Source organism: Pelobates fuscus, chromosome 2, assembly GCF_036172605.1.
Source record: "Pelobates fuscus isolate aPelFus1 chromosome 2, aPelFus1.pri, whole genome shotgun sequence".
In the NCBI taxonomy this organism is placed as follows: Eukaryota; Metazoa; Chordata; class Amphibia; order Anura; family Pelobatidae; genus Pelobates; species Pelobates fuscus.
The window spans coordinates 408853997-408998175 of record NC_086318.1 but is presented as its reverse complement, the minus strand read 5'-3'; the positions used below and the strand labels follow the sequence as shown (position 1 = coordinate 408998175).

The window sequence follows — 144179 nt, the reverse complement described above, 5'->3', positions numbered from 1 at the left end:
TCAAATCGATTTATAACTTTTTTGACATGCGTTTTTTTGTTTTTTTGTTATTCTGTCTCTCACTGTTAAAATACACCTACCATTAAAATTATTGATCATTTCTTTGTCAGTGTACAAACGTTCAAAATCAGTAGGGGATCAAATACTTTTTTCCCTCACTGTATGAATGTTGAAATGTAAAGGTAACTTGGGTCATGCTCCTCACACAAACCTTCCACAATTGCCTCGATGCATCAGAGCTGTGTTGGCAGCACAAGGGGGACCTGCATAAGACATGTGGTAATGTTGCGGATGATCAATGTATATATCAGGGTATCCAATATGGTATTATGGAAAAGAGCTAAACTGCAATCTTCACACTATAAAATAATTACTAAAATTGTAGAAGATAGAGAGTTGAGCTGATTCCCGTATTTTTCTACAAATTTGATGCTCATTTTTCATTTGATCTGCTTTTCCTTGTGTTAAATATTATCTCTGATCTCTGATCAATCTGTAATTTTAATGGTAGGTGTATTTTAACAGTGAGAGGTGTATTTGATAGGGGATCAAATACTTATTTCACTCATTGACATGTAAATCAATTTATAACTTTTTGACATGCTTTTAAAAAAATGTTTTTGTTATTCTGTCTCTCACTGTTAAAATACACCTACCATTAAAATACCATATTTATGGATACTTCATTCGTTTAGAGGTTCTCGTCTATGGAGGAGGGACCCCCCACATATTTGTGAGGAGCTATCCTGACTCCATTTATTAGTTTCTGTTCAATATGTATTCATATTCAGTATTTATTGTACTTATTCATGAAAGGGACATTATAGTCACCAAAACAACTTTAGCATAATGAAGCAGTATTGGTGTATAGAACATACCCCTTTAGTCTCACTGCTCAATTCTCTGCCATTTAATAGCTAAATCACTTTGCTTATGCAGCTCTAGGCGTGACTTATGCAGCCCGTGCATCTGACTTACACAGCCTTCCTAAAAATTTCCTGTAAAGAGTCATCTAATGTTTAAACTTCCTTTATTGTAAATTCTGTTTAATTTAGAATTTCTTATCTCCTGCTCTGTTAATAGCTTGATATACCATGCAAGAGCATCCTGAATGCAATTAAAGTTCAATTTACAGAGCTGGAGATAAAAACTTTTAAAGTACATCTGATTTAAAATGAAACCATTTTGTTTTCATACAGGCTGTGTCTGTCACATTCAGGGGAAGTGTGGCTAGGGCTGCACAGACAGAAATAAATGTGATTTAACGCCTAAATGGCAGTGAATTGAGCAGTGAAACTTCAGAGGCATGATCTATACACAAAAACTGCTTCATTAGGCTAAAGTTGTTTTGGTGACTATAGTGTCCCTTTCACTTAGAGATGAGAAGGACCCTGCTCAAACAAATTGACATTTACATAATGGAGTGCAGCTCCTACAATGCACATTCAGTGCCATAACTATCATTGCCTGGTTTAATACTGAACCCCGACTATGATGTCATATAACATAAATGGGCAGAGATAGTCTCTACACTGCATTTCCATCACAACACATCCACTAGTACCCTAACACAGTTTGTTTGATACAAGTATGTGAATATTAGTATTTATTTAAAAATGGCTATTCTTATTTGAAACTATTGACAATACACTCTAGCATTTCATCTTGTTCAGTGTGATTCATCCCGTTAGCTTACAATACTGACTTCTGTAGTTTTTCTAAGTGAAAAAGTAGTGTTTGTATAAATGTGAGTTTATAAATCCTCTTTGTGAAACTATAGACATAGCCTGCTACCTGATTAACTGTAGTCAAAAGGCTAATAATGTGTGTCTAGATCCTTTTTTTATAGTTTCCAGCACTGGTTATACCAACCCGCAGTTTCTCTTTTGTCATTTTCCGCAGAGCTTGTCAAAGAATATAAAAACTTTTATATTCCCACATAAGAGATGTGGAGTGATTTGTATTTCTTTAACAAACCTTTGAAAAGATTTGCCTATTACAACCATTATTTTGCTAAAAGCATATGTTATAATAATGTGGTAGCTGACTCTGATAGCATTGCACTTGGCTAACCACAATCTCCAGGTTATCTCTTAAATCCTATAGGATGGTTGTCTTTCATATCCACGTGAAGCTTAGAAAATGAGCACTTAGCTGTAATCATGTTACCGATGTATTAAGTCAAAACTCCACGTAAGTAGCAAAATGCAGCATTTTAGACAGCTTGCTAGCCAAAACGAAAAGCATCTCATTTTTATTAGAATAGAGTCCATAGATGTTTAAGATTACAGTGAATGGGATATTATTATTTTTTATTGAACAGAATGAAAGACTCTAGAGCTAAAATCCAATCTGCAAATAGTAAATCCCCATGGACACAAATTTGTGTAGCATTTTTGTTTTGTTTTGTTTTTTTAAGCGGGAATATTTGTCAGCAGGAAACATTTGCCTTGCTGATACTGATGATTGACGGGCACAGCAGCAGCTCGGCTACTGGCTCTGGTTTAATATTCATGTTAATGGCAAGCTGTCATTGAAAATGCATATTCTAATTGATAAATGAGACTGCTATAGTATTATTGTCATAATGGATAATTCAATACCTCATTTTCTGAACTTATTCTAATGGCTCGGGATAATATCTACATATCAAGAAAAACAAGTCAATTGTGCATTTTAATTCAATGACATATACTCAGAATCTAGTTAAAGCCACCCGAGAACAGTGAACTGGAAAAAAAATATTCCTCAGGGGGAAAAAAGACTGCAGTGGTAGTTTGAAACATAACTTTAATTATTAAAAATCAATACTCAATTTACAGAGCACCTTGTTTTAAAATTACATTGACAGTAGATAATATTACAATTTCAGTAAAGATGACAATGATTCATTGTTATTTACAAACGTCTCAAAGTGACATAAAATTAATATTATTGGTTTATAATAAAATTATACCTTGGAGGACAACTATGAACAAAAATGCTTTACAAAATCATTTCTCTAAAAAGGGAGATAATATACCATACATTTTTGTATCTGACATTTTACAGTACTCAACCTACACAGAGCTCTTTGCCATTGCAATCCCTTAACTGCAGTGATGTGGTTTCTGGACAGATGTGAAACGAAGGCACACTGGCAATGTGATTGTAGCTCAGTTATTCTACAGTTTTAAATAACTGCCCCACCAGCTGGGTGTAGGCTGGTGGGGCAGAATCAAACTCTGTATAGTCAGGGAGATAGGTGTCAATACAATCTGTAGAAAGAAGGCTATTGGGGCAGATAATTGTAATAGAGATTGTGTCATGCCCAAATCTATAGGAGCGGGATTAGTTCAAGCACAAATTGTTGGGTAGGGAGACTGAGGCAGCCATAAATTTGGGGGGCGGCAAGAAAAATAAAGACACAAATGGGATATGAACAGTCACACCTGCTTTCATACCCAAACTGATACATCAAACAAACATTCCACCACATTCTTACACACGGACACTGCTCACCTTCACTCATATATTGGCACTCCACTCAAGTACACACCAGCATTTGCACACATTTGTACTAATCACACTTTTACACACTTTTAGTAGTCAGAAATATCACTTTCAGAGAGCGGCCTCATGCCAGGAAATACTGACAGACACAGACAGCATTAGCAATGCTATGTGTGACTCCCCTAAATGCCTCCAGCAAAAAAAAAAAAAAAGAAAATCTGTTACATTTTTTAAGAGCTCCATGTATCCTATCATTTATAGAATGCATTCACAATTAACTGTAATAGCCCAGTCCATTGAAAAATGTTCCCACATTGATGGATGGATCCCAAGTATGTCTATCGCACATGTAATAGTGAATGATAAAGGGGCTTGGGGGCACATTTAGACACCGTACCCACTACCAAATGTGCCCACAAAATAATTCGTTTTTTATATCTTCTTTATTGAGATATTGGTGTATACAAAAAATACATTATTACAGTGAATATTTTAATAATAACAACAATACATCAAATATTTTTAATTTCTACCTACATGCATTACTATCATTGTTCATACTACATCCGACATTCATTCTGACGCGGGGGAGGGAGAGAGGTGGGGACAATTTTCTATTAGTCCCACAAAAGAAGTTTTTAAATAAAAATAATTATTATTTTGTTACTGAGATAATGACTGGATGTGTTATACATCATTGAAGAGTAACCGACTCAAGGAGACCCTTGGAGATACGTATTGTTACAGTCCATATAATTACAGTCCTCATCCTTTGTATTCCCCCAACCTCCTGCACTTACAGCGGTTGTGTGTGGAAGTCTAAAATATACCCTTTAAACCCCCCCCCCCCCATACTATAGTAATTTAAATAGTGCTGTGCTCAACAACCCACACATGAGACATAGACCCTGCACTAAGATTCCACATTTTAACACTATAATGGTTATGTACCAGATTTGTCCCTATAATGACACCAAAAAGGGAAAATACAAGACACTTTTCTATACACAACACAAATTGAAATAAGTCAGGTTTATGAAATTTACAGATAAAAAACAAAACTGCATAGACTATTAATAATATCATGGCTGCATTAATAGCGTCAAAAAGACAAATACCTTGGCGTTTCTGTTATAAACTCATACATACGTTTGGGTTTGGTAACCACTGTTATATTATTAAAATATCAAAGATCCACCATATATCCCAATTTTAAAACGTTCAATTTTGAAATAGGAATGCACCCCTTTTGATAAATAACATATAGCTGTAGAAGATGTAAAATTCATAGGGCACTTGATGTATTCTCATAATCAGGTGCAATAGATTTTTTTTAAATGCTCTTTTTTTATCTGCACACATTGTCTACAAGGTAAAATGTAAAGAATCTTGAGATATTCCCATTTTTTCCATGCTAAATGAAGAGTTACATATTTGTATATGGTATAATAAGAAACAGTAAATTACTGTTGAATATAGCAAAAATGTAAAATCTGCTCTTTTCCTCGAGGTATAAAATAGCCCTTGTCGTGAAGGGATTAAAGGTGAAGAATGATAGATGACGGATAGAATGGACAGACAGTGGCTGAAATCTTGCGTTTAGTATAAAAAGGAGTCTGTGATTGAGGAATAGATTTATATGTAATGAGAGTTGAAGACATAGTAGGGGTGTGATGTAATTTATACCGTTGCAAGTTAGGCTGAGTGTTTTGAATTTTATCCACAAGCAGCGTAGAGAAGCAGGTGATGAATGATGAGTGAAATGGGTGAGAGTAGGGAAGGTATGTGTGATGGATTGTGGTGGAAAGAGCTATGTGAAGAAGAGATTGATAATTTGGGAATTGTAGGTATTCAGGTAAGACATGATGAGCTACTGATTACATGTCTCAAATGAACAATGACTACATTTTGTAGGTGTTCTCTAATATGTGATACACAAGAGTTATGTATCAAATGTACAGCCTGATTTACATCCTATCTTACCAAACACAGTTCTTGTGTTTTTCGTGGATTTTTTATGAGTGTGCAGATGTATCTAAGACTTTATATTTAATTTGCAAATTTTTTGTGCTTGACTTACGAAAATTATATACGATTTAGATGCAATTGCTGCACTGGAAAGCCCAGGATGTCCTTCTTACAGTACAGCAGGGATTCATAGATTATCTCAAAAGAATAAAAGGAGATGCATGTGAACGAAATGTCCAGTAGAGAGGACACAAGTGACTGGGTTGGGTCTCAGGAGGATATGACAAACCATAAGAAATCCATGGATCTTTGCTGTATGCATTTTAATATTTTTTTTCTCACATCTGTGAGTTTTGCATGAGAATTGCATGAATTTTGCTCACTAGGCTGGGAAGAAGTGGAGGAATTGTAAAGGCTGCAGAGAAAAGATCTGCAGCTTTTGCGAGCTATTTTTATATATATATATATATATACCACCAATGGAAAAATGCATAATTAAAGGGACTCTCCAGTGTTCCTGCAGTGCCCCTCTCCCTCCCACCCCCCATCCCATGTTGCTGAAGGGGTTAAAACCCCTTCAGTGACTTACCTGAAACCAGCGCCGATGTCCCTCGGCACTGGGTTAGGCTACGCCCATGTTCCCCACGAAGACCTAATGCGCATGCGCAGCAATGCCAATTATTCAATACTTTCCTATGGGGATTCCGGCGATGTTGGGGGCCTCATGTATAGCGTGAGGACGTCCAGTGTAGTTTAAAACACTTTTCGGATTTTAAGAAGTCGGAAGTCCCTCTAGAGGGTGTCTGATAGACAGCCACTAGAGGAGGACTTAACCCTGCAAGGTAATTATTGCAGTTTATAAAACCTGCAATAATTACACTTGCAGGGTTAAGAGTGATGGGAGTTGGCACCCAGACCACTCCAATTGGCAGAAGTGGTCTGGATGCCTGGAGTGTCCCATTAAATTAATGCATGTTTTCTTTGGGGGAAAATTTACTAAATCATTTTTTTTGTTTGTTGTTATTTTTTTTGTGTATTTGTTTCTTTGCATTTGGGCAGTGGAGTGTCTTTTTAAGGCTAAAGTAGATGAAATGAAAGCATAGCTGAGTTGAAGAATCTTTCCAGTTTCGCTATTTCGACCTTAAATTTGACATTAATTTAGAATTCTCACTTACGTAAATAACCTTTCAGTATAGTTTAGTATTAGTACAATGGTTCAACTATAAAGTGTTTCTTCTGTTTAATTTCTTATGCTAGATATTATTTCTCTCAAGCCGTTTGCACCTTGTACATTATTAATTATTGGTCGAACCCCTTTTCCAGTGGACGTCAATCTTTTAACATGCAGACATTTAAAATGTAAGTGTGGTAGTCCGTATATAGACAATATTTGTACCTCGTCTTCTTAAGTTCACAGGAAATGTTTTTTCTGTGAATATTCCTGAGTGAACAGAGCTCCCGGATATTTTGCCCACACATCCTGGATGATATTTATGTCTTTTAACTAAAAAATATATATACAACAAGCTCCTTACATTATCATAGATTAGCACGAAAGGAAATCTGCCTACTTGCAGTTTGATATAATAGCAGGTTAAGCGTATGAATCTGTTATTGTAATCTGCTTTAGTAAACAAAAAAGGGTCAGCGTCTGACTGATAAAGCTATTGATAAATTCAATCCTTTGTTGCTCTTGTTCAACGAACAACAGATTAATGCTGCTGTTAACCTTGCATATATTTCTATGGACAGTAACTATATTCATAAACACACCAGTGATGAATGAATTTCAAATTGATGTAAAAGGAAAAGTATAAATAGAAGCTATAGTGAAAATGAATATTTCATTAAATGTTCACTGCCTTTTAGCAGCATGTATTGGGACAGCAAAGTACTTGGTCACTAGACAATTTAACAATACTGTCTAATTTATGCAACCTGGTCATTTTTATATTGTGCTTGTTTTTTTTAGGAACATTCAGATCAATGACTTCTATTTGGATTATTTAAAGAAAAACATTAATGCATGTAATTCACTATTAGAGATCTTAAAGGAATACTCCAAGCACCACAACCACTGCAGCATGATGTAGCAGTTATGGTGCCACGGCTTTCCATGCATCCTCGTATTGTAAGTAGTAAAGCCTTTTTAGAACTGTTTGACTTCTAACCTTGGGTCTACTGGGGACCGTTCCCCACTACCACTACAGCCTTAACGGTACCAGTAGCATCTGCTTCGGAGCTTCCGCTAGCACTCCTTAGCTAAGCCCTGCAGTGCAGGACTAATTCTTGGGCTGAGAGTATCATCTGGTCACTCTCAGCCAATGCGCCTTTAGCTCTGTACTGGCTCATGGTAATATATAAAACATTATTTTCCCTACAGAGTTTATGTTCCCTTTTATTTGTTTCTTAACCATAGCAGTCAGTGATGGACTAACTCTTGGGCTGAGAGAATCATCTGGTCACTCTCAGCCAATGCACTAGCCTCTGTACCGGCTCATGGTAATATATAAAACATTATTTTCCCTACAGAGTTTTTGTGTCCTTTTATTATTTTCTTAACCATAGCACTCAGTGATGGACGGCGGGCCAAACCCTGGGGCCTGATGACTTATCCAGTGTGCTGCAGGGTGCAGGGCCTTCAGGTAGTCTGCCCTATATAATGCCTTGTGTCTGAACCTTTTCCAGGTGCAAACCATGAGTAGCTCTGTCCTGTGTTCCAACCAGTCAGAATGTTGCTAGGTTACCACTCTGACACTGTGTTGAAGCTTGTGAGACAGTTAATCCTGGTCGGCACCCAACAATGGTAGATCGCATAACCACCCCCACTGGACCAGCAGGGATTGGCATTCCCCCCCCCCCCCTACAATGGAACAACAAGGGGGGAATTACTGTTATTTGTTTTTTAAATAATTATTAACCTAATAATCATTATAAAGGCCATTACCCACCCCAATACACAAAGTACACCCCACTATATACTCACTACACTAGACACACACACACACAATACCCCACTACACATATGCACACAATACCCCCTATACACACACTACACCCCTATACACACATTGTTCCCCCTATAAATGCAGTGTACCCCCTATACACACAGCACAACTCATTTACACTATACCCCTATACACACATTGTTCCCCCTATAAATGCAGTACACCCCCTACACACAGCGCAACTCATATACACTACACCCCTATACACAAACTACATCCCTATGTACATAATAAACACCTATACACACTATACCCCCTTTACACACTCACTTTACATACCATACCTGCTATACACACACACACTTTACCCATATTTACAAGATGTACCTCTTATACAAGGGATAGGCAACTTTCAGTACTCTAGATGTTGTGGACTACACGTCCCATAATGTTCAGAAAGCAATAATGCTGGCAAAGCATTAAGAAATCTACATCTGATGTACAAACAGACCCCTTTACACAAAAATCCTCGACACACACACAATCCCACAAGCAGCTTCCAAACACATACAATGCCATTTACCAGTCTCCACCACCAGCAAACGCAATGAAAGTGTGTCACTAATTTTGCTTTACTTATAAAAACATTGGTTGGAATAAATCCTTAAAATTAAATAATAGCCTGTTTGAGATCCCTGCGGTTGTGCAAGTCATATAGAGCCATTCTTAATGCTGGGCAGCACGCTCATAATATCTGTAAGGGCCGCACAATAAACGGGGAGAAGAGTGGGGGGGGGGGGGGGCGGAGGACAGGAAATGCAACAAAAACCATTGCACTAGAAAGGAGGTCATTATCCAGGAGCCTAGTGAGTTGTCAGCCAGTCTTGAGTCAGCGCTGGGAGTTATCGCCTTGTCTATCCATCAACTACTCTACACATCAAATTCTATTTCTTATTCCACATGCTAAACAATCACTTGTGCATGTTGCGTTATATCTTTGTTGAAGGAATTTAAGGATTTTCACTGTTTTTTCATTGTACCATTCAATAGTCTGGTCGCACTAATCATGAAAAATCGTCTATGCACACTGATTTGGTAATTTAGCTCAAACTTCATGTTGATGTTCATTATTTTATGTCTGTTGCATAGTTTTGACAAGAATTTCCAAATCTAAAAATACCACCTGTCACAAGACAGAAATATTATCCTCACATTATTTTACACAGCATCATTGTAGAAGGTTTAATACAATGGGTCAGTTGTTCCCCAGCAAAAAGCTTCTATTTCCATGTATTTGCATTGTCTTTCATTCAGCATGGAAATGTCAATATGCAATATTTTAGTCTGTACTTTATTTTTATTTATTTTTTAAACGAAACCTCCTTCCAATTCCAGATAGACTCTGCGTATTAAAAGAGATGTTACATTTAAAGAGCTAATAACAAGTACAACAGTATTCGCAATATATTGTAGTCCGAGTTTATTACGTTATAGTCTCGACCCTCAAGTTTCATAAACAAGCACTTTGTATTTGTAAACATAACACAAAAAAAGTAATGGAAAAATGAACTATTGTTATCCACAAGTCCACATAGCAATCTTCCAATAACATCCTGGAGGGCTCAGGAATTACAGATGGAAAGTGCAATGCATATTTCTGGGCACAGCGGAGCAACTGCAAGATATTCATTCATTGCAAATTATTTATTAATATATATCCATCCAGCTGTTTGTCTGACAACTATTAGTCTTTCTCTTCATCTGTCAATCCATCTATCTCCAATTTGATCCGCCCCAATCATGCCACCATTCTTTCATGCCCACTGCGAGAAGTATACATTCTGAGCAGAAATAAAAAATGGCTTAGAAGAATGTTTTCCACACCTACTCAATGTGTGCAGAGCTAGGCTCTATTGTCTTTACCAAAGCCTTATATTTGCCACATTGTTCATGTCAATCACCTATTGTTTTAATTAAATGGCCTATTCTTAATTCGATGGCTTTTCTCAATAAATACCCAACCTACACTGGATAAGGAAACAATGTGAATACTAAATGCATGAAAACCATTCCCAAGACACTCTGGTTACTAAGCAAAATGAAGCAAAGAAGAAAGGATGCAATTCAGACACCGGTTCCTCTCCATCAGTCTGTCAGGTACAAAATGCTGTCAAAGATACTGCTTTAAAGGATGTGCTGCTCAGTAAGAATCTGGCCAAGTTATACACTCTTTGTTCTCTCAAACATCAGCATTCTTTGATTTACAGATTATCTCTCATCTCCTTTACCTTGAAATTCATACTGTCATATGTCACTGCAAAATGCTCTTAGAAAGTATATTGTTTAATATATTGTTTCTATGAATAGTTACTTAAAGGGGCACCCCACTGCCCAAATACAAAATAGATAAACAAAATCACTGTTTGATGTTTAATACCCCAAATGAAAACATGCATGCCTTTAATTAGGCATTTTCCACTAGGGGTATAGCTAAAAATAGCTTGCAAAATCTTCAGTTCTCATGTCCGCTGCTTTTGCAAACCCACCCCTTCTAACCCTAACCACAGTTTTCATAACTGTCCAATCATAGACTTTCAATGCAGTCTTTGCAAGGCAGGTGCTCTGAACTATTGCTGTCTATTGAGTTTAGCTTCACCGGGCTAACCAAATCAGGAAGTACCAAAACCCGTTGTCTGACTGAAACCCAAGTGGGTGTAACCAAGTTAATTTAGTAAAGTGTTCTATTGAAATCTGCACTTTTTGCAAAATGAAAAAAGAGGGCACACTCTTCATACATAAAGCTTTTCAGCAAGCTGAAGTGCTTTAGGGGTCTGGAGTTCCCTTTAAGACCCCATATGACAATGTATAAAGTAGAAAGGGAAAATTAGTTAGAAATATGTAATTACATCAGTTTTAGGCATTTAGAAACAGCTGAAATATTCTTGTTGCTTTGCTTTGACTGTTAGTCCTGTAGACTAATTATTGCAGTCTGATTTCTTTCTAAAAAAAAAAACGTCATCATTTGACAGGAGCAGAAAATGATGATACTCATTAAACCTGATCTACTATGACATGTTCTTGATGGTGTAGCAGTGGTCTGACAGAGGATGAAGGCCCATAACAGGTCTTAGAACCATGACATGCCATAGATGTGTCCAGCACTAGAAACATAATAGAGAAACTGCAGACTTAGAATGTGTGACCTATTGTATATAGAATTTAGACACTGAACTCAGATCATAGGTGCCAACTGCCTTGTGTCACACACAGCCATATACTTACTGTGAAGTATGGATTAGACATGTACAATTTGTTTTGTTCTGAATGTAAATTCGGTCGGATTTCATCATTTCGGACATTCGGATGCTTCTGAATGTCCGGAGTGCGGAATTTCGGAAGTGCCGAACCGAATTGTCGAATTGACGAATTTCGGAAGTGTCAAAGGGCTTCAGATTTCTGAAAAGTGGCAAAACAAGAGAGGGAGGGAAAATTACGGGAATAATGATAGGAATCTAAGGGAGCACTTCCTATCAGTCCGGCCGGGGACAGGAAACGGATGTTCCTGTACCACAGACCGGATAGGAGCTCGGCCACGCTACACAGGGAAGGGAAGGGGGAGAGAGGCAGTGCTGCAGCCTCCTGAGGCTCTCTATAGAGCGCTCAGGCGGCTGCAGCATTAGGGCCACCTATGTAGCACCCTAGGCAGCTGCCTACTTCGCCTTATAGAAAGCACTGGCCCTGCATCTGTAAATACTGAACAAAAATATTTATTGAGGCAGTCATCTAGACCTTTATCCTCTTCTACATACCTTCCTTATTTAGTTTTTAATCTAACTAATTCTTATAACTTGCTTAGCCTCTTTCTGCCTAATCTTATCGATCTGTCTGTCTTCCCCACTCTGTTTTTTTTTTTATAATTATTAAATGCTGACTTTTAGTTTTTTACTATTTTGGACACTTCTGCAGAGTACCACAGTGGTTTCTTAATTGTTCTGCTCTTCCTGACAAGCCTTATGGATTCTTCTGTTGCTTTCAGTAGTACAACTTTTAAATAGTCCCATTTCTCCTGGACTCCATCTAAATTGCTCCAGTCTGACAAGGACTCCTTTTCTCAGATACTAATTTTTAAAAAGTCTGTTTTTCTAAAATCTAAAACTTTTGTTTTTGTATGGTGTGACTCAGTGACTGTTCTTATATTAAACCACACTGACTGATGATCACTGGATCCTAAACTTTCACCTACAGTAATATCTAATACTAAATCTCCATTTGTTAACACTAAATCTAGTATGGCCTCTTTACGAGTTGGCTCCTCAATGACTTGAGGGTGTTTAGAATAAGGAGTAGGGAGTTTAGAATATGTCTGCTCCTGGCACAAGCAGCTGTTTTGGTTTTCCAGTTCACATCCGGAAGATTAAAGTCTACTTCTCTTCTTCCTGCTCTCTCCTATGGAGGAGTCTGCCCTTTACCCTGTTCCAGCTCTCTTTTGTTAATTTTTCATTCTCTGGACTTAATTTATGAAGTCTTCCTCTGCTCTGTTCGAGTCACTTTAACTTGCATCTTTAGACTACAGAGTGATGTGCACAACTTGTTTGTTGTTCCCTATGAGCTCTTTTTGAAAAGGCTCTATTTAATTTCTGGGATACCATATTTCTGTTTTCTTTGTCTCCATTGCATGGGATAGTTTCACCTGATGTGTGTTTGTCTTTGCTTTTGAATTGATCAAAAAATCTTAAATTAAAATTGAAAAAAAAAAGAATAATAATAAATGTAAATATATTTCAATATCAGGTCCTCAACTCTGTCTCTCCCGTTGAGGCAGTTTTATAGACCAGGTGTGCCCAAAGGGTAGATCTCCCATGATGCTTTGCATGCTTTTAGAATGACATTTGTGCACACCTGTTATAGACTAATCAGTTCCACGTGATATTTATATGAGGCATTAAATGACTAGCAAGTTTTGACTGATAGAACTTTTTCCTCGAGATGGCATTATGTAATATTTTGCTAGCCATTTGCTGGGATATACGTGTTAAATCATTTGCACAGTTATGTAGAGACTGTGGTTTTGTTACTAATAATTGTAATTCTGATATACCATGAACATGAAGGTTATTATCATTATCATGTTTCTTATATTATGTTGGATAATACGGTGTCATATATCCATACAACATAATTAGAAAGTAAAAAAAAATGTGTGTGCGTGTGATTAACAACATGTTTAATATAAAAAACAATGAATTAGCAAACAATTGCACATGAAACACACACACACATTTTACCTACTAAAACCTTTAACATGTGTTTCAATGTTTCCATCTGGTTGTTGTGACCTGTGTATTGGGGGCTTGGCACAAACATTGCTGGATCACGGCCTGCAAATATCTTAAATACACCACTGTGATAAGAAACAATGTTTAACTGCTTAACATCACGGTTAATATGTCACAATCTGCCAGAACCTAATGGCTAGACTAGGGATGATGAAAGCCAAGTCATTGGACATTGACTTAATTCTCAATTACAGTTGTGTAAAACGCCAAGTTTAGTTTTCCAATAAATCATTATTAAAAGCTTTAATGCTTAATACTGCATATTATTCCACTGAAAATGTTATGCCAAGTAATGATGTACTGTTAAAATATCGGAACAGTTTAGTCTGTATTTGAAAAATAATGCTTTAGCTTTGAATATATTTTTGCAAAAGATGCAATATTTCAAACTATTTTATTTATATTCCATAAGAAAGAAATTAACTAGAGTACAGGTGCAGAATCCAGGTCCTGCTTTTAAAAAAAGAGAAAAAAGAGAGGGAAAAACCTAAAAAAAACAAGCTCGCTTTTAATCACAGTGCAGAAGGGGTATTGTTCAATAATACCTTGTGACTACTGTTAAAACAGAGGCTGAACACACTCTCAAAGAAGATATCAACACAACACAATAAACAATAAACAAAGCCCATTTTTTGCTCAGGCTAATGCGTTATCATTAGCCTGATCAGCACAACAGGTGATGGAGCTGCCAAGGACACTAGTTTAGAATCCCATCACCCGAGCCCACTCTGCATGAATCACACTGATAAGACTCCCCACCTGTCAGGCATGCCCTCACCTCTCCCACCTGTCAGGCATGCCCAGTGCACTTCTCCAGCATCACTAGGAATATGACGCTGATTGGTTAGATCTGTGACCCCCTGTAGTGGGTGTGGAAAGCATAAGAAAGAAAATGAAGGTAAAAATCATACGTATTTACCGTACCTGTTTTTTTTTTCAGCATGCAGAGCGAGGCAGCTGTTTTTATTCAGAGCTAAAGCTTTTGAATGAGACAGTTGTCTCAAAGTGATGCATGTCCCATTGAAGATACAATACCTTATAAAATCATATGTTGATACTCCAAGACCGACATGAAAATGACATGCTTTCTTCCTGGTTAATATGTTCATTTCATTATGAACCCTACGCCTAAAATGCACAGTTATGTTCTCAATCCCAGTTCTCAAAGACCACTGTATGTGAAATAATAGATGAACACTATACTACAGGGCTCCCAACTGTACTGTTTTCAGGGGAGCGTCCCTAATTTGGAGTCTGTTCCCACCATATTGATTTAGTTCCCTGATGTCCCACATTCAGGGACACCATGAAAAGGCAACTGGAAAGCACATTGTGAGAACATCACCAAATGCCCTTCTGCTGTGCGGGTGGAACTAAGACCATGCAGAGAGCTCTTCTACAATGCTCTCTGCTTGGTGGGCTGGCCTTCAGAGGGCAGACACGTCCACTTCTCAGGCAAGTCGGCCCTTATGGACATTACAAGTTTTATCACTCGCAACACCCATGAATGCCAACCCATTCGGGCTTTCTATATAGCTCTGCTATTATTGGGAAAACATACTACCTCTGTAAAAATAATTGTATTACGGGGGGCGGAGCCTGACACGGACCGGAGCGGCCGCACATTGCCGGAGCTCCGGTACAATCCACTGCAATCTGCAGAAAACGGGGAGAATCCTCATCACCCACAGCCACACAACCGAGCACTGACCTCGGAGGACCACACTGATCCGCCGATGCCGTTCCTCCTGACACCCGGCTCAAAAACTAAACGCCGAGGCGGCAAGGCCTACAGGACGGGAGGGCAACCCCAGACCCTTTCGGGAACGCACTGGCCCTGGAACGTCCCGGACTTTGAGGACTGGTACCCCGACCCCCTGAGCTCAGGTGAGATGGGCCGCAAGACACAAAAAACGCCCCAAAACATCGCAAAGCCACAGCGCGATATAGGCCAAATGCTACAGGCCTCAAACGCAGCAAAGGCCCAAACTCCCCGAGATACATCCCCACAGCCTTCAGAGGAAGGAGACACACAGGGCACTCCACACCCCAGTCCCCAGCACCCACCACCCACATGGACAGCAGACACTAGCGCACCGGCCTCCAAAAATGACATACAGGCCATGCTGACAGGCCTTCAGCAGAATCTCAGACAAATGTGGGAAGCAGATCTAGCAATACTCAAATCGGACGTACACGCGGTGTCAACGCGCACACAGGCAATCGAAGAAGAAGTCAAGGGACTGAAGGAGAACTACCTAGCCCTAGGGGAGAAAGTGCGACACTTACACACCTCACAATTGACAATGGCCAGGCAAGTTAATCTCCTGGATGACAGGGGGCGCCGCAAGAATATTAAAATTCGAGGGGTGTCGGAATCAGTGCCTTTGGAAGAATTGCCACACTTCGCTAGACGCCTTGTGGCCACACTTTTACCAGCCAAACAGGCGAAAACATTCCAATTCGACGGGATCTATAGGATAGCTAAATCCCCACAGGCACCCACCTCAGCTCCACGGGATGTAATATTAAGATGCCAATCAATGGCGGACAAATTGGGGCTAATGGCAGCAATCCAAGGGCAGACCCCATTCGACTTTGAAACATGCAAAATTTCCTTCTTCCAGGACTTGAGCAGAGCCACACTACAATGGCGCAAAAGCATGCACCCGATCACCAAGCAACTCCAAGCGGCGGGTATAGCCTATAGGTGGGCGACCCCAGGAACTCTCTGGATCACTAAAGACGACAAGCACTTCAAGGCCACCGAACCCACGGAGGGCCCAGCATTGATGACGGCCCTGGGACTGTCAAACATCACAGCGAAGATGGGGACACCACATGACCCTCAGCCTGGGACATCCGAAGCTGACATGACCAAGACTCCTGGACGAAGCAGAGATGCTAAACCCAAGACCTGAGGGACATATTTAAGCCGACAACCAACTAGGCTTCTGTTCGAACATTTTATTTCATTTCAATGTTTTACGTAGCTAACCCTGATTTTTAAACCATATGTTGATCTTTATTTTTTCTCGTGCTCACAACTGTTGCAGTACGAACGAGGCTCACTAGAGCCAACCATCTTTGCTCCGACGACACCTCCCCCCCCCCTCTCCCTGGGGTTATAGGGAACTAATATCGAGAGCGACATAAATACACGGACTGGTATCAGGCACGTCAAATATGCTATTAACCATAACCTGTAACCACACGGGCTCGACCTGATCCTGTCATACTATAGCGACCTGTAATCGACTAGACATACTGGCCATAGCTGTGAACTGATCTAGCGACTATACGTAGCCACCAATAGACAGAAGGGGCACCTTACGACTCCTTACATGCTATGCACACAGGTGCGTCAAATAACCTTACTCAGAAGCGAACACGAGAGCAGTCCCAGACCTAGAAGTGACACCCAAAGAGGGAGCCCATGACCACCATGGTCTACTCCGGACCTATGTACTGATGGGTCACATCATGGACCCACATCCTTGGGACATAGGGCGAGACGTTAGGCATAGTACCCAGACTTAGTCTTTCCCACCCTCTCCCCGCAGCCCACGACCCTAAATTACAAGGGGCGATATTAGCAGACAGGTACCCTTTACCATCACGATTACGCGACTTACATTACTCATTATAACATTGAGACCAACTGTAATTATAAAATGTTTGTGAAACGATTCTAGTTATGCATGCGATATTTCCTGTTTCGATGTGTGCAGGCCTTTGTGACCTTACACATATGTTCATCATTTTCACATTCGGAAAATAAAGATTTACAAAAAAAAAAAAAAATAATTGTATTACCTAAAAAGGATTAAATATTGATGGTTAATGGGGGCAAGCAAATTCATGGTCCCAGTTTCTGGGCCCTGGGCAGCTGCCATAGGCCACCTTATCATTAACCCTGCTCTGTTTGTTACTTCAAATAGTGTAACACTTCACGTTAACTGCTTTAAATACACTGAGCTAGTATGGCAGTGCGTGTAACAGAAAACAAAAACTCTGAACATGGAACTTCCGAATATCTCCTACTTTACACCCCCACCCCCAATGTTATGGAGATTGAAGACTGTAACATGCAATATAGTTACATATCAGAATTCTGTCCTACACACTGTACAGGGCCCACAGCTTCATTCACCCCTAAATTAGCTAGAAGGAGCCTCGTGGCATGCATTGAATATCCATACAATATAATGGACAATGCCTTTGAATATGTAAGCTCCCATTTAACCAGCTGTTTACAGACATGATTGCTTAAAAAGTAGAGTCTTTCAGTATTATAGAGTTAAGAAATACTGTCACGTGTCTACCACTAGAGTGCAGTCTTATTTTAGCTTGCAATTTGTTATGTCAATTTAAGATTTGGAATTAAAATACATAGTGAACCTACTCACACTTTTGTGGGCTTCTCAGAGCTCTGCTGTATTACGCATAGATGGTACAATCCCCATCTCTGGGATGAATGTAGATGCAAAGTAGTGTTGTCAGGGTACCTGAGGTCTCTACCTTTGAGAAGGGTAGAGACTTAGTTGTTTATCCGTCTAGACACGCCATATCTCCCGTTCCTCGCGGTCCATCCAGCCATTCTAACGCTGTCCGCAAGGGATCCGCTTCCTTTTCTAACATGACGCTCGATACGTGACGTCTTGACGCTATCCCGAGCGACCTGCCACTCTATTGGCTTTATCCTATCAGCACTCAGCTGAGGCGTGTCTACTCCCCGGACTCAGGGTATTTAAGCTTGCTTCTCTCGTCAGCTCATTGCCCTGTCGTGGTTCTAGCTTGTCTAGTCACTCAGTGCTCTTGTATTCTAGTATTCTCTTTGGTTTTGACCCGGCTTGTTGTACTATTCTGCTTATCTCTGTTATCCCTCTGACCCGGCTTGTCTCTCACTTACCTGTCTTCTCGTTCCCTCGACCTCGGCTTGTCTCTGACTATTCTCTGTTATTCTATGTACGTTAGTCCGGCCATTCTAAGGCCCGGTATACGTACCTTCCTACTGTTTGTACTCTGCATGTTGGATCCCTGTCCCGATCCTGACATTACGACAGGGCCAATGGATCCTGCAGGTACAAACAGTCAGCTTGGTTCTTCCGACCCCAGGTTTGATGCCATGGAACACAGGATGGATCAGATGGCCCTAGCACTACAGGCGCTATTGTCTCGTGCTAGTAACCCACCAGAGGAGACACGTACTCCTTCGATCTCTCCTGTAAGTTCAGGCCTAGAAGTAGCTACTGTTGGGGCTTCTTCTCGTATTACTCCACCAGTACGTTATGGCGGTTCTCCTGAGAAGTGTCGTGGCTTTTTGAACCAGATCAGCATCCATTTCGAATTACAACCCCGCTCCTATCCTACAGATAGAGCGAAGGTTGGATTTATTGTTACGTTACTCATTGAAAAGGCTCTGCGATGGGCTAATCCTTTATGGGAGAATGATAACCCGTTAGTCTATAACTATAATGCCTTTGTAGCTGCTTTTAAAAGAACTTTTGACCCCCCTGGTAGGAAGGTCAATGCAGCTAGATTACTGTTGCGCCTTAGACAGGAAAATCGAACACTTGTGGATTATGCACTAGAGTTCAGATCCTTGGCGGCAGAGGTTAAGTGGAACGAACAGGCTTATATAGATGTATTTTTAAATGGGTTATCAGATGTAATCCTTGACGAAGTCGCTACTAGAGAGCTCCCTGAGAATTTGGAGGATTTCATTTCTTTTATCTCTCGCATTGATGAACGCTTAAGAGAGAGGCAGAACACTCGAGATAGGACTCGTAGACCCTCCTTTAAACTAGCTCCTGCATTTCGAAATTCTGAGATCGAAACCTCACGTTTCCCTGAGCCTATGCAGATAGGTAATACTCACCTCACAGAGGAAGAGAGACAGTACAGGAGAAGGGAGGGTTTATGTATGTACTGTGGAGACAGAGGTCATCTACGCCTAAATTGTCCCAATCGTTCGGGAAACGCTCGCACCTAAGTTTCTCTAGAGGACTGGCCTTGGGTGTATCTATTTTGTCCTCTGTTCACAATTATAAAGATCACAGGCTTCTGTTACCCGTTTCTTTGACTTGGGAGAAGGGAGTAGTAAAAACCATGGCTTTGATTGATTCTGGAGCTGCTGAGAGCTTTATCGATCAAGTTTTTGTTAACAAGCATACTATCCCATCCCAGTTAAGGGAGACACCTCTGGCCGTTGAGGCCATAGATGGTAGACCTTTACTTGAGCCTGTTATTTTCCGTGAGACCATACCTATTAATTTAACTGTTGGTATCTGGCATGAGGAAGACCTACCCCTGTTGATCATTTCCTCTCCTTCTATTCCCATAGTCCTGGGGTACTCCTGGTTAAAGAAACATAACCCTATCATTAATTGGGAGTTAGGGGAGATAATCTCATGGGGCCAGAGTTGTCAAGAGAAATGTTTGCGGAGGGTCTCGCCCCTTTGCCTGGCGAACACGTCGGCTAACTCCTCTAATCCTACAGAGACTCAAATACCACCTCAGTACCTGGATTTAAAGGCAGTATTTGATAAAAAGAGAGCTGATACTTTACCTCCACACAGATCCTTTGATTGCAAGATTAACCTACTCCCTGGTACCATGCCTCCCAGGGGTCATGTATACCCGTTATCTACTAAAGAGAATTCAGTTCTAGAGGAGTATATTCACGAGAATTTAGACAAGGGATTCATTAGGAGATCCTCCTCCCCTGCCGGGGCTGGATTTTTTTTTGTTAAAAAGAAGGATGGTTCACTTAGGCCTTGTATTGACTATCGAGGTTTGAACAAGATAACCATTAGGAATGCTTATCCCATTCCTTTGATTACCGAACTCTTTGATCGTTTAAAGGGTTCTACTATTTTCACCAAGTTAGATCTCAGAGGGGCATATAACTTGGTGAGAGTCCAGCAGGGACACGAGTGGATGACGGCGTTCAATACTCGTTACGGCCACTATGAATATACAGTTATGCCTTTTGGGTTATGTAATGCACCGGCTGTATTCCAGGATTTGATAAATGAGGTTCTTAGGGAATTTCAGCAGGAGTGTGTTATTGTATACCTGGACGATATACTCATACATTCTAGAGAGATTGAGACTCACCACGAACAGGTCAGAAGGGTTTTGCACAAACTTCTTCAACATGGTCTGTACTGCAAATTGGAGAAATGTAGTTTCGACCAATCCCAAGTAAATTTCCTCGGATATGTGATCTCTGGGGAGGGATTTAAGATGGACCCGGATAAGCTCCAGTCCATTCTGGATTGGCCTCTACCCAAGGGTCTCAAGGCCGTTCAGAGATTTATTGGGTTCTCCAATTACTATAGGCGCTTTATTAAGGGTTATTCTTCTATTATTGCGCCCATCACCAATATGACCAAACAGGGGGTTGATACTAAGAATTGGTCTACGGAAGCTCTCCTTGCTTTCAAAACTCTCAAGGAGCTTTTTGCTTCCGCCCCAATTTTAGTTCACCCTAATACCACTCTTCCTTTCCTACTTGAGGTAGACGCCTCGGAGACTGGCGTAGGTGCTATCCTATCCCAAAGGCTAGGTGTGGATAAACCATTACATCCATGTGGATTTTTTTCTAAAAAATTGTCTGGTGCTGAGAGCAGATATGACATTGGTGACAGAGAACTACTAGCTGTTATCAAGGCTTTAAAAGAATGGAGACATTTATTGGAAGGGACATTACATCCTATTACTATTTTGACGGATCACAAGAACTTGTCCTATATTGGAGAGGCCAAGCGATTGTCTTCCAGGCAAGCTCGTTGGTCCTTATTCCTCACCCATTTCAACTACGTTCTTACTTATAGGCCTGGTTCAAAGAATTCTAAAGCCGATGCTCTATCTCGCCAATATGAACCTTTGGCTTCTTCTGAACCGGTTCTGTCCTCTATAGTACCCCAATGCAACATTATTGCTAACACAAGTCTCAAAATCCATTCTCCGTTGCTTGCCCAGATCTTGAACTTACAGCATCTGGCACCTGGACAGACTCCTGAGGGAAGAAAATTTGTTCCTCCTGAACTCCAACTGGAGCTCTTACAGTGTTTCCACGAAAGCAAGGTGGCTGGTCATCCTGGCATTCGCAAGACTTATTCTCTGATCTCCAAGGATTTCTGGTGGCCTTCCTTACGAAAGGATATTAAGGAGTTCGTCGGAGCTTGCGAGACTTGTACCAGGACTAAACAGCCTCACGCATCTCCTTGTGGTTTGTTGCTCCCCTTGGACATTCCTGAGAAACCATGGTCCTGTTTGGCCATGGACTTTATTGTGGATTTACCTGCTTCCAAGAGACAGACTGTTATTCTCACGGTGGTGGATAGATTCACTAAGATGGCTCATTTTGTGCCGTTGCCTAAACTCCCCACGTCTCCTGAATTGGCGGAGATTTTTGCGAGAGAAGTTTTTCGCTTACATGGGATACCTTCTGAAATCGTTTCTGATAGAGGCCCTCAATTTGTCTCACGATTCTGGAGATCCTTCTGTTCTCAATTAGGTATCAAATTGAACTTTTCCTCTGCATATCACCCTCAGTCTAACGGAGCCGCTGAGCGTACTAATCAAAAGATTGAACAATATCTGCGCTGCTTTGTTTCCGAACACCAGGATGATTGGGTCGGTTTGATTCCTTGGGCAGAGTTCGCACACAATAATCTCGTTTGTGATTCTACTCGTTCCAGCCCCTTCTTCATGAACTATGGCTTTCATCCCTCCATTTTTCCTTCGGTCTCTTCTTCCCAAGGAGTACCGTCGGTTGATGATCATGTCGCCAATCTGAAGAAGTTGTGGGATCAGACTCGTCAAATTCTCCTGCATAATTCTATGTTGTTCAAAAAACACGCTGATAAACACAGAAGGGCGGCTCCAGTTTTTGTTCCTGGGGATAGAGTATGGCTGAGTACTAAGAACATTCGTTTAAAGGTTCCCTCTATGAAATTTGCACCTCGGTACATAGGTCCTTACAGGGTTTTGTCTCGTATCAACCCGGTTGCGTATCGCCTAGCTCTGCCGTCGGCCTTACGCATTCCCAACTCCTTTCATGTGTCTTTGCTGAAACCACTGATTTGCAACAGATTCTCCTCTACGGTTTCCTCACCTCGTTCGGTTCAGGTGGACGGGCAGGAGGAGTATGAGGTCAACTCCATTATCAATTCCCGATTTTCCCGGGGAGGATTACAGTATCTGGTCAACTGGAAGGGATATGGTCCCGAGGAGAGGAGTTGGGTACCTCAGGAGGACGTCCATGCTCCTCGTCTCCGCAGGGCGTTTCACTCCCGCTTCCCATCTTGTCCCGGTTCCTTCCGCCCGGTGGGCGTATCTGAGAGGGGGGGTACTGTCAGGGTACCTGAGGTCTCTACCTTTGAGAAGGGTAGAGACTTAGTTGTTTATCCGTCTAGACACGCCATATCTCCCGTTCCTCGCGGTCCATCCAGCCATTCTAACGCTGTCCGCAAGGGATCCGCTTCCTTTTCTAACATGACGCTCGATACGTGACGTCTTGACGCTATCCCGAGCGACCTGCCACTCTATTGGCTTTATCCTATCAGCACTCAGCTGAGGCGTGTCTACTCCCCGGACTCAGGGTATTTAAGCTTGCTTCTCTCGTCAGCTCATTGCCCTGTCGTGGTTCTAGCTTGTCTAGTCACTCAGTGCTCTTGTATTCTAGTATTCTCTTTGGTTTTGACCCGGCTTGTTGTACTATTCTGCTTATCTCTGTTATCCCTCTGACCCGGCTTGTCTCTCGCTTACCTGTCTTCTCGTTCCCTCGACCTCGGCTTGTCTCTGACTATTCTCTGTTATTCTATGTACGTTAGTCCGGCCATTCTAAGGCCCGGTATACGTACCTTCCTACTGTTTGTACTCTGCGTGTTGGATCCCTGTCCCGATCCTGACAAGTGTACAGTGACTATGTCCAATGAGAATCCAGTAAATAGAAATCATGTCTTCCTTAGCCAGAACTATCAGCATCTGTGTAGGGAGTAGCAATAGCAATCATTGTGCATGCACTCCCCCATACACACACACCGTTCCACCCCCATCTACACACACACACACACACACACACACACACACTGCCCCCCATACACACACACCCTACTCCCCATTAGTGGTGTATCCTAGTTTTGTGCTGCCCTAGGCATCACAAAACTCAGACACCCCCCCCCACCCCGCCTTCTAAATACACATACACACTCACTGACAGACACATATACACTAGCTGACATACATACTCACTGACAGGCACACATACACACACACTCAGTAATAGACAACATACACACTCACTAATAGACACACACAGTCACTAACAGACACGCATACACACTCACTAACAGACGTGCATACACACTAACAGACACACACATTAACACACTCACTAACAGACACACACATACTAACACATTCACTAACAGCCACACACATAGTGTGTGTCTGTTAGTGAGTGCGTTACTATGTGTGTGTCTGTTAGTGTGTGTGTGTGTCTGTTAGTGTGTGTCTGTTAGTGAGTGTGTTACTAACAGACACACACACACACTAACAGACACACACATAGTAACGCACTCACTAACAGACACACACACTCACTAACAGGCACATACACTTACTAATAGACACACACACACTCACTAACAGACACACATACACTAACACACAAATACACTCAAATTGTTTTAAAATATTTGTTAAATTGAATCCCCCCAGCCTCCCTACCTTTGGAAGTGCTGGGGTGGATTCTCCCTTACCCTGGGGTCCAGTGTGGCTGCTGGGCGGCTGGCCAGTCACTGCAGTCGGCGAGGGAGCACTGATCCTCCTGTTCAGCTCCCTCGCGAGCCGCGTAGTGATGCCGGCGCCGGAGTGACGTCATATTCCGGCTCCGGCATCACTGCGGTGCGCGCGAGGGAGATGAACAGGAGGATCAGTGCTCCCTCGCCACCTGCCCGGAAAGTGCCGCCGCTGCCAGTCTCAGCGGCCCCCCGAGAAAGTGCCGCCCAAGGCAAATGCCTTGCCAGCCTCGCGGGAAATATACCCTTGCTCCCCATATACAAACACTGCCCTGCCATTCACTATTGCTCCCATACACACAATTGCCCCCTATACACACACACACTGCCCCTCCATACACACAAACTGTACCCCTCACACACTGCCCCCCTCACACACACTACTGCCCCCATCCAGTTCTACAGCCCCTATCGCAACATATCCCAGGTAAGTTGTCAAACTGTCTGTAAACAGTTTAACTACTTACTCTGGGAGGGCACTACGGCACTACTGGTACCATAACCACTTCAAAGTGCTGTAGTGGTTATTGTGCCTGGATTGATTGTTTCTTTAAATAATCTACCAGTGCCCCTCCCAAGATTAGATTCTGGATCTGCGCTTGAACGGCAAGCATTTCTGCCGAACAGGGGCCCAGTATATGCCGTTGCTCTGTACATATACACAACCTAGAAAATCTTTGGACTTGGGGCACCTTGGAAACATATTAAAATGTTAAGGGCGCCTTGAACCTAAAAAGTTTGGGAACCACTACCTTTAGAAGACACAAAAATCTAGACTGAATGGTTTAATTTATGTTCTTGTTATAAAACTGCTCAAGTTAAAAATGTTATAGTACTCTGAGCATCTCCTTTGTATTTTGTATATCATACTATGAAAAGCTCCAAAAAGTAATTTAAGAATGAAAATATCAATGTTAAATTTGTTTTTTAATAAACTGTGCAGGGATTTTAAGATGCTGTCAAAATACATTTACCCTATCCACATCTTATTTGTGTGGCTTCTCTAGTAGACTTGCTAATTAATCCACTGAGGATAAATTGCTTCCTTTCTAAGACCTGAACCGGTTAATACATGTCAGAAGGATTTAAAAGTGTGTAAAATAATCGATCAGCAAGTGTAGGTAAAGTCATGCTAAGATATCATTTGAAAGAGTTCGGAACTCCCAACACAGACAAGAGTTTATTCACCAAACACCGAGTTGTAGTGAATCGAAAGCCAAATAGATTTAAGCAAACCGTGATCATAGCCGTGTTTTCCAAAATCAAATTTTTTGCATAAATGTTACATTTATTTTTTTAATTCACCTCAGTTCAGAATTCACTGATTAACCTCTGAAAAGTTTCATGATAATGTTAATTATTTATTAAAATCTGATTACCTATGCAGGAGAATTAAAATTTACAGCCAGTGTTTTACTAAAATTTGAATAACGTAGTTTCTCAGTGACAGGGCGACTTTAAAGTCCATATGGTCATCAGACAAAATTAAGCAGGGCAGAGTTGTAGATATGTCATGTTTCTGTTCTCAGGATTATAAAACGTGCAATAAAAATCTAACATGGTTATTTAAGTGAGTATCCAAAGTGAATTCAAATTGAATTACAAATTTAAGGTAACTCTGTCATGTCAGGAATATAAACATGTATTCCTGACACTACAGTGATAAACTAACTATTTAGGTAGCCGTCCCCCTTAGATTGCAGTAAAAAGGTGATTTTACTCTCCTGTTCTCTCAATGCAGCTGGCTTCCACTCAATGGCTGAAATCATCAGTCTTGATGATCTTGGTCAATCACATGGCAAAAACGCTGCACTGCACCAGTCAGCATTTCCTCATAGAGGTGCATTGAATCAATGCATCTATATGGGAAACATTCAGCAGACTCTGAATGTCAGTGTTGCACACTGTGCAGGACTGGACTAGGAAGCACCTTGGTGGCTGTCTGAGTGATTGCCACTAGAGGTGTTCCTAGGCAGCAATGTAAACACTGCCTTTCCTCTGAAAATCCAGCGTTTACATTAAAAGCCTGCAGGGACAGGCTATACACATCAGAACAACTACATTAAGCTGTAGTGGTTCTGGTGACTACAGTGTCCCTTTAAGGCCAGAGTAGCCAAACTAACAGCATATCTGATGTGGGGAATGTTTGTTTAATTTTGTACCTAATTTACTTTGAATTCACACTATGTGCATTACCTTGTCTATTTTGTTTCACTTGTTAAAAAAATTATGGTGGTGTTGATTTCGGGACTGTTTAACCCCTTAATGACCAAACTTCTGGAATAAAAGGGAATCATGACGTGTCACACATGTCATGTGTCCTTAAGGGGTTAAATTAACACGGTTTGGTCCTGATTGCATTATCTGAAGGCTAATTGGCAGACCCTCCTGAATATATCGGTTAATGGCTTTGGTGAGCCAACAGTCAAGCTAAATGCAGTTAAATGTGAAAAAAAGCAAAAAAGCGTAGAATGCAATTCCATACTAGCCCTTCATAAGGAAAGAAAACCAATTAGAAAAGGAAAAAACACAAAATATACACATAATTTGAAATGTATTATGCAAAACAGGTAAGATCCAGTATTGGTATTTTAGTCAACACAAACGTCACACTTGTGTTCAACAATTATATTCTTTAATGTATGCCTATTACTAGAATTTGGGAATCCTAGCACAATTTCACCCATATACAGTAATTTTTTTATGACTAGAGTCCACACATGTGTGCAGGAAGTTAGGAGTCCTAAGAATTAATTTGCATCAAAAGCATGCCTTTGTCATTGAATGGAAAGACAAATGCCATTAGTGTAAAATCATATACATCGGATATCCCTGCAACATCTCTTCCATTTACCTTAATCGTTTGAACCAGGAGCAATAAAGTTTAACCAAAGCATATACTTATGGGGGACAACCGATCTATGTCTTCTGAGAAAACTTTTGCAAAAAAAATGTGTCAGTTTCTTTTTGGAGGTCCATCTGGTTAATCAAATTGAAATAGGTATTTAAATCGTATATAGCAGAATTATACATGTATATGTGAAATGCTAGGATCTGATCAATTGCATAGATTATTATTTTCCTTTACCTTGTAAATATAAAAAATAATATTAACATTTTAGCTTTCTATCTATTATCATGGTTATACAGCTACTTTTGATTTCTGCACAGCCCTGTTGGACGAGAATCGTGCGGTAAGTAAACAAAGTTTAAATCCTTAACAATAAAAATGTCTACTGTGTTTTACACTCCCCAGCTTTGTCCAGTTCTTCTGATTCAGTTAGAACCACTTTTCGTTCAATCTCCACCTGTAATAAAGACATAAAATAAATTTTTACGTCCGATATCATCTGTCTTTCTATCACATAATTACATTTATTGCTCAACGTTTATGTTTCTGAAATTCTGATTAATAATTGCTTTGATTTCTTGTTCAACTTGATTTCCTACTGATGTGAAATTTACAGGTAGAAAATGTGATCCTTGAAAATTAAACTTTATAAGGACATTTCTGTAATTACATCCAAGAGCACGATGTTCTGCTTTGAATTCCTTAATTCACAGCCTGATCCTTTTTTGTCCTTGTCACTTGCAAACCTTCATTACAGAGACAAGGATTTGTAAAAGACACAAATAATTTTGGCTTTTTGTTGTATGCAAGCAGCATGACTAAATACGGTATATCACGTAAGAAAAATCTGCCAAATGAAAACTATATATTTTTGTAGTATATATTTATGACGTTGGTAATTCAGAGGGTTAGGGAAACCTTTTAGTCCAGTAATGAGATTTCCCTTGACCTGTCAATTGGCTATTCTGTATTATTTCAATATATTGTCAATCACCATTATTCTGATTACTGGAACTGTTCATGCATACATATGGGCATGAAAGCTTGAAATATGCCTTACAGAGCCTAACTAAACACTTTCATCTATTGTAAACTTAATTACAGGGCAGGCAGATGGAACAGAAAGCAAACGTACAGTAATGAGTGGTCCCCAGTTATTTTAAGTATGAGGACCCTTGTTTTACATTTAACATGTTCAAATAAATTGTGAACCCCAGCAAACTACTAGCTGCATTTTTAAAGTTTTAGTCTCTGATCACTAACTGTTATTATTCTGGTCTCTTACCCTCTGATCCTCAATCGTAAATTTAACCTTATCCTTTAAAGGGACACACTAAGCACCACAATGCATAGACCTGTCCCCCCTTTTTTATTTTTTATTCACATTCCATCCCAAACCAGAACACACAGCATCTTCGTTGTAACATAAACTGCATACACATTTATATGGTATATAAGTACTCTGCCGGGGGGTATAAATTAGCGGAATGTGGAGTTTTAATATAATGGAAAGATACTAAAAAATATTTAAACGTAACAGGTCACATATTGCCATGCAATGTGTGGCTCATACAATCTTACAAATGCGTCTCCTGAAGAGGTTAATGCACCTCTAGTAAAGAGCTTGACTGAGGGTTCCTTTAGTCGTAACATCGATCGAGGTGGGGGAAGTATGGAACAGATTTAACAGGAGCCAGTTACACCATTGTGGGCTTAACCTGGACTAGGGTTCCTGACACAGACATCATAAAAGTAAAATTAACAGAAAACACCCAACAATAAAATTAGGGTAAACATAAACATAAGAACAGGTTATCAGGTCCACTTTCAGGTAGGAAATTTGATACTAGCAGTAGAAGTAAACTAGACACTAATGCTTAAGCATTAGAATATTATATATATATATATATATGTATTTGTTTTTTATTATTATTATTTTTTAACATTAATCTACCCCTTTTAAGTGTATTTACCTTCAAGTCATGCTTATCATGACCCTTAACATGTATGTCTCTTAAACTCAAGTCTGCAACACTGTGTTCTCTGACCCAGTACTCTTGTCCTCAGTCCTTTACTCTCTGACCCTCAATGCACATACTCACAAGTTTTCTTTCCTCTGTCCCCTGGTCTTATGCCCTTGATTTCCTTCTCCCTTACCGTAGGTTTTCATTCCAAGGTTCTTTCACTATTATTATTATTATTATTATTTTAAATGTTTATAAAGTAACAAAAACTTTTACAGTGCTGACAAGATGTACAGACAAATTGAAATCTCAAATTTGACTAACAATAACAAAAAGTAGTTACAGCCCTGCTCAAATGAGCTTACAATCTAAAGTTACTGCATGTTTTAGGCGTTCCCCCAATTCCCATTTTTTTTCTGTGTAGACTTTGAATCCAGACCAGATTCCTATTGGGCTGAGCACCCCACCCATCCGATATGCCTGCCCCTTTAGAGGTGACCTCAGGAAAGCATAAATTGAATTGTCTCTGGAAACAGTTTAAGCTTTAAGTATTGCAAGCACAGCACCCAGAGTCGAGCTGGAAGGTAAGCAGGCAGAAAGCCTGACAATAAGGTGAAACTGAATCCCTATATTTGTTTGTTAAGATAAGTGACTTTAAGTAGCCTTGTAAAATGTAAACTGTATTTTTGTTTTTTTTGTGTGTGCGCTGTCTATTAACTATCTGTACACTGTTCTCTTTTATCCCTCTTCTTGGTACTATTACTCTCTCATTTCTAATTGCTCTCCCAAACATTATTAGTTCAAATGGCACTAATATATGATCACTTTCTCCCCACACGTTTCCTAACATTATTGTTTTGAAAAAAAAAAAAAAAAAGTTGGGACGTTCTTTTAAATACCACTGAACCACTGAGACATACACACATATATTGTGTGTGTGCATATTTACGTATTCTCACAAGCGCGCATGTTATTGTTATGACATTTTATTTATATTGTCAGATGCATTTGTTATTTTTTTTTTTGTGTCTTCCACAAAAACATAACCAATCGTTTGTAAATAAAATATATGCATCTAGGATAGAAAAAAAATAGTAATATGTTCATATTGTTGTGTGTCATGTCAAAAAATAGATTCAAGCAAGATTATATTCAGCTGATGTAATTGAACATTTTCATGGCAGTTGTTCAGTGTTTGAACTTTTGATTTATAACACCTGCTGAAAAAAAAGCATAGATTGCATGTATTCAAAGTTAAATTGAAATCCGTTGCCACTGATGTGTGGACTCAGCGATTTGTTTTTTTCAGGTGTGTATGATTCCATTTGCATAAGTCAGATAATATATACTAATTACAATTTTAAAAAAAATGGTTACTTGCTCACTACCACCAAACCTGTAAATAAAATTGATTTTTTTGTACTATTGCATACTTTTACTAAATGAAACAACTTGTCTTTTCTGCATTAAATACATTAAACATTGTGCTTGGCAAACTCTTTGTAAGACCAAAATGTATCCCATGGAACAGCAAAGAGAGGGGAATGGGCCTTGACAAGGCCAGGAAATAGGCATAGCAACCATGTCCATTAGGTCATTAACTTGGTGGGGGTGGGGTTTTTGTGATATATATATATATAGCGGCTATTTTAGGTAGTGGCCATTTTTTTTTTTTTTTTTTTTTGTCAATCTTTCTTTTATTGAGGCATTAATAATACGGGGTACAGAATAAAGAGTAGGAAATGCATAATTTGTACAGAGTGGGAACAAGATAACGCAAGAAAGCATCTCCTATGAGTGTCAGCCTCATTTTATATTAATAGAGTACAGCACCGTTATACTAACAAGTTGAGCGATCAATAGTAAAAGTAACAAAGCATCGTAACCACAGGCTTAATACAGATCTAAACATTTCAGTCGTGAAGCAAGGGAATCAGCGCATATGCTAAAATAGGAAACATATATTCACTTTCTAAATTCCTGGAGATCTGTCTCATTTTTGTATGTATTAAACATGCTAGGCAAGCTGTTAAATTGCTATGCTATGTAACAATGTGTAACCATTAGTAGTGGCCATTTTTAATTAACCTTCAATTACCTGTTAGTTGTCTGTCAGGTCTGTGTTGGTTTCTGCTTTCTTTTTCAGATGGATTAGTTGGAAAAGTTCCAGAAGGGCGTCCGGGCTGTGGTAGCTGAGCAAGGGATGTCGTGGCTGCAGGATCAGATTGTGTTGGCTGGGCATTCGGCAGGGACTGTGGCTGCTCCGGTTCATCAGCCTATGAGGAGTACCAGGGCTCCCCAGCGGCTGAGTCCTGGTGCTGTCCCTGCACAGCCGAGGAGGAAGAGTCCGTCCGCGGAGGTGGATGGTTCCAGAGGGGAAGCTGGTGAGAGGCTGGTGAGGGCGGAAAGAGCCGGTGTGGTGTGGCCGGAGCCACGCGGTCAGCGTGTTAGAGGTCTGGCACAGCAACTAGACACAGCAAAGGTCTCTTCAAAATGAGAAGCACCTTTGACCCCTCCAACCTAAACCCTACATTAAAAACGTTCTCACAAATGTTAAAATTTGATACCATGAAGGTTACAACCACCCGGAACCAAAGACGTCCGAATTTATCTAAAGATGAAAGAGAAGCCTTAAACAGCCTGGCTAAAGATATGTCCATTACTATACGTCCAGCGGACAAGGGAGGCGCAATAGTCGTCCAACAATATGACGACTATAAGGAGGAAATCCTTAAACAATTAAAAGATACCAGAGTCTATGAATACACACAAATAGACCCCACCTGTGAATTCAGTAAAGTTGTCCAACAGACACTGCAAAGGGGCTTAGAAGCAGGTTTCCTCACCACCACGGAATATGAGTACTTATTTGAAACCCACCCTCGATGCCCGATCATATACACAGTGCCTAAGGTTCATAAAAACCTGGAGCGCCCACCAGGACGACCGATTGTATCGGCGATCGGGGGATTATTAGAACCCATAGGGAAATGGTTAGACGCAAAATTTAAAAAACCGGTAATGTCACTACCTACCTATGTCAAAGACTCGGCGCAAGTCATAGCAGCCTTAAATTCTATAGAACTCCCCCCACAAGGAGTCTACTTAGCAGCCATCGACGTAAGCAGTCTATACACCATAATTCCCCATGAGGAGGGAATTCAGGCGATGCGCCAAGTACTAACACAGTACCAAGAATGTATAGAGCCCCCGATTGAATATATACTTGAATTATTGGAACTATGCCTTACACTTAATTATTTTCGTTTTGAAAAAGCATTCTATATACAAATATCAGGAACATCGATGGGTGCCCCTATGGCACCCATGTATGCTAATGCATACATGCATGCATATGAACAAGTACACATTCTTCAAAAATATGGTCATCATATCCTGAAATACCTGAGATACATCGACGACGTGCTCATCATATGGACAGGTGAAGAACAAAGTCTCCATGATATGATAGGGTCATTGAATCAACTGGACTCACCAGTAAGACTTACCCATCAAATTAACAACCAACAAATTGACTTTTTGGATCTTCGAATTTTCATAGAAAACAACAAGCTGGGGTATACTTTATTTGCCAAGGAAACTGACCGCAATACGTTACTACACGCCAGCAGTCACCACCCACCCAACCTTATAAAATCTTTACCGGTATCTCAATTTATGAGAATACTGAGGAACAACTCTGATTCTACAAAAGCAGCAAACCAGGTACAAGAAATGTTTGAAAAATTTTCACAACGTGGATACCCAAGACAAGTGCTGGAGTGTGCATATTCAAAAGCACTCAAAAATTACACAGACGGCCCTAAAATTAAAAACAACCAAAACAGAATGATCTTCCCTCAAACGTTCCATTCATTATCGGGAGAGATGTCCCAGAAAGTAAGACACAACTGGGAGGTTCTTAAAAAAGACAAAACACTACCGACGATATTCCAAAATACCCCTATGATTAGTTATAGGAGAAACAGGAACCTGAGGGATTATCTGGTTCACACGGACATATCCATGGCGCATCAGTCTGTTCAAAGCCCAGGCTGTTATCGTTGTCTGAAGTGCATGGCTTGCAATAGTATGACCCCGGGCAAAGCGTTTTACCACCCTCGCTCAGGTAAAGAATACAAGATACGGCAAAGGATCACGTGCACCACTACACATGTAGTATATCGCATCACCTGCCCATGTGGACTCATGTATATTGGCAAAACGTCTAATGATCTCAGGGAGCGCATGAGGGGACACAGATCCACTATCAGGACTGCGTTATCTAGTGGTATAGCAACCACCCCCATAGCCAAACATTTTTTGGAAATAGGGCACACACTGCCCACATTGAAATTTATGGGCATTGAACATGTTCCGGCCCCGAACAGGGGGGGTGACAGAGATGTCCTACTTCTTCAAAGAGAAGCCTTCTGGATCTTTACATTGGGAACTTTGTCCCCGGGGGGACTTAATGAAATCAACCCACTCAGCTGCTTCATCCCGAAAAGATAAAGAAGACAATAGTAATTGATATATCTGCACTAAAGGTCATAGAAAAATCATAACTGGTGATTAACTCATGAGACTTTTTTCCACTACATATTATTCATATAGTATTCATATATTATTATTATTATTTTTATGTAGCTAGAATATGTTGGCTGATGGTTGCTCCTGTTATACTCTATAGACTGTATGGCCGTTAATTGGTAATATAATACATACATAGTACCCCGGCGGGGTACTCAAATATACTTTGAAGTTTTGTTACAATGTATCTATTGACACTAGGAAGTCCAATCTATACGCAGCCACCTTATGTTAGTGTTTAAAAATGTAGCAAATGCAAAACACTGTTTAACTCAGTTTAACAAATTTGTTTAAATATTCAAATAGAATCTAAAATTCTTAGTTAGTCTAAGGTGGCTTCGATATTTTTTATTTCTTATCCTTGAATTTTAATATATGTCTGCGAGCGCAGATTATTAGATATTTGGCCGTAACCGCAATCACCGTTAGGCCTTTTTTTATTTAGGCACTTAAGGGGTTAATCCCTATTTTTCAAAGTTGAATAACCACTTTCACGTGTGCACAGCCTCTCTTTCATATAACCTACTCTCCAATCAAATCACCTGCAATGTATATTTAAATCACTGTTTTTCCGCCTTTCATTGTCTTGAAAAAAGTCCCACGAGGACTGAAACGTCGACTTGTATGTCTTTTGAAATTTGGCAAAATAAATTGTTTATATCCTTAAGAAGACCTTCGAGTGCACTCTTTCCATTTGAATATATTAAAGGCTGAGGCAGCACCGAGGCAAGCACAAGACCGGTACATTGAGTGCGGGACATTTGCAGTTTATATATATATATATATATATATATATATATATATATATATATATATAGCGGCTATTTTAGGTAGTGGCCATTTTTAATTAACCTTCAATTACCTGTTAGTTGTCTGTCAGGTCTGTGTTGGTTTCTGCTTTCTTTTTCAGATGGATTAGTTGGAAAAGTTCCAGAAGGGCGTCCGGGCTGTGGTAGCTGAGCAAGGGATGTCGTGGCTGCAGGATCAGATTGTGTTGGCTGGGCATTCGGCAGGGACTGTGGCTGCTCCGGTTCATCAGCCTATGAGGAGTACCAGGGCTCCCCAGCGGCTGAGTCCTGGTGCTGTCCCTGCACAGCCGAGGAGGAAGAGTCCGTCCGCGGAGGTGGATGGTTCCAGAGGGGAAGCTGGTGAGAGGCTGGTGAGGGCGGAAAGAGCCGGTGTGGTGTGGCCGGAGCCACGCGGTCAGCGTGTTAGAGGTCTGGCACAGCAACTAGAGGAGTGGGTTCGGAGTGTGCCCCGTCGCAAGGCGGCTGGCGGGCGCAGAAGGTGGCTTCGTCATGGATGGGAGCGCCGCCAGGCCGGACTTCACCACTGGAGATGCCCATATACTTGATGAGTCTGCCCCTGGTGATCTTGACGGCACTGCCAGTGGGGGGCTGGTGGGAGGTTCAATACAGACCTGATGACCATGAGACGCGGGGGTCTCAGGCAGCAGGCGGCCGGCGGGAACAGCCCAGGGTAATCCTGGGGCGAGGCTGGATTGTGCAAGGATAGGACCAGGTGCAGCAGAGACAGGCGGTCCCCAAGAAGGTGTCTGAGCCAGGATAAGAGCCCTTCTGTTAGGCGCTACTGCTGGGAGCCTACGGTCTATTCCGACAGGAGATGGCAGAGCTGGTACAGTGCTTCTAGGTCCTCTAGCAGAAGCCCCCCGGGGGTAAGGCTTACCCCATGCATCCACTTGGGTCAGGTTTGAAGGCGCAGCTCGGACAGGGATCACAGGCGGGATTGTGGGGAGGAGCTACTGAGAGCAGACTACTCAGGTTTTCTTCTCCTTGCAGGTTGTGGACCCTTTCTCCCACAGTTTTGAGGCAGGACCAGGATGTGAGACGTCGGAGGAATGCTGACATTCCTGAACCTCTTGAGGTGGATGGACAGGCAGCTCCCCCGGGGTCCTCGACGGCCAGGGGTTCTGGCGGTGAGTCTTCTTTTGCATCACACTCTGGGTCTTTGTTAGACAATCTGAATCTGAAGACTTTTTGAACAGTTGATTGGAAGGGGCGCAAGAGGCACACTTTAGCAGGGTATGGGATCCTCCGTGTGTTGGCGGTGGAGCTGGCGGTGCGGTGGATGGGAGCGACCCGGGGGGGCGAAGGTGTCTTCTCTAGCTTTGGGCGATTCATTGGGGGCCGGGGAACGAGCGAAATTGGCAGGTGAGATTCCGAATGTGGTGAGGCAGAATGTGAAAAGACGTTTGGGAACTGGCTTAGAGCATTTTGTATCTTGGCGAGTGTGTTAGGTGAGAAATTTACAGAACGCCGTTCGCAGTTCTTTTATTATTTGGACAGTATATGGAAGGCCTATCGCACACATGGGGGACTAGCTTGGTGGAAGTACGATGAGCAGTTCAGCCAATGCCTGTTGGCTAATCCAGGGATATGGTGGGACCAGATGGACCTTCCGTTCTGGATGAAGTTGATGATTGCTCAGAAGGCGACGCTCTTTCAGTGAGGGGCATCATCGTCGGCCAGCCAGAAGAAGGGGTTTTTCTGACTCTTTTAAGAGGGCCAAGTAAATGGGGAGAGGTAAGACTTCCTCCGCAGGGGGAGCTGGGGGATCGGCAACACCTTCCACTTCCTCTGGGATCAACCCCAGTGAGGGTAGGCGCGAGGGCACCCTGACTAAGTTGTTACACTGATCAGGGTGCAACGAAAGTCTTGTTTGAGGGGTTTTCCAGGATTTATTTTGTTCCATTCAAGGAAACAATTGTGGGGCGTGTGTGTAAGAACCTCAGATCAGCCGGGATCACCCAGAGGTAGTTAGGGACAAATTGTTTAAGAAGGTTCAGTTGGGTAGGGTGGCGGGGCCGTTCGCCACCCCACCTTTGGATGATCTACGGATTTTGCACCTGGGAGTGGTCCCTAAGAAGTAAATGGGTACGTTCAGTTTGATTCATCATTTGTCGTATCCGAATGGCTCTTCAGTGAATGATATCGATGCGACCCTGTGTTCTGTGCCCTATGCCTCATTCGACCAGGCGGTGAGTTGGTTAGGAAAGCAGGTGGTGGGGCGCTGATGGTGAAGGCAGATGTAGAGTCGGCGTTTTGACTCCTGACTATTCACCCTGCATTTTACCATTTATTAGGTTGTTCATTTTACGAGTCGTACTTCGTGGATCTCTGTTTACCTATGGGCTGCGCTATTTCGTGTGCGTATTTTGAAAAGTTTAGCACCTTCTTGGAGTGGGTTGTGGGGCTGGAGTCTGGTGGGGGCGCTATTGTACATTACCTCAGCAATTTTTTTGTGTATGGGTCCTGCTGATTTCGACCGGTGCGGTCATACTTTGAGGGTTTTGGAATGTGTGGCTTTTATTTTTGAGTTCCCGCTCATGGCGGACAAGACGGTGGATCCTACCACTTGTCTCAGTTTTCTTGGGTTGGAAATCGATTCGGTGAAGGGGGAGTGCTGGTTGCCGGAGGACAAACTGGTTGTGCTTCGTCAATTGGTTAGGGACATCCAAGGTGCTCGGAAGGTTACACTTCGGGTATTACAATCGCTGCTGGGTAGCCTCTAGTTTGTGTGTCGAGTGATACCTATGGGTAGGGTCTTCAGCCGGTTGTTGGCAAGAACTACGGGCGGAGCCTGGTCCCGCCATCACTACAATAGGATCAGGGGCCTGCAACTTCGTTGGAGGAGATTGAGTTGTTTATGGACGCTTCTGGGAGCGTGGGTTTCAGAGCCTATTTGGCGGGCGAGTGGTGTGCGGAGCAGTGACCGGAGGCATGGAAGTTGAGTCCTTTGATACGGAATTTGGCTTTTCTGGAATTATTTCCATTTGTGGTTGCGTTGGCATTGTGGGTTGAGTCCCTTCGCAATAGAAGTGATATTCGTCTCGGACAACATGGCGGTTGTCCATGCCATTCATAATTTGTCAGCTTCCTCTATAGCAGTGGTGTATCTCTTGCGGCGATTTAACATTGTTTTTCGGGCCCGTCATGTGCCTGGGTTATTGAACGTCATGACTGATGCATTGTCTCATTCACAGTGGGATCATTTTCGTTGTGAGGTACCCAGGGCGCGGAGGATGGGTCAGGCCTGTCCGCAGGAGATGTGGCAGCTCAGGACTTCTTGCTTGGGGGACTCGTAAGGAGCTCATTGGCGCGGGCATGAGATCTGCCTATGCAAAGGTCTGGAAGGCTTGGGACGAGGTGGTGGGCTGTGCAGAGGCTCCTCAATCTCGACAAGGGAGGTTAGATACCCCTTTATGGTTTATATGGCGGTTGTTTTCCCATCAGGTGTCTCCTCCTGTAGTGGTTGATCGGAATATGGCGGCGTTGGCGTTTTTTGTTTAAGTTGAACAGGTGGGAGGACCTTACCAAATAGTTTCTAATTCGACAGATGCTGCGTGGTTTTCGGAGGGAAAAGAAAACGTTGGATACAAGGAGGCCGGTTTCTATAGAAGTCTTACAGAGGTTGGTGTCCTTGTTGCCGGAGGTATGTGCTTTGCCTTATGATGTGGTGTTTTCGGTCGCTTTTATGTTTTTTGGAGCTTTTAGGATTGGTGAGCTGGTGAGCACCAATCGGTCTGGTGTTGGTTAGATCCAATGGTAGGATGTTGCTTTGTGTATGGATAGGGTTGAGATTTGTTTGGGTCGGACCAAGACAGATGGTTTTGGGAAGGGTTGTTTTCTCTGCTGGGGTCAAGGGTCTGCCCACCTTTCTGTGCTTCTGGCTATATGGGGGTTCTCACGGGGATTGTGGGTTGTTTCCTGGTGCATGCGGATGGTTCGGCATTGTGGCGCTTCCAATTTTTACGTTTTTTAGGTCGGGTCTACGGCAGTTGGGTCTGGATCCGTGGCAGTTTGGGACACACTCTTTCCGAATAGGGGCTGCGACGGAGGCCTCCCGCCTGGGCCTGGGGGATGAGTTGGTTTAGAGAGTAGGTAGGTTGGAATCGGTCCTACCTGTGGCCAGATAGGCTTATCTAAACTGGGGGTATGCTGGGGGTGTGCGTTGGATGGTGTTCTTTCCCTTCTTTTTCTCTGTTTTCATTCTAGGTTTGGTGGCCAGATTGGTGGGCCACTCATACGTCTATTGGGCGCAGAAGAGAGCCGCAGTTCAGAGTCAAGGACTACAGCTGGGCTTTCCTCTGGAACTGGTTCCATTGGTTTGGTTGGGTTTCCGTGGTTTAGCTGGCTGAGCATCAGTGGGGAGATTTTTATGAGAGTGGCGGCGGGAGCTGCTCAGGTATAATGGTCATCCACGTTAGTCCCCCAGAGAGAGTTGGTATGTTGGATTAAGAGGATGTAGACCGGCTATGTGAGCTGGTCCGCAGTGTGGTTGTGGTGTGGTTCAAGATGGTACCTAGGTTTAATTGGAGACATGCTAAGGACCCAGCTGCAGTGGTACGGTGTAGGGGTAAGATTAACAGGATGATGGCTGTGTCTATTCGGCAGGTTGGAGGTGTAGCGGTCAGGCATCGGGATTTGAAAGGTATGCTTCCGGGATATTATTGGAGGGATGGTGTGCATCTTTCTGATGTGGGGTATGACTTGCTTAATCTGGGTTTTGAGGAAGGTATTTATAGGGCCCTGTTTTTCTGTGGTGTGGGTCGCTCAGGAGCTTTAGGTGGTCAAGCCCTGAGATGTGGTGGGGAATGGCCAGGTTAAATTTGGGGGGTAGATATAGAGTAGGTAGAGTAGGAAGTGGGGCATGGTTAAATTAGTATGGATTAGGCAGGAAGGGTTCATTTGGTTGGTAGGCTTGAGCTCGTTGGTGGCTCCGAACCTGGGGGTGTAGGGGTTTGTCGGTACACCCCTACAGTTAATCAGTTTGTTATGGGGCCAATGGAACGGCCATGTTATATGTACTGTTAATTATATTGTTATACATAATTTTGTTGGGGCATGGCCAAGGGGTATTTATGTACAGGGGGATGGTGGGTTACATATGGATTATTTTGTTGGCAATTACCTTAATTTGTTACATTTTCTTATAAATTAATAAAGCTGTGGACATACATTTTCCAATAAGTAAGTCAGTGTCTGTGTATTTTTGGCATTGTGAGGATAAGTGTTTTGAATATGTCAAGAAAATCTGGCACTTGTCAAGAAAATCTGGCACATGTCAATATAATTTAACTTGCTAGGAAGGGCTGGTAAATTAGATTTAGTCCAAACCTCTATACTGCAGGCAGTGCAATCTCCATAACACTAACCTAACATCTCTACTACAGTGCAATCTCCATAACACTAACCTAACCTCTCTACTACAGTGCAATCTCTCTAACGCTAACCTAACCTCTCTACTACAGTGCAATCTCCATAACACTAACCTAACCTCTCTACTACAGTGCAATCTCTCTAACGCTAACCTAACCTCTCTACTACAGTGCAATCTCCATAACACTAACCTAACCTCTCTACTACAGTGCAATCTCTCTAACGCTAACCTAACCTCTCTACTACAGTACAATCTCCATAACACTAACCTAACATCTCTACTACAGTGCAATCTCCATAACACTAACCTAACATCTCTACTACAGTGCAATCTCCATAACACTAACCGAACATCTCTACTACAGTGCAATCTCCATAACACTAACCGAACATCTCTACTACAGTGCAATCTCCATAACACTAACCGAACATCTCTACTACAGTGCAATCTCCATAACACTAACCTAACATCTCTACTACAGTGCAATCTCCATAACACTAACCTAACATCTCTACTACAGTGCAATCTCCATAACACTAACCTAACCTCTCTACTACAGTGCAATCTCCATAACACTAACCTAACATCTCTACTACAGTGCAATCTCCATAACACTAACCTAACCTCTCTACTACAGTGCAATCTCCATAACACTAACCTAACCTCTCTACTACAGTGCAATCTCCATAACACTAACCTAACCTCTCTAAAGCTAACCTAACCTCTCTAATACAGTGCAATCTCTCTAACGCTAACCTAACCTCTCTACTACAGTGCTATGTCTCTAACACTAACCATTTTAGTGCTGCAGCTCAGTGCAGGAAACGGATGCCCTCAGTTGCGGCTCTGAACGATAGAACTAGATTGGCAGACGGCAGTGCTGGTTCTGCTGCTGAGAGAGTGGTTGCAGAAAAATCAGCCCTGATCTGCAGGTTTTCTACCGTATCAAAAGCCTGTTCTCCGAATTTGGACGAGGAATCTTCCAGCTCCGTCGCCATCTTGGATTGCCTGTTCTGTCGCAGCCTAGCTGTCAGGGCTCCCCTTACCGGTCAGCGAGCGGTGTCCTCTCCCCTTGACACGCCGCTCGCGTCCTCCTCTCCTCCTCCCAGCGGCAACATGTCTAAAGCTGCACGCTGGGAGCCGGAACTAATATCAGTACGCCGGGGTCACTCACGTGACCCGGCGTTAAAGCTACAGCACAACAATCACAGTGGGGGGTATAGATATCCCCCACGTGTGTTTGTTAATACTGATTGGAAGTTATCCAATCAGAATTAAGGCAAGGATTTAAATACTTACCTTTCCTGTCTCTCAGTGCCCTGTTGTGGCCTTTGCTTACTAGTATTGATACTGAACTTGTTTTTCTGGTTACGTACTCTCTGGCTTGTTAATCTGACTTTGTGACTTTCTCCTACCCTTTGACCTCGGCTTGTTTCTCGTTATACTGTCTTCTGGTTCCGCTTACTCGGCTTGCCTCCTAACTATTCTTTGTGTGCTTAGCCCGGCCACTCTAAGGTCTGGTACTGCACCTTTTCTGTGTGTGCGTGTGTGTGTGTGTGTGTGTGTGTGTGATAGCGTGTTGGGTTCCCAGAATCGTGACACTAGCTAATATAGCATCAATGTGTACAGTTCACTCGTTTTGTAGGTACAGTAGTTGGGATTAGTTGTTTTGTTTTTTTTTCTTTGTAAATTCGATAGCATTTTCTTTGATCTTGGTTTAGCAATGCTAATCCAAGATCAAAGAAAATGCTATCTAATTTACAAAGAAAAAAACAAAACAACTAATCCCAACTCATGTACCTACAAAACAAGTTCCAAATATGTGAGCAATGGGAATTGGGGCACAACACATTTTAGTTCTGATCCTGGTGTCTGCTAACTGTCTTTGAAATACATACACTAAAGGACCACTATAGCCACCCAGACCACTTTAGCTCAATGAAGTGGTCTGGGTGCCAGGTCCCTCTAGTTTTAACCCTGCAGCTGTAAACATAGCAGTTTTAGAGAAGCCCAACGGGTGGGGGGCCATGAGAGTGAGGGGGACCTAATAACCCTATAGTGCCAGGAAAACAAACTATAGTGGTCCTTTAAATGTCTTGGTAAAAAAAAAAAACACAAAACATAGCACTTTTCAAAAATGTCGAATAACCCTCTCTCCCCTCGCCCACCCCCCAAAAAATGCAACATGAAAGCATAAGTAAACATGATAAGAAAACATTGGTTATCTTACTGCTTTTCATTTTAGCTATTCTCTGAAAACAATTCTAAAATGAAAATATTTAACGTCTTTTTCTTTTATTTATTTATTTATTTATTTCTCTTCTTTTTTTTTTTTTCTCCAGCACCTCGGGTTAACATCATCCTTGAATACAGAATAGTAATTCATAAACATTTAATCACGTTTTAGGATACAGTTACACAGCTTGCACGAGATACATACGCCAGCAATTTTGCAGAATGATATCTATGGGGGGGAAAATGATGAGTCCAGCAAATTTAATGTTGCTGTTTCATTAACTGAAAAGTATTATCCTAGCTCCCCCACTGTTGCATTGTTTTTTCAAGCTGTACAATTGTCTTCATCAGATCTTCATCTGTCTATGTGAGTCTTAGAGGGACATGTTCCTGACTCATACTTTTTTATCAAATCCCTCTGGATTCAATTAGTTAACTCTTCCATTGTCAAAATAAAGTGCCTTCAAATGTAAAAGTCCACTACAGCGATAGACATCTTTACAGTGTCAGTGTTATGGTGTCACCTTGTTGGGCTCAGAATGATTCACTTTACCCATTTTAGCACACCGGATTCACAGGCTGTCACACTAATTGGAAATGTTTGTATAATTGAAGAGACATGTTTCAGCTTATGACACCATAGTACCTCAAATTTTATATATGGTTGCTCTTAGCGGGTAATATACTAAACTGACAATGTGACACAGCTCAATGCAGTATAATGTATTGATGGCATGTTATGATCTATAGGGCCACGCCACCATTACACATAAATAGTGACAAAAAACATTGGGAAGCAAATTTTAGAAGAAAAAAAAAACCCGCCAAAAAACTAAAAGTTTCTGCAGCATTAGCTACACCAATCGCCATCACTGATGTCTAATTAAAAAAGAACTGACATGTTTGTATGATTTACAAGTTGATAGTGAAAAAAAATCGTCTCAGTTCTAAGACTGAATTTGAACTGCACGTTCTCATCTCAACAAGCCTTGCCTCTCCCTCTGGACAGACAGTATGTTTAAGCCCATTCGGAGTATGACTATTGTATGGTTTCACAGTCATGTGAGTGGTATGGTCCAAAGCACAGAAAGTTATGTATCAATATTAGCAACAAGCTTAAGGGAGGAGGAAGACTAGATGGCGCTAGCAGCGGGAAATTGCACACCTCACCTGATCAACGTAATAAATAGAGTTTGAGACCCAAGAGTACCCCATGTCCTAATGGACAAATCCATGCAAAGTGAACTTACAAAGGCTCGTATGAACTAGCTAACTGCTAATGGCTTGGCTGTTTTGGTCCAAAATTGCAATTCTCTGGTACATTCCCTCTAACTCCCGCTTTAGTAAATAAAGTTGCCAGTATGTACGAGAATTGCAAACAGTGGTCCTAATCACTCGGCACTTGGATTGGATGCAAGTACAGTGCAAAGCAAAAAAACAGATCCAGACTGTTAGGAGACTGATGTTTGAGTTGTTTAAAAAAAAAAAAAAAAAATATATATATATATATATATATATATATATATATATATATATATATATATATATATATATATATATATATATATATATATATATCCCTAGAACTAAAGACAGCATTATTTAATATGGTACATCTTTTATATTAGATCTTAGGTTAGGGCTAGTGTTAGGTTAGTGCCAGTACCGGAACTACCACCAGTGCAGCGGCTGCAACTGCACCACGGCCCATTGGGTGCCACCTAATGGCATTGCTGAACAGGGGCCTGGTGGAGTACTCCAGCCCTTTCACAGCACAAACGAGCCTCTGTAAAATCTGGCAGCACGTGAGGCCGAGACAGGAGGAGGCACAGGAGGGGGGAGAGCAATGAGAGCGCTGTCTCCAGCCACACACTCTCATTATCCTCAGCCAGCAGTATGACCCAAAGAGAGCCACCCTCCTGCACATAAAAGGTATATTACCAGGATGGTGGGCAAAAATAGAAGAATGATGTCAAGTGTCTGTATTTGTCAGTGTGTGGGTGTGTATGTGTCAATGTGTGTGTATATTTTAGTGTGTATCAGTGGGTTTAGGAGAAGGTTCTGGAGTGGCCATCACAGTCTCCTGATCTTAAAATCATTGAGCCACCAGGGGGAGATCTCAAATGCACGGTTCATGTAAGACAACCAAAGACTTTGCATGACCTGGAGGCATTTTGCCAAGACGAATGGGCAGCTATACCACCTGCAAGACTTAGGGGCCTCATAGATAACTATTACAAAAGACTGCACGCTGTCATTGATGCTAAATGGGGGCAATACACAGTGTTAAAAACTAAGGGTATGCAGACTTTTGAACAGGGATCATTATTTTTTTTTCCCTTGTTGCCATGTTTTGTTTTATGATTGTGCCATTCTGTTATAACCTACCGTTGAATATGAATCCCATAAGAAATAAAATAAATGTGTTTTGCCTGCTCACTCATGTTTTCTTTAAAAATGGTGCATATATTACCAATTCTCCAAGGGTATGCAAACTTTTGAGCACAGCTGTATTTCATGTACAGGAAAAAAAGTTATTAGAATAGTTTACAATGAAGGGTTAGTTTATTGGATGACAATTGCAGAAGAGGAAGCAGGGTGGGTTACCAAGGTATGGGTTGAGAAAGTTATTTACAGTTGAATTGATATGCTTTCCAGAAGAAGTGAGTTTTTAATTATCTTTTGAAGGAACTGAGACTGGGTGAGAATCTAACAGCAGGGAAGGAAGTTCAGTAGGAACAGCACAGCCCTAGAGAAGTCTTAAAGGTGGGCATCAGAGGTGCTAATACGAACAGAGGATAGACGCAAATCTTCAGCAGAGCGTAGGGGCCTGGACGGGATATACTTGTGTATTAGTGAGGATAGACAGGGAGTAGCAGCGGGGCAGACAGGAAAGTGAGCGAGTGACTAGCGCAGAATCCAGACTGAAGCAGGGAGAGCAGAAAGAATTTAGTGTTCACAACTCTCTTGAGAATCTTGGAGGCAAACAGTCACCGCAAGATAGGGCAGTAGTTGGATGGAGAATTAGGGTCAAGGTGGAATTTTGTAGAATCAGGCAGATGGTTACCTGCTTAAAGGGTGAAGGAAATATGCCAGAGGAGAGGAAGAGATTGAATATTTTAGTGAGGGGCAGAACAATAGCAGGAGACAGAGAGCAAGTGAGATGTGAGGGAATCGGAATGAGGGAACAAGTGGTGGGGCTGGAGCAGAAACCTCTTGTTTCGTAGAAGGTCCAAGGGAGCATAGAACGAGTAGGAAGCAGGATTGGGTGAAGTATTGGTAGGGGTGGTATAGAGAATAGAGATCTCTCTATGGTTTAGTATAGGCTTAGGATTTCTTCATCATTTAGTGGCACTGCAACATACATATCTCAGCCTGCCCTAGATTGTTTAGAGATATTCTATCACTTTAACTCCTTTTTCGATAATGATATGCTCATGGAAGAGATGGGGAAACAGAATTGCACTGTGTCTGTCTCCTTCCGTACATCTCCTATGCTATCATTATAGGGAGCAGGCTTAATTACAGTAGTTGTTAATAGCTGCAGCAATTTAGGGGGCTAACTCCAACTAGGGGTCCCTATTCTACACAGTGTCATTCAAACTGTGCATTACAAAAAGATAATGCATCTGCAACATCACCCATTATGCAGCATTGTTTTCAGAATATGATCTGTCATTTGCAATAACAAGCAGCACATGTTACATATGCACAGATGAATAAAAAAAAATTGGTAAGGAGTTATTCCTGCAAAGAAATCATATTAGTTTTATGTATTTCGTATTTATTTTGAGCGCCAAAAACAGTCAAATTTTTTTTTTTTTTTAAAAGATATGATTACCAGTATATAATGATGCGCAGTACATAAGAAAGTTCTCATTACCCATCTGGTTCAGACACAAGTTGAGCCGATACATTAGTTACTGCACTGTGACTGAATCACATATTGAACATAGATTTCTTACGTTGTAAAACGTTGCCACTCTTAAAGATTAATCAAAATGTGTAAAGTTCCAACGAATAGCTGCCGGCAATCTTATATCCCTTATAATGGGAATGTATTTGTAATGTAAACAATTCAAGTTAAATGTGGAAATCAATAATACCTGGATGTTGTAGCAAGCTTTCTGAATGACGTGTTTATGAGGCTGAATATCATTTTCAATTCCCATTGATTTCACCTCTGCACCAGAGATGCATGCGCTAGGCATAAAATACTTCACTGTTGCAACGGGATTCCAATTGTTTGGTATCTCTAGGTCGGAGCCAAGTTCCAGTTTGCAGGACAAGCTGTGCGGCTGATCGTAACCTTTAAAGAAGAGAAAATATTCTGATGAATGGCGATTTAAAACACAGAGCAATAGGAATATGTCACTATATCATAACTGACCTCTTCACCACAAAGGTTGGTCAATAGTAATACACTATTGCTAAAATGTAATGACACAGGCTTTCATACACTATAAACTGTTTTTTACAATATCAGTATGACTACATCGCAACTAGGAGCAAGGAGTGGTTGGCTATGATGTTCTAAATTCTGGTGGTGAATGTGGCATGATTAAAAGAACACCACTATGATGTTAGGAATACAAACAAACATTTCTAACGCTATAGTGTTCCCCTATCTATGAAGGTGTTCACTCTCCCCCTTGAGGAATTTAAAAGGTAAACTTTACTTATCCCATGGAACGCTGGTATCTGTGCTGCTGTTCTGCATCCCTGGCTGAGATCATCAAGAATTATAATGTCTGCAAATCCAATGCTTCCCCATAGGGAAGCATTGCAAAGCTAGTGCGCATGCATAGCAAAACTCCGTACTCTAGGTGAGCCATTTGATCTATAACCAAGTTTATAGGCAGAAGCGCCTCTAGTCTCTGACAGCCAATAAAGGCTTATCAACCCTGCATTGAAAACATTGCCTGCAACATGGCAATATTTCTGGGGGATGGCACCCAGATGATTTCATGGAGATTAAGTGGTCTAGGTGCCTATATTCCAGTTTACAGAATCTGTAGTGTCATTTTCAGTGATTGCCTGTTTTGTCATTACTTAATTTGTCATAGTCCCTCCAGATAAAAAGTCTTGTATAGATATAATCTATAAGATAATGTATTATCTTATCACAAAGAAGACATTAGTTTGGGGACTTTATTTTAGGAATATTCTTTGATGCCCTCCAACCTTTTATCCTTTACCCTCTCTGACAAGTCTAGACATATGTGGAACTTAGTGCAAGAACTTCATATTTGGTGACCAGTTATGAGACAAGGATAATTTGTAAATCATATATTCTGTAATTCCATATATCTGTCCTGTGTACCTATAATCAACAGAACTTCCAGCTAAAATGTTATATACTGGCTTTCTGTTAGTAGTTCATAATTAAAAAGTATGTTTTTGGCAATAATAAATAAATAAATAATGGCAAAATAAATCCCTGGATTTTGAATGTCAATAAAAACTTTTCATTTCTTCCAACACACACATATGCCCTAACTTATGCATGTGTTGGAAGAAATTGTCTACACAAGTGCAGTGTGGTTAGGGAAGATGCGGGGGGAAGGAGACGGGGAGTGTGGAACAATCAATCAGAAGTGTGGTGAAAACAAGGATTGCATATTTTTTAACTTTTATGGCATAGGAATTTAAATGACTTTCTTTTATACAGGCTTAATATGCTGCACAACAGAAGGTTATTGTTCCAACATCTTCAGAAAGAGGGGGTGGCGGTTGCCTGTTTACAGGAGACACATTTTTGTGCACACAGACCACCAGTTTTTGGTTTGTTAAAATATCCTGCAGTATATCATCCCTTTGCTCCGAACAAAACAAAAGGCGTCAGCATATTATTTCATGCAGACTGGGTGTTTGTATGCACAAAGGAATTTAAAGAGGGGAGAACACTGGTCCTGGTGGTAGTTCTGAACAGAATAGAGGTGACGATAGCAAATTAATATGCCCCTAATGCTAATCAGATTGAATTTTTACGGAAGGCATTTGTTAAAGTAGCAAAATTAAAGGTTGGACAGGTATACATATGTGGGCATTTTAGTTGTGTCCTTGACTCGAAGATGGATGCTTCAGGTGTAAAAGGTCCCTCCTCTAGCCAAACGTCGATGGGGCTGAAATTAAGTAATCTTCTTGTTGAGTTCGGGTTTTATGATACATGGCGTTCTTTATATCCAGAAGCTAGGGATTACACATTCTATTCAAAGGTTCATACTCGATACTCTCGCATCGATATGTGCTTGATTGATGCATTATCTTTGAATAGTTTGAAAGAGGTTAAAATTGCCCCTATCACCTGGTCCGACCACGCCCTGGCCTGCTTCACATTCTCTACTTTATACCCAACGAGAGGAAGAGGTTCATGGAGATTGAACGGGGGAATTGCTGAAGGACATAAGGGGCGAATCAATAATTCACACAGCCATGTTACCTTTTTTGGGGGGAAATCAGTATGCACATACATCCACAACTAGTACGTGGATGGCTCACAAGACGGTGATATTATTCATACAACAAGGGGCGCGTAAACAAAGACAGTAATCAGGAGTAGAATCACCTCATAAAGGAACTGGCTGCCATGGAGGCCATACATAAGCAAAATCATAAGAAAATTTGGGATAAAATGTAAAAAATTAAGAAGGAATTCGATAAGTTGAAACAGAGGTTACAGAGAGGCAAATGAGGAAACTTAAACATACTTATTATTCACAAGGCAGATAAATTATTGGCCTCTCAGGTGAAAAAGCTACATTTACAGTCAAAAATTTAATATTTGGAAAGATTAGATGTAATCCATTACAAATGGTGGAAGAATGTGGATCTTTTTACGAGCAACTGTATCATTTAGAACAAGATAAAGAGGTGGTACAACCCACACAGCAAACAATAGATACATTTAGAAAATATACTTAGAAAATATAAACTTGCCACCGATAACTCTTATACAGGCAGAGGCGCAAGCTAGTCCGTTTACAGAAGAAGAGGTCCAAAGGGCATTACTTAATACCTCAAGATATAAAACACCGGGACTTGATGGATTCTCTTCCCCTTCTTATGTCAACGTTTGTGAGCTTCTAATTCCTCATTTGACTGCCCTTTTTAATAACATTGTCAATATGGGCCACATACATCGGTAGATGTTAGAAGCGAATATAATCACTATCCCAAAACCTGGCAAACCTCAGATTAGTTGTGCGAATCTCCGCCCGATATCTCTGCTCAATGCAGATACAAAGCTTTTTGCCAAAGTTATGGCTCAAAGAATAAAGCCTCTACTGCCAGAGCTTGTGTTACCAGAACCGACAGGTAGAGGATAATACTAGGATGTTTTTAGATTTAACAGAAATTATGAAGAGAGAGGAGAGGCTGATCGTAGCACTTTTTGCCAAGAAGGCCTTTGACCCCCTACATTTGCGGTACATGGCCTCGGTGGTGGAAAGATTTAAACTACCGGCTAGATTTATGAATGGTATTTTATCATTGTATTAGGACCCGACTGCCAGAATAGTCCTTACAGGGTTTGTCTCACGGAGGTTTTCCATTACAAATGTCTCGATGCAGGGGTTTTCCATTACAAATGGGTCAAGGCCTCTGATTTTTATTTTAGCTTTAGAACCCTCTATCCAACATATAAAGCAATTACAGGAAATAAAAGGCCTTGAAACTCAAATCGGTTCTCAAAAAATTGCTTTATTTGCGGACGACGTCCTCTTCCTCATTACTCAGCCACTCACTTCATTGCCAGCGATAATGAAATTACTTAAACATTATGGAGATGTTTCCTATTACAAGAGTAATCTCGTTAAGATTCAAGTCTTGCCGATACAGTTACCTAGAAGCATTAAGGAACAATTAGCCGCAGTATATCCATTTGAATGGAGAAGGGACACATTAATGTATTTGGGAATTCAATTGGCTACTTCCAAACAAAAGATGGTGGAAGACAACTTTGGTAGTTTACTATCTGAATTTCAAAAAACATTTGATCACTGGAAGGACGGGAGAACTTCCTGGCTGGGCTGTATAAATTCTGTGAAGATGATATTATTGCCTAAAATGTTATTTTTATTTTGCACCATACCTATGTGAATCCCAAAATGTATTTAAACTAGATTTCAGAGGTTAATCAATGCCCATATTAGGAAAAAAAAAATCACTGAGGGTTTAATTTACGTCTATGTGCTATGCCATGATAGAGGGTGGATTGGGCGTTTACAATATTTACAAATACTATGTGGCATCAGTCATGGCACAAATGGCTGACTTATTAAAGCAAAAGGATACATCTTTATGGTATAAAATAGAGCAGGCGATATTGAATCCCTATCAGATGATGGATTTGTTATGGGTGAAGCCTCGGGAACAACCTAGGTGGCTCAATCTGTTCGCTACAACGTATCTTTCCATACAAATGTGGAGAGAATGGGTACCAAGAATGGTGAAATTGGAAAAATGTATGATGTATGCTCCACTAGGGAGCCTTTCATATTGTTTAGATGATCTATGTTTAGGTCATTGGAAAAAGAAGGGCATCAAACAAGTGTCCCAACTGTGTGATCATAAAGGTATGCAGCATTTTTCTGATATACAGTTGGAATATGGACTCGATCGTAGAGAAATTTTTACCTATTTGAGAGTAAAACACATCCTTACGCATAAAAAGATCAAGGGGGTAAGAGAGGATTAAATAAGTGGCTTTGGGAAATTCCGTTTGGGAAAAGTGAAACAGACAAGACTTTTATCACTATGCTACAGAAGTTTGATAGAGGTGGGTAGGCCCTCTAAACTACCTTATATGATGAAATGGGAAAATAAATTGAATTGCACTATTGAGCCAGCCCAATGGCAGTCTGCAATGAGATTTACTAAAATATCCACGCACGTCTTAACCACATAGAAGCTAAGAATAAAATTTGGATGAGGTGATATTTAACGCCCCAGCGCCTCTCTTATATATATATGTAGGAATAACATCAGCATGTTGGGGATGTAATATGGAGGTGGGCTCTTTGAGCCATATCTTTTGGAGTTGCTCATATTTGTCTGCTTATTGGTTGTCAATCAAAAGTCTGATCAAAGAGGTAGTCGGGTATGAAATACCATTGGTACCAGCTACCTATCTTTTGCATATACTTCCCAAAGAAATCCCTCAGTTTAAGGCGACATTGATTATTCATATTTTTATAGCGGCTGAAATATGCATAGCTGGGATGTGGAAAAGTATACAAATTCCTGATGTGCCGAAAGTTATTGGTAAAGTGTCATATACAAAAGAGTTTGAGGCTATCTCCCATAAACTCTCCAATAATATTAACCGGCTTAATAAGAAATTTACCGGTGGGCCGTCGGCACCTGGGCCCGGGGAGACATTCGGGTGAACTGCAGCGGCAGGGAGAGCTTGGATGGCGGCGGCAGGGAGAACTTGGATGGCGGCCGCAGGGGGAGGAGGCTGTTCTGTCTCTGTTCCACCGCCCTCGCGTGCTACTTAATTAGACCGGGGCTGGAATATGACGTCATATTCCGGCCCCGGTCTCATTAAGATGCGCGCTGGGGACCAGAGACAGAACAGCCAGCTCCCCCTGCGGCCGCCATCCAAGTTCTCCCTGCGGCCGCCAGCCAAGTTATATATATTACTCAATCATCTGGGGTGGCAAGACATAGCCTTACATATTACATGCAACAATATATGGCGCAATGACTTATGGGGCTGGCATAGATTTTTTTTTCCTTTGTAACCCCAGTCCGGCCCTGCTTGTGTTCACCTATGTACTAATATTTCTGTCAGTAGTGCAGGTGGAGACTATAACATAGCAACGGATATCTGCAATGCTTTTTTATAGAAAGGTATGAGAGGTCTCATATAATTTACTTGAGATTTGTTCATGTATCCTCTAAGCACCACCACACAGGCACACGCTGTACAAAAATGTTTACGATCATGTGGAAGTATAGTTTCTCCTGTAAAATCACACAATAAGATGGCGGTTTATCTATCAATTAAAGTAAACAAACAAATAATAGATGTACATTAAAATTTGCAGAACTATGTTGCATTTATAAAATACCCCTTCCTGTCTTACTGGAGATTCTTGGCTGACATCAGCATATCTAATGGCTAGTGTAGGAACTCACCTATTGAGGCTTGCCTTGACGTGGCAGGTGAGCTCATATATTCAAATGGCTATTGGAATAAAACTAAAGAGCCTCCATTTTGTTTAAATGTATATGGGGATTTAGGCCACAGCGCGTTTAACGTTCTCTTTGTTTTTACTATGTTGCGTTTATGTTTGTTAACTGCAGACTTTGTTATATTTTTTACTCTGAACTTCAACAAAATCTCTGTATCCAAACTTTACAGATTACTTAAATAATTGAGGATTTTAGAACCACCATAAAGTCACAACACACAAGCTTAAATAATATACAGGCAATACAATGAATTGGGATTTTTTTGTCTCTAATTGTTTTGTTTTAAGGGTTTTGCAAGAATCGAGAATCTGCAGTACATGGTCTAAAGATATATTTACTAGTATTTTTGTCTGGTAACCGGTCAATCTTCCACACGACAGCCTTATACGCGCTTTCGTATTTTGCTGTTCCAATAGTTACTTGTATTACGGGTTCAGATTCTATTTCATATGCGGATCCAAGACAGGCTCTTCTGTTCATTTTTGTTTTCAGAGACCTTTGCCTCTGAACTGAAACAGTCCACAGTGCTTTCATCCACGGTTCTGGAACTGGGAAGTGGATGGCGATATTTTCGCAATAGTGTGTAGTGTTTAAAAATGAAGAAGCTACATCAGTCGGGGACATATTTATAAAAGCTTGGAGTTCTACATAGGCTCCCTGTACTATTGCTGCAGTTTTCAGAGAAAAAGGAGGCTCTTGTCCATTTAAACAAGTCTTGAAGCGCATTAGCTCAAACCTACAGGCATCAACTGGGGTGAACTTGATGATCCTTGATGTCTGAAACTCCTGACTTCTAACACACTTGTGTAAATGGCACTCACAAATATTAATCCAGGTTTTGTCATTGTCCTTTTCAAAGTAGTTTTTAGATATTTTTTGTAAATCGGCATCGTTTAATGTTAAAAAACATTCAGTGCCACTGTTTATAAAACAAAGGCAAAATACCTGACAAATAACAGTACTTCCTGTAAGTCTTCCTTCTTTGTTGATCTCTCCCCAGAAATTGTCCACTAGTTCCACAACCATTTTTGGCTCTTCGTAATCTTTTCCAGGTTTTGATACTGGAGACAATAGCATAAATTCCTCTTCTATTGTTGTGATAAAGTCCAATAAGTCACTATAATCAGTAGTTCCCAGTTTTAACATTTGCTCGACTTCTGCCTCATGGACAACTTCAGGTTTTGGATTATATTTTCTTTTCTCTACGTATGTTATGTGTTCTATTTTTACAGTGTGTATTTTATCTGAAAAACCTAAGTTCTCTAGTTTTGGATCTGAAAGCCTGCAGAACTGATGGAGCTGAAATTCTTTAAATGGTTTTTCAAGGCCTTTTTCATAGAACATTTGCAGTATTCCACCTGCTATAACCTTTAGGTATATAGGTCCCCACTGCCTAGAAGACATTCTGTTCTTTTTCTCAGGAATCCTTAGCATGAAAGGCCACCCATCTCTTCTCTGACTTCGAAAAAGATTTTGTGGAAGAAATGATGGGCCGTTTCTTTCTGAACATACAGGTAGGTCTGTCAAATTGACAGGTGCATCAGTCTTTAAGTGCTGAAGTCTTTCACAGACATAACCGAAAGAACTCTGGTTTAGACTTTTCTGGTTGTTTAAAGTTACCTTTTCAGATGAGCTATATTCCTGTTTTTTCTCCTTTTTTTCTGTGTACTTTGTTATGGGCTCTTGAGATGCCGGAATAATGTCTGTGACATCTTTATTCCAAAACGGACTTGAAAAGGCACAGTCACTTTGAAAATACTGAGAGTTTTCCATTTGAAGGTGGTGACCCAAATTACTTTTAGACTCTATCGTGTCATTCAAAAGTGAAGATTCTGAAACAAGCGAACTTGAGGATAACGGACTATTTGGCATCACACTGTTTGCTAATGTGTTAGGTACCTCTGATAACATCTGTGATATTTCTGCAATAGGATAAAGGTTGGAGGTACCTCCTTTTGGAGTGCAAGGTGTTCCTGGGAAATCTATAATGGGTGTATTGTTTGGAGGACCTGGACTTAAAAAAAAATCAATCACAGGAGAAATATGAGGAGTTGTAGGGTTAGAGGAAGGAAGGCTCGTTATCTGTTCATTTGATAGGCTCAGTTTAAGGCCACTTGATTTAGGAATATAGATACCATCGTGAGAAAATATCTGAGATTTCTGCGGATGTTGAAACAAATTTTCATCATCAAAAGTCACCCAACTCTGTGGATTCGTTGAACACATTTTCTTTATTAGGAAATTCAAGATTTAACGTTTTGTATTACCTAAATGGAATAGAAAAAAAAACAACATTAGAAATCAGCGACCCCTGGGACTTATTTCCAATATATACAAATCTACACATGCAAAATAAATAATAAATACATTTTCAAACAATTAACTCACAAAGTTGACTTAAAACTGTAATTTAACATATTATTTATTTTAGAACAATTCATATACAGTGGTACCTCTGTTTACGAATTTAATGAGTTCTCCGGGACATTTCTTATTGCGAAACATTTGTAAACCGAAACTCGGTTTCCCATAGGAATGCATTGAAAACCAATTAATCCATTCGGGAGGTCAGAAAAAAGTAAAAATGAGCTGGCATGGAAACCAACCCACAATGCAGAACACACAATAAAAGGCATGCAAACGGCAAAGCTCAGCTCCCTACCTTTCCACCACTTGAGAAATGCACCAAAAAAGTTCAACAAAAGTCCAAAAACCACTGCAAAAAAATTCCAGAATGGCTCCAAAACTCAATGTAAAAGTGTCTCCAACACCTCCAACAACGCCACACTCAACGCCATGTGCTACCCACAGACTCCACCATGCACATGGGCTGCGCTATAAACCTCCCAGGTGCAATGCATCCTGGGGAAACTGGCTTTGCATTGCGAAAAAAATTTGTAAACCAAGGCATTATTTTCAATGGATTTTCATTTGTAAACCGAAAATTATGTTAACCGAGGCGTTCGTGAACTGAGGTACCACCGTACTTTAATTTCTTACAGTTAATATAATCAGTTAATTTGTAGTCTGCAAAGTTTGCAGTTTACTTAATTTGAATAACATATTATCAGCTGTTGGAGTTTATTTTGACCGTGCTTTATATTTAGCAAGCTAGCTAGCAAACAAGAAGAGTTTAAATGCAATTCTCCTCCCTGAAGCAAAGCGTTTCCTACTCGTTTGTTCTCCCAAAGTGCTGAAATCCTTTCATAATTACGTATCATTTATATAGAGTTTAAAGGGATGTTATATATTCATAACTCGGTTGTGCCACAGCACAGTGTATGTATTATGGAAATATAATTAATTTATAACCTGACAACAGTGCACATTTGGATGTAAGGCTTAAAATACACCGCATAACAACGTATCAGTAATATGTAATGGAAATTGAACACGCATAGTAATGAAATGCCCTAGACGTTTTATCACAAAAAACACTTCTATCCGTAAACATCAGCAAGCTATTGCAGCATCATTAATGGTTAGAAAGCATTTCCTATATAAAGCTTTTACATTTTCTTAAAGCCATAATGCCAGCGAATTCCATTAGATTAATTCACACAGTCGCAAGTTGACTGCAACAAACTAGACAAAACTAGATAAAACGTTATCCGTGCAGATGTTTGTTTGTTTTTTATTTTATTTTTTTTACGTTACCAACAAAATATTTTTTTTTTACATTTAAATTAATTTAATGCAAAGCACATTTTAATTCATTATTTTGCATTTTTAATCAGATAAATACAATTTAGTAAGCACTAAGGAGAGTGATGTGATTGCTTTTTTTTTTGGAAACAAGTGTTGCCTCCAGTAGGGAACCCTGCGCTTACCTGGGAGGGGAGAAGGTCTGTTTTTGTAGTTACCTAAAGAGAAACTGGATATTTGCACAACTGCATAATCTGATTTAGCTGGTTATCCCTCATCAATAAACACACCAATAAAAAGGCACAATACGTAAAAAATTTTTTGGAACGTTCCATTCACAACGCAAAACCAGCATCAACTCCATATTTAGAATACATTGACATCCAGTTACTGTTTGACTGCTCAGAGAAGTCCATGACTACGTGTAGGCATGATGCCTATCACTTATAGGCACCACATACCTGCAATGTCCACTCCTGCTACCCCACTACATACGTATTATTTATTTCATTAAGATACTTACAATGAACCTGATCCTGGAACACAAGGGCACACAAAAAATATATATATATAACCAAAAGACCCTTTCTTGTAATGCTCGAGAAGAAGATGAGATACAACTCACTCTGGTCTATTGATATAGCTTTACGAGACACTCAAGGAACAATATTGAAGACATTGCATTAGAGAATGATGCCATTCCAGGAAAAAAACCAAAATGATGACTGCCACACATTCCATGGCTTGGGGATTACTTTATTCATCTCAGGTCATTATGTAAGGAATATCACAGCTTCTCAAGCAGCATTCATAGCTAACACTCAAATTATTTATACTTTTTCATCAAACACCCCAAAAGAAGAAAGAATGCAGGACGGCATTCTACGTCCTTGGTGGCATTCATGGTTGTTAAAATGGCCACTGGGTGTGGCTTTACCGTAGGGCCGAGCAGATGCAAGTCACAGCAGCTCCTGCATTTTATACCGATTCTTTGCTTACTTGTGGATAAACAACATAATCTGGCTTATCTGGTCCACTACATGCCAGAGGACATTGTGGTGGCCACAGAAATACTTTTTGTGTTGCCATTCTTGATGAATAGCTCAATTAACCTCTGCGACCTACAAGCATGTTTGTTGCGGGGGAGAGGGCCACTCTCCCGCCCCCACAGAAGGCTGAAAGCTGGCGTTTGGGCTCTTATCCACCCATCCCTTTGGACCAGCCGGGGTCATCCCGGTCCCCGAGAGACTGTCTCCATGATCAGTGGCACCTGCACCAAGGAGGGCTCTCCATCCTGAAAATGGCAGACGTGGCAGGTAAATCTGTGATGGCGGCACAGCCAGAGACCACCATCCAACAGCTGAACCGGATTCTCACACCTTTCCTAAGGTGAATGGTGGAGAGGCAGAGGGGCCCAGCAACAGAGCTACGCCACTACTCACCAACCGATGTCATCGCAGACTGTAAGGTGCAGTCAGGATTTCCTACCTGGTCCCTCCTCATCCCTGCCGGCCTGCATGGCACTCCTTCCTTCCAGCTAAAACTGCTGAAGGATCGGGAACAGGCATGGGATCGTACATCTGGTGTGCACACACCCCACTTCTATCTTCTCTCAACACGCATCATGCTGGACTCACTCCTGTCCTGCCACTGGCCTTGCAGGTCGGGTGTTTGTTGAATCTAAGCTGTCTGAAGGACTCGCTCATGTCTTAGGCTTCACTCAGTAGACGTGGCTCCTGTTAACCTAAGTGTCAACTAAGCTACCTGTTTTATTCCTTCTTGTTAATTCAGTTCTGCACTAAGTACCTCTTATTCTAAATGACTAAAAATGTGCTGTTTACAACATGTACACATTCACTGATGGAAATGTTCTCCTCTCATGACAAACTTTATATGTCTGTACCATTATTTTGCTATAAACATGCTCAACAAAATGAAAGAATTCTAAAAAAAAAATGGTACACTGCATACCTCTCTCAGATCTGGCATGACCATCCCAAATTCAGAGTCCCGTTCCACCATGCAGATCTCCCATCAAAGGGTATGAAGCCACCACTGGATGTCTTCTTTATTAACCCCTTAAGGACCAAGCTTCTGGAATAAAAGGGAATCATGACATGTCACACATGTCGTATGTCCTTAAGGGGTTAAATATCCCTCTGTACATAGACAAAGCAAAAAAAGCGGAACATGATGTGCACTTACAAAACATCAAATGAAAATCATCATACAAAGTCCTTCTAATGCTCCAAAAATCTTGTAATCCAGAGCAGGGAGGACAAGTAAAATAGCCAAAGATCACTGGATGGCGATACAAAATGTTCATTTTCTGACTTGTAAGTGCATTTCCAGTGGTGGTATCATACCCTTTGATGAGAGATATGCATTTGTGCCTAGTAAATCGTGTGAGTGCATTCATATATACACTCAACTGTGTTTTTTTTTTTTTTAGCAGTACTATTCAACGTGTTTTTTGATAGTTTAATTAAGTATTGAAAATTTGGAGGCATCTTTTCTCTACAGTGATTTAAGTATAAAGGGATAATTTTGTATTCTCACTGGGTTGTTGAGCTGTTTGGTTGGATATTTCCTGTTCCACCATCCCTGGTTTCTTCTCTAATGTCCCACATTTGTTGATGCAATCCTAACTAACAACATCACAGAGACCAACAAGCTCATGTATGTCAAATCACGTATCCTCCAATAGCTTGACTACAACTAGTCAAGGTGTACACACAGCTGCGGTGTAACAACATACCCACTCTAGATCTAACCAGAGCCGAACAGCACTGGCAAAACATCTGTGAGAAAGAGACATCACATAACACCAAGGCCCAGTGGCTTCTAGACCTGAAAGCAGACTATATGCTTCCAGAACAGGAACCAGTCACCATCACAGTAGTTGATATCCAACAACTAGTAGCCCACATAAGGAGTTGGTCAGCACCAGAACATAACATGATCCATACCTACTGGTTAAAGAAATTAACAACGTTGCATAAATGCATATCAGCACCAATGAAACAGCTACTAGCAACAGACTTCTACCCTGGCTAGCTAACACAATACTGGTCATAAAGTGGTCATGGACCCTCACATAGGAACAACACCATCTAACTACCAACCAATCACTTGTCTCCCCACAACATGGAAGGTCCTGCCAGGCATCATAGCCTCCAAGACTGATGAGCATCCAAGTTAGTACATGAGCAAAACTCAAAGGAGGATTAGAAATAACACCAGAGGCACAAAACACAAACTGCTGATAGACCAAGCAGTCACACAGGATTTCAAGAACAGACAGACAAATCAGTGCATAGCCTGGATTAGCCATTAGAAAGCCTATGACACAATGACAAGGTCCACAACACACTAAGAACCTTCACCACAAACTCAATGGGCTAGTGGATGACCTTCCGATCATCCAAATTTTAGACAAATCGCAATCCAAATTTTAGACGAATTGCAATTAATTTTAAAATGACTGCACAAGTCTAGGTGCCATCAAACACACTATTTATTTTTAAATAAAATATATGCATGAATGTTTAAACATATTTCAGGCATAAATTAATAGAATACATGCTCGTATTGCTGTAAGTAACTAGGTTATGGTTCTGATTGAACTGGGTTAATAATATGTTAAACAGGTCAATGGACTCTCCAAGCACCATAACAACTTCAGCACCCTGTAGTGGTCATAGTGGCATGAGTGCCCTAGCACAACAGTTTGACAACTTAGTTTGACAATATTAGATTGCAAGGGAGCACAAACACCTGTGAGGGTGCAAGTAAAGTTATTAGCCCCTTTGTTGTTTTGGGCAATTAAACAGAGGAACCCTGAGGCTTTAGATTTCCATTGTATCACTGATACTATAGCAGTCCCCTATTTGACTCTATCTAAATGATAAGATCATAGTTATATGCTACAGAAGTTACGGTATATTATAGACAATCATTATGTCGTGGTTCTTATTAAAATAGATGTCAGTTGAAAGAGATAATTTTGTATTGTTTTGTGCAAAGCATTAATCATGCTGTATGGATATTTGTATATAGTGTAGTGCTGTGTTGCATGATGGGCAATTAATACCAACAATGTAATCTTGTTTTCTCCCTGCGGCAAATCTCTCTGCCTGCTAGCTCCAGAGCCTCACGCTTGTAATTACATACGCATAATAACTGGATAAAGCAATGCCCTCAAACCAATGTATCTTTGCATTGCAGTTATAAACCGTGCAGAGCAATTTTCAGCATTTTCCTTTTTATATTATTGTTTCTCCATAGGTAGTAGCACCTTTCAAAATATTAATAATGTGTATAACGTGCAATAGAACTGAATAATGCCCATAACAACTCTATTTGCTGTCTTTAAACGGGTCTAGTTCCTAAAGAGAAACCTTTACATTTTAATTTTGAACTTTTAAAGTCGGTATCAGCAAACACTATTAATGTGTGTGGTTTTGTGAATATGTAATACATTTATATAGACCCTCAGAATCCAGTCATATGTACTGTCGTCTTGAATAATATTCTTATTTCTTGATGTTCGTGTGAAGGTATTTTGCATTGATTCCAGGAGGACTGCACCCTAGTTCTGTACATTAAGTCAGTTTGGGGAGCTGAAGCCAAACACACTTTAATGGGGACTCATCTCAGAAATGTTAATGTTTTGGTAATGAGTTATGACATAGATGTTTTGCAGTCTGGATTGTACATAGCTGGATTACCCACTAGGTGTGCACTTGGGGCATGGAATCAGAAAGGGGCCTAGCCACAGCACCCTCATGTAAATACATATCTGTGTCATGACCGGGCCCTTGTTCCTTGCTGCAGTGTACAGGAGGCATTGGGGGGCCAGGGAGAGCGTGGTCTGGGGGGCAAAGAAGAGTGCTGCAGACCACTTTAAGTGCTCCTTCAAAGTTCTGGAGCTCAACGAGTTAGTGAGAGCACAGTCTTAAGTAATTTTAGGTTGCTCTCTACCTCATGACTGATTGCTGGACCAGAAAGAGCAATTACAGTGGCCCGCACCGATAACAGGTGCAGACCACACACTTCCATGCTCATCAATCAGGGATCCAGGATCCCTGCTGCACCACCACAAAAAAAGGACATCTGTTGGACCACCAGGAATAGTACCTCCCACTTGCAAAAAGGTTAGCAACAGTGGTGCAAAAAACACATGACAGACATGATGCACAACCTGCCAGCACACATAAACAATACACTCAGCAGTGCACACATATTACACAAAGATAGCAGACATAAAAAAATCTATGAGGGGGGTGGCATATGGAGCGATACTATGGGTGGTAAAGTATAAAACACTATGCGCAGGGCTCTAGGTGGGGATCCCAATCAGGCAGCCTTCCTAGGTAGAGAGGTATTCTAATCTAACTCTACTACTGTGTCTTTAAGTGTGCCAAGCTAGCTAGTGTTAATTACTAAACTTGTGCGAGGTGTAAAATTTTGGTTCCTCTGAAACACTTCAACAGAAATAAAAACTTTGGGTAAACAGAATTTAGTTCATGTCGCTGTCCATGTTGGCCAAATTTCAGTAACAAACCATATCCAGGAAAGCCTTTCAGACAGCCAAAACAGCAGAAAAAGGGGGACTATAACTGCACTGACGTAAAAATGGCTACATTATTGCCTGGCCTAATGACTACGCAGTATCAGCCATTTTGCAATGGCAGAAGTGAATTGACAATATTTTATTATTATATATCTGTATTATAAAAAAACAGGAGGTGGTAGAATGTTTTAGAATGATTGATTGCAATCTTTTTCCATTTGCTGTCTTGAATGATCAAAAACGGGGACCAGTAGTCATTTTAAGTCCAAAACTGAAAGGACTAAACCAGTGGGGAGTAAACCAGTAATTCTTCTGCAATGCTCAAGTATGGTTAACACCTTTTTGTTGTCTGACTGAATTGCACCCTTTACTACAAGATGTAGGATGTTTGTAGAACACACAAAGCTTTGGCCACGTTAGCAGCTCCATCGGTGACAACAAACCCAACGAGCAGTTAGGTTCCTACCTGCTGTCACAACCATTCGCCTAATTGGTGTCAATAGTCTGTTGAAGTGTGCTTTTCAATAGATCGATAGCCCTGCTGTCTGAGAGATCGATAGTCCTTCTGTCCTACAGATCCACTTCCAGACAGACATTTTGGTAAAAAAGGACCTCTTTCACTGCCACCACCCCACCCAGGCACCAGGTGCTACAAGCAGTGTGCCATCAAGGAGAGGAAGATTGCTGGCCACTAGAAGCAGCTCCCACTGACCTAAAGCCTCAGCCAGCTGCTCCTTCACTAGGAGAAATTGGGAATTCGTTCACCCAATCTGCTCAGATAGGGCCAAATTGCAGTTGAGTCTGAAATAAATCTCCACGTCTATTAATTACGGTTGTGGCCAAATCATATCTGCGATGTGTGTTTTATACAGAAACAAATGTTGTCAAATGCATAGTAAACTTTTGATGACACAAAAAAACAACTCCCATTTAAAGAAATAGTTACTTTATTTTAGTTTACGAGGACTATTAACAGATGAGATTAGCTTCACTGACTGACTTTTCCCAAGCAATGAAGCAACCAATTCAGCCACCATCGCTCACTGACTAGCAGTATACAACGCTGCCCTATACTGCAGCTATAGCAACTAGCAACTATAAATCAACATAAAATGTAACAACTATAAATCGACATAAAATATAACAACGATAAATCAACAAAACTATTGTGTCAGATTGTTACTTTAAGATTATTGAACTGTGATGCTAGTTATATACTGAAAAAGTTTTCAAAGTCACAACATCTGCTAGGCATTTAAAATCTTCAACTTTAGATTTAATTATTCTACTTATTATTGCTTTATTCTTATACAGCACTGATGGCTTACAATTAAAAACAACACGTTTAGAATACCAATGCTGCTTACAAGTGATTTTGCAATTTGTTACACCAGAGCTAAATTTTGTTAAAATTCTCGCTGCGTACAAAAACCTCACGCCCGCCACAAACTATACAAAATGCAATTTTAAGGAAATATCATTTGTGTGGGTCAAAGAAATGAACCAGCTGTTCTTATAAAAATCTTCTCTTTATAAATTATATATTACAAAAAATATTTGTGAAACGGGTTGCAGTGTGTACAGAGGAAATTGGGGAGGGGGTGGGCAGGGAGATGTTATCTATTGCTTAGTCTAACATTTAGGAGAAATCAGTCCTTAGAGTGAATCTCTGTAATAGACAGTAAATAAACCCCTACGTATATAATTACGGTTTGTTCACTGTCGTTTCTCCACTAATGTAAGCATTCTAAAGGAGCTGAACCTACGATGTTTGAAAAAGCAAAGTCTTTAACAAACTATCACGAATACTTTATGTAGTGACTCACTAAACGGTAACTAAATTAGTTTTTTAAAAGCTCTAACTTGTCAAAAATGAAAGCGACAGTAATGTAAAAAATAAAACTTATGGTTATTTGTATGCCAATTCACTCCCTTTAGATGGTAGCACTTTTGTAGAGTCCCAACCTGAAATTAATATTGATTTTATTGAAATGTTTACCACTTGCTTTGCCCAAACATACCAATTTAAATTTGCAAAGGATTCTTTTATCCTTTTCTTTCTGTAGTAAAACTAAAAATCTATATTTATTTAACTTCCATGCTCTGGTTAAACCAGTGATATGCATAAGTCATATAATAATATAATAATAAATTAATGGATCCCATCTGTCTGTCACATGATCTCAAAATATATTGTATTACACCTGTTTCTAGTAGTCAATTATTAGATAATATCTATACCAGGGGTGCATAAAGGGTAGATCTTCAGATGTTTTAAAAATACAGATTCCATGATCCTTTGTCATTCTAAAGGCTTTCTAAAGGCATGCAAAGCATCATGGGAGTTGTATTTCTAAAACATCTGGGGATCTACCTATTGGATACCCCTGATCTATACCATCATGAGAACCAACATGCTATTAAAACAAGTTGGGAATTAGGTTTTGGGGTGGACTGTAAAAAATTTTTTAAAATAAGCTCTTTATCAGCAAGCACCTCTTGGTGAAAAATGCTTAAAATGTTTCCTCTATCTGTTTGTGCCTTAATGTTACTTTGAAAAATTAAATAAAAGTTAGCTTTTTCCTGATGTCTTCTGTAGCTAATTACTCCTGAAACCATGACTTAAGTGAAGAGTGTTTCTTCTTTATGCGCTTGTAAAAAAAGAAAAATAATCCCAAACTTCTGAACATTCTCTAGAGCACCATAAATCCACTGTTTTAAAAATTAAGATTAAGACACAGTCACGACTTTGCCAAATCCCAGTGAGTGGGAAGGAGAACATAGGTCAGAGAAAGCTAGTGTCAGGACAGTGTTTAGGAGATGAAGCCCAATATGCAGACAAGGCCGTAGCTCGATCAGGAACGCAATACAAAAGGGTCAATACAAAGAATGGTCAGGGAAGCCAGAGGTCAGGACAGGCGGCACAGGTCGTAGTCAGGAGGCAAGTAGGAATCAAATATCAAGGGATCAAACAGGACAGGCAGTGACGGTATTAACACAACAGGAGCAGAGTATAACTGAGCAAAGAGTCAAGGGTTAGTGGACTTTAAATAGGGAATAGTCCACTTACTGTAGCTCCTCCTTCATTCACACCCCTTCTTTGGTTTCTGCCTCTTGTCTCTTTAACCCCTTAAGGACCAAACTTCTGGAATAAAAGGGAATCATGACATGTCACACATGTCATGTGTCCTTAAGGGGTTAAAAGACCTTGCTACGGCGCGCGCAATATGATTCTCCCAAACCTCTAGATTTAGTGCAGCTGTACTCGTGAGGCGGCAGTGTCTGGAGGAAGACAAGCGGCCAGCGTTGGTGGCTGGGCAGGCCTCACTGCACACTGAGTCGCGTTCCGCGCGGCATCTCTGTGGAGAGAGACGCGTTGCAGGAGCGCAAGGTAAGTAAGCTAGCGAGTAGGGGCCTGACAACTGGGGAGGCCAGTGGCAGCTGTAGAGATATGTCGCTCTGATGGAACAACCATAACTCAGATGTTACACAATTCTAGACTGTCAGGATCATCAGTGGGTTTTACACAATATTGTGTATTTGGGTCTGGCTGGGATCAAACCTGAGTTGCCTGCATCCCAGTCAGGATCCTTACATTGGGCTCCACACATCTTTGACTGTTTCTACATGTTCTTGGTATCCTGTAGTCTGAGCCTGTTTGCCTGGGATTTGCACACCTGTTCCTGGTTCCATGATTATTGGCTGAGTCTTCCTATTTAAACCCCGCAAGTCTGGTCCTCGTTGTCAGATCGTGTTTCCTGTTCTGTTTGGTTTCACTGCTGTTTATCTGACTCCTGGTTTTGATCTCCTGCTCGTCTACTGTTTTCGCCTGATTGCCGCCAGCCCTGACTTCTGATTCTGTTACCGACTACTCTTCTGGATTTCCCTTGTCTGTACTGCGTTCCAGGAAGCACTGGTTATTTCAGCCCCAGTGCACTGTGTCACACCCTTGGGGATTTCTGTCCTGAGTCCCCTCGGTCTGTGCCGAATTGCAAAGGGTGCCTCAACTCTGCCTGCTGGACTCCCACTCCAGGTAAGATCCCTGACATGGACGTCAAGACGAAAAAAAATAAAACATATGAAATGCTGCTTGGAATTTGCCAAATGGAATGCAATAGACACAGCAAATATGTGGAAAAGTGTTCTCTGGCTTGATTAGACACCGATGAACATATTGTCCTTTGTAAAAAATACCTTGTGTGATGCAAAGCTTGGTAATATCAGTGAGGTTGTTCCGTGTCTGGAACAGAGGGACTGGCCGGGATTGATGGCAAGATGGTTGAAGCCACATATAGAGCAATTATAGAGAAAAACCTGTTTTGTTCTGCATGACACCTGAGAGAGGTAGATGTTCACCTTCTGTAGTGGGGATTAAGGGGATCACCTACGGAGTGTTGAGCTATTCATTTCACCACTATTAGTTGTACATAAGTGTTTGTTAGATGTTCACCTTCCACCAGGATACAAACACAGTCACCATTACACTGCAGTAGTTTAAAACCAAGACCCCCAGTGTTCTCAAATGGCTAATTAAAGCACAATGCAATAGGGAATCTATAGAGAAACTTAAAAAATGCTATTTACCAACTTTAAACATTCAGTCAGATAGAGTGTGAGACCCCAAACATGCAATACCAATTATTGACTCAGGTGTGAGTACTTAAGCAACCAACAGAAATATGAGGGGGGGATATGGAGAGATACTATGGGTGGCAGAGTATGAAACACTATGCACAGGGCTCTAGGTGGGGGTCCCAATTAGGCAACCTTCCTAGGAACTAAGGTGTCCTAATCAAGCTTTGCTACTGTGTCTTTAGGTGTGCCAAGCTAGCTAGTGTTAATTACTAGACTTGTTCAAGTCTTGAGAAGGTCAAGTAAGGAACTATCTGGCTATCTGTAATATGCTTAATGTTTGATAATGATGAGATAATCTAACTCTTACCATACAGGTTTTTAGGAGGTTCGAGGATGAAGATGACACCACAAGACCAAAGATAATCATGCACAATAAGGAGACATAGTCATCTATTGTGTTCTTCTAGAAATGATGCCTGTTCTCACCAAACGACAGGAAATGGTAGAAGAAAGACGGCCAGAGATTGGCAATTACACAAGACAAAGTGATCCTTATTTTGTCTCATATATATCTTTTGATTGCACTGGCACGATGAATTCTATCTTTATGAAAAGCTCAGAAGTGACAGAGCTGCTTTAATTTTAGCTGTGTCTGTCTACAACATTTGGCCATAGTCCAGGAGGGAAGCAGTGGCCTTCTGGTTCTCAGAAGCTCCAGAGCCATAGCTTTTTTTCTGTAGCAGAATTGAGATATATGGTCCTGAGCAGTGCCTTGTAACGATGTGTGCCATAATTCCCACGGTTTCTAGTTTATTATGGTATGAGCCACAAGGAAACTATGCTGATTAGTATCTCTTTTTGCTGCCTTTCTGCCCCACAACTCAAAGTAGGGGTGTAGCCTCCTTAGCTAATAAAGATATGCAAACAGGGATCCTTGTAAGTATGTTTTTTTCAGTAACTCATCCTGGATAATAGAATGTAAATTTAACAAATATTGTATATAATATGATGTTGTTCAAGAAACATTCCAAGCACCAATGTCCTTACCAGGGTTGTGTTGCAATAAGTACCCTTTTCCCCATCTTCCCATCATATTTCTAACAGCAGTCAGCAATTTAATAAAAAAACAAAAAACAAAACATATCTCCAACTACAATACAATAAATGATTTTATCTGGCATATTCACATCAAATGAGTTCTCATAAACTTGCACAGATTCTCTCATAGATTTCCATGATAGAGTCTCTTCTGAAGACATTCAAACACATGAAACGTTTGATGCAAAATATAGGCCAAGATAGCAGAGTTACAAAACTAACCGATTTTAAAAAAGGCTTTCCAACTATGCCAAATTTTTGATTCTTTATCCATTGATTACAATTCACTTGTTAATAAGTGGTTTTCAGTTTATTAAGGATAGTATATTAAAACCACATTTGAAAAAGATAAATCTACAATACAATAATAACATAAAAAAACATAGCGTGATACTGTTATAATAAAAGAGGGAGTGGAAATGTAGATAGTTATTCACACTCACAAGCCAAAATTGATTGTTGGGCATATCATTAAAACGGTGGATATCTCAGGATGGATGGAACGTCATGGTATACATAGAAGAAAACAAAAAGGCATAATAGTGCAGAGTATCTTGATAAAATAAACACTTTAATAATAGAGCACACTTACAATATTGAAGTGGCAAGCAGGCATATAAAATAAGCCGGTCTCAGGATCTCAGGATCAATCACAGGATCAATAGAACCAGAACATAAAAATATATGTCAGCAAACCATAGAAAACAATAAAACCTCTAAAACACTATGCATCAGCCCTACGCGTTTCGTTCAAACGTCCTTGAACTTCCTCAGGGGCATAAAAAGTCCTTCTGTGTGCAGGCCTGACCGTCCATACAACTCTGGTGTATTTTAAATCCGTCCGGTTTTGGCGCGCAGAGACTGTCCTCCAATTGGCAGCTCACTTCTGGGTTCGCCCATCCGTAATGCTTCCGGGTGCGTCCCTATGACGCAACCGGAAGTACGGCTCAAGCCTCTCTTCCGAATCCACATCCTTGCGTTCCACCTAATATGCGTTCCACCGCTCGTTTGCAAAGCAGAAAGCATCCACAAACATAAGAATATTTAAACAACAGATATATACAGCATCAGTTATGTTTACAACAATGATCTTAAAAATCAGATAAGAATATTGTCTATAGAAATTATTCAAATGAATAATTTATAGCTCTTCTCAAGAACCCCTGATTAATATATAATACAGAGTGTGACATAAGGTGTCACATTCCCAGAAAATACTGATCACATGTAGTTAATTAGACAATGGTGTCAGAAAAATCCCCACAATTATTTATCATTAAAGAAGGGATGTACAGAAAAAAAGTGCAAAAGGTGCATAAAAGGCAAAAAAAATTATAAAAAGGAAGGTGACAGTGTCAATCAAAGAAAACAAATTAAATCAAAATCAACATTCAGTCCAATAGCCCTCTCTTTTTCTCAGTAGTAGCATCAGATCTCCACCTCTTTCATCTAAGGCTACTTGTTCAATGATGGTACATTGGAGGGCATTAAAACTAAAAGATGGACATTTATTACAATGCACTAGTACTGAATGTGTCAACATATGATTTTTGATGTTGTTCCTATGTTCTTGGAACCTAACCTTTGCTTTTCTTCCTGTTCTTCCCACATATTGCAACTCACGCCCACATGTGAGTAGGTATACAACATGTGTCGAAGAGCAGGATACCTTGCCTTTAATTTTAAACTTTTTCTTATTGTACGTACTAACAAAACTTATGGTACTTTTATATTGGTGATTGCAACTAATGCAATTCCCACATGTATAGAAACCTTCTTTACGTTTAACTTTATTGCTTCCAGATCGAAAAGTGCTTGGTGCCAGAATTTGCTTCAAATTAACTCCTCTCCTAAATATAACTTTAGGAAAATGAGGAATCTGTTTATTTAAATATTCATCCTCTATTAATAGCCCCCAATGCCTTTTAATAATTCTCTGTATGTCAAAGGCCTTGGAACTATATTGTGTATTAAAAGAAAAATCAAATGCAGGATTTCTACGAGCGTCCTTTCTTTTATCTATAAGAAGATCATTACGATTAATGCTTCCCACCTTGTTAATCTCTGTATCCAAAAGTTCTGAATTATAACCGTTCTCCAAAAAACGACCTCTCAAAACTTCAGCTTGTGTGTAGAACGAATCTAAATCACTACAGTTTCTACGCATCCTAATAAACTGACTTTTGGGGACACCCTTCAGCCAATTAGGATGGTGTCCACTTTTGATATCAATGAAACTGTTGATGTCAGTATTCTTAAAAAAAGGTTTTGGTTTTAATAGTTCCATTTTCAATAAAAATAGACAGATCTAAAAAGTCTATATTTGAAATGCCCATTTTGGGAGTAAAGGTCAAAGATAGGGAATTATTATTTACATAAGAGAAAAAAAATTCTAATTCTTCTAGAGGACCGCGCCAGATGACCAAGATGTCATCTATGTAACGTCTCCAGAGCACCAAGTTTGCACCATAAGGGTTATTGGACCAAATGGATAACTTTTCCCAATAGTCCATGAATACGTTGGCATAACTAGGTGCAAACTTGGTGCCCATCGCCGTACCTTTTATTTGCAGAAAAAAAATTCTTAATTAAAACTGAAAAAATTATGAGTAAGGATAAAACGTATAGCTTCCTCTAAAAAGAACAAAAGGAAGATTCAAGACAAGAATCCCTCTCTAGATTTCTCCTGACTGCTTCCACACCCAGATCATGATCGATCACGGTGTAGAGGGAAGTTACATCCAAGGTGGCCCAAACATAACTCTCATCCCATTCAATCGATTCTAACTCTTGGATGAGATGTTTTGTGTCTTTAAGATATGACAGGGCTCCCTGAGCATATTTTTGGAGATGAAAATCTATATACTCAGAGAGCCTTGATGTCAGGGAATCAATACCGCTAATTATTGGCCTTCCTGGGGGTCTTTCTTTGCATTTATGAATTTTAGGGAGAAAATAAAAAGGAGGGACTCTCGGAAATTCTGTGTAAATAAAAGAATAGGCAGCTTCATCTAAAGTTCCAAGTTCTTTAGCATTATTTAATAGAACTTTAAGTTCTTGATTGAACTTCAAATTTGGATCATGAGACAATTTTTTATAGGTGAGGTGGTCATTAAGTAATCTATATGCTTCAGCCATATAGTATTCAGTAGACATGACAATGACACCCCCCCCCCCCCCTTTGTCTGCACTTTTGATGGTCAGCTCCTTTCTATTTTTTAATCTAGTTAAGATATTACTATCTAAATCAGTGAGGTTTTTATGTTTAGTATCCCTACCAAGATTTTTTCCCAAGATCATTTTATTGAAAGCTTCAATCTGGCTACCTTTCTCATTTGGGCAAAATTTAGATTTAGGTTTAAACTTCTGTGTTGATTTTTCCATATTTATTGATTCATTTATTTGGCCTTCACTATTCTTTTTAATGAATCTCTTAATAGACATTTTCCTAATACATTTTTGAGTGTCTATAAAAAGTTGAAAAAGATTAGGGGGTTCCTCTGGGACAAATGTTAAACCTTTACTAAGAAATTGGATTTCTTGAGATGTTATAGGAAATTCAGAAATATTAAAAACTCCCAGATTTTCTTCCTGTGATTCAGGCTGAAATATTCCAAATGGTGACAATTGCTGCTGATTTGGACAATTTGCAAAATCAGCTATTTGGGCCAAAATCGCTGTGAAGCCATTGAACAACGTGTCTGAGTGCAAGCGTAATGATTCAGGAGGAAGCAACTCGTTTTGTGAATTGTATGAAAAAAATTTAATTGTTATTCCTAAAGACTGTGGTTTATAATTGCCTGGAGCTAATACCCAATATAATCAACACCTGAGCCCTTTGATGCACACAGGTTCCTTATGCCTCTTCTGAAAACATATTACTTCATTGTTGGAGAACAGTCGGAGAAGCTGAGGTCCACACCTGGCCAGCAACAATTTTGGCATTCTCATATTTTGAAGGTGTTAAAATAAAAAAGGAGCAGAGAAAAATCTGCAGCTGCTGTACCATTTTCCTGTTTGACTGCAAAAATGATTTTTGAGCCGAGCGTTCTTTTGAATGCACCATGACTAGATCATTGGGAATATATCTGGAGACGCTTGCTTGGCTGATGTAAATGGCTACCTAATATCAGACAATGCTGCGCTTTGCATTTACTTTTATTCACCAGTGTCTGGCTTGCTATAATATTCTATTCCAGTCGAATCACCCATTTTCTCTTTTATTTACTCTTTGACTGTATTTTTATGTTTGAAGGCTTGATTTGCTATTCTGGAAATGAATTGTAGCATTCTACTGACAGCTAGTGGTGGTAACGTAAAACAACACAGCATCAAAACAGCGCAAACAAAGCCAGCACAAATAACCTTCAGTATGTACCTTACTGTAACAGCAACAATGTAGTGTATCACTGATTCATATCTGGATATCGACTCATCTCAATCTAGGAAGGAAATTGAAATCTAGTAAACCCTACAGTCAATGCCGAATGTGAAACCGTACGGTTGGTGTAGATGCACCATGTATTTGATTGTATGTGTATGTAAAGTGAATGTATATTTCTGTGTGTATCTTCACTGTGAGCCCTGGTGTAAGTATGTCTGTGTGTAGTGTCAGGATATGTGGATTTAAAGTATTTTTAAATACATGTTTTTTGTATTTTTTTTTTTTTTTTAAATAGGGTAGTATTTATGCGTGTTTGTTTAGCGTGGCAGTATGTATAAGGGTGTGCGTGTGAATTGCGGCAATGTGTTTGTAGTTTTGCCTCTTGAATTACAAACCAGGTGTTAAAAACTACCAGCCACCTTAAAGGAACACTATAGTGTCAGGAATACAAATGTGTATTCCTGACACTATAGGTTTAAAATAGCCGTTTAGGTCCCCGGCACCGCTCACCCGCCCTGTTACTTAACCTTTCATTCCAGCACTGCCTGGGTCTCCTCATGGCTGACCCCACCCCCACTCCACTACCTTGGCTGAGATCATAAAATTAGATGATCTCGGCCAATCCAATGCTTTTCTTTAGGAAAGCACTGGAAGTCTATTGCACATGCGTGGCAAAACACCAGGGCCAGATTAAGAGCCCAGTGGGTCTGGAGCTGACAATTATGATGGGCCTAATTACAGAATCTTATCGACCAAAAACACTAAAACAACCATACCTCCCAAGCGCCATGTATCTGATGGAGATGGTGTTGGAGGGAAAGGATGCAGCTACACGAAAACACATACTCTATGCTAATCTCTCTCTAATTTATGCTTTCATCTTTCAAGTAAATCCACACCCCCTAATAGCAGTGACCAGTGAAGCAGGAAGTCAATGAGAACGGTAAAAAGGGTGGGCCACTGATGCGAATCACGTGACCAGACCTGCCAAAAGGGGTGAACATGCCCAAAAAGGGGGTATGTTTGTCCAAAGAATTAGAAGGCCAGCCTGGCATGAATGCATGATAGGCTGTCCAACTAAGGACATACTTTGCAGGCAGCACCCTGAGCTTGACATAAATGCATCAAATGATGCACCTACTCCACGCTTTCTAAGGACTGTCCCCTAGCACTCACATGTCCACTTGTCTCCTTACCTTCTTACTAGCAGGCAGAAGTTCCTGGTAAAATCAGGAGAGAGAGTAAGCGCTACATAACAAATAAGGCAGCAACCCTTAAAGGGAATCCCTCAAAAACCCTTCAGATACAACAAGAGTGAAAAACAAAAATAAAGGCTGCGCCAGATTAGACAAATAAAATATATAGTAAAATATGGGGGAAATCCAAATGAAAAAGTCTTAGCTGAACAGATCTTCCTTAGATCAGATAGTCTGTATAGTGCTTAATCAGGAACAGTGTCCTCGCTGTCCTTTCCCAGAGGGATACGGTATTATGAAAAAGATAAAACAAATCGAAAACCAAATAGTGCGGTATGTCTAATAGGATACAACAAATGAAAAAAGAAGATGGTAGTGCACTCACATGTATTAGAGCTATGACTAGCTCTAGTGTGGAAAGCGTACAGCGGTATGATCCCTGCTTATGGGATATAGTGCAGGCTTCTTCCTTCAGGGGGTATGTTCACCACTCAAAGAAAATAAAAAAGAGATGACCAATAGTGCTCTCTGAATAAAACAGTAATAAGTAAAATATATAAAAAGGTACTCACAAAAGTGGAGCAGGCAAACTGCTCCCTGGTAATAGCGTAATAGCGTTGGAGTCCAGGATAATAAGAAATGCCAGATAAAAATAGTAAAATGTCAGGTGAAAAATATATAAAATATAAAGTGTATAAAAGATAATTGGCACAATAAAAGGTGACCAAAAAATCTTTAATGAATAAAATACACAGTATAAAATATGCACAAACACGTTTCGCCAAAAAGGCTTTTTCAATATGGAAGTTCCTGGTATATAGTCTGGGACAGCGTAAAGGTGTATATAGTGAGTGTAGAAGAAAGAGAACATGCCACAGTGTTAGAGAGACCAAAGTCTGCATTACCTAAACTAATTTTATTGTCAGCCAGTCCACACAAGTTTTGTTGCCATACGTCCCTCTTGAGCTTCCAAACTTAAAGGGACACCATAGTCACCAGAACAACTACAGCTTATTGTATTTGCTCTGGTAAGAAGCATCATTCCCTTCAGGCTTTTTGCATTATACACTGTCTTTTCAGAGAAAATAACTCCACTAGCCACTCCTTAGATGGCTGCCAGAGGTGCTTCCTGGGGCAGTACTGCCTAGTGTGCAGCACTGCCATTCAGTGTCTCCACCCTCTGCATGCAGACACTGAACTTTTCTCATAGAGATGCATTGATTCAATGTATCTTTATGAGGAGATGCTGATTGGCAAGGGCTATGTTTGACTTGTGCTGACTCTGCCCCTGATCTGCCTAGTTGACAGTCTCAGCCAATCTTATGGGGAAGCATTATAATTTGCTCAGACCACCACTTCTGATTATGTCAGTTCAGAGGCAGAGGCAGTGCCAGCACCTGCAGACTTGAATACATGTAAAATTTTACTATATTTAGGGAGGCAAGAGGGGATCAGAGGGGCTAGATTGTGTTTTTTACATAATAGGGTCAGAAATACATGATTGTGTTCGTGACCCTATAGTGTTCCTTTAAGCAAGAGTATGTGAAGAGTAGTTAGGGTTGCCACCTTTCTTGGAAAAAAAATAAAAGCCTTAATCATTTGTATTAGCCTTGCATTAGTTATGCATGTCATCACATGATGTAAATCACAAAGAGTGATATAAGAGAAAATTCTGTAAAATCACCAACAAACTACACACAGTTTGATTCTGCTGTATAGATGAATTGCCCCCACTGTCTCCCTGTCTCCCAGTGTCTCAGTCTCGCAAGTCACCCAGTGTCTCAGTGTCCATATGTATCACAGTGTCGGTGTCCCCATGTCGCCCAGTGTCCCCGTGTCTCAGTGTGTCCCCATGTCACTAGGATACTAGGGGACACAGTGAAACATGGGGACACTGAGACACTTGGGGACACTGGGAGACATGGGGGCACTTGTGAATACAGACATGGGGACACTGGGAGACATGGGGACACTGGGAGACATTTGGAGACACGGACATTTGGGGACACTGGGAGAAATGGAGACACTAGGGACACAGAGACATGGGGACACAAACACAGGGAGACATGGGGACACTGAAACATTTGGGGACACTAAGACACTAGGGACATTGAGAGACATGGGAGACTAGGGGACACTGGGAGACATGGGGACACTGAGACACTAGGGTCACTTGTGGACATAGACATGGGGACACTGAGAGACATGGGGACACTGAGAGACATGGGGACACACTGAGAGACATGGGGACACACTGGGAGACTTGGGGACACTGGGAGACTTGGGGACACTGGGAGACATGGGGACACTGAGGACACTGGCTGGGAGACATGGGGACTCTGTGACACAGACACTTGGAGACTAGGGGAAACTGGGAGCCATGTGGACACTGAGCCACTAGGGACACTGGCTGGGGGACTGGCTCCCTAGTGTCTCCATGTCCCAATGTCCCTATGTCTCACAGCGTCCTCATGTGGCTCAGTGTCCCCATGTGTCTCAGCGTCCCCTAGTGTCTCAGTGTCCCCATGTTTTCCAGTGTCCACAAGTATCTCAGTGTCTCCAGGTCTCCCAGTGTCCCCTAGTGTCTGTGTCCCCTAGTGTCTGAGTGTCCCCATGTCTCCCTGCTGCCTTTCCCCCCCATTCCTCACTTACCTAAGCTGCTGTCTGGACTCTCTGTGCTGTGTATCTGCTCCCCCATGGATCAGTGAGTAGTAGAGAGAGGCAGGGATATGCTGTAACTTCCTATCCCTGCCTCTCTCCACACACAGTGATTCCTACTGGCCGGTGCTGGTATTGCAGAGTAATCTCCGTTTATACTGAGAAAAAAACCTGCATTTGTATTGCCGGTATTACTGCAATACCTGCACAGCCAGGCAGCCTCAAACACAGGCTGTGTCAGTAAAATACCAGTCAGGTAATTAAATGGGCCTATTCCATGGGCCTGGGCCTGGGCCTGGAGCTGCAGCTCCATCAGCCCCTATGTTAATCCGGCCCTGCCTGCAGGGATAGGAGGTAGACACCAGAACAACTACATGAAGATGTAGTTGTTCTTGTGACTATAGTGTCCCTTTAACTGCTTGTGTTTTTTTTTATTAGTTCAAGTATTGGGGGTAGGGGGTTAGGGGAGGTAGTGGTTGCAGGGGGTAATAGGGGTTGTAGTGGTTGCAGGGGATAATAGGGATTGTAGTTGTTGCAGGGCCTGTAATGGGTGCAGGGGGGTAGGGGCTGTAGCGGATTCAGGGGTTATAGGGGCTCTAGAGGGTCCCTGTGGGTAGGGGCTGTAGTTGGTGCATGGGATATAGGGGATCTACAGGGTGCCTGGTAGTAGGGACTTTAGTGGGTGCAGAAAGGTGAGGGGCTGTAGTGGGTTCAGGAGGGGTAGGAGCTGTAGTGGGTAGAGGATGTTGCGGGTGCAGGAAGTAGGGGCTGCAGTGGGTGCAGGATGCTGTAGTGGGTGTGGGGGCTGTAGTGGATGCAGGGGGTAGAAGAAGTTGTGATTTCTGGGGATAGGGACTGTAGTGGCTGCAGGAGGAAGAGGGGCTTAAGTGGGTGCGATGGGGTAGCGGCTGTAGGGGCTTTAGTGGTTGCAGGGAGGGTAGGGGCTTTAGTGGGTGGAGGTGGTAGGGGCTTTTTTGTGGGTAGGGGTGTAAGGGCTTTAGTGGATGCAGGGAGGGTAGGGGCTTTAGTGGGTGGAGGGGGTAGGGGCTTTCTTGTGGGTGCAGGGAGTAGGGGCTGTAGCGGATGCAGTGGGGTAGAGGATGTTGTGGGTGCAGGGGGTAGAGGATGTTGTGGGTTCAGGGGGGTAGGGGCGTAAGTGGGTGCAGGGTCTGTAGTGGGTACAGAAGGGTAGGGACTGTAGTGGGTGCAGAATGGTAGGGGCTGTAGTGGGTGCAGGGGGTAGGTATTTTGGTGGGTGCAGGGGGTGAAGGGGCTCTAGAGGGTGCCTGGGGGTAATAGGAGTTGTATTAAGAGCAGGGGTATAGTGAGTGTAGGGGCTTATAGGGGCTGTTGTTAAGGGGTTGGAAGAGATAGGAGCTGTGAAGGGGCAGTGGAGGGGGGGGGGAGGGCAAATTAGACACTAAATAATTTTTAATTTGAATGTCCCTGGCCTTATCTCATAGTTAAGAAGCCTTGTGCCTATCCCACACATGCTTAAACTCCTTTACCGTGAAGGCTATTCCATGCATCCACTACCCTCTCAGTAAAGTAATACTTCCTGATATTATTTTAAACCTTTGCCCCTCTAATTTAAGACTGCGTACAATACTCCAAGTGAGGTCTCACCAGTGTTCTGTACAATGGCATGAGCACTTCCCTCTTTCTACTGCTAATACCTCTCCCTATACAACCAAGCATTCTGCTAGCATTTCCTGCTGCTCTATTACATTGTCTGCCTACCTTTAAGTCATCAGAAATAATCACCCCTAAATCCCTTTCCTCAGATGTTGAGGTTAGGACTCTATCAAATATTCTGTACTCTGCCCATTAAATGTCAGTTGCCACAACTCTGACCATTTTTCTGGTTTACCTAAATCATTTGCCATTTGGCTTATCCCTCCTGGAACATAAACCCTGTTACATATCTTAGTATCATCAGCAAAAATACATACCTTACCATTAAAGGACCACTCTAGTGCCAGGAAAACATACTCGTTTTCCTGGCACTAGAGTGCCCTGAGGGTGCCCCCACCCTCAGGGTCCCCCTCCCGCCGGGCTCTGGAAAGGGGAAAGGGGTAAAAACTTACCTTTTTCCAGCGCTGGGCGGAGAGCTCTCCTCCTCCTCTCCGCCTCCGTTCCTCCCCGTCGGCTGAATGCGCAAGCGCGGCAAGAGCTGCGCGCGCATTCAGCCGGTCACATAGGAAAGCATTCATAATGCTTTCCTATGGACGCTTGCGTGCTCTCACTGTGATTTTCACAGTGAGAATCACGCAAGCGCCTCTAACGGCTGTCAGTGAGACAGCCACTAGAGGAAATAGGGGAAGGCTTAACCCATTCACAAACATAGCAGTTTCTCTGAAACTGCTATGTTTATGAAAAAATGGGTTAACCCTAGAAGGACCTGGCACCCAGACCACTTCATTAAGCTGAAGTGGTCTGGGTGCCTAGAGTGGTCCTTTAAGACCTTCTGCAATATCACTAATAAAAATAATAAAGAGAATGGGTCCAAGTACAGATCCCTGAGGTACCCCACTGGTGACAAGCCCAAGCTTCGAATATACTCCATTGACTACAACCCTCTGTTGCCTGTCAATAAGCCACTGCCTTACCCATTCAACAATATTGGAATCCAAACTTAAAGATTGCAGTTAATTGATAAGCCTTCTATGTGCAACAATGTCAAAATTCTTACTGAAATCTAGGTAAGCAATGTCTACTGCACCACTCTGATCTATTATTTTAGTTACCCAATCAAAAAAAAAAATTTGCACTGAAACAGTTAGAAGATAGAAATGCGTTGGTGTATTCACTAAGCTTTGAATAGTAGCAGAACGCAAAACAAATGGCAAAACTGAACCAAAATAGCCAAGCTGTGACTGTAGTTAAATCGGAGAATATTTATTTATTATTCTTTGACATTTTTTTCTTTAGTTCTAACGAAATTTAAATAATTATATCCCAATGTTAACTTTAAATAGTTTAGCACTTTCATAGATCCTTGGTCGTGGAAAGGATTAAGTAGATTTTATTTGCTAATGCAGTGAAGTCTAACCTCATCGTCCCTGGTATTATTGAACTACATATCCCATGATACCCAGCCCATTTGAGGAATTCGGAAAAGAAAAACAGACAGTCTGATACTCATTCTATTAACATCATATGTTCATGGTTACATTTGCTTCTATGATAGTTATTTGACCTAAATAAAAATTCCTTTCCATTCGACCGTTTAATAGCTAACATGTGAGGTATTTAGCTAAAAAATGTAACAGGAAATACCAATGGTAGAGCAAAAAAAAAAAAAATATTAAAGCTTTCTGCCTTAAAAACAACACCATTCCAATTTTTCCCAAGGTTTTATTTATTTAATATATTGTGTGGTATAAACATTAAAAGAAAGATACACATATAAATGGAGTCAATGTCCGTCTCTACCGGATTATAATACATGATGGAGATAGGGAGTGAAAATGTATTTAAAATTAAGATAAATTAATATAAATTAAATACTCCTTTCAATTCTCCCTTGGTTGCTGCAAAATCCCCAGGCTTTGCAGCTTCTCCAGTGACATCTGGTAGGAATATAATCTAAAGAGACCTGTAAGGCTATACAGTTCTTTTGTTTTTCGTTGGAGACAAGTACCATATCCCATAAACCCCTGGGCACGGAGACTTTATAGAACATTTGTTTGTGTTGTCAGCATTCTATTCAAAAATGTGATTCACCAGAAGGATACAGACATGGAGTTATTTCTTCATTAAAAGCAGAATAAAGCTGTTTCTGAAGGCTGACAGGCTATGAAGGTGTCATATGTACCCAAACAATCTTTAGAGCTGAAGTTTTGTCTTTAACCCCTTCAGGACCGGCCTGTTTTTGCGATGTTTGTACGTTAAGGACCAGAGCAGTTTTAACACTTTTGTGGTGTTTGTGTTTAGCTGTAATTTTCCGCTCTCTCATTTACGGTTCCCATACAAGTTATATACTGTTTTTTTCACGACAAGAAGGGCTTTCTTTACATACCAGTATATATATTATGTCATATATTGTATTTAAAAAAAATAATAAAATATGGTGAAAAATAAAAAAAAAAACATGTTTTTGGACTTTTACTTGAAAAATCTTTTACTTATCTACAAAAGCTAATGAAAAAAACTGCTAAATAGATTCAAAATTTTGTCCCGAGTTTAAAAACACCCAGTGTTTACATGCTTTATTGCTTTTTTTTGCAAGTTATAGGCCTATAAATACAAGTAGGAAATTGCTGTTTCAATATATATATATTTTAAATGTATCAATAGTGACATTGTAACACCGTTATCTGTCATAAATCCCCGAAACACACCTAACATGTACATATTTTTTAAAGTAGACAACCCAGGGTATTCAAAATGGGGTATGTCCAGTTTTTTTTAGTAGCCACCTAGTCACAAACACTGGCCAAAGTTAGCATTTATATTTGTTTGTGTGTTAAAAATGCAAAAAACGCTAACTTTGGCCGGTGTTTGTGACTAAGTGGCTACTAAAAAAAGCTGAACATACCCCATTTGCAATACCTTGGGTTGTCTTCTTTCGCAAATGGTATGCCATCATGGGGCTAATTCTCATTCCTTGGCTACCATACGCTCTCAAAGGCAACCTAACCAATCTGACAAATTTCAATAAAAAAAAAAAAGTAAAATCAAGCCTTATATTTGACCCTGTAACTTTCACAAACACTATAAAACCTCTACATGTGGGGTACTGTTATACTCAGGAGACTTCGCTGAACACAAATATTAGTGTATCAGAACAGTAAAATATATCACAGCAATAATATCCTCAGTGAAAGAGCTGTTTGTGTGTGAAAAATGCAAAAAACTTCACTTTCACTGACAATATCATCGCTGTGATATGTTTTACTGTTTTGAAACACTAATATTTGTGTTCAGCGAAGTCTCCCGAGTAAAACAGTACCCCCATGTACAGGATTTAGGGTGTCATAGAAAGTTACAGGGTTAAACACAGTGCTAGCAAATTAAATTATCTGGACTTTTGGCCTGGGTTGGCAGGCAGGTCCCTCAAATTGCAATCATTAAAATTACTTAATTAGGTAAAAATATTACATAAATATGCACGTAGAATTTTAATATATATACATATTTATATATTTGACGTCTACGTGTATATTTATGAAATTATTTATGTAATTATGTATGTGGACATATGTATATTTCGTATTATTTTTATTTATTTATTTATACATAGATATATATATCATTACATTCTAAGTATATTTTGATATAAATATATATATATCAATATCAAAATACTGTTAGAATAAAACTGAATATATATATATAATTTTTTTTAATTATTAAAAATTATTTTTATTTTTTGTTATTTATTTTTATTAACATATTATTTGTATTTTATAATAATATATATATACCATATATATAGTTATTATATATATTGTATATATTCGTGTGTAATTTAAATATAAGTGTATTTTTATAATTATATACGTATATATAAATATAAAAATACACTTAGTGTGACATTATATATATGATATATATATACATATATTATATATAGGTATATATAGATATAATACATGTATATATAGCATATATATACACATATTATTTTTTTTTTTTTACACAGATTTTTTTTTTACACTTTATTTTGGATTTTTCACTTGCAGGGAGACTGCCTGTCAGCACAGACAGTCCCCCTGCAGGCAGACACATGGACACCTATTGCGGTCATGTGATCGAGTGATCACATGGCCGTGGGGTCCTGATCTGCCGAAGGGGGACTGCCTGGGCAGACAGGCAACCCCCCTGGACCGGGTGGAGCACTGATCGCCGCCGTGGGACCGACGGCGATCAGGTAAGTAGCCCAAAACCGTTATGACGGTTCAGGACCGTCAGCGGTCCAAACGCACGTTTTACCGCTGACGGTCCTGAACCGTCAGCGGTCGTTAAGGGGTTAATTAAAGGATCAGTATAGTGTCAGGAAATCAAACTTGTTTACCCTGACATTATACAACCCATAGGTCCCCCTCAACCCTCAGGTTAACACCCCTTCAGTTACTTACTTTAACCAGCGCCGGGCTCCCTTAGCGCTGATGACCTCTCCTCCCACTCCGACGTCGCTCCCGAGTGGATCGAAATGCGCATACGCGGCAAGAGCCGCGAGTGCATTCAAACAGTCCATAGGAAAGCATTTCTCAATGCTTTCCTATGGACGTTCTGCACGCTGAATGCGATTTTCGCATCCAGCATTGCAAAAGTGCCTCTGGCGGCTGTCAGGAAGACAGCCACTAGAGACTGGATTAACCCAGCAATGTAAACCCTTCAGATGAAACTGCTTACATGTTTACATCTGAAGGGTTAAAACCTGGGGAACCTGGCACCCAGACCACTTCATTGAGCTGAAGTGGTCTGGGTGACTATAGTGGTCCTTTAACTCAACACATCCTCTTGAACATGGAAGAAATGAGGCTGGCACTATACAGCCAATGCTTTTTGTAATTTTATTTATTTGTAAAAACTATTATGTACAAAATATTATGATGAATTTTCTATGATGCTCTGACAGATGCATTCTGGAATGTTGCTTCAATGTAACAACCTCAACCTATGCCAGGGACAAGGCCAGTGCAAGACTATTTTATTCCCTTGGCAAAATCGACTAAAAAATATATATTTTTTAAATTAACTTTGTGTATTTATTTATTTTCCCATCCCCTTTGTGTGCCTCTTTCTCCCCCAACTCATTTGTGTGTCTCATTTTCCCCGTCCTCAGTCCCTTTGTGTGTCTCTTCCCCCAGCACCTTAGTGGGTTTCTTTCTCTCCCCCAGTCCCTCTGTGCATCTCCTTCCCCAAGCCACTTTGTGTGTCTATTTCTCTTCCTAGCCCCTCTGTGTCTCTTTGTCCCCATCACCCCTCTGTGTGTCTCTTTGTCCCCCTCAGTTATATGTCGCACATGATACACATGTATCTGATCAGGGTACAGATAAAGAACATGGTTAAACAACACTCATTCATCCTTAGGCACTTAAATAGTTAAATACATTTTTAGAAATGTAGCTGACTATACCTCTCACCTGGTGTTCTCTAAGTCGTTGGTTTAATGTATCCCCATTAAAATAAGCTATAATTCATATTAGTAACTTTTGTAAGAGTCTTTTCTTTTAATAAACTATAAAAATGTGTTTAAGATGAACACCATCTTATTTAGCTGTTATTATGGACTTAGAGCTGTTACAGACATCAAGAGAGCCGCTATTTTGGGAATTTCTACAGCGAAGATGTGTAAACTGTGCAGTTAGTCCCAGGATGCCATTAAGCAGACAGCTGGAGGCCCAGCAGAAGGCGTGCATTGCCCATGTAAAGCCCTCTGCCTAAAATGATGCTAGTTATACTATAAGTGCTTTCAAGCTGCCGAGCAGTGAACATTTTAAAGGAACATGAATACTTAAAAATAATCATCTCATGGTAAATAGCACAACATTGTTCATAGGGACATATGCATTTATCAAAATTCCATCTTCACAAAAAAATAAAAATAATAATAATAATACATTAGACACCAAAAATAGGAAATGTACTGGGCACCTGGATCATTCAGAAAAGGCAAGGGGACATGACATTTGGACATATATATGTTCTTACGACACACAAACGTAAGACGTGTACAGATCATTTGTGCAATAAAAGACACTCATTGTTAATATGTGATATAATAAATCATATATTTTATAAAGACATTCCAAGCACCAAAACATGTGTCCTTTAGGTAGTTAAAGGACCACTATAGTGCTAGTAAAACAAACGCGTTTTCCTGGCACTATAGGGTCATTAGGTCCCCCCAAACACCCAGGGCCACCCGCACGCGGGGCTGAAGGGGTTAAAACACCTTTAGTCACTTACCTTTCTCTCTGCGCTGGTGACCTCTCCTCCTCCTGCCGACGTCAGCGCCAAAAGCGCATGCGCGGCAGAGCCGCGCGCACATTCAACCGCCCATAGGAAAGTATTACTCAGAGTGATTTTCACAGTGAGAATCGCGGAAGTGGCCTTTAGCGGCTGTCAGTGAGACAGCCACTAGAGGCTGGATTAACCCTAAGTGTAAACATAGCAGTTTCTCTGAAACTGCTATGTTTTCAGCTGCAGGGTTAAACCTAGAGGGACCTGACACCTAGACCACTTCATTGAGCTGAAGTGGTCTGGGTGCCTATAGTGGTCCTTTAATGGTGCAAAGGTGTCCTTCTCTTCCTATACATGTCGTCTTATAGACCAATTAAAAATCCCATCTCTATTCTTCTCCTATTCTATACACGTATTATATATATATACTATCCTGAGAGACATTGACAGTAGTGGTTCCTGGTAGTTGTAGTAAGGTTTTCAGTTTTTTTATAATACCATGAATAGCTGAGTCAATACATGGACTAGGCAGAGGTCACTGCAGAAGCTGCAAAGTGTTGGAATTTACAATAACTATATGAATTTAAAGTTTATAATTTTATTTTTATTTTTTTAAATTTATTTTAAGGAACATTCCAAGCACCATCACCAATGCAACTCTCAATAGTGTCAGGCACGCCCTGGCACCATAGATGTTGTTGTTGGGGGTTCTGGGCGGCTGAAGCTATCGATGTGGCCTGTTAAACCCCAAATCCCAGTTAGCAAAGGGAGCATGGGGATATTGGCTTTTTTTTTTACCTCCAGTAGAGTCTAAAGCAGCCGCCTATTGTATAAAGAAAGATCAGTCGTATTGTGTCTCTTCCAAGCATCACACTCTCCCCCAGTGGAAGGGTAGGTGCTCCCCCCCAATGACTTTGAGCAAGGGATGTTGGGAAAAATAACTTTCCTCTATATTGGTTGTGTTGCATGGCAGGATTGTTGTGGAGACGATGAGCTGCGCTCTGCAGATCCCAGGTAAAAAATTACAACCATTCAAAGACAGCTTTCCTCCTTACACTCCTTGGGAAGACCAACATCTTGGGCATATTAATTAATTCAAGATGTACTGAGTACTGGGGAATTACAGACAAACTCCTTCTGGTAGGGTGAAAGCACTAACACTTGGAGTGGGAAAAAAGTAGTGCATAAATCAGGGATTAAAAAAATATCAGTTCAAACTTTCCAACCTGTTATTGGGCCATTGATAACTAATCTTGGCACTGTGGATGTCTTTAAATTGCAGACACACTGACATTGTCAATGCTACATCTTATTATATTGATGGTAAACACAGCAGAGAAAGATTTGGCCCCAGATAGGTTACCGGTTTGGGCCCTTTATTCTCTACATAGTGATAGTTAATGGGGCTCAGCAAATTAATGGTGCTGTGGCCCTTGTCTAACTCCTGGGCTCTAGGCAGCTGCCTATGGTCATCTTTTGGTTAATCCTGCTCTGAAACACTATCTAACGTTGGTAATATAAACCGAAGGTCTTTAAGCACCATTGTTTATCATTTTTGCCATTGCAGACCCCAATGTGATGATGAACTGTTATCAAGAAAATGATGGAAACAATCTTTCCTTTGTAATTTTGCACTTTCCTCATTATCTGCTGTTCTTGAAATCTCTACTCCGAACTCCTGTGGATTACAAGCACTATGCTAGGCTTGCTATTTCTTCTTTTTTTTTTTTTTCTTCATTTTATTTTGTTTTGTTTTTTTTGCCCTGAGCAAAATTTGATGAAATGTCAGCCGCACCATACCCATAATTACATGGTTGGCGCTGTCTTCATAAAAGAAAACCTGCATTAGGTCTTCAGTATGTTTTCAGCTCATATAAAGGAATAAAACAATCTAGAAAACACCTGGATCTGACATATTTCCTCTCTCAAAAACACTTACACGTATGTAACTCATATGTAATACATGACACGTCCATATATCTGACCAACTGCATAGATTGTAAATTAGAATTGTAACTACCCGCGATAGGCAGGTCCAGTCAGTCGATACATTATTGATGTTACACACATGCCTGAGTTGGGTCTGGAATGTCTAATTCATAACCTTCACTTGTGAATTTGCTAGAAGAAATTTAGAAGAATTGCACCACAATGAGAGTGTAATCTCCAACACCAATGCCAAACAGATACCATTAATATGAAGGCAGTACCAAGCATGTGACAATTATTCTGGATAGTGTTATAAAAGCAGTAATGCAATGCAAGAGAACAATAGCTATGAGTCAACACCGTGCATAATTCTTGTTAAAATAGTACAATGAACAGTTATATGATAAAGTGCCCACCTACCCCAGATAAGGAACCGTGGGCTCAGTTTAATAATGTTGGATGAGCTTTTGCACGTGATTTACTATGTTTGGATAAACTTTTGAAATTACGTTTTAAAAATATGAAAATATCACTATATACATATATTTAAAAATTATCAGTATATCAAAAAATATCGATTTTTTTTTTAAATTAAAATATTTTTCAGAATATTAAATCATTTGAAAAGCTTTTGAAACAATATTAAAACCAGGTACCGGTACATATCCGTCATCATGAAATAACAAGTAAATCCCCTAACATGTATAAACAATTAAACAATCTAGAAACGAATGGGGAGAGAAGATTTTGTCCTGATTTTCGACTTGTGTTTTTTGTTTAACTAAGAAAGCACTCTAATGCCAGATTAATAAAATGACGCACAGAATGGAAACATGACATGGAAAAGGAACTTTGAGGTAATTACAAATGCAGCTGCTAAGGTGAATCATATTAGGTTGCTTGCTGATTATTAACATGTGTCAGCTATCCTATAGAATGTAAGCTCGTTTGAGCAGGGTCCTCTTCAACCTATCGTTCCTGTAAGTTTTCTTGTAATTGTCCTATTTATAGTTAAATCACCCCCTCTCATAATATTGTAAAGCGCTACGGAATCTGTTGGCGCTATATGAATGGCGATAATAACAATAATATAGAGTTCTGACCATTAGTAGCACAGTAGCACCTTCACGTGTGAGTTTTCAAAGCAATACAAGACCATTACTGGAGTTTCAAAGAGGCAAAAAAGCCGGTTTCTAAATTGCAGGTGTATTATATCAAGACCGGGAAATGATTCAAATGGAAAGGGGAGCTTTTAGAAAATAATTAGCAAACACAGCTAATAAGGGTGAGCTACAGGAAGAGAGTACACATGGCCTCGCAGTCAGGAACTCAGATTAGCATTAGAGAAGTAATATACATGGTCCATCTCACATCTAACTCCAACAGTGATACTTTATTAAAGGAATTGTAGAAGAGACACTGTTGCTTTTTTTTATCCAAAAAAATAATGTCAGTGTATGCCACACAAAGATAATCTGCAAAGAATAATCGTTTTCATTCTTCTTTGAATTGAAGATCACTGACTGACAAAGCTATCAAAGAATAGTTTCTACATTGCCCAAAAACACAGCCTAAATAAATAACAAGGAACTGTATCAGATCCAATATGACCACCGTTATCAGTAAAAACTGTATTCAAGGACATTACATAAACTGCTTATATAAAATTCAAGTACATGAAAAAGTTACTAGTCAGTTGCCAAGGACCTACTTTGACAAACTTGTCCAGATTTACCCCCCATAATACTAAAATGGAATAAGAGGGACCTAAAATTGGTAACCTGCCTAGGACCTTGTGGAATCTAAGACCAGCTCTGCTCCGAGAAGCTAATAATCCCAATAAGCCTATGTAACTTTAGCATGGTGTTTATTAACACCACGATAAAAACATGTTCCATCGTCTCTTCCAAAACCTCAGATCTAAATGTCACTGAGTCTTTAAAAGAAGTCCTGGAGTTCAGAGTTCAAGGTCATTCTCCTTACAGAACAATGCCTTATTCCACTATGCACAGCTCGGGAGCTACACCAGAAACCCATGGATTGTACTAAACTGTTCTGGATGCTTTAAAGGCAACAAGTTACTCTGTATCAGGCATATGACCATAGCATCTTATTAAGTGGTCCTGTTTTTAGTTTTCGTTATTGCATTAGGTATACAGAAAACATAAGTAAAGATTACTATTGTAGCAATTTTATTACTGGATAGCTTTATGTATTATTTAGAACAAATCAAATGAGCTAGAATTCTATCCTTGCCTGCTTTATTCAAACCTGGCTTATTTTGTCTTTCTAAGTTGCCTACCTTCCAACATTGTTAGATATGCAAGTGGGTTACAAAGGAGATGAGGCAGGGGGGGGAGGACATGCCAACATTGAGGCGATGCTCAACATTAGTGTTGTGATAGGAACATGCCCTCCAGAAAAAAACATGTCAGCTTCCATGGATACCTGATCTGCAGTCATGATTTCCAGCCACAATCAGGGTTGTTCTCCTTTTGGTAGGAAAACTCAGTTAATTTTGCAGAGAGCAGGTATTTAATGACATGCTCACCCTGCACTTTTTTATTATACATGTATACCAGAAAACAAGCCCAGTTGGATGAGGACTAGACTGTCCCATCATATCCGGGAGAGTTGGTATACATATATATATAAATGCACACAATCTGGTTTGAGAAATCACCATATGTGAATGCTAAGTAAATAAACTCCTCGACATATAAAATTTGAATGCTTGTAGAAAATAATAATAATAGCAAATGCATTTTTAGAAAGAAATGGGAATATATAAACCTTGGGCTTGAAGATTCATATATCTTTGTTTAAATGTTCCATAACAAGTACAATGCAAAACATTGTGAATTTAGACACAATTCTCCATTAAGAAACAATGTTATCCTGTGTTTCAATGGGAATGAATAGAACTGTGTGGGATTTGACCATGAGAGGACACAGCTGGCTGACATGATAATGGCTTTTAAACTGTAGGTCCATTCCTGTAAATTACGGACCGGTTAGACATGAAATGCTGTATTTCTTTAGAGGTCGTAGGTCACTCGAGAATGAGTGACATAAAAAAGCACTAAGACTATTTTATGATACAAAACTCACTCTATTTCACTGTATTGTTTTGCAGACATTCTCATTATTTTTACCTGAACAAAGAACCATTGCCAAACAGAAAAATAGCACTAGCTCTAATATACTCAAACAGAAAATAGATTTTGAAGGAAATGGAAAATACAACATTTTATTGTGTCAATTTTTCAGCCACACTTTATACACGCAATAAGTGGCAACAGATGCAAATATGGAACTCTTTATCATTCAGTGTATGGGGTCTAACAATAATACCTACTTACATAGGACATTATCCCCTAAAGGACACTCAAAACACCCTCGGACTTTAAACCAAAGCAGCAGAGGACTAACATATGTTGCAATTGTCAGATGTTATTAGTTTTATTGACATCAGAGGAATAAAACGATAAAACACTGAGTTTACAATGGAGGAATACGATTTGAGATTTCAGTAAATACTACAGTCAGTGCTTTAACCAACTGAGCCATCTTACCGGCTGACCTCGAAATACGTACATGATAGTGATGGTTATCAATGACCTTAATAGTCCAGGATTTAGGGCAGTGGGAGGCAAGCTTCAGTACTCAAGATGTTGTGAACTACATCTCCCTTGATGCTTTGCCAGAATTAGGCCTGTAGGAGTATTATGGGGGATGCAGTCCACAACATTTGGAGTGTCAAAGGTTATAGACCCCTGGTTTCATGTTTACCCACAGTGCCATAATGTGTAAGCCAATAACATCAGGTAGTGAATCTTTTCTGACTTTTAGAGACTATGCTGATGAACACTGGTCAATACTTTATTTTCAGTAAAGTCAATCACTGCTAGGCACCAGTAATGTTAGTAATGCAATGCAAAGCATTGAGGCTGGGGTTTTTAAACTCATTTTAAAACCGCCATTTTGTTCCTTTCTTTGTATTAAATTTCCCAATAATTTTACAAAGCAAAAAGTAAATTGGGACACATTAAGTGTGACATCACAGGAAGATCATCATCAGTACATAGGAATTTAATTTAGTAGCAGCAAGAAAGCTAGATTTTTAAGATCTTTCAGATTCACATCATTAGGACCAATTCAATTTTATGACTGTCTGTTTAATAAAGGACATAATTAATTATGTATAATAATACCAGGATATATCCTGGATTTGAACTGGTGTCTATTGGTGCAAAAGCCCTTACCTTCTGCCACCAGATTAATTACTACTCTGCCAAATATCCTCTTATAAGTGCTAAATTTTTGACTTTGTTGATAAGTGCAACTTAAATTAGATGTTCTGTTCTTGTTACTGTTATATGTATTTTGTGATGTATGGGTTTTTTTTCTCTGTTCATCCTCTGCCTATGATGTTTCTGTCACTGTGTCAAAAACATTCGCAAAAGGCAATAAACTATAAATTTAGTAAAAAAAAAAAGAAAAATACATGGATGTGCAAGTGGACTTTCCTTCTGGTTTCAGATCACTAAATCACATGAACTTATTAAATGAATCAAAAACATTTGCAGAAAATAACACGTTTTACTCGACCTAAAACACAGGAGAGTGGGAGAATTTTTGTTTTCTTTAAGAAAACAAAAATCCGTTGTTAATTCTTCACACTTTCCTGTTTAGTAAATAAATTCCTAAATTTGATTTGAGTTTGCTGTTTGCTGTGAGTCTGCCCTGTGGCCCCCCCATCTTTCTTTCAGCTCCGGGAGCGGGTAACAAAATCTTTCACATTGTTACAAGTAAAGATGTAAGTTAGAAAATCTTCCTCAAGGTTACAGGTAAAGATGAAAATGTATTCAAGGATCACCTCACATGAAATCCTGACACCACCAGAGGTTTAGCTAAAATCTCTCTCAATCCCAAAATGGAGATATCACTCTAAATTAATCGAAGGCACACGTTAGCAGAGGATGACAACCATCCCTGGAAGGCTGAGGTATATAAACACAAACTGCTTTCTTAATCTTTTCGAGTCTGTTTTGTTCTGAAAATATCCAATTATTTGCCGCGGCTGCATATTTCATAAAACGGTGCCATGTTAATTGGCTATAAAATGACTCTGCTCTGCAAGGACATTTTGTGAGATCAATAGGAGTGAGGGAAAAAAAGGTTTCCATGGCATTTTTATTGTGTAATTAATGTATGACAGTCTTCCTTCCCTAGATACTAGTAACAGTATAGAGAGCATTCTTTCTAATCCCACTCAGTGAAAACTATTTTTTATATACACTTGTCTCTCTCAAAACCATGCAACCAATTAGAATTATCTGTTTACAAAGAACGTTTCCAAAGACGGCTTGCATAATATTTTTAAAAATCGTCAAATTAAAAAAAAAAAAAAAAAAAAAAAAAACATTTATTAGCAAAATTCAGAACTGGGGTTAATTGGCCAGAAAAAATGGAAAACAAATTCAGGTCAGCAAATTTTCCAGCTCAGCTGTTTTTGAGTTGGAAATTCCCCCTCTCCGTAATACCTAAATTTGTGACTAGACTCCCTAAAGTGTGCACGCTAGGTGTCCCTCACATTGTGGTCCTAAGTGGCAAAAAATATGTGCCTCGATCCAAGGGTAAGCTCTATGGCTTCCTCCACCCGATATTTGTTTGCTATTGAAACTCTGACTTTTATCTGTTCCCTAACCTAAATATATTCCATAATGACACCGCATAAATACTTTGTAGGTGATCACTACAAGGGGTTATTTTAACATCTGCTATTATTTGATATATCTATATAAAACATTGTAATACGGAAAGAAGAATAAAATCTGAAAATATTGTCAAAAGCAGATCCTAAACTTTTTAGGAGCCCATTTGGGGCAACAACCTAGGTCATTCCCCCACCTAGTAATATTCTTGTTCACAAACTTTTGACACTCAAGGCAGGGCTCAAAATGTCAAGTCCTACAACTACAAGACAGGCCAAAAGTTACTCACCGTTGCAAGTTTAGAGGGTTCATTACACACTCACCAGGAGTGAATTCCTACTGGCCTGGTTTGAAGTTTCACCAGCCAATGGCTACAGGGCAAGTGAAACTGTTGAGCCATGCAAAAGGGACACCTTATGCCTGCTGCTATTTGTACAAAACGGGGTAAGGAAGACTTTCTCTTTGCACTATCATACATATAGCTGCTTTTAAAATGCAAGTGTTTTGGGGAATTTTTGTGTGTCCATATTTAATTCTGGATCCAGTCATGTCCTAGTTGAAGGACAGCTTTCAGTGAATGTTCTCTACACACATAACACACACAGCAATCATGTATACCCACAAAATTTACATTATCTCTACAACAAATTACTTTTTTTGGGAGGGATGGGGAACATGCTGAATACTTTGTGCCTACTGGCAGTGAAGATGTAAATCTCCCTTTGAAGGTACTTAATAAATATTAAAACTTCCATTGTACCATTTAAGATATACATATATACATATAATATCTTTATATATTTAGCATTATCTCCTGAAAGAGAATGGACGAATTAGTGCACTGAACCTCACTGGACATCACAATCCAAATTTCTTCTAGGACAGACCAGCATCTTCTCTAATTAGGGAAGTCCATTGGTGAGGCCTCCAAAAAAAAAGTTCAATTGTCCTATATTGCAGGAAGCATGTCCAGCAACATAACTAGATTCAGACTTTGGTTTTAAAGCTGTTTAATTAAAATCACCAAAGTAGCATTCGACATTTAAAATGCTGAGACAAGGAACGATGTAGCAGCTGTACTATAATTTCAAGTGACAAGGTGAAAACACACCTGGGAATTTTTCGTACAAGTGTTAGCACAAGTGATAAAGCCATAAATACAATCTAATCCCAAATTGCTTTTTTAAGAGATATGTATTCGTCATTGAAATTAAAGGGACACTCCAAGCACCACGGCAGCCTGGTCTACTAGCAAGGAATTCTGTTTTAAGGATTTCACTTGTCCAATGTCCCGTTTCCTTCTAACTTCTGTGATTTGAAAACTTGCTACAGCAATCATAGCAATAATTAATTTATACGGCCGATTTTTCTCTTTTAAGCATCAGAGATCGATTAAAGTTCTTAAATAATCTTTAGAGAAAGGAAAGCAATAAACTAAACAGTCCGCATTTACACAACAATAAATTTAAAATAAGACGTATTAGATATTGTAATGAAAAAATAAAGAAAGGAAAACAAACACTACTGATTATCAACAGCAAGATAAAATGTAGAAATAATAAAGTAAACATTTAAAATTTTCCAGTGGTCCCCCCCACCCCCTCCCCCTTTAAACAGAGTTTTTCAAACTAATGATTCTGTGCCTTTTCCTTTCCTACCAAAGATCAATCTAAATGAGCAGACAGCACAGGGCTATTTAATTGGAAATAGTAAAATTGATTTCCTTTGCTTAAACTTATAAGGAGAATAGTTGCAGGACAATTATAATCAAAGTCTAATTACACACTAGACTGGCTAAATAGGTTGATCTACTAGTTCCCTTAACATTAATGCAGCCTTAATTTTGCTTAAGCAATGTGGATGTTGATCCCAGTTATTATGAAAACACAGCGGGGGATACAGATGGACTACGCAATGCCTGCAAATCCGGAATTCTAGCACGAGGCAGATACAGTTTACTATGGTCAATATCCCGAGTCTGTCATGTCATAAATTAGAAAGCAGTGCCTCGTAGCATCAGAACCAAACGTTATTAATGTGTTTCTAAGCATTATTAGAGTGTTGTTTTTTGTTGGAGCAGATGATGACAAATGAAGTGGGAAAGTCAAGACCAGGCCAAAATCGCTGAATACGGAGAGACAAATGACTATCGAGAATAGTAACAGATAAACAAAGCTGGGAATTGGCAAGCATAATTTAATGCTCCCTTTCAAATGGGGATGGATAATAAAAAGAAACCAGTATAGTAGCTAAATGGCTAAACATGGCACTGTATATGATGGATAACATTTCCCAGCATGCTCTCTTATATCAATGGATAGATGAGCATCGTAGTAGATGTAGCTTACAAACATCTGGGGTGTCAAAGCTAGCCATCACTTACATACTAGTACAAAGAAACTAGTCCTGCGCTCAAACTCCCATTACTCCTGGGCAGCAGCAACGACCATAGTACACATCAGCCAAAATACATATAGTAAAAACCAAAGAAAAAAGTTACCTGCGCTCTTTCCACATCCCTATGTATTTTTAAACAAATGGAGGTTTTTAGTTACCTCCAATGGCCATGAGAGGGTATGCCCACCTGCCACCCACCTAAAAGGTCTGCCTTGACATGGCAGGTGGGCATACCCTCTCATGGCCATTGGAGGTAACTAAAAATCTCCATTTGTTTAACCCCTTAAGGACACATGACATGTGTGACATGTCATGATTCCCTTTTATTCCAGAAGTTTGGTCTTTACAGGGTTAAAGATACATAGGGATGTGGAAAGAGCGTAGGTAACTTTTTTCTTTGGTACTTACATACTAGTGTCTTTAATGAGGAGTGAGCCTTGACTGTGCCTTGATCTCCACAATATTGAGGGTCCCACTGTAAAGCTTTTAATTTCCCGTCACTGCATTAAGTCCCAAGGAAATGGTATAGGAAGCGCATGAAGTTAGTGGGACCATCTGCACAGGTGCACACACACACACTCTCTTCATTGTTCTTTTACAGCACAGTTGAGGATATAATGGTACAGAACATGAATAGACAACCTTCTGCACTTTAGATGTTGTGGACAACATCTCCCACAATGCTCTTACAACCATAATGCATCACATGAGGTGTAGTTCACAACATCTGGAGTGCTGAAGGTTGCCCACCCCTGGTGTAGAATCTCTGTCTGTAAAGGAGCAGTATATGTGGTGTGTGCAGCAGGACCTGCTGATTGGATTGGGTCTTTCCCTGTGTCTGGACCATTAAAGACCCAAGCACATGGTGTGTCAGAATGAGGGGGGCTGCACTAAATAATTACATCACATAGTTATAATGGTATCACATAATTATAATTAGTTGAAATACAGGACCTTTGTTTAACCCACTTCAGTAAGTTCCTTCCAAAAAGATAAATTGCTTTTAAGTATTATGTGTAGCTAGCAATTGTTAAATTGCAGATGTAGAGACGTTTGATCCATGCGGGGATTATAAAAGCAAGGACATATTTCAGAGGCTACTTAACCCAGACAAATAAGCAGGATTGTAGCCTAAACAAAATAAATAAAATGTGCACAGCCTTGACACGCAGAAAAAAGATTTACCACACTGTAAGGACCTAAAACCCAGACCCACGGGTGTATAGTCACCAGCACAGTATGGATTATCAAGGAAAGTAGAATGAATCATTTTTTTATGTGTCAATATAAATTTGTGGTAGCATATGGTAGAGTGGACTATTGAGCTGATCACTAATTAAGTTAGTTAACTACAATGACAGATCCATAGATTCTACTGGAAAAATAATAATTGGATTGATGCCATGAGATCAGAAATATGGCTGTTGACTCTTATGTAAGGCTCTACATTAGATATAAGATCATTATTACAAATTAAAACAATTCACATAAAGGATCCCATTGTTCTCTAGCAAAATCCAGATCATGGGTTCAAAATATCCAATTCCTCCTAAAATGTTTTGGTTAACCCTACATGTAGATTTCGGCCATACAAACCTTATATACCAGCCCCAGATATGTTTGCAGACAATAGTGTGCTCTCATTAACAAAACCATTAATGTCCCTCCCCAATCTGCAAGCCACTCTCTCTGAATTTAGTTTGATATTATATCATAAAATTAACATTTCTAAATCACAATACCTGAAGAGGTGGTGCAGTAGCTGAATGGCTCCTTCCCTTATGACTGGAGAACCCATTATATTTTCTCGGTATACACATACCAAAACACATTCAACATGCTGAAAGAAATAAGGAGTTATCTTTTTACCTGGCATAGATTAAATCTATCCTGGCTGGGAAAAATTGTGACAATCAAGATGAATATATTTGAACGAGCATGAATGAAAAAAAGGGGAATATGAGAGAAAAAAACTCACATGTCCCAGAGCCCTATCACCCCTGGCTCTGGGTATGCAAAGCTCCTTTGGAGAGGGGATTCCCCCACTGAAGATTGTTCCAAAGTATATGTCCACTGGCAGTTCAATAGTGCTGTGTGAAAAAGAAGGACAGGACCTCCAATTGAATAATATCACAGGTAATTTATTTAATAACAAAAGTTAAAAACCCTTACTTAGGATCTGGTGGGTATAGACTCGCAGAGTCACCCACATAAAAGCATGTAAAACAACCAAGGATGCGAATCACTTCCTGGTTTCGTTCCGATCACGTGGTCCGCTTCCGGGTCCGCCCCTCTGATGACGTACGTGTGACGCGTTTCGCCCGCGTGGGCGTGGTTATCTCGATCGCATTTAGCTAGTCAATTACTAACATATGTATAAACTTCTATTGAACTTCCTACATCAGCTACAAAACTGATCCTATTATTACACACAGTCTGAAAACAGCCAGAGTGTCAGTATTCACCTATTATTGGGTCTAATACTATATGAATAAAAGCTCTGCAAACAGATAAAATCTTAGATGGCATTTCTACATATTAGATGGCATTTTGGAAAAAAATTAAGTCTTAGATGTCATTTTTACATGTACAGAAACATATACAATAGAGGACTGTCCTATGCAGTGAAAAAATATCATTGCTTCATACATAATATAATTCAATATATCTGAATGCAGTTGTTCAGAGAGCATTCAGATCTCCCCTTTAAAGGGATATTACACTCAAATGTCGTACCTCTTAAAGGGATATCTCTTTCCATTTTATATTTACCCGTAAAGGGCCAATGAGATCTCATCAATTCGCTTCAGAGAAAACCAATAGATAAAAATAAATATAAAAAATATATAAAATATAAAATTGCAAAATCCAAAAATGGTGTATGGCAATGACATTTTCCCCAAAAAGATAATTATACAACATTTTACCGAAACACTTCAAGCAGCATATACATTGAGTTAGACATCCTCTTATAAATTTTATAAATTTTTATAATTTTTTTACAGTATGAGTCATCTTCATAAATAAGGTATTCCCAATTCGAATTTATGAACATTGGTGAGGAACACTTTCACCTATATTCTCATAGAATGAAAACATCAAAATATAATCACGCCAAACGACAATCCTATATCCATTGATTGAAATACCTACTAAACAGAGGAATGGAGGAAAAAACAAACATTAAACCTCAAAATAAAGAAAAAAGACGAAAGAAAAAAGAAAAAAGATGAGTAGATGAATCAATGAAAACATCCTCCAATATACAAAGTGGAAAAACAGTCACAAATACATTTGTATAGGAAGTGGCAAACTTCAAATTCTCCATTTAAGCCCCTAATGTAGCAAGGCAAGAAATTAGGTGGGTGTTTAAATTAAAATCGCTGTCCCCTAGGGGCTTAAATGGAGAATTTGAAGTTTGCCATTTCCTATAAAAATTTCTTTGTGACTGTTTTTCCACTTTGTATATTGGAGGATGTTTTCATTGATTCATCTACTCATCTTTTTTCTTTTTTCTTTCGTCTTTTTTCTTTATTTTGAGGTTTAATATTTGTTTTTTCCTCCATTCCTCTGTTTAGTAGGTATTTCAATCAATGGATATAGGATTGTCGTTTGGCGTGATTATATTTTGATGTTTTCATTCTATGAGAATATAGGTGAAAGTGTTCCTCACCAATGTTCATAAATTCGAATTGGGAATACCTTATTTATGAAGATGACTCATACTGTAAAAAAATTATAAAAATTTATAAAATTTATAAGAGGATGTCTAACTCAATGTATATGCTGCTTGAAGTGTTTCGGTAAAATGTTGTATAATTATCTTTTTGGGGAAAATGTCATTGCCATACACCATTTTTTGATTTTGCAATTTTATATTTTATATATTTTTTATATTTATTTTTTATCTATTGGTTTTCTCTGAAGCGAATTGATGAGATCTCATTGGCCCTTTATGGGTAAATATAAAATGGAAAGAGATATCCCTTTAAGAGGTACGACATTTGAGTGTAATATCCCTTTAAAGGGGAGATCTGAATGCTCTCTGAACAACTGCATTCAGATATATTGAATTATATTATGTATGAAGCAATGATATTTTTTCACTGCATAGGACAGTCCTCTATTGTATATGTTTCTGTACATGTAAAAATGACATCTAAGACTTTATTTGTTTAAAAATGCCATCTAATATGTAGAAATGCCATCTAAGATTTTATCTGTTTGCAGAGCTTTTATTCATATAGTATTAGACCCAATAATAGGTGGATACTGACATTCTGGCTGTTTTCAGACTGTGTGTAATAATAGGATCAGTTTTGTAGCTGATGTAGGAAGTTCAATAGAAGTTTATACATATGTTAGTAATTGACTAGCTAAATGCGATCGAGATAACCACGCCCCCCCAACCAATGGAGTGACAAAGGGGGAGGAGATATGCACCCAAAAAGAGGGCTGGAACTTCATGACGTCGTCAGAGGAAGCATGTGGAGGTGGGCGAAACGCGCCACACGTACGTCATCAGAGAGGCGGACCCGGAAGCGGACCACATGATCGGAACGAAACCAGGAAGTGATTCGCATCCTTGGTTGTTTTACATGCTTTTATGTGGGGGACTCTGAGAGTCTATACCCACCAGATCCTAAGTAAGGGTTTTTAACTTTTGTTATTAAATAAATTGCCTGTGATATTATTCAATTGGAGGTCCTGCCCTTCTTTTTCACACAGCACTATTGAACTGCCAGTGGACATATACTTTGGAACAATCTTCAGTGGTGGAATCCCCTCTCCAAAGGAGCTTTGCATACCCAGAGCCCGGGGTGATAGGGCTCTGGGACATGTGAGTTTTTTTCTCTCATATTCCCCTTTTTTTCATTCATGCTCATTCAGATTGTCTGCACTATTATTTGCTCGTTATATTTACAGATCAATTTAGCGCACTTTTTTCTGGTAATTATTGTCTTTTTATACAAACTTTTGTGTGCATTGTTGGTTTAAGCGCTGCCATATTGTCTGTATTACATCCCACAGTGCTTACACGTTGGTTTCTCTAAGATGAATATATTATCCAAACTCCTCTACGTCTTCCGGATCCCTGATTCACTCTTGATGTCTATACAAGCGGGCATTGACCACTTTATAGCAGCTAATCATGTAAGGAGGATCTCAAAGAACACTTTATACCACCCTTAGACTGAAGGGGGTAAGGTGGTACCCTGCATTAGAATATATTATCAAACAGCGCTGCTCTCCCAGATCATGATGCTGTTTACTGCAAGAAAACATCTTCACGATGTGGACATGGAGGACTCAATGGTTAATCCATGGAGGCTACAATTAGTCTTTCTGACACACAGAGATAAAAGGAACCAATTGGCATCAACCGTTGACCTACCTATCAGGCTTCATTTCAATGGAGCACTTTGAGAGACTTGTTCCACACCTCTCTCTAACATCCTGGAGGGAATGTGGTCTTAATACAAAGAATGATCTGTGCAAACATTATTCCATAGATACCTTTCAAAATCTAAAAGAAAACAGAGGTCTCCTGAACAGAGAATTATTTCAATATTTACAAACCAGGAGCTTCCTCAACCAATACCCAGCTAATTGCCACTAACCCATAATTAGCACAATTGGTGCATTTAAGATCCAAACATATCTTTGCAAAAAAAGCATCGCAACATATTAGAAGGTTGCTTTCCACCATCCAGGAGACTGCTCCTTTAAACAAAAATGGGACAAAGATCTAAATTGTGACATATCTGAGGAGGAGTGGTCTTCCTCTTTTACATTAAAAAAATTAACACATCGGAGCATGAATTTCTATACAAATTATTTCTTTGTTCTTTGGTCCCGGCCAGATTGTGGAAAGACGGCCACATATATCCACATTTGATGGGGATTGCGTGCTAATTCGTCCTTTGTGGGATGAAGGCTTTTTAGAAGGCATCCAACATAGTGGGTAATCGCAAAACCCAAAGCCATCAGATGGCACTGCTATACTAAATTTATCCCACCGGTATGTCCAGATCCATCCTTCACACATTGTATCACAAATTTCTATCTACTAAAAAATCACTGGCCACCTACTGAAATCCTCCACAGATACCTACAATGGGAAAGGGGATTTCCCTACTCTCGGAGACCCGAATATAGAAAGAAATGTCGCATATATGGAAACATATCATGCAGATCTTCCAAAAAATGCGGTAGCCCCTGATGACAATCAGTCACTGACATACCCTAATTCTAAAAAGAAAAAAGTAATTTTTCTTGTTATTTTAGTTAAAGTGCTATACGACTTTCTTAATATAATGTTGGCTACAGACTATAGACTGTCATAACATAACCTTGAGCAACACTGCTATTTTTGTTTGTATTTCAATGCCATATTGTATGCTAAATATGTTGTGTACAAATTTTGTCAAAACGCCTATATGGGGGGCGGAGCCTGAGCTCGGACCGGAGCGGTCGTCATCTACATTAGCTCCGCAACTTTTCCTCACAAAAAACACCCAAAATGAGCTGTGCCTGCCTCACACACGGGCTACTCACCCGAATACACAGAGACTGTAACCCCAACACGCCATATGCCATTCTTTCAAGCGGCCAAAACGCCCAGGAAAAAAAGGAAGACCGGGGCCTACTGTACAGCTCAAAGCCTGGACCTGACGGCTCTGTTTGGCGCCTACACCCCGCCGGGCATAGCTGGAGGGAAACCGGCACAACCAGACACAGTACCCGCTGAGATGGGACGTAAGTCTCAAAAATCGCCCCCACATACCCCAGCAGGGGCCAGGAACATAGAAACAATGCTTCAACAGCAGCCACCATCTAAAATGGTGCCGGCCGGGACAAGCAAGGCCGCGGACACGCCAGAGGGCACCCCATCAACAACAGCACACTCACAGCATATCCTGCCGCAGAATGGACTTACCACAATTTCTGCAGGGGATGGCTCAGCTCCGGTCACCCAACGGGACTTCCACAACCTGGTGGGAGAAATCAAACACCTCCTAGCAGCAAACGTAGCAGCCATACAGGCATATATGCAGAAAGTCAGTGACAAAGTGCAAACAGCAGAGGGGGATATTGCCGACCTGAAACAAGGTATGAACACAGTACAAGAAACCATCCAACATATACAAATCATGCAACAAGCCATTTCCCTGCACCAAGCCGCACTGGATGATAGGTCCAGAAGAAACCACCTTAAGATAAGGGGTATCCCAGACTTGGTAACCCCAGACGAACTCCCCCATTATGTACAACGACTGGTCGCCACCATCCTACCGGCTGCACAAGCTAAAGAAGTCGCCCTGGACGGGACATGTCACCTACCTAAACCCAGCAGAGCTCCAGCACCGGCTAAACAAGATGCCATAGTGCGATTCTCTCACTCCTACGACAAAATCGCCGTCTGGTCGGCACTGCGGGGCAAGACACCACTCATCTTTGAAGGCGCTACCCTCACCTTCTATCAGGACCTCACGCGATCCACCCTACAGTGGCGGAGCTCCCTCCAACCTCTCACAAGCCAGTTGAGAACTGCTGGCATCAAATACCGCTGGATGTCCCCAGGACACTGGTAGTGAACCACGATGGGACAGTACATAGACTCTCGTCAATGGCAGACGCCTCGACCCTCATCACGGCACTAGGCTTGCCAACGCAGGCACCGATAGATGGTGCACAGACAAATGCCCGCAGCTGGAACCCATCCCGAGTGGCCCCGTTCTAACCCACTGCCAACCCAGATGTACAGACAGGGACCTGAAGTCCCAGGAGACTGTAAATCTGTTTGCCAAAAAGTTAAACCAGAACTTTTTTTTTTTTTATGTTATTCACAGTTATTTTATATATGTACACACACCACACACACGAGAGGCCTCTTGGGAAGACCTAACGCCCCTAGACCTCTAAAGCCCAGTGATAGGGCACTACAAGGCAGGTGACCGGCTCCACACAGGCCAGCTCTCCCCCCCTGCCATCCCCTTGGTAAGGGGTAACACCTAAGGAGGGCGAACCCACTCATACTCAACAACCATGACTCACGTAGTAATACGAGGACTCCGCAAAGAAATGCCCGACCCAACCCATAGTTAACACCTCCCCAGATTAACTATCACACAACTCAATACCACAAACACACTCACGAAAAAAAACAAGTGCAAAGTCTTAGCCATGTTGTTTTCTATTGAACTACAAATGTGCAAAGTCTTAGCCACGACAAAGCTTATCTATTTTAACTAAAAATGCACAAAGTCTTAGCTATGCCAAAGTTTGTTTTCTACTTAACTAAAAATTTGCAAAGTCTTAGATATGCCAAAGTTTGTTTTCTATTTAACTAAAAATGAGCAAAGTCTTAGCTATGCCAAAGATTGTTTCTGAATTGCTCGCACTCGCTATTGTGGCGATGCAAGCACGTTTGTACTCATCTGCACTAACAAAAATAAAGAATTAAAAAAACAAAAAACACCTATATGTATGTTGCTGACGTATTCTACTGTATTCTTGCATTCTGTAAAACAAATTTAAAAAATTTCAAGTGGAAAAAAAATATCAAATTCCTCAAAGGTAATTGATAATGTACTAGTTTTCATTCTTCACAGTGGTAATACCTATCCTGATTTCTACAGAAACGAGTGCAGTACCTTGGTTACAAAATTACATTTTCAGTTGCTTTAGAATAGAGACCCACTTTCCACAGACAATGAATAATAGTTTCAATACAGGAGACAGACATTATTAGGAGAATGACTGTTATCATTTTTGGAGCCAGGGATGATGTATAGTACATTCATATAGCTCCCAGAAAGTACACAAAAATGCAAGACGACAATTGTTTTTATTTGAAGGGACACTATAGTCACCAAAACAACTGTAGCTTAATGAAGCGGTTTTTGTGTATAGATCATGCTTCTGAAGTATCACTGCCATTTAGGAGTTCAGGCACTTTAGTTTCTGTTTATGCAGCCTTAGTCATCCCTAGCTGTGACTGACACAGTCTGCATGTAAAAAAACATGTTCGTTTTCAATCAGTTGTAACTTACTTTAAAAGTGTGTTATCTCCTGCTCTGTAAATTTAACTTTATTACATACAGGGGGCTCATGTATGGTCTAACAAGCTATTAACAAGGCATGAAATAAGAAATTCTAAAATAAACAGAATGTGTAATAAGGGAAGTGTAAACATTAGATGACTCTTCACAGGAAGTGTTTAGGAAGGCTGTGTAAGTAACATGCAGGGAGGTGTGACTAGCGCTGTATCAACAAAGTGATTTAACTCCTAAATGGCAGAGGATTTAGCAGTAAGATTGCAGGGGCATTATCTATACACCACAACTGCTTCATTAAGCTAAAGTTGATTTGGTGCCTATAGTGTACCTTTAAAGTCTTGTTGTTTGTAGAAAGCTATTGCGAATATAGCCACAATGGATAATTATTTATATTCATCAAACTAAATGCATTTTTCTTTCATTTCCCACTAATGTTTTCTTACAAAATATAAAATTGACAAGTCATACATTACCAATTAGGTTCTCTAGTGCTAACCCAGTGCAGTTAAGTTTCCTGATTTTATAACCATACCTTAGAATGTATTATGCGCACCTTTAAATAAAAAGCTAAGAAACAATTGCAAGTCTGAGACCTTATATTTAATTTAAAGGAACACATTAGGAATAGGAAACGTGTTTGTGACACTATAGTGCTTGGATGACCAGTCTCCATTTAATCTTGATGATCCAATTTCAAAGGTAGTGTTGCATTCAGGAAACCCAATAGAGTCTGCAATCAGCCTGGAACACCATGAGAGGGACCCACAGTCCCTTAGAAGTATTTAAAATCAAATTACAAATGGTTCACAGAATAGTGCAAGCAGGAAGGAGTTTTACTCGGGATCAGGAGAACAAAATTATATACGTTTCAGCGTCAAGCCTACATGATTAAGGCTTGTCGCTGGATCGTTGTATATAATTTTGTTCTTCTGAATGAAACACCTTCGTATTTTGCACTATTCTGTCAATCCTAATGATGTCAGCCAATGCTTCCCCATAGGGAAAGCAGTGGGAGACTTGTCAGTCATATAATGCTAGAAAATATCATTGTATTATATACACTGCGGGCCTCAGTTAACTAATGTGCCTGCGTGACAATTAGCATCTCCTCATACAGATGCAGTGATTCAATACATCTCTGTGGATGGCATTCAGCGTCTCCATGTAGAGCCAGGGCTGGACTGGGAATGCAAAGCAGCCCTGGAAAAAATGTATGTCAGCCCCATAAGTCACTGTGCATCAGTAGTGTTTGTGTGTGTGTGTATGTATATATATATATATATAAAAAATCCATGTTTATGAATTAGAATTACTCAATCAGGGGTAGCAAGAAGTAGCCATATTTTAAATGTTATAAAAGGATAGTTAACATTCTCACTATAAATATATACTTTTTTTTATTGGTATGTTCCTTTTTTAATTATAAATATTAGTAAAAAGTAAGCATACTCATATGCAGGCACAGACAATCTCATTGACACAAGCACACAAGTTCACTGGTACACAGGCTCACAGACAGACAATCTCACTTCTTACTGACACACAAAAGATTATCGACAAACACAGACAAGCTTACAGGTACACACAAGCTTAGTACAGACAAACTCTCCGACACACACACACACACACGCGCTTACTACAGACAAACTCACTGGTATACACACAGATGCTTACTACAGACAAGCTCACTGACACACACATGCTCATTACAGACAAGCTTACTGACACACACATGTTCAGTACAAGCTCACTGACATAAACATGCTTACTACAGACATGCTCATTGACACACACATACATGCTTACTACAGATGTGCTTACTGACACACACATACATGCTTATTACAGACATGCTCAATGACACACATACATGCTTATTACAGACGTGCTTACTGACACATATACATGCTTACCACAGACATGCTCACTGACACACATACATGCTCACTACAGACGTGCTCACTTACACACACATACATGCTTACTACAGACATGCTTACTGACACACACATACATGCTCACTACAGACATGCTCACTGACACACATACATGCTTACTACAGACATGCTCACTGACACACATACATGCTCACTACAGACGTGCTCACTTAAACACACATATATGCTTACTACAGACATGCTTACTGACACACACATACATGCTCACTACAGACATGCTCATTGACACACATACATGCTTACTACAGACGTGCTCACTGACACACATATACATGCTCACTACAGACGTGCTCACTTACACACACATACATGCTTACTACAGACATGCTTACTGACACACACATACATGCTCACTACAGACATGCTCACTGACACACATACATGCTTACTACAGACATGCTCACTGACACACATACATGCTCACTACAGACGTGCTCACTTACACACACATACATGCTTACTACAAACATGCTTACTGACACACACATACATGCTCACTACAGACATGCTCACTGACACACCTACATGCTTACTACAGACGTGCTCACTGACACACATATACATGCTCACTACAGACGTGCTCACTGACACATACATGCTTACTACAAACGGGCTCACTGACACACACATACATGCTTACTACAGACGTGCTCACTGACACACATACATGCTTACTACAGACGTGCTCACTGACACACACATACATGCTTACTGCAGACAAGCTCACTGACACACATACATGCTCACTACAGATGTGCTCACTGACACACATACATGCTTACTACAGACGTGCTCACTGACACACATACATGCTCACTACAGACATGCTCACTAACACACACATACATGCTTACTGCAGACAAGCTCACTAAAACACACATGCTCACAACAGCAGGCACACACACACACAAAAGATCACTCTCACTCACTAGCTGCAGTGTATTTGAAGCCTACCTGGCACGGCTGCTGCTGTGGAAGCCCGGGGAGGTGAGGACTCTATTCCCTGGCCTCTTCCTGCCCTGAGGTCACCAGCTTGGGACAGGGGTCGAAGCTTGCGGTCGGGGCGTAGCTTGCGACTGGGGGCAGAGCTTGAGTGTCAGAAAGCTCCCTCCCTGCAGTGCTCCCTCCGGCTGCCACATCCTCAATGCGGCCGCACTGGCACCAAGCTCATCCCTCCATAATTCCCTTGGACTCTCACAGTCTAAGGGAAAACTATAGGTAATAGGGTTTTCCAGTCCCTGCCCAGCCCCAAGTGCGGCCCACTGAGAAATTTCCTGGTATCCCGGTGGGCCAGTCCGGCCCTGTGTAGAGCCAAACCCAGGAAGTCACATTAGTGGCTGTCTGAGAGGTGGCATTATGGAGCAGTATAAACACTGCCTTTTCTTAGAAAAGCCAGCTATTATACGCTGAGCCCGCAGGGACAGGCTATATGCTTCAGAACCAATACATTAGGCTGTAGTGGTTCTGGTGACGATAGAGTCCCTTTTAATTAATAACGAGACCTTAAGGCTAAAGTGAAAAATTTAGACATCTCCCCAGAAATCAACCCATCCAAAATAAGGAGTATTCACTATACACTGAATTGTAGTGATTCGAAAACCAAACTGCAAACCAAACTCAGTTACTGTCTATTTTAGCTTAAATGTTGCAAGTCAGTTTTTTATTCAGCACAATGCAATGTTTAGTGAATAAACAACAACGTATATTTGCAAAATCACAACCTTGCCGAAGAGCACTCAAGTCTCAATGAGAGTTTATCTCTGCTTCAATCAAATAATCAAAAGTTAACGCTTTAAAACAAAAACTACAGTGCTGGGAATACGAACGTGTTCCTGGCACTATATTGCTGGAATGTAGCATTAGGTCTCTGCCCTCTCTCTCTCCGGAGATAAAATTGAATTTTACTCACCTTACTCCCATCTTGCCCATCCCATTTTCCGATCTTGCCGCAGCTTGTCCCGCATCCATTGCTGAAATCATCGATTCTGATGATCTCGGCCAATCCAATCCAATTATTTCCCGTATCTCCTCATAGAGATGCATTAAACAGGGCATCTCTATGGATAAGGTTTAGCGCGTTCTTTCAAAGCATGGAGACGCTGCACGCAGGTGCTGCACACTGTGCAGCACTGATACAGAAAGCACCTCTAGTGGCTGTCTGAGTGACTGCCACTAGAGGTGTTACTAGCCAGCAAAGAAAGTACTGCTTTTTCTCTTACAGTGCTGTGGCTGCAGTGACTGACTATAGTCACCAGGACCAACAGAACATGAAGCTGTAGTGGTTCTGGTAACTATAGTGTCTCTTTAATGTCACTTTGATTGGAAACAAAATTAAAATGTCAATAAATTACATTACACAAACATGTACACAATAAATTAAACATTTTTACTCAGACATAACCACTTGTCTAAAAGTACATCAGACAGCTGTCTGAGGTCCCACTAGGGATCACCATTTACATTTGCTGATGTATACGCATACACACAAATCCTGCTGACTGATTGACAATGCAAAGTTCAGGACCCTGTGAAGCAATGGTATGTCAGGCTTATTAACATGCAATGGGGTCTATTTACTAAACATAGAGTTACAGTGATTTAAAAAGAAAAAAACACAGGATAGCAAAATTGAAGCTAAAAAAAAGTTGTGACTATAGCGTAGTTGGAGTATATTTCCAAATCAGGATTTGTTTTGTTTTTTTGGGGCCAAAATTTTGCATTCTGATTTTAGTTCACTGTTTAGTGAATAAAAAGTTATCACCTTCATCTCCGTTGCGATTTGTTGGTAAATATTTGAAAAGCACGTTTTGTGAGCAGTTAAGCAGTAAAACATTTACAAAATGAGCCTATAACACAAACTCATGCATTTACCGGTATTGTGTTCTAAAGATTCTTTTTATAATATTTTTTGGAGTTGGGCTCCCCATAAAATGTTCTTAGATGGAACGCTGTATGTGATAATCAGTATTTAAAAAGAAGAGTTGATTTCATTCCTAATTTGTATTTACGCACACAGCACAGCAAGGGGTCAGACAGCAGCCTATGATTAATTTGATGAATCATTAGTAGTAAAAGCTCTGTATAATGTTGGCATTACATTACTAATGATTACTGATAATAACATATTAAATACCAGTATATATCTACGCTTTATTAGAAAAGATATAAAACGAACTTCTTTCTATACCGAAGTATTATTCTGTATTTTTTATTTTTGTAATCTATTAGATAACAGTATACATCTACGCTTTATTAGAAAACATATAGAAGTTAACTTTTTTTTATACTGAAGAATTCTTCTGTATTTTTTTTTTTATCTATTAGATAACAGTATACATCTACGCTTTATTAGAAAACATATAAACTTTAACTTTTTTCTATAGCGAAGTATTCTTTTTTGACATTTTTTTTCAATCTGTTAAACAAAAGTATACATCTAAGCTTTATTAGAAAACATATCAAAGTTAGCTTCATTTTTTTTTCTATACCAAAGCATTTTTCTTTATTTTTTTTTTTTTTAACATCACCTTGAAAATATTGTCTGCGAAAGAATTCCCTGTTAGAACTCAACCGTTCCGCAATTAGAACCCCTTAAACCGAATCCATTTAACATTTCCAAACATCGCACATCTGTGGTAAACAAGCCACTTGTACAGGCGAAAGGAAAACAAACAAATAAATAAATAAAGGTTGAGAACTTACACAAGCATTTAATTTGCATGCAGTTTCTTCCAGTAAAATGTTCAGCCCTGTGGATAGTCTGAGCTCTCCAGCTGTGCCCATGAATCACATACACAGCACAGCTTCATAAAATGGCAGAGAGAACAGGCGTTTTTTTTTTATCAGAAAGCTAAATCAGCCAGAAAGGCTGCACCAGTGGGAAGGTCATATCAGGGCTTCGGGCTATAAACTATTGCCAGCTTCTATGTTGCGCTCTGGGTTACCCAGTGTGCATGGATTAATATGTCCCCCTAGTTTGCAAGACGTAGGCATTCCCAGAAGATACACACTTCATTAAATCTCTTGCTTCTCCAATTCCTCATATTTATAGTGTTTTCAATAACCGCACAATACGATTCCAACAAAATTTAGATACATACTTAAATATTCTTAAATTCTTTCGCCTCTCAAAGTTACGTTAGCACTTTCAATACAGAGAGAGCAAGCTGTGGCCATTTTTCGTAATAAATTCCAAGCTTATATTTTAGTTTTTGTCAATTATGCATTTTACTGACGTGAACGGTGACTTCCTGGGATTTTATCCTATTAGGATTACTCACTTAATGTTCAGTCTGAGCACCATAAGCACTTTGCATTATTGCATCATTAAGGATCCACCTCTCCCAAACAGGAGTGCACCAGTCTGTGAAGTTCCCCAACACTTGACTCCTGTTGACATGCTCTTATATGTACAGCGCTACGGAATTTGCTGGCGCTATATAAATAATAAAATAATAATAATAAAATAATAATTTGGGACATTTCCCAAGTTAGAGCAGTAAAAGTGCGTTTAATTATGCACTTTCGCTGCTCTCTAAAGCAGTGTTCCCCAACCCAGTCCTCATGGACCACCAACAGTCCAGGTTTGTCAGTATCTCCATTGGAATAAAACAGGGGAATGCATAAATCCTGGACTGTTGGTGGTCCCTGAGGACTGGGTTGGGGAACACTGCTCTAAATGACATGTTTCTGGTGTACCTAGAAGTGGCTCGCTTGAATGCAGATCCATGACGGGAAAACAAGAGTTCAAAGTCAGGACTTTTTTTTGCCAAACTCAGGACCCTTGGAAGCTATGAATCTATCTCCCAAGAGTGGATGCTAAAACTGAATGAGGATTTTTGTTTGTTGAGAATTTTATATATTTTTTTATTTATTTTGCTATCTTGAGAAAAACAAATAAGCAGGTACCATGTGAGGAAATCTAGTTGATTTATGCTTATGTAGATTCATTCTTGCACATTTGTTGCATGGAGTGTCCCTTTAACAGCCCTGCAAAGCCAGTTATGAAGCCACATTTATTTGCTGACTGAAACAGCATCACGCTGAAAGGGATCTTTAATGACGGAGGGGGGGGGGAAAGAAATTCTGCATGAGCAGAGGAAACTGCTGTTTAAAGACTTTTCATTCCTAATATAGCAAACAAACACATGGGCTTAATTTAAGAAAAAGACTGCAAAAGCATAACTGTCAAAAAAAAATAAAAAAAGTCATCAACACAATTTTCATCCCTTTTCCTGCAAGAAGAGCCGGGCTACAGACAAGTATTAATCAAACTGAAACGGAATACAATACAAGTGTATAAGAAACGTTTATGCCACAATAAGAATATGAAACTAGGTCCTCATTCTATAAAATGAAATGAAATAAAAGAGCTGCTGTCCCGTGAATACTGACACCCATAGAAAGTTTACTTAACAAGCATTTCCAGATAGTCAGGGTGCATCGCAGCAGTCATGGGTATAAACCGATTCTCTTACACTATTTTATTCAAAGCAAAATATGAAAACATATTAACACCAACACAGATTAAAATAAAATTAAAATACACGTAATGCAGAGCAGCAATTAAAGAAGCGGCAAAACAGTCACATATACAAAAAGGGGCAACAATCACATGAGCATAGCGGCCGCTACACGGAGTCAGTAAGCTTGAAACAGCAGCACAAACAGAGCACCCAAAGAAGAAACCATAGAACGTATTTTTAAGCGTGTAGCCCACACATAAAGAAGCCGTATAGTCCCCAGCTGTAAATGTCCGCTATTAGCAGGTGTAAATAATACCTGTATGCTGAAATTAGGAACCAACCACCTTCGGTGCTTCTTTAAAGCATGCTATATATAGGAAAGCCTCCGCTCGAATAAAAGTGACTGATGAAAATAAAGCTGTGCTAAACCATCAAGTTAAATCTCATTCCTTACGAGCCCTGTCACCAGATTTAATTCGCCGCTGACAAGCTCTCCACGATATTAGCTCTTGTGCCGCTCAAAGGGCTCCAATAAGTGCCTTAGATAATAGCTAGATCCAGCACCTCCATATATAACACTCAGACTACGGATTATTATTATGTTATTATTTATAAAGCGCCCACAAATTCCGTAGCGCTGTTCAATGGGTGGACTAATAGACACGTTTTTGTAACCAGACAAGTTTGACGCACAGGAACAGAGGGGTTGTGGGCCCTGCTCAATGAGCTTACATGCTAGAGGGAGTGGGGTAAAATGACACAAAAGGTAAGATAGAAAAGTAGGTTGCTATGATAGTATTCACTGAGGGCTTAGTGTTATATTTATATATATATATATATATATAAATAGTTATGACAGTTGCAGGACAGAAATTAGGGTGCGTGAGGCAAAGCTATTAACAGTTGAATTGATATTCTTTCCTCAAGAAGTGAGTTTTCAATGATTTTTTGAAGGAGTGGAGACTAGGTGAGCGTCTAACAGAGAAGGGAAGGAAGTTCCACAGGAACAGTGCAGCCCTCGAGAATTCTTGAAGGCCAGCATCAGAGCTAGGTGTATAGACAGAGCATAGACGTAGGTCTTCGGCAATGTGTAGGGGCCTAGACGGACATACTTGTGTATTACAGAGGATAGGTAGTTAGGAGCAGCATTATGTAGAGATTTGAAAGCAAGAACCCGAATTTAAATTGAGACCTATATCTTACAGAAAGTCAATGCAGAGACTGACATAGGGGTGAGGCGTGGGAGGTGCGGGCAGACAGGAAGATGAGCCTCGCCACCGTATTCATTATAGACTCAATGGGGCAAGTTGGGCGCACGTAGGACCACTGAGAAGTGGTTTGTGGTAGTCAAGGCAAGAAAGGATAGTGGCATTGACCAGCACCTTAGAAAAAAGTCACTTGCGCACTATTCCAAACCCCTGTGCATATTTATATATATATGGAGGCTTTTAGTTCCACTCCAATCCTACACTAACAATTCAACTTGCTTGCTTCATCTTAAGGCAAAATAAAATCTCTGAGACAAAGAGGGTTATTTGTTTTAGGTCCCTATACATACTTATTAAACCTTAATAGGAAATACATGGGATGGGCAGCAGCACTGTAACATGGCTGTGTGATACAAAAGGTAAATACAAATACACAAAAATAAGTCCTGCGCTCAGACTCCCACTACTTGTGGGCAGCAGCAATGGCCATAGTACACATCAGCCCCAATACATACAATAAAACCAAAGGGAAAAAAGTTAATTGCGCACTATACCAAGTCCCTGTGCATATTTATATAAATGGAGGCTTTTAGTTCCACTCCAATCCTACACTAACAATTCAACGTGCTTGCATCAGCTTAAGGCAAAAGAATATCTCTAATGAGACAGAGAGGGGTAGCCACATCGGACATTAAATAGGAGGGATGCACGCTATAGTTTTGAGACGGAAGCGGCAGGATTTGTTGATCAACTGGACATGAAGGGTAAAGGAGAGGTTGGAGTTGAAGAGAACACCTAGGCAGTGAGCCTGTGGTGAAAAGCTGATGGTAGCGCTGTTGACTTGGAGGGAAACAGTCATGTTAGTAGCAACACTTGAGAAGGAAAGACAAGAAGTTCTGTTGGACTCGTTAAGACTAAGGAACTGAGCAGCCATCCAGTTATAAATAGCAGAGAGGCAGTCAGAGACATGAGACAAGAGGGAAAGAGAGATCAGTAGAGGACAGATAGACTTGAGTGTCAACCACATAGAAATTATATTGGAAGCCAAAGGAGCTGATGAGTTTACCAAGGGAGCCAGTATAGAACAGAACCTTGGGGAACACCAACAGAGAGTGGTTGGGGAGAAGAGGCAGAGTCAGAGAAAGAAATACTGAAAAAGCACTGGGAGAGGTAAGAGGAGCACCAGGAGAGTGCAGTATCTTGCAGACTGACATTACGGACAATGAGAAGAAGCTGTTGATGATCAACAGTGCCAAAAGTCACAGACGGGTCAAGGAGAATTAGAATAGAATATTGACCACGAGATTTTGCAGCGATTAAATCATTGGATACTTTGGTCAGAGCTGTTTTGACAGAGCGATGAGAGCAGAATCCAGACTGAAGTAGATCAAGCAGAGAGTTGGATTCGAGGAAGTCAGCCAATATTGCGTAGACAACCCTTTTAAAGAGCTTATAGGCAAGTGGCAGGTGCAAGATAGGGCAGCAGTTCGATGGGGAGTTAGGGTTAAGGTTGTGCTTTTTCAGAACTGGGATTATGGTTGCATGTTTGAAGAGTGAAGGAAATATGCCAGAGGAGAGGGAGAGATTGAATATTTTACTGAGAGGTAGATAAAGAGACGGAGACAGAGTGTGAATGAGATACAAGGGAATAGGAACTAGGGAAACCTCTTCTGCTGTAGTGGATGCAAATGAGCATAGAACACCTGAGGGAGTGAGGATGGGGGTAGTATTGGAAGGGGAAGTAGAGAGATGAGATCACATTTGATCACATTTCATTCTATTTCTACATAACCTGTTAATTTTGTTGTATGTGTATGTTTTTATATTTAGTGACTATTATTTAGTTTTATTATTTTCAATGTATACATTTTCATGTCTTTGTAACTATAGCCTGTGCTGTTCATGCAAAGTATTTTATCACCTTTGTCTTTGTCCATCATGTTAAAAGTGAGTTTTACCAGCTCAGGCCCATATATCTTTCTTGTTCCTTGTTTAATGGTTTCATTTCCCTACTTAAATACCTCTGTCTTATCTCTGTAATTCTCAATCTTAGCTTTTGTTTTTCCTTAAATGACCTTAAATCAAATGTCCATCTATGTACCCCCTCCCCCATCTCTTAGCCCATCTAACCCTAATATGCATCTCTCTCCCACAGTCTGATTTTTAAACATACCCAGCCCAGCATAGAACTCAGAGCTCCATCAGCTGTTCCATGGCCATTTGAAACAGGTAGCCTTCTGGAAGTTCCCTCCCACCCTACCCCTCGCCCACCCACCCCATGCTTAATTCTACATTTATAGATAGTCTCCCACACAACTTTCAATCTCCTGAAATTGACAGGTGCAAACACTGATCATCACACCCTTCCAATCTCTTAACCCTATAGAACACATACCCTCTCTCCCTACAAATAGATATATCACACACCAATACTATATACTTTTTGTTTAATTTTTGTTTTTCACAATTTCTGTTTCAGTTTCATTTTCAACTACACACCTCATACCACTAACATGAATCCAAATATAACCATACTGATATTTTTAATAACCCTTTTTTCAATTTTGTCCACACCACTACCAACATAAGCACACACCTCAAACTGGAACACAAATTATCATACACCATGGCATGCTTTGTTCCTGTAACTTATCTGCTGAGTGCTGGTGGAGAGTTCTAAAAAATAGCCCTCCTACCCACACCTCACAAAATTATAAAGTATCCCATCCACTATATGCCCAAACAAAAATGATGTCCAAATTCCTATTCCTTATGTTACTTGCCCTTGCAAATGATGTGGATTCTAACCCTGGTCCCCCAGCTAATTCTAGTCCTAATCTCCCCACTAAAAAAGGCCTCTCTTTTGTGCACTGCAACATCCGTAGCTTACTCCCTAAACTGGATGCACTGCAAGCATGGTGTTCCCATAACAAACCAAAAATCATTGTGCTCTCAGAATCTTGGTTAACGACTAAAATACCAGACACCACCATTGCAATACAGGTGTATTCATGTTTTAGAAATGACAGAGCAAAGAGAGGAGGAGGCATTGTTATTTATGTTGACAATTCCATAAAGTTTACCCCTTTACAAAACCTTAGTCCTCCTGCCACCTTTGATTTCCTCTCTGGCACAATTGAGATCCCGTGCAGTAATTCAATCATTGTTACAGGAATCTAACGCCCACCTAGTTCCCCTGTGCATTCCCTTTCTGACATAGCCCATCTCCTTAGTGAAACCATTGCTCAAAACCCTAAAAGTGAACTGTTGGTCTTTGGAGATTTTAATATTGATTGGCTGAATCCTACAAATAATAGTTCTTGCACGCTGTTTAAGACTTTGCAGCTAACACAATTAATCTCCTCCCCAACTCGCATAAACATTAAAAGCCTTAACCATACCCTGCTAGATTGGATTCTCTCTACTTCTCCTGATAGAATCCAGGAGGCCGGTGTTCTCCCAAACACTTTCAGTGATCACTGTTTAGTGTACTGTGTGCGCAAAATAAAGGCTATTAAATCCTCTCCCAAGGTTAAAATAACTAGGTCCTTCAAAAAATTTAATCTTGAATCCTTTGTAAAGTGCATCAAGAACCTCCCATGGCACAGATTAAACATTATCCCAGATCTAGACTGTGCTGTTGAATTCTTTCAGTCTGAACTCCTACAAATTTGGAATCTGCATGCCCCGCTGCGTAAGGTGAGGGTAAAAGGAGCACATATGAACTGGATCACAGCTGACCTCATCCAAATGTACCAGTTTCGGGATTCTTTGTGGTCAAAGTTTAAGCGTACTGGATCTATGAATGATCACTGTGCGTATAGACAATGGCGAAATATTTGCACAAAACAAACAAAATTGGCCAAGGCCCAATATTTCTATGAAAATCTGAACAATAACATCTCAAACCCTAGAAACTTTTGGAAAGTCATAAATAAACTACAAACTCCCCCAATCCACTCCCAACCCTCCACTGTCAAAGTGGATAACCAAACCCTGCAACTTCCCTTAGATGTAGCAAATGCCTTTAACAATTATTTTGTCAGATGCTCTACTGCCCTGATTGCCAAGCTAATAAATGGCACACATCCTGAAACTACAAATGTGGATCAGGTTTCACTAAATTTGCAAACGCCCAATATAGACAAGTTTTTAGACCTGTACCTGTTAGTGTCATTGAAAAACATCTTAATAATCTAAAAATGAAAAACCAGTCCGGACCTGACCAAATCCCAGCAATGCTGTTGAAGCTCAGTGCGCCGGCAATTGCTAAACCCGTCGCAACTCTAATTAACGAATGCTTGGTGTCTGGATACTTACCCAAACTTTGGAAGACTGCGAAAGTAGTGCCCATCCATAAAAGTGGTGACACTACTTTGGTTTCTAACTATCGCCCTATATCATTGCTCCCGGTATTGTCAAAAATCTTAGAAAAATGTGTCCATACGCAACTATGTGAGTATTACAACAATCAAACTATCTGACCCCTGATCAATCGGGCTTTCGCCAGAATCACTCCACTACAACTGCCCTCTTAAAAGTTTGCAATGACATCCAAACTGGCATGGAACAAGGAGACCTAACTGGAGCTATTTTCCTTGATTTTGCTAAGGCCTTTGACACAGTAGACCACGACATTCTACTGCACAAACTCAAAAACTCAGGTATTGGTGATCATTCGCTAAACTGGTTTCAATCGTATGTATCGGATCGCTCGCAATATGTGTCCATTTCTGACAGCGACTGCCTCCCTCTCCCAGTCACGTGTGGTGTACCCCAAGGTTCCATTCTCGGCCCCCTACTATTTTCATTATTTATAAATGATCTGCCTAATGTCTGCAAATCCTCAAATGTACACATGTACGCAGATGACACGGCAATTCCGATCTACTGCAGCTTGAGGCTGTGCTCCAAGACCAGTTTACAGAGGTAGAAAAGTGGATTGCAAAAAAAAACCTCTTCCTGAACACTGACAAAACTGTCACAATGATCTTTGGAACAGTACCTAAATTACACAAATTACACAATTCCCACCTATCCATCAAAACAATTTCAAATGGCACACTGACCGCAGTCCACTCTTTCAAATACTTGGGTATGATGTTAGACCCCAATCTATCTTTTGGCCTGCACATAGAAAAGCTTGCATCTAAACTTTATCCAAAACTAGGTGCCCTGTACAGAAACAAATCCTGCCTAAGCCCTACAGCAGGGGTAGGCAACCTTTTAGCAGCACTGTGCCGATATAGGATTGTGATGTCCCGTAGCGTGCCGATCCTCAGGCCCGTCGCTACCAGGCAAGCTAACCAAGCAACTGCTTGGGGCCACGAGCTGGCCTGGGCCCCCAAGCAGGGCCGGCGCTTCCTATAAAGCTGCAGCCGCCTGAGTGCTCTATAGAGAGCCTCAGGCGGCTGCAGCACTGCCTCTTTCGTCACCTCCCCTTCCCTGTAGCGTGGCCGAGCTCCTCTTCCTCCTGTGAGTCCGGCCGGGTACCATGCGGTACAGGAGATTCAGTTCCCTGTTCCCAGCCGGACTGACAGGAAGTGCACCCTGAGCTCGGCCATGCTACAGGGAAGGGGAGGTGAGAAGAACATAGGGAGGGGAGGGGGGGAGTAAAAAGAACATAGGCGGGGGAGTAAGAAGGATACGGGGGGAGGGGAGTAAGAAGGACACGGGGAGGGGAATAAGAAGGACACAGTGAGGGTGGGAGGGGAGTAAGAAGGACACAGGGAGGGTGGGAGGGGAGTAAGAAGGACATAGGGAGGGGAGTAAGAAGAACATGGGGAGGGGGGAGAGTAGTAAGAAGAACATGGGGGGAGTAGTAAGAAGAATGTAGGGAGGGGGAGGAGTAAGAAGAACATGGGGGCAGTAAGAAGAACATAGGGAGGGGGAAGGAGTAAGAAGAACACAGGGAGGGGAATGAGTAAGAAGAACACAGGGAGAAGGGGGGTGAGGAGAAGGGGAGATGAGGAGAACACAGGGAGGGGGTGAGGAGAAGGGGAGATGAGGAGAACACAGGGAGGGGGATGAGGAGAAGGGGAGATGAGGAGAACACAGGGAGGGGGGTGAGGAGAAGGGGAGATGAGGAGAACACAGGGGGGGCTGAGGAGAAGGGAAGATGAGGAGAACACAGGGAGGGGGGGTGAGGAGAAGGGGAGATGAGGAGAAGGGGAGATGAGGAGAAAACAGGAGGGGGTGGAGAAGGGGAGATGAGGAGAACACATGGGGGTGAGGAGAAGGAGAAACGAGGAGAACACATGGGGGTGAGGAGAAGGGGAGATGAGGAGAACACGGGGGGTGAGGAGAAGGGGAGATGAGGAGAACACAGGGAATTTTTAATTGTTGAAAATGTTCAAATTTTATGCACATTATATGCAACAGCAGTATTTGCACTGTTAACCTTTCTTATTTATATAAAGTGTGGGTGAACCTAAACTGTATGGCTATGCAGGTCTGTGTATATCTAGCAGTGTGGGTGACTTCCCTGGGTTCCATTGGGGACCAGCCTGGGCAGGTACAGGTCAAGGACAGGAGCTGCAACATCAGCTGTGGGCTGCTCTACTACAGTGTGGATTCCCATTCACAAGTGCTGGGAGGAAGTGATCAGAGATCACTTCCTCTAAGTGCTGCAATGCATAAATTGAGGATTGTCCTTCACTACCTCTTTGTATTAGCAGATATCTGAAGTTTCACTGAGACTCCTGATAGGCCAGACCCTGTTTGGCTCTAGCAGCCTTGAGTGCCGTGGAAAGACACCTCGAGGGCCGTGCATGGCACTAGTGCCGTAGGTTGCCTACCCCTGCCCTACAGTAAAGGAAAAGATTGTACAGCAAATGCTGATGCCAATCATTGATTATGGGGATGTAGTATATGCATCTGCATCGCAATCCCACATTAATAAACTCAACACATTGGATAACTCGTTCTGCCGATTTGTGCTACAATGTAATTACAGGACCCACCATTGTGACATGCTAAAATAACTAAACTGGCTGTCGCTGGAATCCAGACGCACCCTTCATCTTTCCAGCCTTGTGTTTAAGAGCTTTTCTGGGAAACTCCCACCCTACCTGAACGCAATGCTTTCCCCGGCTGTTCCCACTTCCTATAACCTCCGATCCAGTACCAACACTTTACTTAGTCTACCTCAATACAAAAAGAAAGCAGCCCGATCCTCCTTCTCCTACAGAGCATTTGTGGAACGACCTCCCGCACAAATTAAAATCTTCCCTAAGCTTAAAGTCCTTTAAGAGATCCCTCTCTACATACCTCAAAACAGAATGCACGTGTCATGGTTGATTATATATTTCCTACCTGTTCTATGTTACATTTTGTATATATTGTATATTAATATTGTTTTTGTATTTTACAGTATTCTAACTGTAACAATGCAATGATTTGTGGGCCCAGGACATTTGTGGACCCAGGATACACGAGAGAAATCTCAATGTATCTTTCCTGGTAAAATATTTTATAAATAAATAAATCTTCTCAGCAAAATGAGTACAGAGTTTGTGGCGGTCAAGTTGGTAGGAGAAGGAGGAGCAACAGGGCGCAGAAGAGAGTTAAAAGTGTGAAAAGGGCATTTGAGTTTGCGGGAGATTGAAGTGCAGTTTCGGGTGGACGTAATTGCGTGCTAATTTCATACTCTATGCAATTAGTCCTTTAAAAAGTTTATCAAGACTACACACAAATATTTGTGCTCTAGAACATCAAAATGCTCCAGAACATCAGATATTTTAGACCTATGGCCTTCCCCCTGTACTAGTAAGAAATAGAGTAACGTCACCTTTTACCAGTTGCAAGATGGCTCCTAGCCACAGCCCGTTCCTCCACTAAGATATTGGTAATCAGTGATCTTGGGTCCAGATCAAGGCTTCTCACAGAGATTGTATTCCTCTTTGAATGAGCATTCTTAGCTAGTGAGACAAGAAACTCTTTCGGCTGTCTGATGGCAACAAAAGACTTTTATAAATGTGTCAATTTCCCTTAATATTCATACCTTTATAAAATAAAGCAAAGGGGACCTGCAGGTAATCCCTAAAATAGCTGAGCAAGCTGAAGTCCTTTAGTTGACTGGAGTGTTCCTTTAAGGCAGGGGTTCTCAACCTTGTCCTCAAGGACCCCCTACCAGTCCAGGGTTTAGGGATTACCTGGGTGTGTCTAAGGTGTTTAGAAAAAGAAAAAAAAACACCTTAGAGTCTAAGGTGTTTTTTTTTCCCTTTTTCTAAACACCTTGGACACACCCAGGTAATCCCCAAATCCTGGACTGGTAGGGGGTCCTGAGGACAGGCTTGAGAACCCCTGCTTTAAGGTGATGATCACGTATTAGCAAAATAGCAGTCTGCAGCCTTTTGTTTCAATATACTTTACTACCCACATTAAGCCAAATGAATGTTCTCCGAGACGCGAGCATTAGCGCTTTAATCATAGATAATATGTATGTGGATTGTACATATCTTCCTGCTCGTCTGGGTATCCCACTGCGATGAAGCCATTCTTGCTCTCACTGTAGTGATCTGTCAGCTGCATTTTTAACAAAAAAAGTCTTCCTCTTTTATCAGCAAAGTACATTATTTTAGTGACAGACTCTGTTGCCATGGTTACCTGAAGTATATTTAGGAATGGCAGCTGCTTTATAACTTTTAAGAGAAGCAACTTCCCTCCAATTCATTACATTTCCATAAATCTGTTCCATAATTTAATAAGCCTCACATTGCAAACAATAGCAACGAAAGGTCATCGCAGTTGTAGGCCGATAAGATTTCTTTATGCTGAAAGAAAGGACTGAAGTTTAAAAGAAGTCTCTTACTTTCCGCCAATGCCAATTCTTTCTGTAATTATGACTAAGGTGATCTAATAACCATTTCCTGAGTTATACTGTAGGTATAGGTGTGCGCAGGAGGAGTGCTAGTTGTGCTGGTTTGTGCTAAAGGGATACTGTAGGCACCCAGACCACTACAGCTCATTGAAGTGGTCTGGGTGCAATGTCCCATGTCCCTTAACCCTACAGTGGTAATTATTGCAGGGTTAACTCCTCCTCTAGTGGCAGGCTTTGTTTTCCTGGCACTATAGAATCCCTTTAACCCCTTAAGGACACATGGGTGCAGCTGACTGGCTGGGAGCGCTCAGCAGTTAACTGTTACGATTATTTGCCGAATACATATATATGTCCATTGTGACTACATTTGCAATAACTGTTTATCACATTTCTATATTTTTCTGGGTAGCAGCAGCGTACGGTGCTATGCATTTAATACATAGTGTGTGGTTAGAATGTTGGTGTTTTGCCTCCAAGCTATGATTCTGTGTCACTAATACCCTCATAACTACCAAGTAGTCATTTTTTTTTAATTCTCTTTACAGTGTGATCCCTAAATACCACATGCTAGAGTAGAGTATAATGTCCTGATTATTTAGAATTCACAAGTTTATACAGCCCTGCTGCAGTCATTAACTTGGCGGTTCAGTCAATTGCAGGATAGAATCATTAAAGTACAGATGGTTATGACGGCATAACCCGTCATGGGCCTTTATTAAAATATTGATGCTCTGCTGTACTATGTGATGTTTAGTTTGCTACATGCATGAATAAGAATTGAATGTTATACCACTAATACTCTTTGACTAGGCAATGTTATATTGCATGTATAGGATTCAGGCATTATTGACAGTGTCCAATGATTTTACGCAGTGTGGTGAAATGCAATGTAGGTTCCTGGCACTATCGCTCCCGCTGCCTCCCCTCTCCCTCAAGCTCCCACCGCCTCTCCCACCCCCCCCCCCATCCCCAGTAAATAGAGGTTTAAAAACACTATATTTACTTACCTTATCCCAGTGTCGATGTCCCTTGGCGCTGGGTCGTTTTTCTGCCCCTTTTAGACATCCTGCGACAAGGGGACTCCAATGCTCATGTGCAGTAAATGCCGTATGAAGCTGAAATGAGCTGAAGTGGTCAGGGTGCCTATAATGTTCCTTTAACTACGAATGCATGTCAGATTATGGAGTTCAATCTATACATATTTTAAGGATGGTTGTTTGGGTTTTTAAACATATAAATGTTACACAGATCTCAGTAACACATGTGGATGTATTCAGCACAGAACATGAAAGTATATCAATTTGGGGATAGTGACGGGAGACAAAGATGGACAAGGTAGCACTCTGAAATGAATGGCAAATGAATTAAAATCTGGAAAACAAAATGTTATATGTACACCCCCTGCCCCCCCAAAAATTAAGTACTCTCAGGGCTTGCAAATGAAAAAAATGCGTATTTAATATACATATCAGGGAGGCGGAGCCTGAACGCCAGGGAGAACGGTCGGTAGCTCCAAGCACCAGACGGAGGAAAAACAATTGCAATACCCCCCTCACCCCACCAAAACGACTGAAGTGTATCCTAACACGACATAGGGCAAAAGGGGGAAAAAACGACACCAAACAAGCCTACCTCTGAGCTCACGATCAGGGAGATGTGGAGCCAAGCACGAGGTGCCAGCAGAACCAGCATGGCGGCACTGCATGGCGGCTGCTCGGACTTCTCCGAAGAATTGTCTGAAGACATGGACGAGGAGGACCAGCCGACTCCCACCTCATTACGGACGGCGAAACAAAGTGGCACAGGAGCGGGTTCAAAGACGGTATGCACTGCAGTCCTAAAGGCACTGTTGGCAGACCTGCAAAAACACATCCACGAGGATGTCATGGCGCTACGCGCGGACTTAAGAGGCCTGACAGGCCGCATTACGAAACTGGAGGGATGCTCACAGTCTCAAGTCCAGAACATAGCCACGCTACAACAGACCCTGCAACATGAACGCCGCCTGGCGGCTCAAGAGGACTCCAGGCGAAGGCATAACATAAAGATTAGAGGAGTCCCTGAAGAGGTACCAGACACTGAGCTGCCGAAAGTCACAGGGCGTATACTATCAGCAATACTGCCGCACAGACAAGGCAAAACAATTACTCCAGAGGAGGTCTTCAGGGTCCCCAAGCCACTGAGGGCCCTGGCCACCGGCACGAGAGATGTAATAGCCACCTTCCGCAGCGGCAGGGACAAGGCAGCGGTCCTCTCAGCCCTATGAGGTAAAACCCCTTTCCTCTTTGAGGCCATGGAACTGGCCTTCTTTGCAGACCTGTCCAGTGGCACTCTAGCCTGGTGGAGGTCACTACGCCCTCTCACCTCCATGCTCCAACTACACAAGATTGACTACCGCTGGCGGTCCTCCAGAACCCTGATAGTACTGCAGGGGACGAACATGCACATTGTACAAATTATCCAAGACGCTCCAGCCCTACTGCGGTCTCTTGGCCTGCCACATGACTCTCTCTCCCAGGAGAGGCCACCCAACAACGCCTCCCCGACCCACACCTGGAACCCGGCAAGGGTCACCCCATTCATACCTCAAGGCTCCACACCGAATTCATACGCAGCGGTCACCACTTAAGGTCATCACTCTATATCACCCAAGGGGTCCCTGGCTTTCCACCAGGCCATCACGGGGGTACAACATGCACTCAACGCTGCCACCAGCAGTATCCCTTTTTAGCTGCTGCTCTCCTGGACCACTGAGTGGGGGACATGGATCACCGCCACAAGGCACCACTGAGCTTCCACACGACATCGGATGGTGACACGGATACACAGGCAGCTGCACAGACTCAGCGACTGCACCCTCTGCTGGAAGCATACGCATGCCACAACCCCAGGAGCACTGGACACTCATAGCTACAGCCTCCAACCCACGTAAGCAGTGGAGTGACCACTTTTCCCAAGGAGGCTGCCGTACCCCCCTACTAAAGAGGCCACCTAGCCCCAATAGCAGCCGTTAACGTTATTCAGTTATAATGCAAAGTTTCTTTAAAATGTTAAATACCCCTGTATTATGCCCCAAACTGAAGCGCACCGCAAGCTATAACATAGCCTATTTCGCATGATAGTCTGTATCCTGTTTAACCATAGCCGTTAAGGTGCAGTATTAAGCATCAGGTCCTAGCTCAAGCACATTCTGACAAGCTTTAAAAGTCTCTGCAAGTCCCAAAACCACCAAGAACCCCTTTTTGAGGGGAAGTGAGAACCTCTTGAGGCCCAACCAAGGTACCATCATGAAAACGGAGAGCCGAGCCACCCTTATATCTAACTACTCCCATACCGATATTACCCTATATATATCTACTATATACTACCCAAACAATTCATGAGCATTACTTAAATCGGCAAGAAACACCCGCACTATGCTATTCTTACTATTATAAGCTCTCGGGCCAAACGGCTTCCACATAACAAGTATTACCCTGGTGACACTCATGGACGTGTCACCTTTAATTAATTAACCGACCAACACATTTCTAATGTGCCTGAGCATTTTGCTACCATAGCTCCGACTACCACTAAATCTGTGTCATACCCTGAAACGTACACTATGTTTTATCTGTTAAACTTTTTCCTTTTAAATAACTGAGCCTTTTCAAAATCAGAATAAAATGGGATCTAAGATATTAACGGTATCCAGAAAAACTCACCATGCAGCAGGCATGCAAATCTTCAGATGTAACGAATTGTATACTAGGAATATATTCAGTCAACCAAAAGCTACCAGCGGATCGACATTGTCCATGTTAGTTCATGTAGCGATATACTTACTTGGTCCTGGTGCACAAGTTATGTTTTAAAACATGAATGGTGCATAGCTATTCCTGTGTATACCCTCTGTTAACAAATGTTCGTTCCAGTCTCTGTTGTTATTATTTTTTTTATTTTTTATTTTTTTTTACTCATGCTGACTATGTGATTACTCTGCTCCATACTATAAAAGTGTGCAGACCCTATACCTGCCATGTTAAGAACTGTATGATGATAATGTGCTTGTGACTGCTGTCGTGGCAACATAAGCTGGTTGTTAATGCTTGCACAATAAAAATAAAGAATTTAAAAAATATATATATATATATCCATATCAGATATCAATGAGATCTTCATCATGAGATCATAAAGATCTACCAGGGACTAAAATATTACTCTGTGCCAAGACAATAAAATATTGTTTTATCTTTAAGATCATGATCATCTGAGATCATGTTTGATTTTTGTGTATACAACAATATATGTGGATTTATAATTTAACAAATAGAAATGGCGTTCATTAAATATCGATATTTCTGAAGAAAATTTTTTAGTGCACTTGCCTGGTAGTATTGTGGGTTGCCGAGCTGATAATAGAGTTGGTGATGGCATTCTAAACCAGCATAACTACAGGCCTCCCAAGCTATCCAATTTCACTGGTTTGCCCCTTTAACCCCTTAAGGACACATGACGTGTGTGACACGTCATGATTCCCTTTTATTCCAGAAGTTTGGTCCTTAAGGGGCTAATCCTGCCCACCAGTGAACGCTGATGTTTGGGGTTTACGTAACTATAACATCCTGCATTATTTTAAGGAATAATGACTAAAGCACAACTCAATGTTGCACAAAAACATAGAAAATTGATACAATTCTAAGGACTAGAGGTTTGGAGCTTGAACAGGATTAACTTGTCTTCAGGCATCTTCTGGACCACCAGAAAGTTCTTTAACATTGTATTCAGCTGTGTCAAATTTACTTTGTATGTTGTGACATATTGTTTTAATCTTGTACTCTGAAAATAAAAATACTTATTTCAGAATTCATATACAATGGATATTGTAAAGAACACTTGCACCTCTTAAAAGTGTCACTTCTAGCACCTAGACCACTTTCAGTATGAAATGTTGCACATATGGTGTTTAACCCCTTTGAGGCTGGAGATGTAACTCCTCCTCTGCCAGGGTCATTGAAGTATCATCAGCTGACCAGGACAAACGTTCCTAGATGGCTAATGTCCATTCTGTGCATATTTGCATGCACAGTGTGCCATTCATTGACTGAGAGCAGCAAGCTGACGCTCCAAGCCAATGAGTGGAGAATGGATTGCCTTCCGGCTTTGACAGAGGTCACCACAGGGGGTGACAACCATGACGGTTGTCATGATTCTGGTGGTTCTGGGGAGCTTGGAAACCCAGGCCTCCCATTCCCAATATGCACACATTATTGCTATATATAAATATATGTGCCCTGGCAGCGGCAGAACTACCACCGGTGCAGTCAGTGTGGCTGCGGTCACTTCCTCTCAGCTAACACCCGCACGGGAGGGAAGAGTCACAGGGAAGGGAGCAAGACCAACAAGAGAGCAAGACCAACATCAGCCCCAGCCAGCAGAGGCCACTGTCCTGCAACCAAAAGGTAAGAAACAGAAGGGTACTAAAGAATGAGTGTGTCTATGTATGTATCTATGTGTACCCGAGTGTATGTGTGTATCTGGCAGTGTGTGTGTCTGTTTGTGTCAGTGTGCACCTGAGTGCATCTCTGTGTATGTGTATCTGTGTGTATCTGTCAGTGTGTGTGTCTGTCTGTATCTGTGTGTCAGTGTGCACCTGAGTGTATGTGTGTATATGTCTGTATCTGTGTGTCAGTGTGTATCTGTGTGTGTGTGTCTGTATGTATCTGTGTGTCAGTGTGCACCTAAGTGTATGTGTGTGTATATGTCAGTGTGTGTAGCTGTGTGTGTGTGTCTGTTTATTTGCATGTATGTCAGTGTGTGTGTGTGTGTGTGTCTGTGTTTCTGTATGTGTGTGCGTGTATGTGTATCAGTGTGTGGCAGTGTATTTGTCAATGTGTGTATCTGTGTCTGTTTGTACATGTGTGTCTGTGTGCACAAAATAATGTGTCACTGTGTCTGTGTATGTATCCATGTTTACCTGAGTGTATGTGTGTGTATCTGTCAGTGTGTGTATCTGTGTGTGTGGATAGATAGATGGATAGATAGATAGACGTATGGATGGACAGGCAGAAAGACAAAAACAATATATAAATATTTTAATAAATGCAAAATATATTCTAGTTTTTCCTCTAGGCTGTGTACATGGTGTGCTATAATAAAACCTGTTCTTTGAGATATACGATTAGCCTTATTATTCTAGATCAGTTGTGCTGACCTTTGGTACTTCTGTTGTTGGGACGAGGTAATAAGTCATGTCTGGCTGATTGAAACTTTGTCCACAACCACATAATGGGAGAGCTCAACCTTTGCTGCTCTAGATAGATGTTTGTGCAGACAGATTGTCCAGCAACAAAATAACGAGGGTAAAAGTAAACAGCGCTGTGACTTAGCATGTGACCATAAAGAAATGGCTGTATAGTCTTTATAAAATGTATCATTTTCTCATGGCAATGCAAAGACAGCAGTTACAGCCCAGGTTGAGGGCAATGTTAGCACATTATGCTGCCTTCCAGTGATTCATAAACCATTTGGATACAGGATACATTTTAGAGGTCTGCCCTGGAAATTTTCATTTAGGAAAAAGTGACTACAGGACACATTCATAATGCATTACTGCACAGTACGTTTTGATTTGTAGCAATAACATTGATAGCCAGATAGATGGGGTGAATTAAAACAAATTCCCAGCGGCAGGACTCGGGAAAAAAAATACTACTAAAATCGAATGTTTGTATTTTTAACTGTTACATAGAGAACATAGAGTCCCGTGCTGCCCCACTAAAACCAATCAATTCTTCACAGCTGTAAATGAAGGTTCCAAGTCAAAAAGATTTAGTGGAGAAATATCAAAGTGGCGGTTTGGTAGATATTCATTAATTAACACTGCGCATGTTCATATAATTGCATGTATTGTTTTTTTTCTTGTTAATATTACAGCATAATTTCCAGCTTGACTAAATGAGAAACTGTGAAGAAACAGGAAAGGGACTTGTAAAAGCTTATAAACTAAAAAAAAAACATGTACATTTTGGTTATTTTGACTTAACATTTGCAGTTCTCTTGCAAGATTTTGCTTTAGCGAATAAACCCTTTAACGGAGACTCCAGGCACAATATAACTTTAATGCATTTGATGGCCTCATTAGTATGCTGTTTTTGTGCATGCTCACATCATTATAGTTTTTTGCAAAAAGTGAATTTTAAGACCAGAGTAACGGAAATAAAAGCATAGTTGGGAATTTTTCCAGCTTAGCGATATTGACCTTAAATAACTCAGATAGTATAAATATCCTTGCCTGCTGTTTTTAGCCTTATTATAGTATGTTTATAGTTTCTCTGACTGTCTGCGGCAACTCACCCAGTAATACCTTAGGGCACACCAGCTACAGTGGGCTTCACTTGTTGAATGTGTACTGGACATAATGGGAGTTGTGGTCCACATATCAGCTTATTTGAACTATTATTTGCATTTTTCGATCGAGACATCTTTTTAGCAGAACCTGAAAAGTTGCAATATTGTATGTTTTCCTCTAGTCTATTTTTCTGTTCCTACTAACCTCGGCTTAAAAAAAAAGTTGTATTCCTAATACTATAGTCCCTCTTCCCCCATGCCTCCCCCACCCCCGGTCTGTAAAGGGGTAAAAACATAACAAAACAAAAAACATTTTACCAGATTCCAGCAACATTGTCCCTAAGCGCTGGGTCGAGCCCCTCCAATATCAGCCTATGGGGGAACCTAATGCACATGCACATCAAGCGCCGTATGCACATTAGGCTTTCCCCAAAGAAAAGCATTGACTCAATGCTTTCATATGGGGTTTTTCAACATGCTGGATGACTTTAAGCAAAGTGTGAGAACGTCCAGTGTCGTTTTACAGAGTCAAACTCTGTCTGTGTGAGAACGTCCAGTGTCGTTTTACAGAGTCAAACTCTGTCTAGCTGCAGGAAGTGCCTCTAGTGGCTATCTGGTAGAAAGCCACTAGACCCAGTCTTAGCACTGCAATGTAAACAATGAGGTTTCTCTAAAACTGCTATATTTTACAACGCACGGCTAAGGGGGACAGGGACGCTGCACCCAGACCACTTCAATGAAATTAATGCCTATAGGGTCCCTTTAATGGTGCTGTACTAACTAATAAAAACATACACTTGTTGCTCAAGCATGTTTATCAACAATAGTTAAAATGAGAAAAAGAAATTCTGTCAATTGAATTTTCCCTTAATAGCTTTAAATACATTTTTTTGTAATAAAAAAATTAATAATCAAAAAACAAAACAAAAACACTTCTAAATGTTATGCTGCTTCTATGGTAACAACTCAACTCAACCTATCAGTGCTCTCTCTGTGTATCACATGACTATTGGCTGGAAGTCTGACAAAAATCAGAATACAGCAACATTTCAAATCATTAAATAACTGATATCTGCATTTTTTTTTTAGAATTCTTTCCTGGCCAAACATTAGGTTCTATTTTCACAAAAAAATATATTTTAGTGTTTTGTCTTGTTTTTTTTTTTTTTCTGTAAAATGTGCTATTCCCTTGTCATATCTCCACAATTCCCGGTTTAGTGAATTAACCCCACGGTGATATTTATAGTCACCAGAAAACAGTAGCTGAAATAAAGTTTTGCACAAACTAGTAACGTTTCAATATTGTGTCTGTTTTTTGTTTAGGTTTTTTTGAGCAGCAGCAGTGGAAGTCACTCAGTAAACCCCATAACAACTACAGGCACTGTGTGCAAAGACACAGAAAAGTCTCACTCACGTCTTTCCTGCATTAGCAGAATCCAGGTTTCAAGGGATGTTTTCTGTCCTGTGCAGCCGGTTTAAAGGTTTCAGCTCTGGGAAGCTAAAACTGTGTTCGATGGAGTCTTTCATCAGGCAGGAGCTGCTGTCTGACAAAGGAAATACTTATGCACCAAAAAATCTGGGATGAGGAAAAAAAAAAAAAGTTTGTGCCTTAATGGTAAACTCCTTGAAGGAAACTGAGGCTTTCTTTCTGATGTCAGACCTTGTGGGACTGAACCAGACACAATCTGTAAGAAAAATCCTCTTTTTTTTTCCACTGGTCAGGCTTCCTGCCAGCTAATTCCTTTCAGTATTACACAGAGCTGTGATCTTCAGAAATACATTCCCAGGTAGCACCGCAAAGAACCAGAGGAAAAAATGGGGCATGACAGAATGTAAATCTTTTGTGGGAAAATTGGAAAAAAGCCCATTATACAATACGTGAAGCACAAAATGGAAATACTACGTAATGAAAGTGACGTTTACTAAACTGTTTTACTGCTCGCTTACGGGACTGTAATAATTTCTGACACGAGGAGATTAAGATCATAAAGAAATTGCTTGCCGAAAAAAAATATCTATAATATCGGGCAATATTTAAAAAAAAAAAGTGTCACAGTTCACAGTTGATAAATGTTATTTCAAGGAATACTGTAACACTTTTGTTTGTTATCATTTCTTCACTTATACTCCCCAGGAAATGTTCTTGCAGTGTTTTTAAAGGGACACTATAGTCAACAGGACCGCTACTGCCTAATGCAGTGGTTCTTGTGTTTATAGCCTGTTCCTGCAGGCTTTTAATTGTAAATACTGCCTTTTCTGAGTGTTTACTGCCTAGAGACACTACCTAGTGGTAGTCACTGAGATGTGCACTAGAGGTGCTTCCTGGTCAGCAGTGGCGTTCAGCCAGACCGGCGCGGCGTGGGTGAAAATGTATGTTTTAACCCTTTCATCTCCACAGAGAGGGCTCCGGGAACCTAAGCTGTGATTCCTGCATTGTAGTGTCAGGAATAAATGTCAGGAATAAATGTTTGAAAAGCATAGTGGAAGCAAGTGAAAAACTTTTTTTTTACTTTTGCCAAACAAATTGGCACTGCCCTCTTGCCTTATTGAATGAGCATGTTCCAATTTACTCTAATACAAGTTTTATTTCTATAGATCAAATCACTACTGAATTTTCAGAATGTCGCCTTGAGATTAAATGATTGTTTTACAATTACCTCTGTTAATTGATTTGTTGTGGTTGACAGCAGTATCTGGCACAATTTTGTACGGCAGAATCCTTGTTTCCTCCGGAACTCACAGCCATGTCATTGCACTTCCTAAACTCACAATTCTATTTTGCATGGATATAAGGAATAGGAAGTGAAATGTCCACATTATGATCTCTACAGCAGAGCGGGTGCTGGAGAATTTTCTGTCAACCCACGGATAAATTGTGTCTAACCCACAGCCTCCTTGCAACATAACCGTCACAATTAGCTGAAGCCGTTATGGTGCAGGGAGTATCTCCTTAACCAGGAAACATTCAACTATCACTAGTTTTCAAGTATATCTGGGTATGGGGACAATTATTACCCAACATACCACTTATCTCTTTAAATGATTCATAGCTTTCACTTATGTAGAATAAAAGAGGAATGTCAGAAACAGAAAGGTGTCTTCTCCTATAAAGCCTGATGATGTTGAAGGATACATGGCAAATTGGCAAGGGATCTGAAACCATTCCTCCATACAGAATCTCTCTAGATCCTTCACATTTTGAGTTTGACGCTGGTGGATTTTTTTCACTTCAATTCATCCCATGGGCTACTGTGGGGTTCAAGGTAGGGAACTGGGATGACCATGGCAGGATTTCGATTTTGTAACCAGTAAACCATTTTTGCGTTGATTTTTGATGTACGTTTTGGATCAATGTCCTTCTAGTAAATCATAAGTGAGCATGAGAAACTTTTCCCTAGGGCTACCTCTCTGTGTGTGCCAATCCCAAATCTAGTGTTTATTCCCAAAAAGCTCTATTTTGGTTTCATCTGACCATAGAACCCGATCCCATTTGTAGTCCCATATGTTTTTAGATGAGAGTAGAGACTTTTTCTTGAAAGCCTGCCAAACAACTTGTGGTGATGTCGGTGATGTCGGTATGTAGCTTTGAAAACTTTCTGATCTAAATTCAGCAATTCTCCAGCTGCGATACTTGGAGATTTTTTGGTCACTAGAACCATCCTCTACGCAGTGCATTGAGACAATATAGACACACGTCCTCTTCCAGGTTGATTCATGACATTTCCAGTTGACTGGAACTTCTGAATTATAGCCCTGATGGTGAAAATGGGCATTTTCTTATAGCGACTTCTCATACATTTCCCCTACAATTTTGAGCCTACATCACATGTTCTCCTGTAGTCCTAACAGGTATGTTCTTATGTAAGCTTGTTTAAGCAGGGTCCTCATTAACCTATTGTTCCTGTAACATTTTGTAATTGTCTCATTTATTGTTAAATTTCTCTCTTTTTATAATTTTGTAGCCTTGTAAATTGGCGCTATATAAATACCAATAATAATAAAAATATTAAGGTATATATTCTTAGGCATATTTAAAATATAACAAAAAAAATACAACAGGATTGAAATGCAAAGGTGCAAAGATACAACCATAACAGAATATCAGGAACGATGTATAATGAAGACGTATGTGTTAGCACAGCAAGTTTGTGCGTTATATAACAATAATTTAACCTTTCTTACCGTTATTGCTAATGCTGGCACAGTACATGTTTTATGTTATATCTCCCATGCCTCCAAGTGGGTTGAACATCTTTGTAAATATATTTCACATACAGATGCAATACCAGAGTCAACCATCATTGCTGTGTAACATTGAATTAAGGACCAGGATTAGGCAAAAAAAAAAAAAGCTTACCTCGTCATGTATCGATTTATCAGTAAAAATGATTAAAACGATTTTGACAACATATAAGATATTAAGCAAAAAATACTGTTATCAAATTGCAATCTTAGATTCTGACTATGACTTTCTGCCTGTTGCAATATCGACCAGTATTAAATACATTTCACTAAATGATTACGTTTCTGTAAATCACCATAATAACCCAATGTAATTTACATTTATCATTTACAACCGTGTTAAACATCTGGTGGCATTTGGACTTGACAAAAAGACGCGTTATTTACTTTTTCAAACAGTGATGAGTCAGAGGAAGCAAAGAGAGTTTGCACTCACCCAATATAAACTATCTCGCTTGGACTGTGCAGTGCATGTTACAAGTCCAGATCATCCTGGAAAAGAATCATACAAACACTCTAAGGACAAGAACGTGCTAAAAAATATAAAATACTGAAAATATAAAAAAGCTAATAAAACAAAATATAACATATAGAAGTATAAGTACATTTTTTTACAATAAAATAGGATAACATATCATTCTCAACAATTTTCAAAGTGTATTCAAAATAAATGCAAATGGCTGTAGATAATTTACAAAGTGACGATCCAATCTTGTAGACCCAGTATAAATAACATAAAAAGACGAAATAGACATTAAATGATTAATTCAAACCATATGCAAAAAAAAATAGTTTAATGCATTGCATAAGGGGACACACTTTAACTCACAAATAATATTTGCACAAAAGACTTTAGATCATATCCAGCTGAGAGATTAGAGGTCATGCACAATATCCAAGTCCACCATCTCTGTTGTCGATAGGATATGTATTGGTGCTCGAGTTCACGACCGGACAGGAAATTTCAATTCCATTTGGCAAGTTCGCATTCTTTTAAAATCATTTTTTAATGACTCTGTGCTCCTCTGAAATCAGTGCTTTTCAATACAATGGAGGTAATGGCTAGGATTAGGAAGGTTTAGACTTGAGAAAAGAATTAAAGGGACTTAGGGTTAGAGGACATTTGCTTAAATGATGGCATGGGCATTCTATCTGCTGTGGAATTTAACTTCTTAGGAATTAATTATTCATAGGGGGGGGGGGGGGGGGGATCTCCTGGGAGTTGGCATCCCTTGGTTCTTCCATAGGAGATCTGGAATACTTAATACACCCCAAGCTCATTATATATCTTTCTTCCTCCTGTCTCTCTCAATAAGTGATGAGAATGATCAGTCAGGCAATCAGCACCTCTAAGATTGATATTACCTCCCTGCAAACAAGGTGGAAAAAGAAGATGATTGTTCACCTTTGGAACCCCTTATTGCTTTGGAATCCCCATTATGTTGCACCGTCTATTTAAATGTATCTTTGGAATCCCTATATAATGGACCTTCAAGACTCCTCTGGGAAGCACTTCTCTGTTCTGTACATTTGTCCTCAGTGTGAACCTTTATTGTATATTGATTCCTTAATACCACCTTGTAAATGCGACCCATGTAAGAGTACTTTCTGTCATTAATGTTCTCAATAGGAGTGAAGATTAAAGGCATGGGATGAAATGCAAGATGAAGTAGGAAGCCATTATGGGGATACAGAGATTAACTGCTCCGTTTTCCTTTTTCAGCACAAATCATATCGCCTCCGCTCAATCATGCACATTACTTTTTTGACCTATGTGAAGACAATGACAAAAGAAATTTAATATGATTATTAGGATCATAATCGTGCAATTCATCAAAAGTCCTTGAAATGTATCATATAATGGCACAGCGCTGTGCCTCATACTCTTTATAAGTTCTATCCTGGAATAAATAGCTTTTAGTGAGTTAGCAGTACCATAATGTACAGTAATGCACAGTATAGATACATCATAAGTTAGTCACATTCCTTTACCTAAGAAATCCAGACCCTTCCAGCTTTCAATGTAACAGAACACTGTAATTTTTGAAACACATATATTACCAAATTACATTATAGGACCACTAAAGGCCACTTAATCGAATTGAAGTGGCCATGGTACAGTGTCCCTGACTCCCTGTACTTTTAACCCTGCAATCTAAAACATTGCCGTTGTAAGCTCGTTCGATCAGGGTCCTCATCAACCTACTGTTCTTGTCAAAATATGTAACAGTATGGCTCAAATATTGTTTAATTTCCTCCTTTATAATATTGTAAAGTGTTGCAGAATAAATTGCCAATAATAATAATAATAAAAGTAAATACAGAAATGTTATGTCTTACTGGCAATCACTAGAAGTGCTTCCCCTGTAAGAGCGAAGTCGGACTCGGCTCTTAATCACATGCTGCTCGTAGAGACCGATTAATTGGTGCAGCACGGTGATTTGCAGTTCATGCGCACTTGCCTCCAAAATGTTTCCTATGGGAAAGCATTGGATTGGCTGAGATCATCAAAACTGATTATCTCAGCCATGGAGGTAGGGCAAGAAGAGGCCAGCCAGGGTGAGGCCAGCCATGGTGAGACCAGCCATGGTGAGACCAGCCAAGGTGAGACCAGCGTGGCCACTTTGAAAAAAAGCTGGGAAGCTACATAATATTTTACCAATATAGTGTTAGGTTTTAGTATTTAGAAAATTGGGCAGACTAGATGGGCCGACTGGTTCTTATCTGCCGTCACATTCTATGTTTCTATGTTTCTAGGAATACATGTTTGTGTTCCTGACGCTATAGTGTTCCTTTAAGCAGGAAGAATCCAGAGAAAATGATGATGCAAGTGCTGTAAATGCTTCTGACATTTTTTGTGACAAATGAGTGATTTTTTCATGATGTGGGTGACGGGTTCTGCTTTCTTACTCCCCACCAGATGTACACTAATTGAAAACATCATAAAAAATTACAGCCCATATATATTACAACAGCTCATAAGAGGGGAATGGTTTATCTTCCATATACACTATGTCTGCATAGTTTTTGCTACTGGTAAAAGTTTGTGTAGGAACCAGGGATGTATTTACCACAAGGCAAAAAAGGCATTTGCCTAGGGTGGCACTTTCGGGGGGGGGGGGGGCACCAAAAAATGCCACCCCAAGCTCCCAGACAAATGCCTTGTTTGCCTCATGTTCTGGGGCTGTCCACCTTACTGTGAGTGAGTGAGTGAGTGTAGCTGCCAGTGTGTGTCTGTAAGTGAGTGAAAGTGTGTGTCTTTCAGTGAGAATGGGTGTGCCTGTGAGTGTGTGTCAGTGTGTGTATGTAATTGTATGTGTAGCTCAAGAGTGTGTGCCTGTCAGTGTGTGTCTGTCAGTGAAAGTGTGTGTTGGTTACACAGTGTGTGCCAATGACTGTATGTGTGTGCCAATGACTGTGTATCTGTCAGTGAGTGTATGTATCAATGAGGGCATGTGCCTGTCAGTCAAAAAAGTGGACTTGACACAAATTGGTCAGGCAAATTTAGATTTTGGAGGTGCCCGAATTTAGTCGTGCCTAGGGCAGCACAAATCCAAAATACACCACAGGTAGGAACTACATACATTTTGGGAGTACTCTGCCTCTTATACTTAAGAAATAAAAAAGTGTACACTAGATAAAGCACAGTGGTATATGTCTCGAGTATTGTGAAGGAAATACATTTAAATGTATTTAGACATTTTTTACACAAACAAGAAGTAATTTTGAGTAAAATTAGAGATTTGCAACATCTTCGAAATCCTAGTGATAATATGTTAGAGACAGGTTCAATATCTCTTTGAGCAAGTCAATAGGTATATAGGGATATATATCTTATATACGCTATCATTATGTTAAAAACATATCTTAATAAATATTTCATCCTATCTGGTTCTCTTGAAACTATTTCTTGTTGGCTTGTTTAATCTGCCTTTTTACCTCCTTTCCTTGGCCCCTTTAGCAAAATATTGCCATTTCCAACAGCATACTTGAACTTTCCTCTCGAGTTTAAATATTTGTAGTTGCATTTCATATCTGAGTGGAGGAAAAGACATTTCCAGAGCATTATCAAGTGTAAACAGATCGAAGAGTACAGTACATGGAGTTATGAAAATAAAGTGTTTGACCTCCCGAGCAGATATACACAAACCATAGCATTCTAGATTGCTGTGAACTGCGACTAGTATGGTCCGTAGGGCTGGGTGGTTGCTATGGGAACGAGCAACAACATCAGCAACAATCCATTTGGTTGCCCAACCCTGTTTTCTGACCCAGACAATAATCTCTTTACAATCTGCTTTAGAAGTTATAGCAGCTTAGTTATATATTTGTTTTCAGCATTAAAACATTCAATATCACAATTTTGCTATTTTTTTTTACCATTTCAAAAGTGTAAATACATGGGATTTAAAACGTTTCTCTTTTTTGTATATATATATATATATATATATATATATATATATATATAATACCAAAAAATCCTGCACTCCACCCAAAACAAAATAATATAATGCCCGGTGCTGAATCCAAACATAGAAATATAAAGCAAAGGTGAAGATGGAAAGCACTCCAAGGACTTCATTAAAATATAACCTTTATTCGATCTCCAAAATAAAACGGTCAACGTTTCAGCCTGATACACTCAGGCTTTCCTGAGGAAAGCCTGAGTGTCAACGTCAACTGAGTGTCAACAAAATAAAACGGTCAAAGTTTCAGCCTGATACACTCAGGCTTTCCTGAGGAAAGCCTGAGTGTATCAGGCTGAAACGTTGACCGTTTTATTTTGGAGATCGAATAAAGGTTATATTTTAATGAAGTCCTTGGAGTGCTTTCCATCTTCACCTTTGCTTTATATACATATCTACTCGTTTGCATCAACATATTAATTGGAGCTTGCCGTAACTTGATTGCTGAGGTCATTGTGAGCTCAGCCAGCATTCAATATGCTTATGTTTGACTGTGAGAAAAGGGGAAGGTTATGCTAGTGAACATTATGACTGGACGATAGCTGGGTTTCAGAAGGAGAGGTTAGCTGTAACTTTAAAATGGCACGAATTTTGAATAGACAAACAAGAAACATTTACTGTAGTCAGATTTGAAAACATGATCTGCAACAACTCTACGTAGATGGTACATGTCAAAGTAACATCCGCTTTAATGCCAGGACCCAAGGATTCCCAGGAGAACCATACCCAGAGCACAACACTGACTAAATCACAGATACAGTCAAGGAAAAAAGAAAGTTCTCAATTTTGTTTTATTATTGTTCAATAAATCATAACGGTGTAATATGTCATGTGTTGTTATTCATCTGAGGTTGTATTACCTAATTTGAATAGATAATTGTTATTAGATCCTGCTATTAAAAACCATAGAATTCACAGAGGGTGTACTTTCTTTTCCCAGTGACTGTATGTTTCTATTCATTCTTTATCTATATGTAAATTAACCAATTAATGCAAAGCCTGTATCATCTCAAGTCTCACTGACCTTTCGCCATGACAATATTTTACGTGAAGGTATTTATGAATCTGTAGAATTCTTTCAGAAGGATCACGGCTGTTTATACATCTGTTTGGATGTTCTACCAAAGTAAATGTTGTAGACCTCACATTTCTCTGTGAGTTTTCCAGAGATATCCAAGTACCCAGTAGTTTATATCCCTAAGAGACCATCTCTTTCACGGAACAAAACTGGCACCTACATTTGTAATTTTCAGGTACAATTCACGAATAAGAAACATTCTCTAATTCATCCATGTTGCTAGCTCAGATCGTACATTTAAAATGTGTTTTTTTGTGAAGTAAGAAAAAAAAAGAAATAAAAATAATAACCATATAGATTTATAAGTGTAGCAATGTATACAAGTGGATATATTTTGTTTTCACATGATAGGTTGAGATGTTTATAATATATCTCCCCCCACCAGATGGAACCATATACAAACATGTCCCAGAAGGTTCAGATCACGAATATTGCTACGAAAACTGGAGCCATGGCCAATGTTAAGGAATGTAAAATATGTTTAAGGACTGTTTGTACTAGGAATATTTAGAGAATTATTACATAGCAAAATTTCAATGTAGAAGGATGTTTTTCTTTCACTGTGAATACATATAACAGTATTTTCCTACAAACCTTCGCATCGACAAAAACCAGAACGCGTACAGGAAACTGAACACAGATGTTGCTGTGCTGATCTCAAAACACTCCATGTTCTACTTCTTGCCTTAAGCGCTCTCACTCATTGTGTCAGTGACAAAGAACAGAAGGATTAACAATCTGTTTCCAGCCTTCCACTATAGCATTCTTTTTATCTGTCCATATATTTAACACTAAGGAGCATATTTTACAATTTACAATTGTAAAGTGTATTATTTGCAGTAAACATGTTTGAAGACAATGCACTAGTTTGGAGGGGTCATATTAAAAAAAAAACAAAAAAAACGTATTATATAAAAATAAAATAAATATAAAGAAAAATTACGAACAGTGCTAATACATATTATCAAATTAAAATGATAACTTAAATCAGGCTTCCCCAAACTCCAGTCCTCCAGATGTTTGCTGAACTACAACTCCCATGATTCTCAGCCTATCTATTTCATTCATTGAATCATGGGAGTTGTAGTTCAGCAACATCTGGAGGGCCGGAGTTTGGGGAAGCCTGACTTAAATGGTTCAAATAATAAAAGTCTTCAAGTTAAGCAGTTATGCTCCAGATGCATGATATTGCAATCAAAATGTAGTGATTGTAAAGTAATATAAATTCTCATGCACTCGAACACTGGAGTTTTCAGGAGAACAATTGAATTAATGTCCATTGTAGTTGCCCACTTTCAGAAAAATGATCCAGGGGTCGGTTATTTATTTAAATTATTTATTTTACAATTACATATATAGTATTCTTATCCAGAGCACTTCACAAGTTATACAAAAAGAACATTGGGGGATTTACAGACAGGGTGATATGTAATAAGACAAACATTTTAGAGAGCCCTTTCTTATTCATAACTTTGGAGCAGAACATTCCGTGGATTTTTGTTCTCTCCTGTGGGTTTATACCATGGCCAGGCGTTTTTTTTTTAACAGCTGTAAGCTTTCTTTAAAGATTTTCTCCTGGTGGCTGCACTAAATTGACCTGCAGGAATCCGATATGATTCTGTAACTTAAAATTCTGCAAGTCTTTGTAGCAGCGGGCAAACTGTATAGTATCAAAAACACGGTCAGCAGGTCTAAAGATAAACGTTTGCTTTCATCTGTAATACATGTTGTAGTAATTGTACATCTGCAATCTAACAGCAGAATTATATTGTTACAGTATTACTTACAGTAGGGGTGCCCTGAAGGTAGGTCCCATGACGCTTTGCATGTCTTTGGAATGCCTTTTGTAATTCTAAAATATCTGGGGATCTACCTTTTGGGCATCCCTGACATTCTAATATAAAAAAATTAATTTAATATGTTTAATTTCAGTGTTCCTTATTTATAATGCGTGCTCGCCCCCTCCCTCCCCCTCCCTTCCCTTAAAGGATCACTATAGTGTCAGGAAAACAATCCCGTTTTCCTGACACTATATAATCCTTAGGGCCCCCCCACCCTCAGGGCCCCCCTCCCGCTCAGCCACTCACCTTTATCCAGCGCCGGGCTCCCTCAGCCCCCTCCGCCGTCAGCTCCTGAGTGGAGCCGAATGCGCATGTGTGGCCAGAACCGGGCGCACATTAAAAAACGCCCATAGGAAAGCATTTCTCAATGCTTCCCTATGGATGTTCTGCATGCTCAATGCGATTTTCGCATTGAGCGTCGCTGAAGCGCCTCTAGCTGCTATCAGGAAGACAGCCACTAGAGGCTGGATTAACCCTGCAGTGTAAACATATCAGTTTCTCTGAAATTGCTATTTTTACATCTGAAGGGCTAAAACCTGGGGTACCTGGCACCCAGACCACTTCATTGAGCTGAAGTGGTCTGGGTGACTATAGTGTCCCTTTAATAAAACACCTGTATTTACCAATAAAACATCATCAGACAGTCTCACTGCGGCAGCCTCTCCTCTTTTGATGAAATCATCACTCCAGATTATTTTAGATCCAGTTCAATCATTGGATACCTACTAGGCTAATGCAACACTTGCCTTGCTCTGCCAGTTAGATACCTTTCATAGAGAGGCACTAAATCACATGAGATGAACACGAAGAAAGTCTTCACAAGGAGATCCCTCTAGTGATTAACGGACTGATTGATTGTCTAATCAATGGCAAATGCACCTAAACCACTATGTGGTGGTTTTGGTGCCTGAAGAAGAGACTTCTCTCTTCTTGAAAGCTTGCCGTATCATTATAATTGGCGATTCAATAAATGTATTACCTTCACCTTTATTATTGTATGACTTATTCCATCAACTTGGTTTCCCTAGATTCACCGCTCTTCCCAGGGCCGTTTGACGGAATTTGGGGGCCCCAAGCAAAACGGACATGGAGGCCCCCCAAACTCCACCCCCCCCACCCCCCACATGCATGCTCAAGGTCTGGGCCCCCCGGCGCCTGCACCCGGTCCCCCCCGTGTCCGCCCACAGGGATGCAGTGTCTGCAGGGCCGGTGCAAGGATTTTTGCCGCCCTAGGCAAAAGTAAAGTTTGCCGCCCCCCGTGTGACATCACAGTGCCCCACCCATATGATCTGCCATGTTAACTAACACAGTGCTGCAGTGCCGCTGTGTTTACAATAAAAGGCCTGCAGGGACAGGCTATAGACACCAGAACCACTACATTAAGCTGCATTGGTTCTGGGGACTATAGTGTCCCTTTAATGTGAGGTAAATTAGAGATTAGTGCCACGAATAATATACTAGATTGCCTACTTACAACCAGATGAGGATGATGATGGGCTTCAGCTGCCGTCTGGCTCCACTGGTCTGGTGTAGAACAGGCTCTCTGGAGGCGGTTTGTAACTGTGGTCACAAAAATCAATGTTCTGGGAGAACGGGAAGCAGCTCCATTTTTTTGAGGGCCATTTACACAGCTCAAGGTCTGGGTCCCAGGGTCCACCTTCATGTTCCACCAATGAGTTTGTTCACAGGGGTGTGTGTGGGGAGTGGGGGGTGGGGGGGGGGGATGTCCTGATGTGTGTAAGGAATGCATTGTGTGAATCTGTGTTTGTATGTGTAAGGGCTGCAAGGTGAGTTTGTGTATGTATGGGATGCAGTGTGTGTGTCTGTAAGGCAGTGTTTCCCAACCCAGTCCTCAAGGCACACCTACCAGTCCAGGATTTAAGGATTACCCAGTTTTGTCTAAGGTGTTTTTAGAAAAAAAAGAAAACACCTTAGACACAACTGGGTCACCCCTAAATCCTGGACTGGTAGGTGTGCCTTGAGGACTGGGTTGGGAAACACTGCTGTAAGGGATGCACTGAGTGTGTGGAAGGGGTGCATTGTGTGTTGCTGTGTGTAAGAGATGCATTGCTTGTGTATGTGTGTCTGTGTGTAATGCATTGTGTGTTTTTCTGTGTGCAAGGGGTGCATTGTGTGTGTGTGTGTGATGGATGTCAATCTCTCCCCCTACCCCCGTCAATTTCCTTCTTCTCCCCCCCTCTCCAATTTCCTTCTTCTCCCTCTCATTTCCTTCCTTCTCCCCCTCCCTCTCATTTCCTTCCTTCTCCCCCTCCCTCTCATTTCCTTCCCCCAATTTCCTTCCTCCCCCTCCAATTTCCTTCCTCCCCCTCCAATTTCCTTCCTCTCCCCCCTCCAGTTTCCTTCCTCCCTCCCCCCTCAAATTTACTTCCTCTCCCCCTCCCTCAAATTTCCTTCCTCTCCCCCCTTCAAATTTCCTCCCTTCCTCTCCCCCCCAAATTTCCTCCCTCCCTCCCCCCCACTCCCTCAAATTTCCTCCCTCCTCAAATTTTCTCCCTCCCTCCCTCCCCCCTCAAATTTTCTCCCTCCCTCTCCCCCCCACCCACTCAAAGTTTCTCCCTCGCCCCCCCTCCCCCACTCAAATTTTCTCCCTGGCCCCCCCTCCCCCCTCAAATTTTCTCCCTCCCTCCCCCCTCAAATTTTCTCCCTCCCTCCTCAAATTTTCTCCCTCCCTCCCTCCCCCCTCAAATTTTCTCCCTCCCTCTCCCCCCCACCCACTCAAATTTTCTCCCTCGCCCCCCCTCCCCCACTCAAATTTTCTCCCTGGCCCCCCCTCCCCCCTCAAATTTTCTCCCTCCCCCCTCAAATGTACTCCCTCCCCCCCTCCAATTTTCTCCCTCCCCCCTCCAATTTTCTCCCTCCCCCCTCAAATTTCCTCCCTCTCCCCCCCCACCCACTCAAATTTTCTCCCTGGCCCCCCCTCCCCCCTCAAATTTTCTCCCTCCCCCCTCCCCCCTCAAATTTTCTCCCTCCCTCCTCAAATTTTCTCCCTCCCTCTCCCCCCCACCCACTCAAATTTTCTCCCTCGCCCCCCCTCCCCCACTCAAATTTTCTCCCTGGTCCCCCCTCCCCCCTCAAATTTTCTCCCTCCCTCCCCCCTCAAATTTTCTCCCTCCCTCTCCCCCCAACCCACTCAAATTTTCTCCCTCGCCCCCCCTCCCCCACTCAAATTTTCTCCCTGGTCCCCCCTCCCCCCTCAAATTTTCTCCCTCCCTCTCCCCCCAACCCACTCAAATTTTCTCCCTCGCCCCCCCTCCCCCACTCAAATGTTCTCCCTGGCCCCCCCTCCCCCTCCAATTTTCTCCCTCCCCCCCTCCCCCCTCCAATTTTCTCCCTCCCTCCCCTCCCCCCTCCAATTTTCTCCCTCCCTCCCCTCCCCCCTCCAATTTTCTCCCTCCTCCCCTCCCCCTCCAATTTTCTCCCTCCCTCCCTCCCCCCTCAAATTTTCTCCCTCCCTCTCCCCCCCACCCACTCAAATTTTCTCCCTCGCCCCCCCTCCCCCACTCAAATTTTCTCCCTGGCCCCCCCTCCCCCCTCAAATTTTCTCCCTCCCCCCTCAAATGTACTCCCTCCCCCCCTCCAATTTTCTCCCTCCCCCTCCAATTTTCTCCCTCCCCCCTCAAATTTCCTCCCTCTCCCCCCCACCCACTCAAATTTTCTCCCTGGCCCCCCCTCCCCCCTCAAATTTTCTCCCTCCCCCCTCAAATTTTCTCCCTCCTCAAATTTTCTCCCTCCCTCTCTCCCCCACCCACTCAAATTTTCTCCCTCGCCCCCCCTCCCCCACTCAAATTTTCTCCCTGGTCCCCCCTCCCCCCTCAAATTTTCTCCCTCCCTCCCCCCTCAAATTTTCTCCCTCCCTCTCCCCCCAACCCACTCAAATTTTCTCCCTCGCCCCCCCTCCCCCACTCAAATTTTCTCCCTGGTCCCCCCTCCCCCCTCAAATTTTCTCCCTCCCCCCTCAAATTTTCTCCCTCCCTCTCCCCCCAACCCACTCAAATTTTCTCCCTCGCCCCCCCTCCCCCACTCAAATTTTCTCCCTGGCCCCCCCTCCCCCCTCCAATTTTCTCCCTCCCCCTCCAATTTTCTCCCTCCCTCCCCTCCCCCCTCCAATTTTCTCCCTCCTCCCCTCCCCCTCCAATTTTCTCCCCCCCTCCCCCCCACCCCCTCCAATTTTCTCCCTCCCCCCTCCCCCCTCCAATTTTCTCCCTCCCCCCTCCCCCCTCCAATTTTCTCCCTCCCTCCCCCCCACCCCCACTCACTGAAATGTCCTCCCGCTGTCCCTGACACCCGGCGGGCGCGCGAGGGAGCACTCTCCTCTGAGTGCTTCCTCTTCAGCTCCCTCGCGCGCCGCGTACTGATGCCGGAGCCGGAAGATGACGTCATCTTCCGGCTCTGGCATCAGTACGGTGCGCGAGGGAGCTGAAGAGGAAGCACTCAGAGGAGAGTGCTCCCTCGCGCGCCCGCCGGGTGTCAGCAGGGCCAGCCTCTGGGGGGCCCTGAGGTGACCGGCTGCTGGGCCCCCCAGGAGAAGAGGCTGGCCCAGTGGGTACATACCGGGGTCGCAGGGCCCCCTGCGACCCGGTATGTACCCACTGAATGTGGGGCCCGGACGACCTGAGCAGTCCGGGCCCCCCAGGACCGCATGCCCTTATGGCGACCCTGCCGGCTCTGCTTGGGGCCCCGGGCCAGCACGGGGCCCCAAGCAGTTGCTTGGTTTGCCTGTCGGGTAGCGACAGGCCTGGCTCTTCCCCAGTCACACACATTCTAGTATTATAACAATACACTTTACTATATAGCTAGACATGTAGCTTTAAATCAGCATTTTAAGCATCATACTCACTGTAGCTCAGTTGGTTCTTGGATCTCTGGATTGTTGTCTTCAGGTTTCTGTCCATTTTATTTGTGCAGTTTGAGAAACCCTGAGGTTCTATCCAGAACCCAAGCCCAAGATCGTCTACATGAGCAAAGATTTAACTTCTCTGTTGTCGTGCTAGGGTTTGCTGGACACATGCCTCCTCAGTG

General features: G+C 40.8%; 1 protein-coding gene across 1 annotated transcript; it reads right to left on the bottom strand.

Moving 5' to 3' along the window:
* Nucleotides 1–27156: 27156 nt before the first annotated feature.
* Nucleotides 27157–129190, bottom strand: STON1 (stonin 1). Its single transcript, XM_063443939.1, has 4 exons — nucleotides 128927–129190; nucleotides 52920–54848; nucleotides 46488–46690; nucleotides 27157–27866 (listed from the first exon to the last, which is right to left on the bottom strand). The coding sequence occupies exons 2-4, from the start codon at nucleotides 54805–54807 to the stop codon at nucleotides 27792–27794; spliced, it is 2166 nt and encodes a 721-aa protein (XP_063300009.1). The 5' UTR covers nucleotides 54808–54848; nucleotides 128927–129190; the 3' UTR covers nucleotides 27157–27791.
* Between the last annotated feature and the right edge of the window lie 14989 nt (nucleotides 129191–144179).

What these genes read in the sequence shown, in the direction of transcription:
- STON1 (XM_063443939.1), bottom strand. Translation starts at nt 54,807, where the DNA reads ATGTGTTCAACGAATCCACAGAGTTGGGTGACTTTTGATGATGAAAAT. An exon ending in GTTACCAGACAAAAATACTA is followed by an intron (nt 46,691 to 52,919) that starts GTAAATATATCT and finishes TCTTCTTTAAAG; the next exon opens with GTTACGATCAGCCGCACAGC. An exon ending in AAGCTTGCTACAACATCCAG is followed by an intron (nt 27,867 to 46,487) that starts GTATTATTGATT and finishes TCTTTATTACAG; the next exon opens with GTGGAGATTGAACGAAAAGT.